The 117,039-nt window shown below is 34.3% G+C and overlaps 6 protein-coding genes across 11 annotated transcripts in view; 4 read left to right on the top strand and 2 right to left on the bottom strand.

Moving 5' to 3' along the window:
* Dip-B (Dipeptidase B) overlaps nucleotides 1-9,172 on the top strand; it is a 24,562-nt gene extending 15,390 nt beyond the window's left edge. For all 3 annotated transcript variants that reach the window (XM_088270233.1, XM_088270232.1, XM_088270234.1), the window contains 6 exons: nucleotides 179-375; nucleotides 2,260-2,438; nucleotides 4,089-4,271; nucleotides 6,893-7,014; nucleotides 8,026-8,197; nucleotides 8,864-9,172. In XM_088270233.1, the coding sequence (XP_088126359.1) occupies nucleotides 179-375; nucleotides 2,260-2,438; nucleotides 4,089-4,271; nucleotides 6,893-7,014; nucleotides 8,026-8,197; nucleotides 8,864-9,025 (1,015 nt within the window). In that variant the 3' untranslated portion in view covers nucleotides 9,026-9,172. The remainder of the gene's footprint in view (nucleotides 1-178; nucleotides 376-2,259; nucleotides 2,439-4,088; nucleotides 4,272-6,892; nucleotides 7,015-8,025; nucleotides 8,198-8,863) is intronic.
* A 9,009-nt stretch (nucleotides 9,173-18,181) lies between these two features.
* LOC148303296 (uncharacterized) lies at nucleotides 18,182-40,102 on the bottom strand. The gene is made up of 11 exons (XM_088270193.1): nucleotides 39,995-40,102; nucleotides 37,760-37,951; nucleotides 35,781-35,937; nucleotides 33,467-33,601; nucleotides 31,964-32,080; nucleotides 31,467-31,592; nucleotides 25,851-31,057; nucleotides 23,655-23,754; nucleotides 22,377-22,553; nucleotides 20,083-20,599; nucleotides 18,182-18,480 (listed from the first exon to the last, which is right to left on the bottom strand). Exons 2-11 carry the CDS (start codon nucleotides 37,934-37,936, stop codon nucleotides 18,441-18,443), a joined length of 6,753 nt encoding a protein of 2,250 aa, XP_088126319.1. The 5' UTR covers nucleotides 37,937-37,951; nucleotides 39,995-40,102; the 3' UTR covers nucleotides 18,182-18,440.
* A 1,654-nt stretch (nucleotides 40,103-41,756) lies between these two features.
* On the top strand, nucleotides 41,757-48,249 carry LOC148303295 (nucleoplasmin-like protein). 2 transcript variants are annotated; one of them, XM_088270182.1, is made up of 6 exons: nucleotides 41,757-41,857; nucleotides 44,654-44,793; nucleotides 46,948-47,073; nucleotides 47,486-47,605; nucleotides 47,961-48,008; nucleotides 48,097-48,249. In XM_088270182.1, the coding sequence occupies exons 1-6, from the start codon at nucleotides 41,836-41,838 to the stop codon at nucleotides 48,208-48,210; spliced, it is 570 nt and encodes a 189-aa protein (XP_088126308.1). In that variant the 5' UTR covers nucleotides 41,757-41,835; the 3' UTR covers nucleotides 48,211-48,249. The 2 variants fall into 2 exon arrangements, with proteins under 2 accessions (XP_088126308.1, XP_088126309.1); XM_088270183.1 differs by lacking the exon at nucleotides 47,961-48,008.
* A 3,725-nt stretch (nucleotides 48,250-51,974) lies between these two features.
* On the top strand, nucleotides 51,975-99,960 carry LOC148303294 (ileal sodium/bile acid cotransporter-like). Of its 3 annotated transcripts, none has more exons than XM_088270207.1 (9): nucleotides 51,975-52,221; nucleotides 86,241-86,554; nucleotides 87,744-87,880; nucleotides 90,177-90,296; nucleotides 92,046-92,220; nucleotides 94,829-95,091; nucleotides 95,791-95,977; nucleotides 96,623-96,698; nucleotides 97,982-99,960. In XM_088270207.1, exons 2-9 carry the CDS (start codon nucleotides 86,254-86,256, stop codon nucleotides 98,085-98,087), a joined length of 1,365 nt encoding a protein of 454 aa, XP_088126333.1. In that variant the 5' UTR covers nucleotides 51,975-52,221; nucleotides 86,241-86,253; the 3' UTR covers nucleotides 98,088-99,960. The 3 variants fall into 3 exon arrangements, with proteins under 3 accessions (XP_088126333.1, XP_088126334.1, XP_088126335.1); XM_088270208.1 differs by lacking the exon at nucleotides 51,975-52,221 and adding an exon at nucleotides 58,364-58,489; XM_088270209.1 differs by lacking the exon at nucleotides 51,975-52,221 and adding an exon at nucleotides 59,486-59,506 and having other exon boundaries at nucleotides 97,982-99,674.
* A 4,271-nt stretch (nucleotides 99,961-104,231) lies between these two features.
* Nucleotides 104,232-105,219, bottom strand: mRpS18C (mitochondrial ribosomal protein S18C). Its single transcript, XM_088270203.1, has 2 exons — nucleotides 105,049-105,219; nucleotides 104,232-104,952 (listed from the first exon to the last, which is right to left on the bottom strand). Exons 1-2 carry the CDS (start codon nucleotides 105,089-105,091, stop codon nucleotides 104,525-104,527), a joined length of 471 nt encoding a protein of 156 aa, XP_088126329.1. The 5' UTR covers nucleotides 105,092-105,219; the 3' UTR covers nucleotides 104,232-104,524.
* A 1,234-nt stretch (nucleotides 105,220-106,453) lies between these two features.
* Nucleotides 106,454-108,819, top strand: LOC148303292 (uncharacterized). Its single transcript, XM_088270210.1, has one exon. The coding sequence runs from the start codon at nucleotides 106,775-106,777 to the stop codon at nucleotides 108,071-108,073; it is 1,299 nt and encodes a 432-aa protein (XP_088126336.1). The 5' UTR covers nucleotides 106,454-106,774; the 3' UTR covers nucleotides 108,074-108,819.
* The last annotated feature ends 8,220 nt before the right edge of the window (nucleotides 108,820-117,039 follow it).

The raw sequence follows: 117,039 nt of genomic DNA, 5'->3' as shown, positions 1-117,039 counted from the left end.
GGTGCCTGAAGCGGAGGGCTGATCACCTTCCCTTCATGTGTTAACGATCAAGATAACTCTGCGTTTATATGATGCAGTGCCCTATGCACCATTGAGATGCGGATAAGGGTTTAAAAAAAAAAATACTTTGCAAAGGTTTAAACTGCCGATTAAATCGCAAATTGATCCCCTATTTTAGGATCGTAGCCCGTGATGTGGCCGGCGGTGATCCGGAGAGAATGTCTCCGCCCAATGTAGAGACATATCTCCGGGAAGCTTTCGCCGGAGATCCCCGGATCCAGTTGGAAGTCCAGCATGAGGTGGCCTTCCTGGAGAAGGAGTACCCACTCCTGGCCGCAGTCAACCGGGGCGCTCACCCTGTGGAAAGACATAGAGGTATTTCAAAAAATACATATGACACTTTTTTTAACCATTAGAGCAGTGTTCAGCAAACTTTTTCTGTTCAAGGTACACCTGCCAAATCAAGAAATTTTAGAGGTACCGTAAAACGGGGCTATTTGACCTTTGATGTGTTACTTGAGACCAGTACAAAAAAAAAAAAAATCTGTATTTGGTCTACATTAATGAACGTATTGTTTCGTTCATTGTTTCCCTGACAGGTGACACTTATTGTCACGATACTTCGATCGATACCACGATCTAAATATTTTTTTGTACTGGGCTCAAGTAACACATCAATGTTCAAGTAGTCCCGCTCTACGGTACACCAAAGAAATAAATAATGTTTATTTAATATTGATTGATGTAAGTGTTATCTTCACAAAACTAGACTTTTTTCCGCAAAACCAACTAATCACCAGTATGCCGCAGAACACACGCGGTGGAACACTGCGTTAGAGTATTGAATTATGTATTTTTCACATTTTATCACCCACATCCTTACTATCCTACCTGCAGACAAGCCTATAAAAGTAGAGGTTTTGCGGGTTATTTCTTTAAAAAAAATGTGCTGAGAATCGATATATCGACTCTGGTATACTTTGCCAAAAGCGCGGCCCATCGATATACATGTTCAATGATGATGTCAGTGTATTTTGGCAGTCTACCTAAGAGGTTGCGTCTCTGCAGCGCGTTTCCAAAGTTCCAATTGTCAATTACATTTACAAACAAATTTAACTATTTTTACTTAAAAATAGAAATATGTTTTCATATTATTTTTTGACATCTCATCAAAGATGAAGAAGAATATGGAAGTCTGGGCATTTACGGGGCTTACGACCGTCATAGGCTGGTTTAAGTGATCACTTTACACACGTGTAACATTCACCAATTCTACCCATTATTGACAACCACACTACTCAAATTCTTGGAAGTTCTATATATATTAATCAATTTAGAAACCTTGTTCATGAATCACTAGAACTTCACTAGAGACATCTATTGGTGAGATGTAAAGAAGCTTTTTACTAAGCAGAAACTCTTATATTAGTATGTGAGATCCGAATCCTGGATTATAATCACACACATGAGAAACGCCAGAAAATACCATTTTCATTTTTATTATTAAGCTTATAATTTGACCAGATAATTTATTTACAACATTTTGAGTGTTAACTATTTTTACTTAAAAATAGAAATATGTTTTTGTGTAAAAATCTATTGTTTTCACCCTTACAATGTCGGTTTCCTCCAATAGTGATGTTGAAAGCGATTGTCAAATATCGCACGAAAATGTTTATTTTACGCAAAGTAGTGATATTTACGATGACATTAGAATGTTTACCAATCGGAGGATAGTAAAAACTCCAAGGACGAGCCAATTTCACTTGTTGTGAATGAAGTTTTCTTTGTTGTTTTCAAATTACATTTATTATGTTTATTACAAAGTGTTGTTTTATTTGAGTAGTTTAAAATTTTCTCTGCCAATACGAGAAAGAAATACTAAAATCGGTCAATATTTGAAGAAAATACTGTTGATTTTGCACCCACCTAATAAAAAAGAACCTTTTTGCAAATAAAAGTCATCAGTAATTTTAGCATACATGTAAGAAAAAATCTCACTAAAATGGTTAATATTGCTAGATAACTGGCACAACAAAATTAAGAAAAATCACTCAAAATAGAATTAGCTGATATACATATCATTGTCTGACCAGCTGCAATTGTCATCTTGCTAGCTCATAACCAGTTCACAAATTTGGCTTTGCTGTTACGGACCTGATAGCATGGAATGCTCTTCCGCCAGTGAGCATTCTATAACATTCCAGGAAGGGCTTTTTTTCTCAGCAATTTAATTCTAATTGCACTGTTGATTCCCAGGTCGCGTGATCTTCATAACGTACACCCCGGAGGATGAGAAGCTCATCACGGACACAGTGGTGCTGGTCGGGAAGGGAGTGACCTACGACACGGGCGGTGTGGACGTTAAGTACGGGGGCAACATGGCCGGCATGTCCCGGGACAAGAGCGGGGCCGGAGCCGTGGTGGGCTTCATGAAGGTATACTTTATAATAATCCCATTCAAACAGCAGGTGGCGGTTGTAGGATTCTAGATGCCAAGTGAGTCCCTAAAGGCAAACTTACTAACCAAATAGCCAAATATGCACATTACAACAATTCAATGACCCTGGATAGACGCTCGACTGCGAAACTGGCGTTGCAGGTTCGATTCCCACCAATTGCAAAATGAATTCAAGACAGATTTATTTTTACTTGGCCTTGATGTTTGTGATGTATTTTTCACATTTACCTTCCCTATCCTTACTATCCTACCTACAGACAAGCATCTAAAATAGATGCTTTGCGGGTTATTCCTTTAAAAAAATAAAACTTTTCAAAATTTAAAAAAATTCTCGAAAGCCAAATCTGTTTGCAATTCTAGTGTACACCTTGTTTATAATTTTAGACCTTTACTGAATTACGGGTACACCCAATAAAACTTGATTTAACACATATCGCTCACTCCTTTCAACAACATTTATCAAAAAACCTTGATTTTTCCGGAGATCGTTTTTAAAGCTTAAAAATATAATACAATGTATTAAAAATAAATATCATGCCACTTATTAAACTTTTTAATGTGCAACAGATCTTTTTAGGTATAACCTGAATGCTTTTTCTCCATTATTAAATATTTAGTATATTTAAAAAATAATTAAACAATACCTTTTCTTCAAAATGCAATAACAAGACTTTCTGCCCTGTAGCGGGTAAATATTAAGTTTAAAATTTGTCGCTTTTGCTGGGATATAGTACATTTTCTGGGCATTCTGAAAATTGGCAATTTTTAATATATGACCTTGTTGAAAGGAGTGAGTGAAATAATAAGGATTTTATTTATTAAAAGTAAGGTATCCATAAGAACGCTACTTATTGTGAATAATATCCTTTGAAAGTTTGATCAAGTCAGGTTTGTATGTCGTTATTTTTAGCACATATCCAGGTTCTGATGGTTCAATTTACTTTGTTTTTTCCCGTTTCTTTTTAATTATTATTGTAACATAATTTTTGTAATATTACAACTAATTTTAAGATATAAATGAAATTTAATATTATGTATCGATGTAAAACTTACTAAAAAAAAATTTTAAATAATATGAATCGAAAAATTTTGCCCAACCCCGAAGACATCCCTAACATAACATACTGTCCAAAATGTATGTAATATTTTTATAAATTATGACCTCGAATCCTACGGATCTGGTTTTTCTCGCTAGAGTACCGAAAGTCTATATATCTGATTTTGATAACCAAACGGTTAAAAAATGTACTATTAGATTATTGGTATTCTGACTAAATACGCCACTGAAATCATAATTGTGCATTTTTGAAAACTGGATTGGATTTAGTGCTGTGAATGTAAGACAAATGAGTATTCTTATTCATTGTGATATATCCGAGTAATAACCTTAATTCCGATAGCATTATGAATATAATGGGATGGAAATATAAAATTACACTCCGTGTATTATTCCGAGCCACAAATCGAAAACGGAACCAAAATGTGTGATACAGATCCGACGGATCCGGTATTTCTCACCAGAGAATCTGATATATCGGCTTTCGGTAGCCAACATTAATCTACATACAATAGTTTTGTTTCATCCCCGTTACACTTAGCGTCATCAGACTTGTGTTCTGTCCGTCAGGCGTGCCAGATACTGCGCCCGCGGCACGTGAAGGCCGTGGCCGTGCTGGGCGTGGTGCGCAACTCCATCGGCGCGGACGCGTACGTGTCGGACGAGCTGGTCGTCGCCCGCAGCGGGGCGAGGGTGCGCGTGGGCAACACGGACGCCGAGGGCCGCATGGTCATGGCGGACCTCCTCTGTCTGGTACTGTCATCTCCGTCACATTTATTTATTTGTTATTATTTTTTTTATTTTTTATTTAATATAGTTACATTTTAAAGTACAACATAATACAATTTCTAAACATTTATACATATGGTCAACTTATAGTTTTAGATTCGCTGTGCCTCTCCAAAAACAGACTGATCTCTTTTTTATTGTAACTGCAGACAGTTGGTAAAATCCCATATTGAATTGTTGGGTAATATACCCAAAATAAAACAAGGTTTTGTTGGATTGAATTCTACATTTATTTATGTACATATCGCTCACTCCTTTCAAGAACGTCATAAATCAAAAATCGTCAATTTTCAGTTGTGCATGTTTTCGGAATGCCCAGAAAATGCACTTTATCCCAGCAAAAGTGGCATATTTTTATCTTAATATTTACCCGCTACAGGGCAGAAAGTGTTGTTTTTACATTTTGAAGAACATGTATTGTTTAATTTTTTTTAAAAATAAACTAAATATTTTTCAAGTGGAGAAAAAACCTTCAGGTTTTACCTAAAAAGATCTGTTGCACAGTAAAAATTTCAATAAGTGGCTTGATATTTGTTTTTAATAGATTGTATTATATTTTTAAACTTTAAAAACATTCTCCTGCAAAATCAAGTTTTTTGATTTATGACGTTCTTGAAAGGAGTGAGCGATATATGTTAATACGTGACGCGTTTCGTCTTCTTAGGACATTATCAAACACTCCATAAGATAATGTCCTAAGATATACATAAATAGATGTAGAATTCAATCCAATAAAAACCTTGTTTTATTTTGGATATATTACCCAACAAGACTGAGCTCTTGTGCTTGGAGAGGAACTTACACTCAAGGTTTAATGTTTTATATAATTAATGGTATAATAGTCTTTTTTAATATTTTTTTCAAGATTTATATGTAATGGGCATTAAATTTTTTTTCTTAATTTTTTTTATATCTTCTATTTTTTTAATTTCTTTAGGGGGTTAAATATTTATTCTCAAATTGAAGTCTTGTTGAAATTGTTAAGTATTACATTTTGGATTTGAAAAATCATTTGAGAATCTCGAAGATAAACTTTTTTTTAAATTCAAATATTTGTCACCCTTTAGTAATTGAAAAATTGTGTTTTTTTTTTAAATGGTTTCTATGTTTTTATTTAAACTTCATATACAGAAAAAAAATATTGTCATATATAGTCAGGTTTATTGCTTAAAGCTATATCTTTCAACCAACCAAAAACAGAATAGTGATATTGGTCAAAATGAAATGCTGCAAGCGTCATTGTAGAATTAAGTAAAAAAGCACCATTTCTGTTGCTACAACGCCTGAATGGCATCTTCTTCTTTCCATGTTTGCTCCCTAGGTGGAGCATATGACCAACACGAGACATCTCCAAGTCACTCTGTCACACGCCATCTCCTTGGCTTCCTCCCAGATCAGTCCGGCGTCTCAAAATTCCGCTGAGTATAGTCGGTGAATGGTCGTCAGCGGCCTTCCAGGGCTCCGAAATCTTCGGGGTTGGAGAAGAGACACGAGGAGTTAATGCTCTCAGGTGGCATTCTAAGGACATGTCAGGACTTCCAGTATGAGGGGCTGTTGAGTTCTTCTCCTCACATCGTCATTCCTGACCAAGTCATACCACTTTATACCCAGTATTCGCCTCAGGCACCTATTTTCAAAACTTGCTAGTTTCTTGCTTTGAGCTTTGGTGAGGTGCCACGACTCACACCCGTACAGCAACACTGTTAGGATGCAGGCGTTAAAGAGACGACACTTGATTTTTGTCGAGTAAAGCAGTGAGTCCCAGACATTGCGCATCTTATTGAATATGGCTCCTGCCATTCCGAGCCGCACGTTCAGTTCCTTCTGGACACTACCATCCTCCACCACGAGTGTTCCGAGGTGTCGAATGGCATCTACTGTAATATTTCTAAAAGTGTAATTATTTTTGCACCAAATGAGCGATATAACACGGGTCAGTTATAGCCGACTTCCACTGTATCTTTTTTTTTTTTCCTTGGGGGTCAAGGGATCTTGCATCCCTTATGTCACCGCGACCATGTCAGGTCTATTGTGACTTCCCTGTGTTTTACAGCTCACTGCCAAGACCTACATGAGTCATTGTAACTCACGACCTGTATTGGTGGTAGGAGCTTCACCTTCTCGGAGTCCAGTAGAGGTCCTCCAAGGATGTGACTTCGTTTGTGAGCGAGTGCGTCACAATTGTAAAGAATGTGGATTGGCGTTTTGCTATCCTCCATACAAAATCTGCATACTGGGGAGTCATGAAGTGAGATTTTTGTCATGTGTTTCCTCAGTCTGCATCCACTGTATCTTACACTGTAATGACTTATGTTTTAATAGATTTATATTATCCACTGACACTTCGTGATGGAATTGCATTTTTAATTTATTATTAGATTAAAACCAATATTTTTAGCTTTTCCACTTTTTTATTTGACCAGCGACCGGGTTTCGTCGTTACCGACATGTCGACATTACCAGTCTGATGATGTCGGTAACAACGAAACCCGGTCGCTGGTCAAATAAAAAAGTGGAAAAGCTAAAAATATTGGTTTTAATCTAATAATAAAAAAAAAGACTTATGTTTTCATTGCCATTTGTAGATGAAGGATCAAGCCAAGAAGGAAGTGAATCCTCACCTGTACACCGTTGCCACGCTCACCGGACATTCTCTGCGGGCCGTCGGCATCGGCTATGGCATTGTTATTGACAACTTCGTTGCCAAGTAATTAGATGTTTTACTTTTGTATTTTTTACAAAAATGTTAGTAATATTAGTATAAAACCACTCAATGAGATTTTTTGTCTACTGGTTTCGAGACATACCCGTCTCTTTGTCAGGACAATCACTACACCAGCAAACAATGTTACTTGTCACTACCATAGCACTATTCACACTTATAACTACAAATATAAAATGTTAATCACATGCGATTTTACAACATCTTGAGTGTGTCCAAATACTTGTTCACAAAATTTGGATTGTCTCCAATTACAGGAGTTATTTTCATATTATTTTTTGACATCTCATCCAAAGATGAAGAAGAATATGGAAGTCTGGGCATTTACGGGACTGACCGTCATAGAATTTGAGTAGTGTAGTTGTCAATAATGGGTAAAATTGGTGAATGTTACACGTGTGTAAAGTGATCACTTAAACCAGCCTATGACGGTTGTCAGCCCCATAAATGCCCAGACTTCCATATTCTTCTTCATCTCTGATGAGATGTCAAAAATAACATGCGATTTTGGTCGATTTGAGGACCAATATGCACCAGGTATTGCGGAACAATGTGCACTTAGGGCCGAGATCTGACATGCACGTTAGTGCTGATGGTTGAAATAATAAATTGAATTTATTATTTTACTTGCTTATTGTGTACTAGGTTCATAGATCAATTAGTGGATTTTGGTTTCTTCTAGCTAAAAAGATGTTTTATTTTAATCTGTGTTGTGAACAGAAGGGATAATCTAGTGTGGGGCAATCAGGAACTTCTCAGCATTTGCTTATTGCTGGGAGGAAACCACGTTGCACTCCTCAGAAGCCAGACCGTTCACTGTCGTCAACAGGCCTTAGACTAGAAGAGGGTTCGGCATTTTATGTCCTATCTTGGTTTATGGTACCAATATCCTTCACTATTTTTATCATGTATGATACCACCTCTCAAAAGAGATCCTTATAAACTGACACGGATTATGCCACTGATTTAGTATTTGTTGATTCTTGTCAATTCCAGGAAAGAAGATCACGCCAAGAGACTACAGAAGAGTGGCGACCGCATGGCGGACATGTTTGAGATCTCTACTCTGCGGCGGGACGACTTCGCTGCGCACCGCGGCACCTTCGAAGGGGACGACACTCTCCAGTCGGGCAACGGCTCTTCTACGGCTACGGACAGAGGCCATCAGGTACCCTCATTTTATTTATTAATTTTTAAATTTATTTTTTAGTTAGCTTACATTACATTTAAAACTATTTTTACACTTAATTTACATCATCTCATATTTACATCTTACAGTAAACAAAACATTTATTTTTCAATTCTTTCAGACTCTTTTCATTCTTCATACATTCAGGCATCTCATCATACATTTTCAAACCCTTATACATTATATAATTTTGCAACTCTGTTTTTTAATCAATTTTATCATATGTCCAGCCGTACGTTGGCAATACTGTATACATAAATGGATACATTGTCATATATTTATTGATTTGGCGTTTAATTTGTAGAAAACTAAAACACTGATTTCAGACTACTAAGTTGTATATTTTATTTTATTTTCAAACGTAAAAATTAAAATTCGTGACAATTGCTGTTAGGAAATGCCCTTACAAGGATTTTACTTTTTTTTAGAATACATATTGAAAAAAAATTGTATTCTAAAAATTAAAAAATTCAATTCTAATATATCTTTTTTACTGTGCGCAAAGATACGTATGGCTTCTCATGCAGCCGATTGCATACTGAATGATACTGATTATGAGTTATCCCTTAAACATTGTAAATTAGTAGACAAATACTCCCCCCATGTTTTATTAATTTTTTTATATATTTTATCTTTGTTGAACAGAAACCCGCCGGTTTCCTGATCATCGCTTCCGGTCTGGAGAATGAGGATGTGAAGTACTCCCACCTGGAAATAGCTCCGAGTGCCGGGATCGCTCCCGAGGAGCCCACTGGATCTCCCATGATGGCACTGGCACACTTCTACAATATCTGGAAGGACGCATAGCCAGACACCTTCTTCTCCGTATCCCCATCTTACCTTTAGGAATCACACTACACTCCTTCCCCAACTGGAATCGCGAACATCATCAATGTCAATAAGCCTTACACATTAAACGGGATACGCTTAAAAGTGTCTTTTACATACTGTTGGTATGAGAGCGGGAGACGCTTATAAGCGTTCTAATTGCTTACTTTTGGTTGAGCGCGAGACGCCGAAAAACATTGTATAAGATTGGAATTGGGTTTGCAGTTACTTGTGATTAGTATACGACCCTAATTAGTGTCGGGGTTAATAAAAAACCGCCCGACAACAATGTGTTAACGTAACATTAACTTTCTTAACTGTTTTATTGCTGAGATTTTTTCCTTTACATAAAATTGCTGAAATTTTTTTTGGAACTACGGTCTTTTTTATTGGGTGTGTATACAAAAGGTATTTTTTCCGAAATGTTGATTAATTTTAGTATTTTTTTCTGGTATTGGTGGAACATATCTAACTGTTCAAATAAAACAGCATTTTGTAATACATATATATATATATATATATATATATATATATATATATATATATATATATATATATATATATATATATATATATATATATATATATATATATATATATATATATATATATATATATATATATATATATATATATATATATATATTACAAAATGCTGTTTACTTTTCACTATCGATGCACATCCTCCATTGGCAACATTTAATTCTAATTTCATCATCACATTCACAACTTTCAATATAATAAACATCTCGCAATGACCATTGCTTTCAACATCATTATTATAACAATAGGTTTTCATGAAAAATTTACATATATTTTTCACAAAAAATTTGTTATAATTGTTTATTTGTGAATATCATTGACAAATTTGAACTTTAAAGACACACATGCTGCGATACAACCTCCCGCTTGGACCGAAAAAATATATTGCATCATTGTCAGTATATCGATAGGTCACTTTCGGCAAAATATACCAGTCAATATATCGATTCTTATTTTATTTATTATTTCGGCATTAACTTTGTTGTAAGACATGCTACAGTGATTAAAGAAAACACTTGTTTTTTACCACTTGAGTTTTATTATAGACTACATGTTTCAGAAGTTAAACTTCCATCATTCAGGTCTGTATAGTAACTAAAATATAAAATATAAAATTGTTCTATAAATAAGGAGAGGGGAAAGTAGTTGACTAACCCCTTCCCCTTACTTTCCCCTCTCCTTATTTATAGAACAATTTTATATTTTAGTTACTATACAGACCTGAATGAACTTCTGAAACATGTAGTCTATAATAAAACCCAAGTGGTAAAAAACAAGTGTTTTCTTAAATCATTATATCGATTCTTAGCACTGAAACGGTTAAACTGGCATTGCACTTGTTTTTAATGGTGCTATTCTTTTAATTTTTGGTAGAGGTATTTCTGATCTAGCTTTTCCAACACCCAGAGGGGCATTTTCTTTTAAAGAAATAAAAATTAAACAAGTTTAAATTGATGAGTCATAATTTTTACAATAAAAAAATGCTGTACTAAGTTGAATTTTTTGTTATTTTCATAAGCAATATCTACTTAATTTTTATTATTTTATTTTATGAGATAATTGTTATTTTCTTTAATTTTATTTGAAGATCGCTTATTTTTTGGTGATTTATACTTCTTTGTAAAAGATATCTTGTGATTTTTTTTATATACAATATATATTTAAGGTTTATACAGATTCGTAATTATATACTGGTATTTCTAAATGACTTTGTATTTATTTTGTAATTTTTTAGGCTGCATAATACTTTCAATATTAAATAATAATAAAATGTACAATCGATTCTAGACATATTTCCAAAGCGAGTTGACATGTTCAGTTAGGAAACTAATCATTAAAATACTACAAGCAATAATATTTAAAAATCGTTTTGATGCTGGAAAGCAGAAAGGGCACAAGTGTCATTTTTACAACTTGTGCAACTACAGAACAATCTGAGTTTTCATGTTTACCTTTTAGGCTTCCAGTGTGGATAATTGTACTTGAATTTTTTGCTATGTACTTTACTTTTGAATCATTTTGAAATAAGATTGAAAAAAAAACACTACATGGTTTAATTTTTCATAACCCACCTTGTTTATTACCGGGTTCGATTCCCAGGGGGGAACAGATAAATAAAAGTAATTATTTCACTCTAATATTTATTCAATATTACCCTGGACTGGAACCTGAAGCGGAGGGCTGATCACCTTTCCTTCATATGTTAATGATCAAGATAACACTGCGTTTATATGATCCATTGCCCTATGTACCATTGAGGTACGGATAAGGGTTTGAAGAATATACTATATCTTCTTCTAACCCATATCCGCACCCAATGGTGCATAGCGCACTGCATCATATTGACGTAGTGTTATCTTGATCGTTGCTTACATGAAGGCAAGGTGATCAATCCTGCGCTTCATTCTGTTATATTAAACAAATTAGAGTGTAAAATCACTAATATTTATTATCACCACCCCCCCCCTGGGAATCGAATCCGGGACTTCCAGCACGGTAGCTAAACACGCTAACCATTACACCACGGAGGTGAACACCCATATCCACCATTCCATATTCTCTTCATATAAAGATACTTCCAACATTTTGAGTGTCCAAATACTTGTTAACAAAATCTGGATTATCTCCAATTACAAGAGTTATTTTCATATTATTTTTGACATCTCATCAAAGATAAAGAATATGGAAGTCTGGGCATTTATGGGGCTGACGACCGTCATAGGCTGCTTTAAGTGATCACTTTAGACACGTGTAACATTCACCAATTCTACCCATTATTGACAACCACACTACTCAAATTCTTGGAAGTTCTATATATATGAACCAATTTAGAAACCTTGTTCTTGAATCACTAGAACTTCACTAGATTTCACTTCACTGGTTGTCAATAATGGGTAGAATTGATGAATGTTACACATGTGTAAAGTGATCACTTAAACCAGCCTATGACGGTCGTCAGCCCCGTAAATGCCCAGACTTCCATATTCTTCTTCATCTTTGATGAGATGTCAAAAATAATTTAAAGATACTTCATCTCTGTTATATACATACATATATTGATATATCGTCCTCTGTGGCTTTTTTTTTTAATTTATTGGCAAATCCTCTGTGGCTTAATCCAGTATTTGAGATGAATCAAATAAATAATGTAAGGGCTGTATTAGGAGGGAATGTGAAATGAAATGCATAATTATCCAGAAAAATACTTTATTTTAACACGCACAAACTTCTGAAAATACACGTGAGACAATCAATATCACCTAATTCACATTATACATACAATATGGAAATAAAATTTGAGCTAGTATTACACATTATTTCTTTATTAAAATATACGGGTTGCTTTATGACCATGGCAGTGCCTTGTAGAGAAAACACCTTCCGCAGATATGTGTGGATTTAATAAGGCACAAATCGAACATGTGTTACAATAATTATGATCTAAATTGAAATGTCAGATTTTAAAAGATGAAATTAAAACGATATTATGAATGAAAAATATAAGTCAGGTCATATAATATGTATTTTGGATACCAATTCATTTCGGACAGGTGTTTTTTGCGCCTGCGGACCGCTGGTGACGGGATTTGATAATTCGCTCACTCCTTCTTTCAAGAACGTCATAAATCAAAAAACGTCAATTTTCAATTGTGTTTTCAGAATGCCCCAAAAATGTACTATAGCCCAGCAAAAGTGGCATATTTTTAACTTAATATTTACCCGCTACAGAACAGAAAAACATTGTTATTGCATTTTGAAGAAAAGGTGTTGTTTAATTATTTTTTCAAATATACTAAATATTTTTCAAATGGATAAAAAACCTTCAGGTTTTACCTAAAAAGATCTGTTGCACAGTAAAAAGTTCAATAAGCGACTTGATATTTATTTTTAATACATTGTGTTATATTTTTACATTTTTAAGCTTTAAAAACGTTCTCCTGAAAAATCAAGTTTTTTGATTTATGACATTCTTGAAGGGAGTGAGCGAATTGTGTACATATAGTTAAGACTTTAACAAAGAGATTGGTACATAATATTCATTTAAAAACATTAAATAATTCCTTCTTTTCTGCCTTTGAAATGAGGCCGGCGCAGAAGGTATAAATACCCTTCTGTCCTTAAGCATCAATCGACCCAACGGGTAGAAACACCTTTCCCGTCCAAAGTGTGTTAAAAGCATTGTTAACTTTGTGGTATGGTAATATAACACTCTCCTTATCATTCATAGTTCACTTTGTGTAATACTACTTCATGACTACCAGCCCAAGTGGTATTACACAAAGTGAATGATGAATGATAAAGAGTGTTCTGGTCATATTACACTGATAATTTTTTTATTTATAGGTAAATTTGATCCAATCATTAAGGACCTGTCCGCAATACTGCAATACTGTAAGAGAGAAAAAATACTTTTTTCTCTCTTACAATATTGCATTTTCATTCATTTTCAAAATCAGTCATTTCAAATAGAACGATCTAACATTATGGACTTGTTATATACTATTTATTACTCCTTAAATATTTCTCTATACATAAACAGCAGTTACATTGTAAATATGTTTAAAAATAGTCACCTTAGGAAAGTACTTACTCTGTTTCAACATTTAAAGGCATTTGTGAAATTGGCTACTTTAAAAACGAAAAGAGAATAATCATTTGCTTTATAAATTATGAAATTTGAAAAATAAACCGGAGTTTGATAAAACTTGGTGTTTGAAAATGATGCGGAATGCATCGAAACACGTGTCACAGTAGATTTTAAGAAAAAGTGGTATTTACTAAGTAAAACATTAATTAAAAATGAATTAAAAACAAAGAAAACGGAAAGATTACTTTTGGGATTTTTAAGTATGAAAATATTTTTGATGATTTTTTTGTCGTTGCTAAATCAACATCTAATTCAAAAATATAATAAAATGGAATTAAATTATATTTTTAAAAATTGTAAAAATGTTTTGCTATAATTTCTTACAATTAATCCTTGAAAATAATTGAAGACAGTCTAAAAAATTATTCAAAATGATCAAAAGAATTATATAACAATGCAAAAGTTTTACTGAATTATACATGTATTTCTTCATTTTTCATGTTATTTTTTTGATGCAATGAGAAGTTTGCGCGTTGAATCGAGTCCGTAGAAAAAATTAAAAATAATTGTCAACAAAGTTTATTTCAACTTCCCCAACGTAAGGATTCCTTTACATCAAGCTATCAAAAATATGTGAGCAACCAGTCATCACTAAGAGATCACATTACAAATTGAAACAGTTATTGTAACTAAAATAAATTAAGAGGCACCATTATGACACCAAAGGTATTAGTTAACTATAAAGATATTAAAGATAATGAGCGTTACAAGTGGCTAAAGCATTATTAAAACCATATAAATAGTAATAATAAAGATATAGAAAGAAAAAAATGGATCCGTCATTTACTCGTACACAAAAAAGAAGAAAATCCTAACATATCGGCCATTGTAGAATGATAAGTGAGTGACTTAAAAACATTGTTTCTTCATTTTTAATTTAAAACATTTTTTGCGGGAAACACTGAAAAGCGTCTTTTACATACTTTTGGTACGAACGCGGAAGACGCTTATAAGCGTTCTATTCAATTATATCCAGAAATGTCAGTAGTATGAAGAAAAATCACGTTCAAGCCTAAAATAGTTGTGATGTCCAACAATTACTCCAGAGAAATTGATTTTTTTAATTGACATATGTTTTTTGGGAATCGCGATGTCACAAACTGTGCCAAACATATCTCTCACTCCTTTCAACAACGTCATATACCAAAAATCGTCAATTTTCAGTTGTGTGTGTTTTCCGAATGCCCAGAAAATGTACTATATCCCAGCAAAAGCGGCATATTTTTATCTTAATATTTACCCGCTACAGGGCAATGGCCGCCTCCGTAGTGTAATGGTCAGCACGCTCAGCTACCATTCTGGAGGTCCCGGGTTCGATTCCCAAGGGGGGTAAAATAAATATAAGTGATTTTTTCACTGTCATATTTATTCAATATTACCCTGGACTGGTACCTGAAGCGGAGGGCTGATCACCTTTCCTTCATGTGTAAACGATCAAGATAACACTGCGTTTATATGACGCAGTGCCCTATGCACCATTGGGGTGCGGAAAAGGGTTTTATTATTATTATTATTATTACAGGGCAGAAAGTGTTGTTTTTGCATTTTGAAGAAAAGGTATTGCTTAATTATTTTTTTAAATATTCTAAATATTTTTCAAATGGGTAAAAAACCTTCAGGTTTTACCTGAAAAGCTCCGTTTCACAGTAAAAAGTTCAAAAAGTGGCTCAATATTTATTTTCAATACATTTCATTATATTTTAAACTTTAAAAACGATCTCCTGAAAAAGCAAATTATTTAATATATGACGTTCTTGAAAGGAGTGAGCGGTATGCCAAATTAGCGGACATTGAGTTAATGAGATAATATTTAAAATGTGAATACTATAACTGGCACTTTAAGCGGTTTATATTATAAAAGTGAGACCAAATTGTCGCTTCATCCCTTTTGGCAAAGGAACGACATAAGACATGGAGAAATTTTACAAATTGACTCATTACATAAGTTAGTCACTTTTCACTCTAAAACAATGGTATTTTAAAAATGATCAAATCTGTTAACACACGAGTAAAAAAATTGGCACTTTTTAAAACAAGTTATATTAAATTTATGAAATTGAAATAACTATAAAGTTGTCAATCAAATACAAGATGAAAAGGCTTAAGAAAATGTTTCATACAAATCATCAAGAAGGAGAAAACAGTTACAAAAAGGAGGTCAGATATGTGTAACATGATATGTATCATATAAAAAGTGCAAAAAATATATATATTGTAGTAATATTCAATTTGGATATATTTTTTTATTGTCACGGTGAATTTCCTAAATAAATATAACATAAATAAAATACATTATATTCCTTAATTATTATTCTATCATTAATATTTGTACTTTAGTCTTGAAAGCGTGCTATTATTTTTTTAACGGCTGGTTTTTTCAAAGATATCCAAAAAATAGACATTATTTAAGTTAAGTAGACTAAATTTATTTTTTATATTATTTAAAAGGAAAAAACAAAGATCTTAGTATTTAAACATAGTCAGTATCAACTACTATAATTATTATTATTAATAATTAAACTAAAAACAATATTTAAAAATTATTTTTTAAAAAACACTACACACACACGTTATTCCAATAAATGAAATACTATAACTCTAAAAAAATATGAATTATAAATTTTTATATAATCTAAAGGTATTTCTTTCATAAATTCTTTACATTAATTTTATTTTTAAAAGCTATTAAGACAACCAAACTTGTGCGATCAATTGTATTTATTATGCATATTATTTTACATGCATTCAATGCGGAAAAAAAACATGATTTGAGACAACCTACATCGGAAGCTCCGAGAAAAGTTTTGAGCGACGAGACAAATACGTCATCGATGATAGAAACAAAAACTGTACAGGAGAATATCACAATCATATGTGGGCATTGGAAGCAAGCAAACTTAGAATTATCCCTTCAATTTTAGACGAGTATTGGCACCAAAAGTTAACAAAACATTTAAATTTTACTCGGTAAAAAATACTATTTCTTAAAATCTATTATGACACACATTTTAATGCATTCCCCATTATTTTCAAACACTGTACGGTGTTTGAAAATGATGCGGAATGCATCGAAACGCATGTCACAATGGATTTTAAGAAATAACGGTATTTATCGAGCAAAACTTAAATTAAAAATGGATAAATATTAATTACCACAAAGTGACTACGTAATTAATCGTTAAAAGTAGACATAATAAACTATATTCTAAAATTATAAGGAATAATTCAAATTTCGCACTTGATACCCTCATATTAATGCGTAAAAATGGTAAAACTGAAAAACAAATTAACTATATTTCTGTCAAAAGTAAAAATACCCGATTGTAGACTGTAAATATGAAATGTAAAGTGCTACACATACTGTAAATAAAAAATAGAAAACCTTTTGTGGCGGTGTAAGTGTCCCATTTTATAACATTGCAAGAAAATGAATAGACGGTTTTAAAAGGCGGTTTTAGATAAGGTACATGTAGGTTGGCAATGATATTTAGATTCCAATTCTATCGACTTTTTTCCATTGGTCCATTAGTTTCAACCATTTTTCCTAATTTCGCGTTTATGAATTTTATAGAATAAAATAATAACTAGGTAGTAAATAAATTATCATATCTAAACAAAAAACTGACAATCAAAGACATCAATCGGAATATTAACCTTTTAACCCCGTTAACTTTGTTCCTAAGAGACGCCCATGCGCGGCGGTATTTCGCCGTTTTTTAAACGATTACTTTTATCATGTATTTAGTTAAGAAACGGTTTATTTTCCTAAACAAAAACGTTCAATGGGATTCATTGTGCCTTTTTGGTACTCTATAATACACGTGTGTTACATTATTCTTGAAATATATCGTAATTTAAACAAATTAGATTGTAACATAAATAAATCAATGTGTGTCACTCTTACCCACTGGCGATGCGTAGCGTCGAGAGTGAGACAGATATAGGGCATGATTATGGCGCGGACTAATTACCGACCGCAAGAAAAATCAGGGATCTGTTCTTTTATTTATCCTTGTGATGTTACAAATTATTAGTCAGATATTTCAACAGATGTCGTAAGGCCAAGGATTGACGTATTATTTTATCCAAAGTTCCACACCATGAAAAAATCCCTCTAAGTTGAACTGAGGTTGGAAACTTGGAGCAATGTAAAAACACAAACGCTTATGTCAGCCGCGTATGGGGCATGTTTTGTTAAAACACATACGGTTATGCGAGCCGCGTGGATCCGGTTAGTAAATAAGATTTTCTCATTCATTATTTTCAATATTAAAGTCATCTTTTACTCGATGGATTGTCCCATACAAAAAATTATAAAACCTCGTATTTTACATAAGTTATATATATATATATATATAAATATATTGGTAAAGTTAAACTCGGTTATAAATACGCCCATTTGCAGTATAGGACATCGAAAGACAACTTAGAAAACTATTGAACACTTTTCTTAAGTTTTAAGATAGTTCTTCACACCATTCAATATTCACAGTCTAGAACAATATGAAGTTTTTTATAATTAAAAAAAAACTTAATACTAAGTACACAAGAGTTATAAGTAAGGTTACTTTAATCCCGGTTATATTAGGGGATATCTCGGTTGGAATCGGAGTCAGGAGTAACTAAACCTACCGTATATTGCATTTCACCAGCACAGTATGATCACTAAATGTATAGTTAATGGTTCTCAATTCTGAGGTCGGGTCATTTTCTCTGTCGCGTGGATCTCGTGACCTTTGGAGACCTGCAATGGAATAGCTCGGTTAGTGATCAATTTGATTTATTGACTAAAAGCGTAAATTACACCATTGCAAATTTCTACTCACAAGGGATGAAAAAGTGAATGCAGGGGATAGAATAAATGGTGCTTTGAACAGAGTGATTGCAAATAAAATTATGTCCATGGAAGCCAAGCTAGCGGTTCACAACGGCGTACTGGTACCGACACTAATGTATGGTAGCGAAACATGGAACTGGCAAAGGAAGGAAGGATGAAAGCAGAGTGAACGCTGTTAAAATGCGCTCCCTCAGACGAATGCGTGGAAAATCATTGTATGACAGAATTAAAAACAAAGATATAAAAAAGGAATGTAAGGTTGAACAAGGAATAATTGAAAAGATTAGGAAGAGTTCTTTACGGTGGTATGGACATGTGGAGCGAATGGATAATGAGAGAATGACTAAGAAAATATATGTGGCAAATGTAAGCGAGGAAACAGAACGAGGACAATTGAAAAAGACTTGGCACGATCAGATCAATCAGAACCTAAAATCTGGCAGTGTCAAAAGTGTGCGTAATTGGAGGGCATGTACGACTAGATGTATGGATGTGAAGGAGGCGAGGAGTGTATGTCAGGACAGAAGAGTGTGGCGTTCCATCCTTTCTGCCTACCCCCGCGGGGAAACGGCGTGATAGTAGTAGTACAAATTTCTACCCTATCTCAATTACATACAAATAAGTTAACTTTTTTCTAAATTGCTTAACACGGGCAGGAATCCAACTCCTCACCCAAGTATTCACCCTTCTTTCTGAACCTAATTCTAAAATTATGCTAATATTTCTAAAATTATAAAGCTAAAACGCATTTAAACTATGAAATTTATATATTGTTAGTATTGTTTGTAAATGAAAATAAGACTCGGCACTTGCAGAAACATCGTCTCACTGGATGACTGCCAAATAAATTTAAAAAATTGAAGAATTAAAAAAATTTAGTTTGTAAAATTAAGTATTAATTTTTTTTAGTCCTAAAGAGGAGAAGGTGGACATGGTTGGGACATGTCCTTAGAATGCCACCTGAGAGCATCAACCCCTCATTGTCTCTTCTTCCAACCCTGAGGATTCCGGCGCCCCGGAAGGCCGCTAATGACCATTCACCGACTATACTAAGCGGGACTTCGAGACGCCGGACTGACCTGGGAGGAAGCCAAGGAGATGGCGCGTGACAGAGTGACTTGGAGACGTCTCGTGTTGGCCGCATGCTCCGCCTAGGGAGCGAACATGGAAAGAAGAAGGACCTCACATACTGATAAAAGAGTTTCTGCTCAATAAAAAGCTTCTTTTCATCTCACTAATAGATGTCTCTAGTGAAGTTCTAGTGATTCAAGAACAATGTTTCAAAATTAATTCATATATATAGAACTTCCAAGAATTTGAGTAGTGCGGTTATCAATAATTGGTAGAATTGGTGAATGTTACACACGTGTGTAAAGTGATCACTTAAACCACCCTATGACGGTCGTCAGCCCCGTAAATGGCCAGACTTCCATATTCTTCTGCATCTTTGATGAGATGTCAAAAAATAATATGAAGAAGATTAAATTACCATAAACTGCGTATACTCACTTTGTAACTTCTGTTGGTTTTTTGGCGGCAGTCTTTTTTGCTTTTGTCGCAACTTTGGTAGATTTGTCAGATACTTTTGGCTTCGGTGAAGCCTTTGCCTTGGCCGCCTTGGATTTGGCCACAGCTTTGGACTTTGCCACCGGCTCGGGCTCGGCTTTTGCCTCAGCCTTGGGCTTAGCTGTTGCCTTGGGCTTGGCCGCAGCCTTGGGCTTGGCGGCTGCCTTGGGCTTGGCCGCTGCCTTGGGCTTGGCCGCTGCCTTGGGCTTGGCCGCTGCCTTGGACTTGGCCGCTGCCTTCGGCTTGGCCGCAGCTTTGGCCTTGGCTGCAGTCTCCGGTTTAGCTGCAGCTTTGGGCCTGGCCGCAGCCTTGGGCTTGGGCGCGGGAGACTCCTCTTTAGTGGCCGCCTTCCTGGTGGACGGCTTCTTGGGCTTCGGGGAAGCCTCCTTGACTGTAGCGGCCTGCCGTGTCTTTTTAACCTGGACGGGAGATATGTCCACGGCGGCGGCACGCTTCCTTCCTGTAACCACAAGAAAAATTATAGATTTAATACATGTTATAACTTGAAAATATAAAAAATTAAATTACAGAATTGTTATAAAAATATTAACACATTACTTTATTCATTCATTTTAACCAGTCCGGGAGTATGGACGTTAATGAACATCATTTTATTTATTGTTTCGGCATTAACTTTGTGGTAAGATAGATTTATATTATCCACTGACACTTCGTGATGGAATTGCATTTTTAATTTATTATTAGATTAAAACCAATATTTTTAGCTTTTCCACTTTTTTATTTGACCAGCGACCGGGTTTCGTCGTTACCGACATCATCAGACTGGTCTGATGATGTCGGTAACGACGAAACCCGGTCGCTGGTCAAATAAAAAAGTGGAAAAGCTAAAAATATTGGTTTTAATCTAATAATAAATTTGTGGTAAGACATGTTACAATGATTAAAGAAAAAACTTGTTTTTTACCACTTGAGTTTTATTATACACTACATGTTTCAGAAGTTAAACTTCCATCATTCAGGTCTGTATAATAACATTATACAGACCTGAATGATGGAAGTTTAACTTCTGAAACATGTAGTCTATAATAAAACTCAAGTGGTAAAAAACAAGTGTTTTCTTTAATCATTGTAAATGAACGTCAGTGCGAATTTTCCTTAAAGAAGTATGGACATTAATAAACGTCGAAGTCTGTCAGTATGATGTAACTTGTAGCAATGACATCTGTGGATATTTGTGTGTAATTTTGTCATGATTTTAAAATATTTCAAATCTTTAGGTGTTTTTTTAAAAATAATAATATTTTAACATAATTTATATCTTCATAATACATCGATTTCATGAAAAAACACTTTTTTCATGTAAAAAGAACCCACTCCCCAGAGAAAGTCGGACATCAATTTTTCTACTCCCGGAAAGGTTAATAAAATCATACCAATTATTGACTGTTGTTATCGCAAATTATAATGCATAAAACCATATGTTCAAACCTGCTAAGTAGCTTCATACTTTTTTTCATATATTTTAAAGGAATTTACCTTTAGAATGATTATTTATATTTTGTATATTAAAAGCATTGTTAACTTAGTGGTATGGTAATATATTTATTAAAGTTTTATATAAATAGCAGAGCATAACAATTTCACTTTAGTCTACATTTGACCTGATGATGGAATGATTACTCCGAAATGGTATTACACAAAGTGAACGATGGATGATAAGGTGAGTGTTAGAATAATTATTGCCTGAAATTGGTACCTTTCTTCATATAAAAGCATGTTATAACTGAATTACGGATATTGGTAAATTGAGGACAAGTAGTGTATTGCACATATCGCTCCTTTCAAGAACGTCATAAATCAAAAATCGACAATTTTCAGTTGTGCATGTTTTCGGAATGCCCAGAAAATGTACTATATCCCAGCAAAAGAGGCATATTTTTAAATTAATATTTACCCGCTACAGGGCAGAAAGTGTTATTTTTGCATTTTGAAGAAAAGGTATTTGTTTCATTATTTTTTTTTAATATAATAAATATTTTTCAAATGGAGAAAAAACCTTCAGGTTTTACCTGAAAAGATCTGTTCAAGTAAAATGTTCAATAAGTGGCTTGATATTTATTTTTAATACATTGTATGTATTATATTTTTAAACTTTAAAAACGTTCTCCTGAAAATTCAAGTTTTTTGATTTATGACGTTCTTGAAAGGAGTGAGCGATATGCAGATACTGAGAAACAGCATGTGTGTGTAAAGATGAAAATAGAATATATATTCACCCTTCATGACGGCTGGTTTCTCCACCGCTTCCTCGACCGCCTCTTGTTTTTCCTCCACCTTCTTTCCCTTCCCCCTCCCCTTGTTGGTGGCTCCCTTCTTGCCCTTAGTCTCAGCGGGAGTAGCCTTCTTCCCTTTGGGCTTGATGGCCACTTCCTCTACTTCAATCTCGGCCCCAACTATAAACAGATTAGTTATTATTTTACTTATTTTTTTTTTATTTCCCCTCCCGGTGATATGTATTTACTACAACTCGACTTTTCAAATGAGAATATCAATACAAAATATAATAGTATTCTTCCGGAATGTAATTACGTATTACACGAAAGTATTAAAATATAAAGTTATTCATTTGCAGCGACAGAAATGAATACATAATTTGTAAAAAAATCGGGAATAAAATCACCAATACACAAAAGTTTTTATGTATGCGCGCGCGTGTGGCGTGCTTTGTAAGTATACGCGCATGTCGTAACGTATGTGTTCACTTCGCCAGTATTGGACAGATTGTCTTACACGGCGGTCAAGTTGCTACACTAGCTATTGCGGCTACTTGCGGTGTATTTTTCATTATTAAATTTTGTTGATGTATCAAACAGTGTATCACATTTATATCACTGGTTTAAAAATATATTCGTTATAGATGACCGCGGGCCGCACGTAAAGGCGCCGCGGTCCGCATGCGGCGGGTTGGCCACCCATGGTCTACAATAATGAACGTACCGTGACAATAAGTGTCCCTGTCAGGGAAACAATGAATCATGTCCATACGTTCATTATTGTAGACCAAATACAGATCTAAATATTTTTTGTACTGGGTTCAAGTAACACATCAAAGTTCAAGTAGCCCCGTTCTACGTTATTGCATTCTTCTTGTACCATTTATTATAACCTAAAATAAAACTTATACCCACCCACGCACAGGCCATGCTTTTGAGGGATATTTTTTTGTATTAACACACTTAGGACAGGAAAGGTATTTCTACCCGTTCGATTGATTGATGGACGGGAAGGGTATTTTTACCTTCTGCGCCGTCCTCATTTTAAAGTCACAAAAGAAGGAATTATTTAATGTTTTCATATGAATATTATATACTAATTTATTTGTCAAGGTCTTGACCATATGTACACAACTATCAAATCCTGTCGCCAGCAGTCCGCAGGCATAAAAAAACACCCGTCCGAAATATGTTGATTTAACATTTTTGTACTTGTAATTATATGTATAGTGAAATGCAAAAAACTTGAAAAATAAAAAGAAATATTCTGGAATAATTTACCTGTAGCCTTCCCTTGTCGAGTGCTCCTGCTTTTGGCCACGGGTCTGTCATCCAGCCCCTTCACGTCAGCCGCAAAAGTCACTTTCTTCTTCAGGCTTTCCTGTCAACCGAAAAAACTCACATCAGCCGCTATCCCCCCACTCTCTCTTATCTCAGATAAAATGATTACGCATTGCCACAATTATTACAGATAAGGAATCAAAATTCCAGCAAATCCTTATCGAAACACGTGTGGCGGAATGGATATGTCTTATTGGTTGATGACTTGCAGAATGGGCGTGTAAGGAGCCGGTCAATGGAACATCTCTGCCCCCTGATATACCATATTTTACAAACAAGACGCACTTTATGTATTAAATGTTAAATCAAACACTGATTTTTAGAGTCTACTAAGTTGTATTTTATTTTATTTATTGTTTCGGCATTAACTTTGTGGCAAGACATGTTACAATGATTGAAGAAAACACTTAGTTTTTTACCACTTGAGTTTTATTATAGACTACATGTTTCAGAAGTTAAACTTCCATCATTCAGGTCTGTATAATAACTATTATAGTTATTATACAGACCTGAATGATGGAAGTTTAACTTCTGAAACATGTAGTCTATAATAAAACTCAAGTGGTAAAAAACAAAGTGTTTTCTTTAATCATTGTATTTTATTGTTAAAAAAACTTAAAAATTAATATTGTGACAATTGTTTTGCCTAGTTATCGCATTTTCAAACAAATGTTTGTGCATGTTAAACCTCGGCTCGTAACGCATGTCTGTGCTGAAACCTTTAGTGTATGTTGGTCTTCGGGTCGACCAAAAATTGCATGTGTTAAACAATTTGTGTAGTTTTAAGTGTGTTGTATGGTGGTGAAGGGTGGTATTGTTTGCATGCTGTGGTAGTGATTGTACTGACGAAGAGACGGGTACGTCTCGAAACCGGTAGACATAAAAATCTCTAGTGGTTATCCACAAATATTATTAACATTTTTGTAAAAAAATAAACAAGTAAAAATGACTGACCACAAAGTAAATGCTTTAAATATGAATAATATTGAGAATATAATAAAATACAAGTTAGTAGACTCAAAAAATCAGTGTTCGATTAAACAAGTAATACATAAATTAAAATGAAATTCTACAAATTAAACGCCAAATCAATAAATATAAGCTGCACTTTTAGCTTTAAAAAATTGCCTCTAATATTCAGGTTTTATACTAGAAATTAATATAAAAATGTCCCGTGTTTGATTTAAAATTCCTGCCAGTCTTAAAAATGGGCATATATTCCATACCGCAGGAAACCTATCTCTATCTGGCCACATTGACTTGATGGGAATCCCACAATAAAAGGTGTAGTCCACCACACAACACCACGCGTGCTTTTGTAGTACACGACAATTGTGTAATGGGATGTTTTCAGAGGCGAACACCGCCCTACTCCTAAGATTCTACAAAAGCCCTGTAATTCGTTTTTTAGCCTGGCTTTGCAAACTATTAATAAAAATGGTAAAAATTGTATGTGGCGTTTTACAGCCTGTAAGATATGGTAATGAAATCAGTAACACAATGAGTCAGCAGATTTAGAGATTGAATAATAAAAATTCTCTCAAAATAACTATAGAGTGCTGATTTCATTCGGAATTTTATTTTAACTATAGACACGTATAATTTGTATATTTCCCAGAATATTCTACAAGGCATATTCACACTCCACACAAATTTTGGATGGCTTTGGCAATCAACAAACTAAAAAAGTCAAAATTGTAAATAAATTCAAATTAGAGATACTGTAGATAATAATAAACAGGGGATATTGAGGCGGGTTCAACAAAGATCTATGACATTTTAAATAGAAATATTTTGAATGCGTAACTGTTACTTTTTCCGTTAACCAAATTGGGATGATATTCGTTACTTTTTTACGGTTTATATTTCTCTCCAGCTTAAGCTTTTGATGTCAAATATAAGCAATTCACAACCAGATTTGTGCATTGATTGCCGCGATTACTGTAAGTGATCGAATCCAAAAAACAAATTAAGTAACAACACCTTTCAAAGAAGTTGTTATTTTATTTAGTTTTTTAATTCAATACGACACTATTGTTTTCAACTGACAACGATTGAAGAATATCTAAAAATATAAAACAATGGTTGTCAACCTTGCGAGGAGTAGAACCTACCATAGCCTAAGGATAAACATACCTCAGCGTTTGCCTTTTTCGGCGACGGTTTATCTTCTGCGAAAAGTGCAACCTTCGCTTTTCTGCCTCTACCCTTCGGCTCGGAAACTTCTACAACGGCCTCGGTCTTCTTGGACCTAGTTTGCTTCGCAGACTTCTCGGGCGCCTGCGCATCGTCAGCCTTTACGGCAGAGTCCTTCTTCGCCGAGGATTCTTTTACGGGGCTAGCGACCGCCTTCGCGCCGCGTTTCGTCCCTCTGGCTTTAGTCTTGGTGGGCGGACTTTTGGGGGCTTTCTTCGGGCTTTTTACCGGCACCGACAAGATCGGGGATAACTGCTTAATGTTTATTTCGCTCACGTTCGCCGCGACCTTTCTGAGTTGCGCCGGCGTGGACTGACCCAATATCGACTCGTTATTCACGAACACTTTGGTATTCTGAATCGGCTTGTTGGTCAGCTGGACTTTGGAAACTTCGATGGAGTAATTGGTCTTGTCGATGGTCACTTGTCTCCGCGATCTCTCGGAATTTGTCGAGTTGTTTCCGTCCGTCAAGATTAAAGTGGACGCCTCGGCGAACTTTCGCTGGCTCTCGGTGGACTTTTCGGACAAGTTAGGCGTATTTTGTTTAGAGGATTTGGCAGCCGAGGAAGGCGATTTCGAGTAAGTCTTTACCGGCGACCTTCCCACTAATGAGTCGAATAAGTTTTCCGAGAAACTCTTGTTGGGCAATTTGGACGTTTTGAATAGGCTGGCGATGCCGCTGACGTCGGGCAGAGAGTTGCGATTCTTGGCTTTACCCGGAGTCTTGAGCAGCCTCTTGACTCCGTTGAAATCGGACAGATCGTTCTTAGGAGACTTGCGCGTTTTGGGAGTCGCTAACATTTTCTTAATACCGGCAACATCGGTGAGATCGTTTCTAGGCGATCTGGTGTTTCTCGGTGATTTCAGCAAGCGCTTCACCCCGGCGACATTGGTGAGGTCGTTCCTGGGAGATTTCGCCGGTTTAGGCGTAGCCAACAGCTTCTTGACTCCGGCGACGTTTGTCAGATCGTTTCTGGGAGACTTGGCCGCTCGGGGAGTTTTGAGCAAGCGCTTAACACCCGCAACGTTCGTAAGATCGTTCCTGGGAGACCTAGTATTTCTAGGAGACTTCAACAAGTGTTTCACCCCGGCGACATTAGTCAAATCATTCTCGGGAGATTTGACCGGTTTAGGGGTGGCCATCAGCTTCTTGACTCCCGCCACGCTGGTCAAGTCGTTTCTCGGGGACTTCTGCGCGACCGGGGAGTTCAGTAACCTTCTGATGCCGGCGACATTAGTCAGATCATTTTTGGGAGATTTGACGGCTCTGGGAGTTTTCAGCAGCCGCCGGACGCCGGCCACATTGGTCAGATCATTCTTGGGAGACTTGGCTTTCGAAATTGTTTTGCTCTTGGGTGAAATTTTGCGCGACGGTACTTTGTCGACAGAAACTCGAAGCAACTTCGGAGAGCCGGCGACGCCGACGCTGTTTCTAGAAGATTTTCTTCCCGAAACAGGACTCGCGACTTGTTCGAAATTCAAAGCCAAAGCCACGTTCGGAGTACCCCGAGTGCCCTTCTTAGGCGATTTACTGGAATTGAATTCGAAGGAAGCATCCTTCAACGCGACCGCGATGCTTTCGTCCTGAGCGTCGGCGAACGCTACGGCGGAATTGTACAATTTCAGACTCTGCGAGAGCTTTCTCTTGACGGGGCTCCTGAATAACTCCTTGGCAATATCGGGCGACTGAGCGAGGTGGTCGATCATGGCCTTCCTGGAAACGGATTTCTTCGCCGTGGAATGCTTCTCTTTCAGCATCTCCGGTTGCAGCTTTACGGTGCTCTTCGGGGTGATGACTATTTCGTTTTCGGGCTTAGGAGCGTTGACGTCTGTCATGTCGGAACTGTTAGATTCTCGGTCCGACGACTTGTTGAAGGATTTTTTACTTTTGGTCACCTTTAGACCTTTCAAATCAGATTTCCGGAGGGGTTTTTCGCTTCTGGCACCCAAGGACTTTCCGTTGGCTCTGGACGCTCCGGCGCGCTTGGCAGCGGGGGGACTGGCACTCTTGGCCAGTCGGTTGATCCTCCCGCGCGCCGAGGACTTTCTACTTTCCTTGGGCGTGGACGCCTCGATATCGAACAGAATGCTCAAATTCGGAGTCGTCACAATATTGGTATCGTCGGACAAGATAGAAGAATTGGGAGTTCTCGGCGTAATTTGTTTGGGCGAAACGATAGGAGAAATATTCCCCGGAGCTTGCGGACTGCCTTTGGCGGGCAAACTCTTCTTGGTGGATTTACCCGCACTTTTAATAGACGACTTCCTCTTCTGAATGGACGACTTTCTGCCGGATTTCCTCATGGAGGTGACATTTTTCAGGGCCTTTATAACAAAGGAGCCTCCCTTCTTTTTGGCCTTTAGCGGCGAGGGTGTCGACAGAGTCACGTCTTCGGAAGCTATGCCGCTCAAAGCGGAGATGTCGGTGAACTCGGCAGAAGAGTTTAGAGTGCTGTCGTTAAATGTGACGGATTTGTGACCTTTGTCGGTCGACTTGGAAAGTTTCCTGGACACGTAAGTCAAGAAGCTCGCCTCCGGAGAGAGATTGGGGTCTAGCGATTTTGACAGTCTGGAAGAAGATTTTTGGGGTGTCGCTTTGACAGGGGTCCCGCGGATGGGGGTGCTCATGGCTTGTCCGGGCGACAGCCTTACGGACTCCCTCTTGAGTGAGGACTTGAAGCCCGGGGTCCTCCGGCTCACGGGAGAGGGGCGCTTGGGAGTGAAGGTCGGTCTCCCTTTGAGCGGCAACGTCCTGTCAGCGGGTGTGACAAGAACAGGGCTAGCCCCGGTCACTAATATTCGGGGAGTGTTTCTCGAAGATCCCCTGGCACTGTTGTCCAAAGAGGCGATACCCGACACGTTAATAGCGGAGGAATTTTTTTTAGGTGTCGATTTTGACTGCGGAATGCTTCTCGGGGACACTTTCTTACTGCTTCCGGGTATAGCAACTTTCGCAGGAGAAATTTTCTTATTACTGTTAGGTGTTGTGACCTTCGCAGGAGAATTTTTGGGAGGGCTACTTTTCGGTGTATTTTGTTTCGGTAGTGAAAGAATTTTATTAGTTTTCGGTGTTGCGCCTTTGATGGGTGATCCCTTCTTATTACTTTTGGGTGTGGTACTTTTCGGCGGTGAAAACTTTCTCAAACCTTTGGGTGTCACTTTAAACGTGGGAACTTTATTGATACTTTTAGGAGTGATTGTCTTTACTGGTGAGGACTTTTTACCACTCTTAGGTGTGATTGTCTTTACTGGTGAGGACTTTTTACCAGTTCTAGGTGTGATTGTCTTTACTGGTGAGGGCTTTTTACCACTCTTAGGTGTGATTGTTTTTACTGAAAATGATTTTTTACTACTTTTTGGTGTAATTGTCTTTACAGGCGAAGATTTTTTACCACTTCTTGGTGTGATTATCTTCATTGGTGAGGATTTTTTACCACTTCTAGGTGTGATTGTCTTTACCGGTGAGGACTTTTGAACACTTTTAGGTGTGACTGTCTTTACTGGTGAGAACTTTTTACCACTCTTAGGTGTGAGTGTTTTTACTAGTAATGATTTTTTACTACTTTTTGGTGTGATTGTCTTTACTGGTGAGGATTTTTTACCACTTCTGGGTGTGATTGTCTTCACTGGTAATGATTTTTTTACACTTTTTGGTGTAATAGTCTTAACTGGTGAGGACTTTTTACCACTTCTAGGTGTGATTGTCTTTACTGGTGAGGACTTTATACCACTTTTAGGAGTGATTGTCTTAACTGGTAATGATTTTTTACCACTATTAGGTGTGGCAATTTTTACTGACAAAGAAGCCATTTCCATGCGTGTCAGCTGTATTTTGACTGGCGAGACCTGATGATTGGCTTTAGGAGTGGCCTTTAATGGCAAACTTTTCCTGATACCCGCCGGGGTAACTTTCAATGTCGGGCCTCTCCTACCGCTCTTGGGAGTCACTTTCGCTGGTGAAATTTTAGCATTACTCCCGGGTGACTGAGGAGCTTTTATCGGGGATATTCTTTCTTTTGCCGGAGTGTTGACATTTTTGACTGGCGAAGATTTCCTGGATGAAATTCTAGAAGTTTCCAAGGGAGATTTTAGAATACTTACTCTTGCCGGCAGCGAATTCGACGTGTTTTGAATGATAGGTTTGTGAGATGAAGCTGCCTTGGATGGTGATGAATGTTTCGGTGAATTCTTTAATAAATTATTAAGTTTGGGTGATTCCTCGACTTGAGCTGTTTTTTTAACCAACGCGGTCTTAGCTTTTTGTAATTTTGGTGTTTTCGAAGTAGACGCAGATCTCCCGAGGGACTTTCTGGATGCTTTAGGAGTCGCGAGTTTATTCTTCAAAGGTGACTTCTTCTTATAGAATGTCTTGGCACTTAGAGGCATCAGTTTCTTGGGGATCGGTTTAGAAACTGACGCTTTTTTCGGCGTAGCTCTTGTCACCGTTTTTTTAGCACTTTTAGCATTGTCGAGCACTTTGGGAGTCGGAACAACGTTTCTCTTGACCGACGAAGAGATTGGCAACTTTGAAGATTGGGGAGTTTTGGCCGGCGCGACTTTCTCAACGTCCAGCTTTCTCCTGGTACCCTTCTTGGCAGATCCTTCGACAGGCAACTTCTCTTCTATGATAGTTTTCTGAGCGGAAAACTTGATCCTCGGTGCGGGTTTAATGGTGCCGATTACTTTGTAAAGAGACGACGGGGTCTTTTTTACGGCTGAGGCACTGACAGGCGTAACCTTAGTAACGGAAGATCTTCCCAGAGACTTTCTCGTGACTGCCTTTGCAGCGGATGAGGCCTTCTTGACTCCTGACTTTGGAGAAGCCTTCACCGGCGTAACTTTATCGTCCTTAGCGACCTTGGCAACTCGTTGACTAGTTTTAGGCGCCGATTTGCTCACTTCCTTCGCGAGAATTGAAGAGTTCATTCCGGCGGACTTGGCCGACTTGATGATGGAGCGAGGGGATTTGACGGGGACCTCCTTGATCGGTGTCGACCTGATATGCATATCGCCGGTATACCGTTCTATAGAAACATTCGCGGCGACATTTGATTTCCTGGAAGGCGATCCTTTAGCCGATGGAGAATTTTTCTTCCCGAGTGGACTCTTCCCAGTCAGCAGCAACAAGGCCGCTTTTTTATATTTATCTGGAAAAAAACATTTAAATGTTAATTCTATGTTGTTCTATTGTTAACAACAAAGGATTTCTACTTGTTCGGTCAATTGATGCTTAAGGACGAGAAGGGTATGTTTACCTTCTGTGCCAGCCTCATTTCAAAGTCAGAAAGAAGGAAATATTTAATGTTTTTATATGAATATGGTTTGCTAAGGTCTTAACTCCAGTGGTCCGCAGGTGTAAAAAATACCTGTTCAAAATGTGTTAATAGCAGTTAGTCACAGTGGTTTTTACAAAATATAATTTTTTCTCTGTAAATGTGTCTGATTTCTTATTTATCAATTGTTTAATTATATATGATTTCCCTTATCGAATGGTATGAATGTAATAATTAATAAATACTTCGAATAAAAATTTTTTTTTTGAATCATTCAATTTACCTAGCACGACGGGCGTGTCCACTTTCTCGATATCGTTGATCTTTCTCCGCTTGTTGGTGATGGTGACCTTGAAGAGATCCGACTCCGGAGAGGCCACCATGCTGCTCCTCTTCACCTGTCTCCTCGCTGCAAAACAAAAGCGTAACTTTCTTCATTCAACAATGACAAAAAAAAAACCTAAGTCATTTTTCGCTCAGGAACTCCTACCATCCATCAAGCAGAGAAAGCTGATGTACTTGGGACACGTCATAAGAAATGAAAAATATCCTCTTCTCCACGTAATCATACAAGGAAAGATTGAGGGGCGAAGAACTCAAGGACGCCGAAGGACATCATGGCTGAAAAACCTACCACAATGGTTTGGCAGAACCACCAAATCTCTGTTCCGAGCTGCAGCATCCAAATTCAAGATAGCCATGATGATCGCCGATCTTCGTTACAAGTGGCACAGAAAGAAGTAGTCATTTTTTATGAAGCGCTAGTGACAGAGTTGTTACCTGATGTGGGGGTCCCGGAGGGTCTGCTCCGGGCTTGCGGCGTCTCCACAAACGCCTGCGAGGGCTCCCTTCTCTGAGGTTTAACCACGGCGACTTGACGGGTCTTCAGGGCAGAACCTAAAAAATTTACATCATTTCAGATATTGTGCCATTTTAGATATTATGTACGTCCGCCTCCGTAGTGTGATGGTCAGCGCGCTCGGCTACCGTTCCGGAGGTCCTGGGTTCGATTCAGTGCTCAGTCAGATATGATGCAGTGCCCTATGCACCATCGGGTGCGAATGAGGGTTTGAAGAAGGAGAATGTTAGATATTGTGCAAAATAATTAAAAACTGACTAACCATCACGCTGATTCGAGTAGGGATAGATAGAGAATAAAACGCAACACCACTGTCTTTGCCGTCATTCATGCATCTCTTCACCGCCATTTATTCCCACTCCTAATCTGATTTTTAGGTACCTGAAAAACTTGATCGCGCCAAGTTTTCCTCAGTTTTCTTCCGCTATTATTTCCTACATCACTACATTTGCCTCGTAAATTTGTTTGACTTTTCTTTTTCACTTATTCCTTCAACATGTCCGATCCATCACAACGCACTATCTTAATTTTCTCGATAATGCTTGGATTTTTTCCTTATATTACCACCACCAAACATCTATCATGTCATTTTGCCGCACAACCGTTCAAGAGATCGTATTTTGACTGCATTTGGTTTACTTTCACCCTTTTTTTTCAACTCCATGCTTCACTTCCATAAGTATGCTTTTCTTCCATAAATAAAATACAAAAATATACTAATGATAATGATTAACACATTGTTGGCGGGCGGTTTTTTCATCAACCAGGAACCCAATTAGTATACTAATTAGTCGTATACTAATCACACAAGTAACCGCAAACCCAACTCTGATCTGTACAATGTTTTTTGGCATCTCGCGCTCTACCAAAAGTAAGCAAATAGAACGCTTGCAAGCGTCTCCTGCTCTCTCTGGCGAGTGTTTTGGCCTAGTATTTTCACTCATGAATTACATGAAATTATAGTAACTTTGAACATAAAGAGTAAATCCACTCACAAGTAGGTATGGGCTATGAAGCTTTTGAGCGTTCCGCGTCCCGCAAACGTGTTGATAATAGGTCAATCCATTTTTAATTTAAGTTTTACTTAGTAAATACCGTAGAACGGGAACTTGGACTTTGATGTGTTACTTGAGCCCAGTATCTGTATTTGGTCTACAATAATGAATGTATCGACATGATTCATTGTTTCCCTGACAGGTGACACTTATTGTCACCATACTCCCATCGATACCACGATACTCAAGTAACACATCAAAGTTCAAGAAGCCCCGTTCTAAGGTACCACTATTTCTTCAAATCTACTGTGGCTAAGTAAAAGTTAAATTAAAAATGGATAGATTTTACCACAAAATGACAAATGAATCAATGGAATTAGTGAATCGATGGCGATGGAATAACGGGAAGCCGTGGTTAGGTGGGCATACCTAACAGGGTGTCCAAACTGTTTCTGTTCTGCAGGAGTTTCTTGATTTGGGGCTCCACCTTGCGGGCGACCTCGCTTTTCCTCCTGCCGATGCTCTTTCTGCCCTTCTTCACGAGGAATGAAGGTCTGGAATCTCCTGAAAGCGAAATGTTGAATGAGAATATACATATTTCATTTGTTGTTTCGGCATACACTTTGTGGTAAGACACGATGAAATTGTAAATAAAAACACTTGTTTTTTAACTGAATACAAATATGTACAGTAAAACCTCTATCTATCATTCCTCGAATAATCGTTTTCCCGGATGTGTCGTTTATTTCTTCTATCCCGCATCGATAGTTTCTCTATCACCATTTACCGCATTTATCGTTCGAATTAAGCTGCACATTTGATACATTTTGTCTGTTTTTTTACATTATTTCAAATTTTCTTACATTCAGCGGCAACGTTTGGGATAGAAACTATCGAAAGCTTGTGTAACCGATAGCAGGAGAGGTCGATATTGATGAAAAGGAGCCGCTGCCTGTACCTGCATTTCCAGAAGCGTGCACACTCTTTGAAAGAAAACTTTCTACAACGCAGATTCAAAAACCGATGCTGAAAAAAATACTATTTGCAAAGCCAAAAATATACTATTGACTTATGAAAATAAAACAGTTAATAAACAAAAGTATTTTTAAAAATTCTATTCAGGTTTGCATTTTTTTTTAAATAAATACATTTGCATCTGAAACATGTATTCTTCTCAGAATTTCAGCCTACGAATGGTTATGCAGATTGGGAGGACGGTATCTTTACTCGGTCGTATCTATTCGCGTATTGACCTCTTAATCCCGCATTCATTGTTTTCCCGCATTCATAGTTTATTTTAATAAGTCCCTTTAAAAACGATAGATGGAGGTTTCACTGTATATTTATATTCAGAGGGAAAACAGAACGAGGACGACCTAAAAAGACTTGGCACGATCAGATCAATCAGAACCTAAAATCTGGCGGTGTCAAAAGTCTGCGAAATCGGAGGGCATGTATGACTAGATGTATGGATGTGAAGGAGGCGAGGAGTGTATGTCAGGACAGAAGAGTGTGGCGTTCCATCCTTTTTGCCTACCCCTGCGGAGAAACGGCGTGATGGTAGTAGTAGTAGTATATTCAGGCCCAAAGATGGAAGCATCTGTAGCTTCCGAAACTAGTCGTTAAAATAAACTAACTCAAGTGGTAAAAAACGAGTGTTTTTATTTACAATTTCAGAATATGTATACGTAGACATCTAGTGGCATCTTCCTCAGGCGATAACCCTTGAACCTCCTTAGACATAAAAAGAGATTTGAAAAACCCCTAAAACAATGTTTCGCTCGATAACATGATAACCATTCAAGCAATTTGATTAACCTTTCCGGGAGTATGGATGTAAATGAACGTCGGTGCAAATTTTCCTCAAAGGAGTATCGACGTTAACGAAGTGGAAGTCTATCTGTCAGTTGGTATGATGTTATTTGTATAGGAATGACATCTGTGGGTATTTAAATTTGTCATAAAATAAAACCTAGAGATGGTGAGCTTTATTTTTTATTTAAATTATTTTCACATAATTTCTATCTTTATAATACAAAGATTTTATTTTTAAACAATACATATTTAACCGGATCCACGCGGCTCGCATAACTGTATGTGTTTTCACAAAACATTCCCTGTACGCGGCTGACATAACCGTTTGTGTTTTTACTTTGCTCCAAGTTTCGAACCTCAGTTCAACTTGGAGGGATTTTTTCATGGTGTGGATGTTTGGATAAAATAATACGTCAATCCTTGGCCTTATGACATCTGTTGAAATATCTGACTAATAATTTGTAACATCACAAGGATAAATAAAAGAACAGATCCCTGATTTTTCTTGCGGTCGGTAATTAGTTCGCGCCATAATCATACCCTATATCTGTCTCACTCTCGACGCTACGCATCGCCAGTGGGTAAGAGTGACACACGATGATTTATTTATGTTACGATCTTATTTGTTTATATTACGATATATTTCAAGAATAATGTGACACGAGTGTATTATAGAGTACCAAAAAAGCACAATGAATCCCATTGAACGTTTTTGTTTAAGAAAATAAATCGTTTCTTTACTAAATACATGATAAAAGTAATCATTTAAAAAACGGCGAAATACGCCGCGCACGGGCGTCTCTCAGGAACAAAGTGAACGCGGTTAAAAGGTTAATATGTTTAAATAAATAAAACATTTAAAAATACTTAGGCATTTTTTGTTTCAAGATATTCAAAATGTGTGATGGACAGCGTCCATGGTAGTTACCTTTGGAGTTGCGTTTGGCAGGAATCTGCGTGATGTAGTCCCAGCGAAAGTGGCCACTGCTGAAGGAGAGCATGTCTCCGTGAGCGAGGACCTTTGTCGACACGGGCTTGTCATTCACCAGCGTCGGAGCACTGTTCGATAGATTCTTTATCACAGCCTGCACAGAAAACGGAAGGTCATATTAGATAAACATAAAATTATTGACAAAATAGGGCTCGAGGTGACTCGAGTAGGTCCCTACCATCAACAGCAAACTCAGCAAGTTGCCAGCACTGACAAACTTGTCACGTTAGCCACCCTAACTAGCTGGCGAGAGAAAGTCCATACAAGACGCAGCCAACCACCAACTCATCCTTTTTCCCCATTGTCGCTAGCCAGGAAGCCATCAGCCAGCAGTCCAGACGGCAGCATTATTGTTAACTAGATTTAGTTATCTATATTCTTAATTAAATACTTTTTAAAAAATTATCGTCAAACTATTGTGAAACCAAATATGTACTAATAAACCGCATCCGTAATCGAATAAACAATAAATATGGGAGAACACTGGAATATATCGTTTTGAACATTTTTAATTTGTTGCCGACGCATGTTAAAGGTCAAAATAAAATATGGAGCAAAATAAAGGAATGGTAAATGATCAAGAGTTAATTTTATGAAAATTGTAAAATGTATATATTGTTAATTTTTCTCTTTTTTGTGTGTATATTAGGTTAAAATGGTTAAAAAGAATAAAAAATGTATTCAAAAAGAACTCCACCGACAAGACACACCCTTGTGGCTTGGTGGGTCTTTGGAAAAATATTTTTTTAAATATGTTTAAAATTGTGATTTAAATAAATGTAAACAATTTTAAAAAATTTAAAAAGGAGTATGGAGTGAAAAACCACAGTTCCTAAGGAAACTGCGGACTACGGTAAATAGTATCCGCATTGAACAAGGACAGTGCAACTTCCTGCTCCACAGAGGGGGGCTGACGCCATCTCCAGGATGCGACTGTGGGGCAGAGAACCAGACATAGTGGAGGAGTGCCCCACCAGAAGATCCCTCCTGGCCTTAGAGACCTTCACGAAGCTACGCCAGGGGCGGTCGGGTGGATGGAGAATCTGGAAGTGCGCCTGTAACGCGGCCCAACGCCCTAACTCTATACTTCCTGCCAAACACCATACGAAGAGTAAAGTAAGCACTGCCAAGTATTACCTACAGGCAAACCATCGTCAGGTTGGTCCTGTAAATAGGAATGTGAAACAATCTATACCCATGCTGTCTTAGGCAACTAAAATAATGAAAGCGGCTAAAATTAATAAATCTTAGTGATAGAAGGGTAATTACTGATTTGGTCCTGTTATATAAAATTCTCAACAATTTTTTGGACAGCCCTGATCTCCTAAATCAAATAAAGCTTAGCTTGCGTCGAAGAGGTACTAGGCAAAAATCTGTATTCGCAGTATTTGTACATAATGCAAACTATGCCATGTTCTCTCCGATTCCGCAGCTTCACATGTTAGCCAATGCTTTTGATAGTATAGATTTATTTAATATATTGTATTATATTTATTGAATACCTTGAAGTCTGTACTTTCTCAGCATTTCTTCTCTATGTTATAATGGATAAATTTAAACGTATTTCACTCTCTCTCGCTGCTCGCTGATAGTTTGTGAAAGAGACGTATATTTACCAGTGCTTACTATTTGTTATTTTATTATTATTTTATGTTTAAGACTTTTTGTTTCTCTATTAGTGTATTCATTAGTGTATATTCATATTAGATACTGTATATACGTATTATGTTATTAAAGGCTTTAGCCGTTCAATAAATAAATAAACTATCAGGAAAATACGGACCGATGCTCCGGATAATTTCAAGATTACACCTGTCATTAATTTGGCTTGGCTGCTAAGGACACGTACTTGTCGTTTCGGTACAGTAATCAAACGCACTAACCACTACACTGCGGAGTTAAGAGGGGATAGCGACCTGTGATTTGTCCACGGTGATGAGGCACTGCTTGTGGGCCAGTCCCTTGACGGGGATGAGGATGTCGCAGTCCTTGCCGCTGCCGATGTGTATGGAGCCCGCGTGCACGGGGTACGCGGAGCCCTCCCGCCCGTCGCGCTTGATCACCACTATCTGGCCACTGCCAGCCACCGCCATGTCGATCAGCGCTATCTGGACACGGGCAGAGACAAAGGCTATAGACAAAAATAGCGCCAACACAAAAATAATATACAGGTCAAATCTCTTTGTAGCAAATACCGAATTAACGAAATTTCCAGTATTACGAATCTGCAATTCGTCCCCGGAGAACTTCCATATAAAATGTACTGAACCAAAATTCCATGTAGCGAAGCCGTTTAAGAATAACAAACTTTTTTTTCAAAATTTTAAAATGATGTGATCCAATTCATTTTAAAACATCCAAAGTCCAAAAGAAAATTTACGATGTTTTTTATCAAAAATTAAAAACCTTTTTGAAATTGCTTTTTAATTCACTTTTCTTTCATTGCTAATAAATTTATTTTTTTTCCAATAAGTCTCACAGTTTGAATATCATAGTTACATTTCTGTTGTGTCCTGTAGTAGGTAGGTACCTATATTGTATTGATCACTGGCCGGAAGATCGGGTGTAGTGTAACAGTAATAACTAATTTTAATTTTCTAATAAGAGTGGGTATAATATAGCGATAAAATAAATTTTAAATGGGTCATATCCTATACATCCAGTGTAACGAATTTTCATTATGGCGAAATATTTTTTTGGTCCCGTGAAGTTCGTAATACGTATATATACAATATTTGCTTTATAATACAACTTTTTTCTTTTTCATCTTTTTGATTTTTTATTTGTTAAAAACAAATATTTTTAGTTTATATTAGCACATTTAATCTAATTTTATATGTGATATCTATTGTATTCTTGCCAGTACCGTTTTATTATAACCTGAAATAAAATGTATCCCCATATCTTTTTTTGTATTAATATTACATATTTTTTGTACTTATAATTATAATATATTGCGGAATGCAAAAGAAAATAAGACAAAAATAATTCAAATTAAATTTTAAAATCAAGCACTGATTTTTAGAGTCTACTAAATTGTATTTTATTAATACATTACTTTGAAAATGCCATAACAAAGTGAAGCAATTGTTACAAATTTTATTTTTGTGTTTTGAATAATAAAATACAATTTATTAGACTCTTGAAATTCAGTGTTTGATTTAAATAGTTAATATACAAATTAAAATGGAGTTCTACAAATTAAATGCCAAATCTGTAAATAAAATTATATATAAATCAATAATGGTGAGTTGAGATGGTTTGGACATGTGGAACGTATGAGTGAGGTAAGAACGGTAAAACAAATTTATGAGGCAAATGTAGTTGGAAATAGAAGCATAGGAAGACCGAGGAAAACTCGGCATAATCAGGTATGTCAAATACTTGAAAGTGGCCGGGTCAGGAGTCGAAATAATCGACGGGTATGTATGAGGAGATACATGAATGTGGAAGAGGCGAAGAATGTTTGCAAAGACAGGGTGGTATGGCGTTCTATTATCTGCCTACCCCAGCGCGTGATGGTTAGTGAGTTAGTTTACACTGATATGGCTTTATATCTATACATTTTTAATTCAAAAAAATACGTTTAGTTATTTACTACAATACGTTAGCGTCGGTTTTATGCATTGTAAAACGTCGTGAATGCAACTAAAAGTTTTTTCATACATTTTAGGGTTATGCGCGGTACAAGCGTTCGAACTCCCAAATCTAACAGACAAACAACGTAAAAATTGAATAATTCAGGATTCCTTACTTACAGTGTAATTAAAAACAAATGCACAACGAGATTAGCATTTGTTTATGTTTTGATAAAATTAACCGCCGATTTTAGTAGACGTCAAAACAATGGAACGAAAAATGCAGTTACCGAAAAAGCACTAAAATATAAAGAAAATATAAATACGACACCACCAAATCACTAGTATATTACTCTGATTTTAATTCACATCGATGAAAAAAAACAGATCCTCAAAAAAACATAAAATTCAATGTTGACGTATCATTACGAAACAAATCATAACTTATTGCAACTAAAGAAAAAAACAAAAAACTAGAGCACCACGTTGAGTCAATTTCACTATAAATATTCCAATCAGTTGAGCTACTGTACCGAAAATTATAAAAACTAATAAAAATGCATAAATACTCACTGATCGTTCAGTATTATTAAAACTTATTTCAGAGAGAAAATAAAGCCACGGCAAAAGATTCAAATTAAAAATGGCGACGCGTAACCAAAACGGTTGAAAGGCGCGTTCGTTTTCAGTGGTACCAACATAAAGGGTAAAAAATGTAAATGTAATCAGTACCTACCTACCCATTCATAAAGTACTTAGGTAGGTACCATAATTAATTATTTCTCCTTGTTTCCATGTTCATTCTTTAGGCGAAGCATTTGGACATTACAATTCATCCCCTAGCCAACCTATCTCGTGTAATGTCCTTGATCTCTAGACCAGTAAATCATCCTAATGTTCCGCTGAGTAGAGACAGTAAATTGTCGTCATCGATCTTTCAAAGATTAGATTTACTTTAAAGTGGCATTGTCACAACGTGTCCTAGTTATGTCCACCTTTTCTGTTTTAGGACTTCAGCTATAAGGGGTTGCTGTGTTATTTTCTTCTTGTTTTCGTTCTTGACAAAGTCATTCTATCATAAAACCAATATTTGCATCAGATACCTATTTTAAAAACTAATCGATTATTTTTTCTAAGAAGTGGTAAGGTACCACTCGAAGAATATTATTGTTAGTATGCAGGTGATAATCAGGTGAAAAAAATATAAAGACATCGTTGGCTTGATCCTTAGAGTATCTTTTTGGATTTACATTCTAGTCAAAACAAAAACATAAAAATTTATCCATGAAGAGGAATTAATCGATTCTAAACATAAACATTCTTGTGTTCCACATATATTTTTATACGCATACAATTCAGTTTATTTTTTAAATCTACCAATTTCGTTTGATGGTTAGATTATAATGTTTTTACTGATTTTTTGTTGCAAAGTAAGCCTGTAGTTGGACAACCGACAATATGTCGCTTTCTTGTGGAGGGTAATTGTTTTGATTTCCTGTTTTCCAAATAAAATAAGGGAATAATTAAGATTAAATATAGTGTTTGATTTAAATTTATGTATATTCATTCTAAGCCACCCTACTCATTGCCTGATTTATTAGTTCTTGAATTCACTTTTATAATGCAAACTCTCTGTATCCACATCTCGACATGGCGCATGCAGCTAGCTTTTAAGCAATGTATCATGACAATGTAACATTTGTTTAACCAAGAATCCAGAATCAGTAAAAATGCCTATGTTTTAAAGTGGAGACTGACTGGAGCATTTCGTCGTAACATAACGTCGTAACATTGCTCGCGCATCAGCGAGCATCCGAAGCTATGGATGGAGCGCTCGGCTCGCTGTATTGACTGCCTGAATGCTAGCATCGTAACATGTTACGTTACGACGAAATGCTCCGGTCAGTCTTTACCCTTATGATTCGGCATACCATCTACTAACTTTTTTTTATGACTTTCTGTCTGACTTTCCTATCAATAAAATAGTTTGTGTTAACAAACAACTTTAGAAAAATAACATTTATATTTTTTTAATCGTGTAAGTACGAATTCACGTAAGTTGAAATCACGTAAGTAAAAGACTTACTGTACTTGAATTTGGAACTGCGTAAATAATACTGGATTGTAATGATGCTGCTGCAGTATTATCATCGTCATAAATTGTCGTAAATTATTTCATTTTATGTATTTCTTTATGTATTTAAAAATATTTATTCATACTTGCTTAGTTTGTTATAGATGCTTCAAAGTTATTAGGTGGGTAAATACTTTCACCCCCGACTTGAAAACACCTTAAATTATATTTAACATGAATAATTTATGAGGGCAACACCGCCTTCAGTGATTCTCCAATTTCTTTTGCCGGCGTTCGTTGCTGAAGTCTCGGTAAATCCAGTAATAGTCAAAGAATCATCATGGCAGATGAATATTTTTACGGTGAGTCTTTCTCGACATTAATATATCTGTAACTTAAAAAACGTATTTTCACAATATCGCCCATACTTTTTGAGATTTTCACTGTTTTCCTTGGGCGTCTCCTGTAACCGGCAAACTCGCCATTTTTGTAATGGCTTGGGTTCTTTTGCAAGTAAATTGAAAGTGTCGTGTGAAATACATAACGCGAGTTTATTTCGTCCAATGATACCACGTAGTTTATTTTACGTCCATTTGTTGAGGCGTTTAGCGTTGCCTTATTGAATTACGACTCTAAAAACCCCGCCATTTTTCAATCTCTCGTTTTTTGAGATTTCGCATGTTTGCGATGATTTCAACGGTTTTGAAAGTCGGTTTTGTGAATTCGAGGGCCGCAAACGATAATTTAATTAGATAATTCAGAGTTTTACGCAAATATAATAGTCTGGGTAAATTGCCAATACGAGCATGTGGCGCGTTATTTTGAATTGTGTGGACGTCAATTATTCTGTCTGCGCAGTATTGCTTCAAACATGTCTCTTTACCCAACAGTTCTTTGTTTTACTTCGTAATCTGCATAGCGGTTTACGTATTTTTATAAGACAAAAATCTTTCTGTTTACTTATTAATTAATTAAGTAATTACCACGCGCTTGTTTTATGACATTTTCTGACATCATTGCTATAAAACTACAAGTCAAAAATGACAAATCAACTCGACATTAAAGCTGTAGGGTAAAATCAATAAAATTGTTTTCCTTTTTCAATTTTATGCCTCATACTCATACTCTTTTATTTTTGTCTTGTGTGTAATGAGTTCAACATTAGTCTTAATATCCATTTTCAACCATTCTGCCTTTTAAAAATAAATATATGATAATTAACCAAACTTTTTAAAATAACATGTGCTTTCAAATGTTTTTTTTGTTTACATTGTCAACGTTTGATATTGCAGTCTAGCTACTATTTTCATTGCTACCCTTGTTCTAAATGAAGCCTCCTTTACATAAGTTATTCTTCTATTTTAAACAGTGTTAAGTTATCAGTGTGAATTAATTGCCGATGAATATAGTTTTCCTTCAAATAAACCAAACATATCAGGTGTGTCCATTCTTTAAGCCTAATATAAAAATAAGGTATTCAATTACCTATGATAAGTTTTGTTTTGTTTTGTCCGCCTCCGTAGTGTAATGGTCAGCATGGTCGCCTACCGTTCTGGAGGTCCCGGGTTCGATTCCCAGGGGGGTTTAATAAATATAAGTGATTTTTTCACTCTAATATTTATTCAATATTACACTGGACTGGTACCTGAATTGGAGGGCTGATCACCTTTCCTTCATGTGTAATCGATCGAGATAATACTGCGTTTATATGAAGCAGTGCCCTGTGCACCATTGGGGTGCGGTAAGGGATTTATTATTATTATGATAAGTTAGATGCTTAAAATTACTTGATTGAATCAATTGTAATTTAAAAAAAAAAAAATGTATTATTTTGACGGGAGTCAACATGGATTTCCACAAAGAGGATTTGTTTTTTTAAATTAGGTATTTATTTATATATTTTTTGTTAACACAAGTTATTGTTTTATTTTTTATATTACGTGTATATAGGTCAGGTTAGGAGTCGAAATAATCGGCAGGTATGTATGAAATGATGTATGAACGTGAAAGAGGCGAAGAATGTGTGCAAAGACCAAAGTGAAGTGAAGAATGTGGGGTTCTATTCTCTCTGTCTACCCTTGCGGCGATGCGGCGTGATGGGTAGTTATTTACGTGTATTTATTTATTATTATTGTTGCTTCTGTGGTTAGCGTGTTTAGCTACCATGCTGGAGGTCCTGGGTTCGATTTCTAGGGGAGGGGGGGGTGAAAATAAATTTAGTGAATTTACACTCTAATATTGATTTAATATTACCGTGGACTAGTCCCTGAAGCGCGGGAGTGATCGCCTTGCCTTTATGTAAGTAGCGATCAAGATAAACACTGCTTTTATATGATGCAGTGCCCTATGCACCATTGGGTGCAGATACGGGTTAGAAAAAGTATCTATTTATTATGATACACTTGGATGGCTTGACTTTGGGCAATGTTCTTCAGTTCTTTGTACACGTTGCGCGTGGCAATGAGGATAGCTTGGAATGACTGTTTCTGGAGGGGAAGAGAAGGAGAGGAAGATCCCCACATGATGGACCGATCAAGTTAAGACAGCTGCAGGCACCTCGGTGGTCTGGGGCGCTGCAGCGCAGTCAAGGGATAACTGGGGAAGAGGTATTGCTTCCACAAGGGTCACAACCCTCAGAAAAAAACCCTTGTCGAAGCAATGCCTCTTCAAAAATGACTAAGATAGAGAAGATAAATAGCTTCCGGTATGTTGAACAATATCATTGGATATTGATAATTCCATGTGTTTTCCGAAGCGGGATTCTTCTACACCTTTAGCAATAGGGCTGTCCAAACTCAAAACAAAATAAGGGTCATATTTTTGTAGTAGGTTTTTTTTTCACCTTTTTGGACTAAGTAGATTCTACTTAGTCCAAAAATGCAATAAGAACGTACTACAAAAAAATGTCCCTTACTGTGTTTTAAATTTAGACAGCCGAATAGTTCTTGCATATTTTAGATTTTTGTATGTATTTAATGTTTACGCTTTAAATTTTTTAGTTTGTAATGTATAAGTTAATTGAAAATAAATAAATAGTAATTAAAAAAACAATTTATGATGTAAACAAAAAATATCAGATAGGCATCCAGATTGGCAGAGACATATTGTAAGTTGTGGTGGTTATGATGAAGTTATAACGAGGATTTTTCCGATTGCAGGAGTGACCCTGACGGAAGCCAACAAGACTGAGACGTGGGACCCGGAGATCAAGACGGAGGAGTACCCTCGCACCAACAAGCTGGTCATCCGGCAGGCACTCCTGGGCCAGGATGCCGGGGCGGAGTTCAACGTCGTGCAGGTATATAATATTCCCATACAATCGTCTTATGATGATGATGATTTTTGTCAATTTTGACATAGGCTAGTACGGCAGGACTTCTATTATTCGAACGTCAAATTTTTACCCTCTGTTCGGACTAGTGGAGTGTTCGGATTACAGTACAGAGAATCTGTAGGGTATATCGTGGGTGGTACTGGCAAATAACGTTTATTCGAAAATATGCAATTTTGACTTAGTGATACATATTACGTTTAAAGTTTTCAATATTCTTTAAACTGGCAAAATACATTAAGTAGTTTAAAATGTCATATATATGTGGGTCTTAAAAGTAAATTCAACTTTCAAGATTAATAGCGGGTATTTTATTTAGGCTAAAAGTTTTAAATAACAATGATAATTCAAACAGTGATTTTAAAGTTAACGTTTTTTACACAATACTGATTAAATAAAAGAAATTGTGAAATTTTAAATGTGTTTATTCAACTTTTTTAAAGAAATCAAATATTTTAGTTGGTTGAGATTTATTTAATGACAAGTAAAAAGCTCTGTCTCGCAATTTACGAAAAAGCATCTCTCTGGCACAAAAATATTTACTCGGTCAGCCCATTCTAGGCGTGTATTTAAGTCAGACACCGCACTTGAATGGGGAAATGCTTGCTTCTGCTTCAGCTTGAAACATTTCTTCACTTTCGCCGTCACATTCTTGGTTCTTGCATTATTTTTACATCGTCATTTCCGCTTTTAAGAAGCGCGAGAGGGATGAGTGGGTGCTCGGATTACAGAGGTGTTCAGATTAGAGGGGATTCAGATTATAGAGGTCCTGCTGTAATTTGATTAGTATTGAGACATACGAGAATATGTGCTTGGGGTTGCTATGTTTGTTCTCAAATGAAAATGCTCTAGGGTTTTACAATAAAAACAATAAATTGATTCAAAGGAAATATTATAAAGAGATACAAAGCTGTGAGTAGCCCGTCTTTCACATTATGCGAATAGGACTAATTTAAACATATGAAAGTTGTTGAAGAATTTGATTTTTGTTTGTATTTGTGAGCAGAAACTAGCTTTATCACAGAAATTGTTACTCGACCCAGAATTAAGCGGGCTGGGCACTTGGCTTACCTTATTCAAATCAATGGTTCTCGCACTTTTTCGGTCTAGCGCCCTTATTCATCATTGCTTTTTTTTAAATATGCAATTTTTTAAAATATATTTAATAATGCTGCTAGAGGAATGTCCCTCACAAATTTATGATTGCCCTATTTTCCGTTTCCTCCCCAGTACCCCTGTTTTATTCCCAAGAATCTAGCAACCTATCAAACCCCTTTTAGAGTTCGCTAAATCCATAAACAAAACTCTTGCAAAAAATAAATTCAATGAAATTATTGCTATTAATGCGAATGTCATTCCTGTTTCTCGTTACTTTAGGGTAGTGTTAGCAAAACTAACAAAATTACCTTAGAACAGAAATTCCTTAAAACAGGATAAAAATATGGAGTGAAGCAATCTAAAATGAGCACGATAAAGCAAAATGATTAATAATAAAAAAAACATATGTAAAAAGAACTTCACCGATAAGACACAAGGTGCAAAAAGAAATAATAATAAAAAACTTGTCAATTATGTTTATGAATTTTTAAATGACTGTATTTATATGTATTATGTACATATATTGCAACCATGAGCTTCAACATTTGTTTGCGATTTCTTTCTCATTATTTCTATTTCCATATACGCACATTCTATCAGTGTATCGGTACATCTAAAGGTGGGGACTGACCTCCACATTTCGTCGTAACGTAACATTCGCGGCGAGCATCTGACTTCGGATGGAGCACTCGGCTCGCAGTACTGACTATACGAATGCTCGCATCGTAACGTGTTACGTTACGACTAAATGACTCCGGTCAGTCCCCACCTTATGTCTAGTCTAGAAGCAGTTACATTTTCTAGAGGTAAAATTAGACGCAGCAGTTCTATTGCTCACGCAACGTTCAGTATGATGATACCCCATCTACCAATCTGTCGGGATTGGAGCACAGACCGTCCTGGTCTCCCTGCTCCGCGTGAACCTCCTGAGGCATTTGTCTGACTGAGTTGCCAAACTCTGCTGTGTGTGTGTGTGTGTGCGTGTTGCCCCGCCTCCCGGACTCACCCGCCGGTGTGTTGCAGGTGGAGACCATGTCCATGCGGGACACGGTAAAGATCCCGGTGGCGGTGCTCAAGGCCGGCGAGAACAGACAAGTGAGACTAGACCTGGAATTCCCCGATGCGCCCGTCACCTTCTCACTCATTCAGGTATGTTTGCGTAATGTGCCGATGATAAATGTATGTGTGTCAGGTTGTGGTCCTGTGGTTACTCTTGAATCAAGAGTTCAAACTCACTAATACAATTTGATAATTATTTTTAATATTGAGCCGCTTGGGCTCACATAAATAGTACGAAATTGAAGTATTTTTCCTGGGATCTGATCGGAGAATAAGCAAAATGATATCTTTGTCATACATGAATTAATATTAAAAAGAGATTTCTACCCTGAAATAGTAAAAAAAAACTTTATATTTGATACAATGAAAATATTATAAATAAAATAAAATCCAAGATCCATTTGTGCTTCTCTCTACCTGCAAACTGGTGGTGAATTGATAATGCATGTCTATTATTGCTACGGAGCTAACCTGTCTAAACTTAATGTAAAAATATTTCCAGGGCAATGGACCGGTACATTTGATTGGCCAACACCTCCTGGGAGCCCTCGTAGAAGAATTTGAAGATATGGACGACATGGAGGAAGAGATGATGGACGAAGAGGAGGGAGATGAACCTCACGTAAGTCTGAGCACTCGACACTCGCGCACATAACTCGATATACCACCTAGATGTAGATTTTGTAATGCATACATGATACTCGGAGGAGAGCTGATAGTTTACCAGGCGTAAATATCCGCTCTTCCTCGTAACATAGACTAGTCGGTTTGTCTAAATTCCCCCGTATTCCAGTCAGGGTGATGACACCTATACTACTTAGTGTTGAGCTAGGCTCGGTGGCCGTTCTGGCCCGCCAGCCTACCGAGATAACCTCGAGGCATTTGTCTGACTGACTGAATACCGCTCCGTTTGGCACCGAAACCGATTAGCTCTGAGCGGAGAGTTTGACGCGCGCTAAGCTTGGTGAAATTTGCAGGTTGATGCAAAAAAGGGGAAGACCGCGGACAAACGCAAGAAAAACGAGGTATTGCCGAGAGTTTGCGTAGGTCGAGAGGTGTGCATGTATGGGGGCGGGTAGTGGTGGGCGGTAGTAACGGGAACTCTGCTTGCAGGATGACGAAGACGAGGACGAGGACGGGCCCAAGAACAAGAAGTCGAAGCTGTCGCACAACGCCAACGCCAAGGGCAAGGCCCCCGCGCCCAAGAAGAACAACACCAAGAAGTGAACCCCCTCCGCCGACATCTCACCGACCTTCGGGTCGCATTACTTTAAGCTTTACGCGGTTTTACTGTCGGACCCGGAGACGCGAGGCGCGACAACTAGTGTATTATTTTGTGCGAGCGAATGGTGACCGGTTGAACAGTGAGAGAGCTATTTAAATCTAGGTGTGTAATGTAAGTAAGATAAGTGTGTCGTTTCCCGATTCCCGCGGCCGCTCCGTACAGCACGGGACGGTGCGGCGCGCGCCACTTCATCAACTCATCCTCTTACTGTGTTAGTGATATATTATTTTTGTAATATCCGACACCGCGGGTCCGATCCGGTGTTGCAACACTCCTTCATTATGTCTCATTCATTCCTGATCGTATTTGGAGAGATCGCTGATGTTTCCTTTCTAGGTTTATTTATAGGTTTTGATTGTGATTTTATTTGTTTTCCTTTTACTTGGAACAAACTACTTAATTATGAACCTTCTGACTGTAGATGGGAACTTCTAGTGGATCCACTATGTTTGTTTTGTACATAATAACATAAGATAACAGTAACAATAAACAATCTTTTCTAAAAAATTTACTCTTTTTATTCATTTCAAACTTTTATAGACTAAGAAATTAGTTATTTTGTAGCAACCAATGTTTAGAAGGATAAAAGTAAGCAGTTTTTGTAATAAGCCAAGTAAGCAATTGAATAATGTAAGGTGAATAAATTATATTTAATGTATGGAAAGAAATTATGTAAAAATACTTGCCATAAAAAGTGCTTGTTATCAAATAATAATAATAAACTATGCATCAAATTATGTAGTCACTTCAGGGGATATGCATAAATTATATTTATGTTAGTTTTAAAATGATGTTTTATTTACAGAGGAAACTGCTGATGTATTAATTAAATGAGCAAGCAAAAAATATACATGCAATTCTGAGAAAAATTACCGGCTTTTAAAGGAATGTTACATTTTAATATGGTAAATGACAGTTAAATCGGGAAGCTCTGCTCAATTTCAGACCAAGAATCTATTTTTGTTGGTGCCATTGTTCCCAGAAACTTTGTAAATTAACTCACGAGTAGGTATAGGCTATGAAACTTAAAAATGTTGAAGCCTGAGTAGGATCGTGATAAGCGGTGTTGCATAAGCCATAGCTAGATTTCAGAGTCACTTGGACGTTAGGTAATTTAAAAAAAAAACATCGGCTGAGTCTAGGGCGGAGTAGAGCCTCCATATTACATATTGCACTTTCTTCTCGGTCTTCTTGGGCTGAAGTATGGCCAAGATGTTTGGCAGGAGGTCTCCCCGAGTGATGGTCACGCCGGAGAGCAGCTTGTTCAGGTCTCATCATTACAAATGGTCAACTGCAGATGGCAGGGGGTGATCATGGTCTTGTTGTCTCTGGTAGTGTTGCCAGGCATATCCAACAGCGGCGGATACACGGGCACATTATTTGGGTACTTGATGAATAACAGCTTTCCCAGTTTCTGTCTTTTTTTTGCTTTGCAAGTGGGTGGGAAGCTCTCAATGTATCCTATCCTCAGTGTAAAATAATTTATTTTCTTGTGAATTATCATTATGCCACTCCCCATGAGATTAAAAAGCGTTACCCAATGACTTGAGTAGAAATCTGGAGAACCTATTATTCCTCCACTCTCTGCGTGGTTTCCTTCCTTCAATTTTTTATTTATTTTAAAACATATTACATACATAAGTCATACGCAGTAAAACCTCTATCAATTGTTCCTCGAATAATCGTTTTCCCGGATGTGTCATTTATTTCTTCTACCCTGAATTCATTTCATACAAAAATTTATGTCATTAATCGTTTCTATCCACCATTTTATGGTGTTTCAATTACACTGCATATTTGATATATTTTGTCTGTTTTTTATTACATTCTCAATTTGGTTAAAATCGACGACAATATTTCAAAGTGTTGGATACAGACCATTGAAGCTTGTGTGACCCAAGGTTGACGGATACAGCAGAAGAGGTCAATATTGGTGAAAAGGAGCCGCTGCCTGTGCCTTCATTTTCAGAAATATGCACTCTTGGAAATACTACGCACTTTCAATAACTGATGCCGAAAAAAATGTTATTTGCAAAGGCAAAAAGGTAGAAAAAATAAGGAAGTTACAAAAAAAATTAAAAATTTAACAAAACTTATGCATCGCAAAATATAAAACAATAAACAGGCATATCGTAGTCGTACAGGAGAAAGTGACCAACTAACAAAACGTAAAATGTTCAGAAGGGCCATTCAAGTCACTTTTGCTTGGCAAAGAAAATAAACATCAATGCAGTCAGTCATTTTTAACAAGTCAATATATTACTTTTAAGTTTAAAATACTTTGGGATTTATTTCAGGGCAACTTTAAGCTAGTATGATATCAAATAGTCAATGATCACGTTTTTGTAAAACAACGCACTTAGTAACTTTCTCCTGTGTGACTACGATATATTAAAAAAAATATAAGGCAAGAAGGATGTTCAAAGAAACAAATGAGAAAATATAACTGAGAATTCAAATGAGAAAATACCATATAACAAATGAGAAACATTGGTTTTCATTATAAGTGTAAAAAATTGGTATGAACTTTTCTTTCAATTCCTGGCCAACTTTACAAGAAAATGTGTTTCTCTCTGAAAATGTAAAAGATATCTAATGCCTATACTAAAAATGTGAAAATCAAGTGCGTGAAAAACAAAAGAGTTGCTTTTTTCGGCGTTCGTTTGTCAAAAATCAGACCTAAAAAACATTATTTAAAATTCAGCCATGTGTTAATTTCTTAAAATTATTGTATTAAATTCTAAAGGTGTATTATAAAACTAAAATACGGAATAACCCACAATGAAGCTGGTATTTTAAAGAAAATCAACTAACATAACATGAATACTAATTGAAAAAGAAAAGCGGAAATAGTACAACCGGATATTAATCGAAACCGGAACAGTCTTGAAGGGTCAAAATGAAGATAATTCATAATATGTTGTCATCATAAAAAAATGTCATAGACAATAAAAACGCACACCAAAAACAATTTCCAAGTTAAATAATGTCAGCGAGAAAAAAAATATTTTTCATACCTAAAAATATTACGTAAGTACCACACACATCATTGTACATATTTTCAAACAAAAATTTGTTTGTTTTTTTTTTTTTTTAAAGGCTATAACCATCACCTCGCAGGTTTCGCAAAGAAATTGACAAACTACTCCACATAACTGCACATCAATTATTCTATCGACTTCTAATGATTAAATGTAGGTATATAATTATGACAATTAAAATTACCATGTGAATTTGTTTCACTATTCGTTAATTATTCGATGTATTAAAAAAAATACAAAGTGCTTGTATTATGGACCGATCCCAAGCTACTGCGTCATTTTAATAAACATCTATTTTGTTTTAAGCTTCACTCCAAAGGATTTTCACAAAAAAAATATTAAGCAAAGTGTCTTTTGATATAAGTAAAATGTTCAATGGTTAGTTAATTGTAAAAATCTCTACACCCTGATGGAAATGATTTACCGTTACATTGATACATTCTATAATTATTGTTAATTTTCTGTTTTGAATGGAGTAATTAACAATTTTTCGGATTTTTAGCTTTCAATATGCATTTTTGTGTAAGCACATACAATAAAAAAAAAACCTTTCAGACCTGGCTAGACACTCCGGAAAGGTGAAAAACCAATAAATGATAAGAAAAAGAAAGACACACTTTCCTTACCATACATTATTTTTTATTATGTAAACACTGCTCGCATGTGACATTGAATGCAGTTTTGTGTTTTTGACAGGTGGTTTCTCACGTAGTCAAAAATATTCTCTTTCACACTTACATAATTAGTGCACAGTGAAATTCCTTAAAGTTATCAATGAAAATATATTTATTAACTTCAGTGATAACTTAAAATAACCACCGGTTACCTGATAAAGACATTTTTTTCGTTAATATTTGTCTTCGCTTATCGTTCTGCGAATTAGAAAGTTGCTTGGCGAAGGACGTCTTGTTTGTAAGTGTTATTAATATATTATTATTTTTAACCGACAAGTTATTAAAAAATATATAAATATTTATAAATCAACATTGCCGTTGACAAAATATGAATTGTATTAAATAATTATTCGATTTTAAGTACACTATTCTTGCGCCATAATATTATGAATTTCAAATATTTTTTTCCTCAATGTGTACGGAACAAATGATCGTTGCGCTAAATTAATTCAATACATTTATTTTTTTAAATTCTTTATTTGATTTTGAATAAAGATTTTTTACCCAGATAGCATTTGACTATTTCAACATTTAATATTATGGATTTTGACCTAAATTAACTTTAAACGTGAATATTTTTATCTCACTCTTACCTTTATCTGCATCCAATGATGCATAGGAAACTGCATCATATTGACGCAGTGTTATCTCGATCGTTACTTATATGAGGCAAGGTGATCACTCCTGCGTTTCAGGGACCAGTCCAGGGTAATGTTAAATATATATTAGAGTGTAAAATCACCTTCGTAAAAACGTTGTTTTCGTAGGTTAGTAACGAATGACGTCCACACTACTACTATTACAGATCTATAAAGCAGAGACATTTTGGGTTACGTTGCGTAACTCACCCGATGACATAAAATTTGATGACATATCGCTCACTCCTTTCAACAACGTCATAATATGTCAAAATACTTAATAAAATGAATTAAAAATAAATATCGAGCCACTTATTTAACTTTTTCTGTGCAACAGATCTTTTAAGGTAAAACCTGAAGGTTTTTTCTCCATTTGAAAAATATTTAGTATATTTAAAAAAATAATTAAACAATACCTTTTCTTCAAAATGCAAAAACAACACTTTCTGCCCTGTAGCGGGTAAATATTATTTTTAAAATATGCCGCTTTTGCTGGGATATAGTACATTTTCTGGGCATGCAGACACGCACAACTGACAAATTTACGATTTTTGATACATGACGTTGTTGAAAGGAGTGAGCGATATAGCGCAGTGTTATCTGGATCGTTACTTATATGAGCCAAGGTGATCACTCCTGCGCTTCAGGGACCAGTCCAGCGTAATGTTAAATATATATTAGAGTGTAAAATCCCCTGTATTTATTTCACCCCCCCCCCCCGCTAGGAATCGGACCCGGGACCTCCAGCATGGTAGCTAAACACGCTAACTATTACAGCCCCTTGGGTCGATTGATGCTTAACGGCGGGAAAAGTATTTTTACCTTCTACGCCGGCCTCATTTCAAAGTCATAAAAGAAGGAATTACACATTTAATGTTTTTATATGAACATTATGTGCCAATTTCCTTGTTGAGGTTTAAACTATATGTATATAATTTTCATATCCCGTTGCCAGCGCCCTACAGGCGTAAATAACACCCGTCCTAAATGAGTTAACAGCAGTTAGTCACAGTGGTTTAAAGATAATATTGTTTTTTTCTTTCTATAAATATAGCTGATATCTTGTTTATTTATTATTTTAATATACATGATATCCCTTTTGGAATGGTATGAATGTAATAATCAATAAATGCTTCTTATGAATAAAAAACAATATTTTTTCCAGTTCCTTTCTATGATTCCGGCATGGCAGTATTCATTTTCTGTGTCCATAAATGAATATATCTCAAAACATTGATTACGTTGAAGTTTTTTAAAGAAATGTAATTTAACATTTGCGATATTAGATCACATTGAAAGAACGATGACATAAAAGAACTTTTTGAAAAAAAGAAAAAGAAATTTTTGTATTAAAGTGATATCTGTCCGCCACACAGCATTGCAAACATGACAAGAAATTAGATGTTTGAGACGTGTTTTTTGTATACGAAGTTGAAGTTAACCGAAATGCATAAAAATGTGCAAACCGCCGCAACATAATATTCCTGAAATGCACAAATATGTGCAGACCACTGCAACATAATATTCCCGATATGCACAAATATGTGCACACCACTGCAACATAATATTCCCGAAACGCACAAATATGTGCACACCACCGCAATATAGGGTTTCTGAAATGCACAAATATGAGCACACAACGGCAATAAAAGGTTCCTGAAATTCACAAATATGTACACACCATCACAAAATAAAAGGTTTTTGAAACGCACAAATGTGTGCACACCAAAAACAATTTCTTCTTCCTTTTTCTTCTTCTGCTTGATGTGGCCTTGTGGCCTGTTTTTAAGAGGGATTAGCCTCCTGCGATGTCGATTCCCAGCTGTCAATCCATCTCTTTGGTGGTCTGCCCGGGAGTATTGCTTTGGAGTAGGCCATACAGCGCAATGTGGAGGAGTCTGGATGGTTCCATTCTCCTCACATACCATTGTCTCCTTCGTTGCCTTCCCTAGCTAACAACATCTTCGATCTCGCAAATTTCCCTTATCCCGTTGTTCTTATTCTGTCTTGTAGACTCTTGCCAGATATGCTTCTTAGAGTCTTCATTTCTGACACTCTTTGTGCGTTTTTTGTGACTACGGTGTCCGCTCTGCTTTCGATCCCATATGTCATGATGGGTCACACACAAGTTTTGCATATTTTGAAAAACAATGTGTTAAGTAAATTTCATTTGCTAGTATATATTATTTATAGTATTTTTCGCTTTATGGTTCTTATCTTTATTAATCAACACTGTTTGCATTGACTTGTTTATTTGAATCAAGTGTTCTTACTCTGTATGTCCTCGAGCTGATAATTCAGTAAAAAGAAGTCGAATCCCTTTAACTATATAGTGTAGATAACATCAACTTCTCTTTACACAGTGTTGGCGGGAAATTTTTAATTCTTTTTCGACATCTAAACAATGATGCAGAACAATGTGGAAGTCTGGGCATTTACGGGGCTTACGACCGTCATAGGCTAGTTTAAGTGATCACTTAACACAAGTGTAACATTCACCAATTCTACCCATGATTGACAACCACACTACTCAAATTCTTTGAACTTTTGTATATATGGTTCAATTTCGAAACATAATGCAAGAATCACTAGAATTTCACTAGAGACATCTATTGATGAGATGAAGTTTTTTTTTACTGAGCAGAAACTTTATCAGAAAATTTGTATGTGAGGTCCGAATCATGGATTATAATCACATACATTCATGAGAAACGCTAGAAAATATTATTTTCATATTATTATTTTAGCTTACAATTTGACCAGTTAATTTATTTACAACATTTTGCGTGTGTCCAAACACTTGTTCACAAATCTGGATTATCTCCAGATTTGGAGTTATTTTTAGGAGCTATTTAGGAGTTATATTTTATTTATTTTTTTTAAATGTGCATGTGATGTAACAAATTGTATATAAGTATACTGATAACAAAAATGTATATTCCGCAAAAAAATATTTTAAGTAGCAACTAGTTGGAATATTTAATTTTTAATCTGTCATATCTCGCTCATTTATTTTTAAACATATGTAAATTATGGTCTAATATTATTTTTGCTAATTAAAAAGATACGATAATACCAGATTTGTGATTTTCATAACCTTGCCCCATGACCTCATGAATTATTAACGTAATCAAATGGAAAGATTTTATTAAATTTGAATTAAAACGTATTTTTTTAATAAAAAAAATTTTTTCATTAAAAATATTAAATGTATTTTTGAAATAAAATGTTAGTAAAGTTGGTATATAATCACTCACCGAGATTTAAGTCTACCGGTTTCGAGACGCACCCGTCTCTTCGTCAGGACAATTACTACACCAGCATGCAAATAATAATACCCGTCACACTACCATAGTACTATTCAAACATTTACAACTACATAAAATGTAGTTTTTTTTCAAATATATTTTGTTTATGTAGTTGTAAGTTTGTGAATAGTGCTATAATAGTGACGTGTAGTATTGTTTGCAGGCTGTTGTAGTAATTGTCCCGACGAAGAGACGGCTACATCTCGAAACCAGTAGACAAAAATCTTGGTGAGAGGTTAAAACTGACTAACCACAGAGTAAATGCTATAGATATCAATATTATTTAATCTTTCGTATTGAAGAAAAAAATAAGTATTTTTAGTGACAGCAACTATCAAAAAGCATGCTGTCCGCCATAGCATTGTTAAGTTATGCGTATGTTGTCGTAACATTCAAAAGATGGCGTTGCCATTGTGATATTTTTTGTTTGTTTAAATAAATATGTTTGCATTGGGGAAAAAAACACCTGTGAAGGTGTCGTTTGTCGTTGGTGTATTGCGATGAGAATATGGAAGTGTGGGTAGGTATTTACAGGGCTTACGACCTGCCATAGGCTGGTGCTTACGACCTGTGCTAAGATATCAATTAAATCTAGATAACAATAAAAAAATTCTAAGTAGAGTATGTCCCAGAATTTGTGAACAAAGATTTGGACACATTCAAAATATTTTTAACAACTAAATCTTGTGTTGTGACGGTGAAAAATGAAATTGCCACTATAGGGTACATATTATCACTCAGAAGGATTATCTAATTTAACATACTCAACCTATAAAGGTTTGTGTAAGACTCGTTTTGTGTTTATAACAGCCGATATAATCAATATTTTCATTCATCATTTTCTTTTGCAAAATTCGCATTCGTAAAAACGTTGTTTTCGTAGGTTGGTAACGAATGACGTCCACACTACTACTATTACAGATCTATAAAGCAGAGACACTTTGGGATACGTTGCGTAACACACCCGATGACGTAAAATTTGATGACATATCGCTCACTCCTTTCAACAACGTCATATATCAAAATACTTGATTTTTCAGGAGATCGTTTTTAAAGTTTAAGAATATAATAAAATGTATTAAAAATAAATATCAAGCCACTTATTGAACTTTTTACTGTGCAACAGATCTTTTAAGGTAAAACCTGAAGGTTTTTTCTCCATTTGAAAAATATTTAGTATATTTAAAAAAATAATTAAACAATACCTTTTCTTCAAAATGCAAAAATAACACTTTCTGCCTTGTAGCGGGTAAATATTAAGTTAAAAATATGCCGCTTTTGCTGGGATATAGTACATTTTCTGGGCATGCAGAAAACACGCACAACTGAAAATTTACGATTTTTGATACATGACGTTGTTGAAAGGAGCGAGCGATATAGCGGTGTTCGTTTTTCGTTTTATTAAAATATCTAAAGTTTACACCTTCATATCTCCCTTTCTTCTCTACAGATTTTAATGAGAATCGTACCGATAGTCTTGTGAATTTTCAATTTATCAGCTAATAAATAATAACGCATCATGAAATTGGTCCATTGGTCCCGCCAGCAGAGCCATTACGCTCGTTAGTTTCAGGAACGGGAAGTGATTCTGCCCATTTCCTAGCCAACATTCAACAATAAAACAGTTCACAACACTTTGAGTGTGTCCAAATACTTGTTCACAAATCCGGGTTTCTCCGCTTAGGGGGCATACAACATTTTTTTTTAAATATCGACATAAATGAAGAAGAATATGCTTATTGTTTGTAACTGCAGACAGTTTGAGTGTTTGATAATGTCCTAAGAAGACGAATTGCGTCACGTATTGACATATACATAAATAAATGTAGAATTCAATCCAAAAAACCTTGTTTTATTTTGGATATATTACCCAACAAGTATATGCTGTAAGTCTGGGCATTTACATGGCTTACGGCGGGTAACTTTTACATCGCTAAATGTTCCAAAAACAATTAGTAGTGTGGTTGTCAATCATGGGTAGAATCAATTAATGTTACACGCGTGTAAAGTGATCACTTAGCCCAGCCTATGACGGTCGTAAGCTTCGTAAACGCCCAGACTTCCATATTCTTCTTTATCTATGTTGAGATGTCAAATAAATAATATGAAAAATAACTCCTATAATTGGAGAAAATCCAGATTTGTGAACAAGTATTTGGACACACTCAAAAGTTTTTTTACAGTTAAATTAAACATATATTTCGGCAATTGTTTGCGTGATTTTTTTATCAATTTTATTTTCTCAGTCAAGAGATTAGCGCGCGTAGGTACCGCTTTATGCATCTTTGAGTATCTCTGGGTGTACGCGTACCTCTAATTGGGAAGCACTGGTAATGATAATAATAATGGACAATGTATCCATTTATGTATATAATATCGCATGGCCAAGTATCGGACCTGAGACGCGCTTGCCTCCTTCATTTTAAATTCAAATCTAACTTCAGTCACATCGCGGCATCGACCGTCGGCGGTCGTGTGTTTAATTTCCATAAATTTAAAACTAGCAGTCATTTCGTTTTGAATATTATTTCTGAAGACCTTTTTACGGCGGTGTTTTTGGGTATGTTGAATCGATCCTATGTATTATTACTGATCAATTATAATTTAAACACAAATATAACAATATATTTTTAGGCCATTTTGAAGACAATATCCACTTTCATTTTAAATAAGTTTTGATTAAAAAAAGGTTATATTAATACACGAATTCTTGAATTTTAGTCTCTTTTCATACATTTACTCAAACTTCCAGTAATTTCATTTTGAATAATATTTCGGAAATCTTTTTTACGGCTGTGTTTTTCGGTATGTTGAATAAATCTATTTCCTATGTATAATTATTGATTAATTGAAATATAAACATACTCGTACAATTATTTCATTACATTTTAGGCGATTTCCACGACAATATCCACTTTATTTTTATTTATTTTTTATTGTTTTTTTTTTTACAAAATACATATTTAAATCATACATAATAGTTGGTAAATATACAAAACATTTAAATTATAACGTTTCTACCTCTCTAATAAAGCAGATTCTTGTGTTTTTACTTGTATTTTTTTTTTTGTAAAAACGAAGTAAATTAAAACAAAATAAATTTAAAAAATAATATTCCTCGGTTAAAGAAAACACTTCGTTTTTTACCACTTGAGTTTTATTATAGACTACATGTTTCAGAAGTTAAACTTCCATCATTCAGGTCTGTATAATAACATTATACAGACCTGAATGATGGAAGTTTAACTTCTGAAACATGTAGTCTATAATAAAACTCAAGTGGTAAAAAAACGAAGTGTTTTCTTTAATCATTGTAACATGTCTTACCACAAAGTTAATGCCGAAACAATAAATAAAATATTCCTTGGTATGGAGTCTAGGTAGGGGTGAGTCTTATATGTTTTTTAAATGTAGTTTTAAAGGTTTGATAATTTTTTAAAATATGTTTTGATTAAAAAAGGTTATTTAAATACACGAGTTCTTTCAATTATATTTTCATTTTTATACATTTACTCATACTTACAGTCATTTTGTTTGAATAATATTTCCAAAAATTTTTTTACGGCGGTGTTTTTGGGTAAATTGAATATTTCCTGTGTATTATTACGGAGCTTACGACCGTCATAGGGTGGTTTAGGTAATCACTTTACACACGTGTAACATTCACCAATTCTACCCATGATTGACAACCACGCTACCCAAATTCTTGGAACTTCTATATATATTGTTCGATATGAATTTACTAGAATTTCACTAGAGATCTATGGTTCTTTATCTATTCATTTTTTTATTGATTTGGCGTTTAATTTGTAGAACTCCATTTTAATTTATGTATTAATTTTAAATCAAACACAGATGTTTTGAGTGTACTATAATAAGTTGTATTTTATTAACAAAAACACATAAAAAATAATATAGTGACAATTGTTTCGCCTTGTTAGGGCATTATCAAACAATTTTTTAATTGTGTTTTTATTAATAAAATACAACTTAGTAGACTTATAGTAAAATTAATACCTAAAATATGCATTTTTATTGATCTCTCAAAATAACTACTGCTTTTCGTAATATCATTAGGTTGATCGAAAAATCAAACTATAAAAAAGGGTTTAAATTTTCTTTCTTCTGTGGTCATTAGTCTGTATACTTACTATATTTTGACGTCTCAACAAAGATGAAGAAGAATATAGAATCTCGGTATTTAAATTTTGTCGCATTATCAAAAATTCATTTGATAATGCGACATTCGTTTGATAATGCCCTAACAAGGCGAAACAATTGTCACAATATTAATTTTTTATGTGTTTTTGTCAACAAAATGCAACTTTTTAATAGATTTATATTATGCACTGACACTTCGTGATGGAATTGCATTTTTAATAATGCCCTAACAAGGCGAAACAATTGTCACAATATTAATTTTTTATGTGTTTTTGTCAACAAAATGCAACTTTTTAATAGATTTATATTATCCACTGACACTTCGTGATGGAATTGCATTTTTAATATATTATTAGATTAAAACCAATATTTTTAGCTTTTCCACTTTATTTTTATTTGACCAGCGACCGGGTTTCGTCGTTACCGACATTACCGACCAGTCTGATGATGGCGGTAACGACGACCCGGTCGCTGGTCAAATAAAAATAAAGTGGAAAAGCTAAAAATATTGGTTTTAATCCAATAATATATTAAAAATGCAACTTAGTAGACTCAAAAAATCTGTGTTTGATTAAAAATTAATACATAAATTCTTCATCTATGTTGAGATATCAAAAAATAATTGGAAATAATCCATATTTAACAAGTATTTGGACACACTCAAAATGTTGGAGTATGCGTTACGTTTGGAATTTCCCTTATTAGCTGATTATAAGCTGGATTTTCCTTAATAGCGAATTTACTTGGAAATATGTTCATTACGCAACATCGCGAATCAACACGACCAAACTGTATCGCAAATCAAAAACCCAATAATGAAATATCCCCACTTGGACATCTCAAGAAAGACGATGAAGAATATAAAAATTCGGGTATTTAAATTTTGCCTGCCTCCGTAGTGTAATGGTCAGCACGCTCGCCTACCGTTCCGGAGGTCCCGGGTTCGATTCCCAGGGGGGTCAAATAAATACAAGTGATTTTTTCACTGTAATATTTATTCAATATTACCTTTCCTTCATGTATAAACGATCAAGATAACACTGCGTTTATATGAAGCAGTGCCCTATGCACCATTGGGGTGCGGATAAGGGTTTTATTATTATTATTTAAATTATCTTTTTTTTATTCTTTATTAAATTATAATGTTTTAATTTTTTATTTTTCATGATGTTTTTAATGCAAATTTTGTATTCTTGTATTTCTTTTGAGAATTTTGTATTCTTATATTTTTATTCCTGTCCGCCTCCGTAGTGTAATGGTCAGCACCCTCGGCTACCTAATGTAAGTGATTTTTTCACTCTAATATTTATTCAATATTACCCTGGACCGGTACCTGAAGCGGAGGGCTGATCACCTTTCCTTCATGTATAAACGATCAAGATAACACTGCGTTTATATGAAGCAGTGCCCTATGCACCATTGAGGTGCAGATAAGGGTTTGAAAAGTTGAATCTTTTGAGATGTTCTCTCTCTCGTATTCTTTATTTTTAAGAAGTTTCACTTCTATCACGAGTACGGTGCTGCATGTGCTTTTTTTTTTTCAATTTTGTACAATGACTTTTGGTTTCATGGATAGTTATAATCATCGGGCCTGTTTCCTTAAAGTAGTCACTCGGGCAGATATCCTGCGGTATCGTATGTCATTGAGAATTCTGCCGAGTCCGTATATTTATGTATATTTGATTACTTGACATTATTTAAACCAGGGGTGGCCAAAGCGTCGACCGCGGTCCTGCGGTCGACCCCTTATTACGCATTTCTAGCACGCCTGTCTGATAAGTGCAATATGAAAAAAATATCCGAGAATATCCAATGAATGTCTCCGACGCTTCCCCTAATACGACATAAAAATGTTGATAATCAACTAGTCCATTTATAAGCATCTAAAATATATATTTTTAATTTAAGGGTCTCTCCTAAAAAAATGGAGAAAGCCATAAACCTCACAAATTCTAAACTGATAGCGCTTTTATCAGCCATAATTCCAAATCTATGGTTAGGTTAGATATATATATTTATATATATATATATATATATATATATATATATATATATATATATATATATATATATATATATATATATATATATATATATATATATATATATATATATATATATATATATATATATATATATATATATATATATATATATATATATATATATATATATATATATATATATATATATATATATATATATATATATATATATATATATATATATATATATATATATATATATATATATATATATCGTAGTCGTACAGGAGAAAGTGGCCAACTAACAAAACGTAAAATGTTCAGGAGGGCCAATTAAGTCACTTTTGCTTGGCAAGAAAATAAACATCAATGCAGTAAGTCATTTTTAATAAGTCAATATATTATACTTCCAATTTTAAAATCCTTTGGGATTGTTTTCAGGGCAATATTAAGCTAGTTAGATATCAAATAGTCAATGATCACGTTTTTGTAAAAATGCACTTGGTCACTTTCTCCTGTATGACTACGATATATATATGCATATATATATATATATATATATATATATATATATATATATATATATATATATATATATATATATATATATATATATATATATATATATATATATATATATATACACCCCTGGACAAAAAAATTTACGAGTCCTCAAAAAAACTAAAATTGACACATAATGAATTATTCTTGATATTTAATTAGTTTTTTTTGTATTGTTTAACATATGTGATGACTACTCGTTACTTCAAGGTTAAAATGAAAGATCTTACTCATGAATTGTACTTAGAAATTGCCATTATATACCAGGTATCAGATTATCCGAACCTTAGAGCCCCTTAACGGTTCATTTATGGTCGAGTGTTTGTGATGGAGTAATAAAAGACATGTAATTTTTTTATTCATATTTAAGAAGAAGGTTCTAATCGCTTTATTTTAAATTAAGGTATTTTACATTTAAACATATTTATAACATTTAAAAATATTTAATACTTAGTGAATTCACCTTTATTTTTTATAACATGTAAAATTCTATTATTTAACGAAGCGTAAAGCGAATCTTAAATTTCTGATGTTATTTCTTCTTCCTAAACTTGAATCAAGTTTTTTTTAATTCCTCAATGTTTTTTTATTTTTTTTTCCCAACTTTTTTTTTCATAATCGCCCATAAATTTTCTATCGGGTTCAAATCAGGACTATTCCCGGGCCACGTCAACGATTTTAAGCCAATTTTATCCTTGTATTTAATGATCTGTAAGAAAAACAATAAATTATTTATCAAGTGGTCTACAAAGTGCATTAAAAAATAAATATTTGTACTCACAGTGCGGGCTCTATGGCACGGCGCCAAATCGTCCTGAAAAATCGGGTCCGCGGTATACTGCGTAATGTCCTCGATTGTTGGAATAAGATGGTTTTTCAGCACTTTTTTGTACTGGATGGCATTCATCGTACCCTGTATAAAATTTAGAGGTCCCAAACCGTACGCTGTCATGCACCCCCAAATCATGACGTAGGGTGAATGTTTAACGGTTCGAGGGACGCACGACGGATGGTATTTTTCCCCAAGTTTTCGTCGAACTATCTTTATGCCGTCTGGACCAAAAAGGTTGAATTTTAATTCATCGGAGAAAATAACATTTTGCCAATCCTCCAAGGTCCGATTCTGGTGCTCCTTCGCCCAATCCAGTCTAGCCTTCTGCATTTTGTTCGTCAGTAATGGTTTCTTTGCGGGACTTCGTGCTTGGAAACCATGCTCCAACTGCCGCCTGAACACTGTTTTTACTGAAAATGTTGATTAGCTAGTAGACTGCACCTCTGCGTGTATTTTAAGTGCCGTTAAAAATCGATCGCGCATAACAATTTTTTTTTATTAAGCGATCATCTCGGGCAGATGTCGCGCGCCCCCATCCGCTTCCTTTTTTCCGTTCTATGGATTCAGCTTGTTGGAATTTTTTAAATAAAAACCTCACTGCACCTTCTGAATACCCAACTCGACGAGATATTTTACAATTACATATGTTTTGTTGCGACAGTGTGATTATTTTGGATTTTATCGCTATCGACATTTGCTTTGCACTTTCCATGATTGTTGTGTTATGTTCCCTCAAACGCGGGTAAAACAAAATTGTTGAGACATTTTAAAATGTAAATATTGTAGAAAGGTGACACAAAGTGTCTTTAATTTATTGAACAAAAGAAAGAGGTATCGATAAAGGATTTCTTAGAAAAAGAGTTCAGTAAAGTCAAGGCGTGCGGTAGCAAGTAAACTCGTAATTTTTTTTGTCCTGCGGTGTATATATATATATATATATATATATATATATATATATATATATATATATATATATATATATATATATATATATATAATAAAAATAGATCGTCCCGCACTTTGAAAAGTTTGGCTACTCCTGATTTAGACGATCAATATAATAAAGTATCGCGTTACAGTGTTATTGCATTGTATCTCTGTAGCTTCTAACCTCTTTGTCAGTTGAATGCAGTAATATCCTGTTTTTTATCGATTTGGCATTAACTTTGTGCAAAAATAGATTATGATTTATATAAAAAATAAAACACCAAATATCACTTTTTGATTTTACTAATGTAAACACGACTAGTTTCGAGAACTACAGATTTTCTCATCAACAGTTTGTATTTTCAACATCAGTTTGTATTTTCACCATCAGTTTGTATTTTCACCTGTTATGAGAATATCCCCAGTTCTCGATACTAGTCGTGTTTACATGAATGAGCTCAAAAAGTGGCATTAAACATGTGTTCTATTTTTATATTGAAACCAACATATTATGCCAAATACAGAACCACTCTCTAGTATACTTCGCACCAAGGAGTTATAAAAAGTTCTCAGCACTCGGGTTTTTTCGAAAACCCTGGCTGTACGCAGAAATCCTAATATTTTCAATGCATTTCCACTGACCGCCTCTATGTGATCGTGAATAGGGTATCATCATTCGGGAGGAATATCTAATTTAACACACTCAACCTATAAAGGATTGTGTAAGACTCGTTTTGTGTTTACAACAGCCGATATAATCAACATTTTCATTCATCATTTTCTTTTGGAAAATTCGCATTCGTAAAAACGTTGTTTTCGTAAGTTGGTAATAAATGACGTCACATAAACGAATCCACACTACTACTATTTCAGCTCTATAAAGCAGGTACATAAAGGGATACGCCCCATAACGCACCCTATGACGTAAATTTGATCATTTTATTTATTGTTTCGGCATTAACTTTGTGGTAAGTCATGTTGCAATGATTAAAGAAAACACTTCGTTTTTTACCACTTGAGTTTTATTATAGACTACATGTTTCAGAAGTTAAATTTCCATCATTCAGGTCTGTATAATAACTAAAATATAAAATATTTATAGAACAATTTTATATTTTATATTTTAGTTATTATACAGACCTGAATGATGGAAGTTTAACTTCTGAAACATGTAGTCTATAATAAAACTCAAGTGGTAAAAAACGAAGTGTTTTCTTTAATCATTGTAAATTTGATCACGTATGGCGGTGTCCGTTTTTCGTTTTATTAAAACATCTAAAGTAATACTAACCTTCATATCTCCCTTACTTCTCTACAGATTTCAATAAAAATATTACCGATAGTCTTGTGATTTTTCATATTAATTTATTAGCCAATAATAAGTGTCGGGTTGTGGTCCCGTGGCTAGTATCGCGGACTCTAAACTCAGAGTTTCTCGGTTCGAACCAAAATTTGATGCCTATTTATAATAATGAGCCGCTTAGGCTCACAGAAATAGTATGAAATTGAAATATTTGTGCAAATAATAAAAACACAAATATTTATATTTTTTTAAATAAAATAACATGAGAATAATCCATTGAAGATGTGGGTCTATTTTATCAAAAAGTTTGTTAATATTACCGGAATCCGATCAGTTACCCCCTCCGCGCTTAGTGCGGCAGTGAAGTTTGTTAGTACTCGCTTCTTGACCCGGTTTATCGACTCTTGTTTTTTTACAGAAGAGAAAGTCTTCGGCGAAAAGTGTACGTAATCTCTAAATGCCTTACCGGCAGTGGACACTTTCAACGATATCTTTATTCATTTTAAATCGAGAGTTAATTTTGGCATAGCAACATACTACTTGCCCAATTAAAAATGGTATCTAATTTGCGAATAAACCATATCATATTTTCTACTAATTTTTATTTGTAAATGACCGTTTTTTTTCTGATTTGAATGTAGAGATATGCGGAATAAATTTAATATAATTGATTTTATATTGAAATTAATACGCATAAATTGTATTTTTGTTAATTTCATTTTTGAATCGGCAGTCACTTTGTGGTAAAATCTATCCATTTTTAATTAAAGTCTTACTTATGTTTTGAATATTGAAAGCATTAACTTTGTGGATCATATTGATAGTTTATTTCGAGAAATAAAAATACTTTGTGTTCTGATCCACTCAAATTTTTATTGACCAACTAGTTTCGGCAACAACCTGTTGCCCTCTTCAGGGTTACATTTATTACTTTATTAGTAATAAATGTAACCCTGAAGAGGGCAACAGGTTGTTGCCGAAACTAGTTGGTAAATAAAAATGTGAGTGGATCAGAACACAAAGCATTTTTATTTCTCGAAATAAAAAAGTTTTACTTATTTCTTAAAATCTATTGTGACACGTGTTTCGATGCATTCCGCATCATTTTCAAACACCGTATTATCTCGTAGACTCTTGCCAGATATTTATTTTATTTATTTTTATTTATTTAATATAGTTCCATATTTTTATACAATTCAATACAATTTCTATACATTTCTGCTTAATACAATCTTATAAGTTTAGTTGCGCTGAGCCTCTCCAGAAAAGAGACAGCTCTTGTGCTTTGAAAGGAATTTTTTGTTGTTGTTGATAGTGACATGTATTCATTAAAAAATATATATATTACTGGGGAACATATCGCTCACTCGTTTCAACAACGTCATAAATAAAAAAACTTATTTTTCAGGAGATCGTTTTTAAAGTTTAAAAATATGATAAAATGTATTAAAAATAAATATCTAGCCACTTATTGAACTTTTTACTGTGCAACAGATCTTTTTAGGTGAAACCTGAATGTTTTTTCTCCATTTGAAAAATATTTAGTACCTATATTTTAAAAAATAATTAACCATACCTTTTCTTCAAAATGCAAAAACAGCACTTTCTGCCCTGTGGCGGGTGAATATTAAGTTAAAAATATGCCGCTTTTGCTGGGATATAGTACATTTTCTGGGCATTCCGAAAATATGAACAGCTGAAAATTGACGATTTTTGATATATGACGCTGTTCAAAGGAGTGAGTGATATATTTTTATGCGGTGCGAGGAAGTTATCTTGTTTAGTTTTTTATTGTATAGTCTGTATATGTTTATAATGTTCGTTATGTTTCTTTTTTAGTGTTTATGTCTTTAATATTTAATTTTGTTTTATTCCTGAGTAAGTAAGTATATGAATTTTTTTAAAAACTCTTTTGCTCTGAAGAGTCTTCTTTTCTGACACTCTTAGCCTGAAACTTATGTGGGGTATCGTCCTTTTCTGTTATTTCGTACTCTAAAGTTGCATCATCTATGTGCTCTTTCGAAGGATTAATTGGGAGTCGTGAAGTGTGGCACGTACGCTGACTGATCAATGTAGTGCGTCCATGGTTCGACATTCTTAAAATGTACGATACAATTCCCATTGCGGATAGGCTTTTTCTTAAATATTTATTAGTTGCATTAATTTATTCGGCAGTCACTTTGTGGTTAAATCTATCCATTTTTAATTAATGTTTTACTTAGTAAATATATTATATAAAACCAGCATTTTACACAAAAAATGAACTAACTAAAAATTTTAAAACACAGTAATCCTGGAAATATATTAGACAATTGCAAATATAAATTGAGCTGCGACTGTGGAAGTTCGTATATTGGTATGACTTCCAGAAAATTCAAAACAAGAATCAGGGAACATGAATTATGTTTGAGAAATAATAGTTTTACGGAATTCGCTAACCATTTAATAGATAATGATCATAAATTTAACCACAATAACGTAGAAATCCTAAAAATAATTCATACGAAAAGTCATAAACTGCAACAGTAAGAAACAATAGAAATTCATGCAAATATAAATAACAATAAACCCATAATTAATGACTAAAGCCTCCCCCCTTTTGTATATGTTCCCACTAATAAGAAATAAAAATGAAAAATAAAATAAATAAATAAAAATAAGAAACGGCTACTACCCCCTCTTCAACCTTCAACATCCCAAGGACCCAACTCTAAAATTTAGAATCAGCTTCACAAACGGTGTTTGAAAATGATGCGGAATGCATCGAAACACGTGTCACAGTAGATTTTAAGAAATAGTGGTATTTACTCCAGAACGGTAGCCGAGCGTGCTGACCATTACACTACGGAGGCGGACTCTCTCATATTCGTATAATATTCTATAAAACAAAAAAATATCCAATATACATTAAAAAAAAATAGCGTGAGCACACGATTAGCCCTGAGCGTGGCTGAACGTATTCTGATTTAAACGCTTGAGACAAACTTGAGATCTCAGTCTTAACACCTATAATGTTGATCTACATATTTATCATCCGTAGGGTGAACAACCCAGTATCTTTTAGAAAAAAAAACAATAGTACTCATGCATTTATGTTGATTCATTCGTTGAATCTTGATGTCGAGAAAATTTATTCCCGATGTGTCCTCGTCTTTATATATATATTGTTATTTTGTTCTACCGCCTGTGCCTGCTAAATATTCAATCATTTCTGCATCCCGAACATAAATATCCTAAGATTAGCATGTCCCGAGTGACAGCTTACATCCAAGTCGTACATGATCATGGCTGCCAGACAATACAGTAACAAAATAATCTTGTTTAGGCATGTACGGGGTATATCCAGGGTCGCCAGGTCTTTTCCAAATAAATACCGAACAGTGAGCAAAAAAAGTTTTAATCGTTTTTTTTATATTGCTAACTTAAATTACAAAGTACAATTTCACAACTAGGTAACCTAACTTATATTTTGTCTCACTAATGCACGCTTGCAGCAATGTCTTATTTGCTTTATCTGCCCCATGCATTTCACAACATCTTTCTTCTTCTTCTTTACGAGCCCTCTGACCTGCACTGCTGGATATAGGCCTCTTCCCCTTCTTTCCATTTCCTCTGGTTAGTTGCTGCTAGCAGCCAGTTTAACACCCCACGGCGACAATATCGTCAGACCATCTCTTTTGGGGTCTTCCAACACCTCTTACTCTCCCAAGGTCTTCATCGTAGAATTCTGGGGATCCATCTTGTGGGGTCCTGGTATTTGAGGTTTGCCACGTGATCCATGATGTCCTCTACTTTGTTTTTTTTTCCTAGTATATTCATTTGTTTTTCATAAAAAAAAATCGCGACATGTTAGACTGAAATTACATAGTATACATAATTCAGCCTTCAACAAATCCACTCTTAATTTTTTACGGCTGTCCGTCCACAAATGGTTCATATGGATTAATACTCTTTCCACATAAGCATTAGTACTATATTATTTATTGATTCGGCATTAACTTTGTGGAATGACATGATTATTTTATTAAAAATTAAACATTTATTTATTGTTTCGGCATTAACTTTGTGGTAAGACATGTTACAATGATTAAAGAAAACACTTCGTTTTTTACTACTTGAGTTTTATTATAGACTACATGTTTCAGAAGTTAAACTTCCATCATTCAGGTCTGTATAATAACAGACAACAGTCTATACAGACCTGAATGATGGAAGTTTAACTTCTGAAACATGTAGTCTATAATAAAACTCAAGTGGTAAAAAACGAAGTGTTTTCTTTAATCATTGTAAAAATTAAACACTTGAATAATCCACTTAATTGAGTTTTATTTTTATTTACGACTAGTTTCGAAAACGAAAATTGTTTTCATCTTCTGGTACAAATTAAAACATAACATTTTAATAAAATAATCATGTCATTCCACAAAGTTGATGCCGAATCAATAAATAATATGATTATTAAGTGTATAATTTTTAATAAAATACATTAGTACTACATGGTACTGATATTATCGTTTTAATTATCTTTTTCAAGTTAGGGCTTATTTATGCTATTATTTATTTACTTTTCAAAACAATTATTGTCTTTGTAGACTGCTATGGTCAGCTCTCCTCGTCCTCAGGTTGTAGGTGCTTCTGTCCTAGATAACGTCACCTAGGCTATGCCTTCGAATCATGTTATCTTTCTGCAGCATCCATGAATTCCTTGGTCTTCTTCCAGATAACTTTCGAGGAAGATCCATTTCTATTGCCTGGTTACATAGTACTTTGTTTTGAATATTGAAAGCATTAACTTTGTGGATCATATTGATATATTATTTTGAGAAATAAAAAGACTTTGTTTTTTGATCCACTCACATTTTTATTAATAAATTATACCCTGAAGAGGGCAACAGGTTGTTGCCGAAACTAGTTGGTTAATAAAAATGTGAGGGGATAAAAAAACAAAGTCTTAATATTTCTCAAAATAATACATAAGTAGTACTTTATTTTATTTTATTTTTATTTGTCAAGTCTTATTTTTATATACAAACAAAATAAAAATCAAAAATAATAACAATTGAAAAATTATTTCATGGTTTAAATACGTTTAAATTTATGATTATCATATTTTAGAAATTTACACTACATTAATTACGTTGTACGCGCCTTTTACATTTCAATCGATAAACTTTTTTTATGTAATTAATTAATAATCATAGCTATAGTGAGAATAACGTCCGCCATTCTCACTATATCCATTGTTGCCAGGTTGCAATTTTGAAAGTACTAGTCAGCCATATGAAGATTGTTATCAAAGATATATATTTTATGCTGTAGTTTATATTCGGATAGAACAGTGGCGTGCACAGAGTTATTAATCAGAATCGGCAGTAGGAAAAACAGCGTTTTATTATTTTTGTAGTTATCTGTCATAAATCTAATAATGCGTATTTTGTCGCGGAGAAATAACTGAGAAAACGTGTAGTTTAAAAATATATATTATAGTCAAACGCACTATTTTTTTCAGTGTCACTGTTTTCCATATTTTTTTTCCATTAAACTGGGGGAGGCACTGCTTGTGTGCCTATATGAAATGCACGCCACTGAGACGGGAACCATACTCGTATATTTATAATTGGGTAATATTATAATGTTTGAATGGTTTCGTGTCAGCTTTTTATTACTATTGACAAAGTAAAAGAAAATTGAATGATGGTGTCCTAATTTATGGTATTTATTATTTTATCCTCGATTTTTGAAATTAACGATACATCGCGTGCTTGTATCAAGTTATATAAAATGAAAATATAGGACATACATACTTGAAAACATAGCTATTATCTGACCCTTCGTGTAGTTTCTTTGTATGTCTTACAAATGTGTTGTCTGCCGGTAGGATAGTAAGGATTGTGAAGGAAAATGTGAAAAATACATCACAAACACCCAGAGCAATTTAAAACAAATCTCTCTTGAATTTATTTTCCACTTGGCGGGAATCGAACCCGCGACGTCAGTTTTGTAGTCGAGCGTCTACCCAACTACGCCACGGCGCCTGTATTTTTATTGTTCTTACGTTTTCAATTGAGCGGGAGTTTAACGCCATACTCGCAATAACAGATGTCATTTAGCATTCGGCAACGCTTAAAGCCGCACGTCATTGCTTGCCCGATTTTTTTAAGAATATATTTTGGATTTTTGTTTGTTTTTTTTAGATATATAATATATATTTCTTCTTCTTCTTCTTCTAACCTCTATCCGCACCCCAATGGTGCATAGGGCACTGCATCGTATAGGAGCAGTGTTATCTTGATCGTTAAATACATGAAGGAAAGGTGATCAGCCTTTCGCTTAATGATCAGCCTTTCGCTTAAGGTACCAGTCCAGGATCATATTAAATAAATATTAGACTGAAAAATCACTAATATTTATTTTGACCCTCTTGGGAATCGAACCCGGGACCTCCAGCATGGTAGCCTAGCGCCCTAACCACTACACTATGGAGGCGGACCACATATATTTAGGTATATAGTATACATTGAAATAATATTATTATACGGAGGCGGACCATATATCGCTCACTCCTTTCAAGAACGTCATAAATCAAAAATCGCCAATTTTCAGTTGTGCATGTTTTCGGAATGGCCAGAAAATGTACTATATCCCAGCAAAAGTGGCATATTTTTAACTTAATATTTACCCGCTACAGAGCAGAAAGTGTTGTTTTTGCATTTTGAAGAAAAGGTATTGTTTAATTATTATTTTTAAATATACTAAATATTTTTCAAATGGACAAAAAACCTTCAGGCTTTACCTAAAAAGATCTGTTGCACAGTAAAAAGTTCAGTAAGTTGCTTGATATTTATTTTTAATACATTGTGTTATATTTTTAAACTTTAAAAATGCTCTCCTGAAAAATCAAGTTTTTTGATTTATGACATTCTTGAAAGGAGTGAGCGATTTATTTAGCTACATAATATACATTGAAATAATATTATTATACATTATTAAATCTCCTTTCCTTTCAATGACTCTTTTCTTTTGAAAACCATATATTTATTTTTAAAAAAAACTTTTTTTTTCAATGTGAAAATGGTGCTTTAAGAATAAAATCCATTTGGTAAAATGTTACCTAAATTTAAAGAAAATTATGTTGCGATTTAACGAATACTGGGGCTTAAAAATAATACTAGCAAGTAAAATGTAGTAAAGTTGTAACACCCGGGCTTCTGGGATCAATTTGTTCCTTATTTTTTTGCTAATGAAAACAGTAAGTAAAAAAAAACTAATTGACAACTAATCGATTTTAAACGAAAAGCAATTATGTTTTAAAAGGTGGATTTTATTATAGCTTTTTTCAGACACGTTCTCTTTTTCTAGACCTTTTTTCTGTCATTAAAATAAAGGTCAAATTCTTGATTAGAAAATAGTATCTAATAAAACCCTTTTGTGTTTGCAAAACAAATTTGTTTTTCCATTTTTATTATGACAAATTGAGAACCAAGAATGAACTAGCGTGTTTCAAAGTCCCATAGTAAATAATTTCATTTTATTATTTAATTACATTAGTTAGAAGTGTGATCGATTTGAATGTCTGTTGGCTTTTGTATGCTGACGATGCTGTGCTTCTTGCCGATATTCGCTGGTGTAAAATGTGTGTGTTAAAAAACAGGGATGTGTAATGTCACTGCGGCTGTTTAATCTATGCATGGATAACTGCATGATAGGTTTAAATATTGGAGTTAAAATTATCGATTTGAATGTCTGTTGCCTTTTGTATGCTGACGATGCCGTGCTTCTTGACGATATTAGCTGGTGTAAAATGTGTGTGTTAAACAGGGATGTGTAATGTCACTGCGGCTGTTTAATCTATACAAGGATAACTGCATGATAGGTTTAAATATCGGAGTTAAAATGATCGATTTGACTGTCTGTTGCCTTTTGTATGCTGACGATGCTGTGATTCTTCCCGATAGCAGAGAAGACCTGCAGGAGCTGGTGACAAGGGTGTATAATGTGTGCAAGGAAAGCGATTAGCTGATAAATGTGCAGCAAATCCAAAGGCATGGTTTTTGAAATAAATTAATGTAGATCTGGGTGTAAAATAGTTGTGAATGGGGAAATTTTGGAACAGGTAGACGATTTCGTAAATTTTGAAAGTATGTTTTCTAGCGATGGGTAGATTAATAAAAGATTTACGTGGTTTTTTTCCCCAGCAATGAGCAAATGCTGAGAAGTTACTGATTGGCCCACACTAGATTATCGCTCCTGTTCCCAACACAGATTTTTTTTTAAGTTAGAAGAAACAAATATCCACTTAACGATCTATAAACCTTGTACATGATAAGCAAGGTAAATAATAAATACCATTCTCACCCAAAACATTAATATATTATTAAAAGTAAAGAGTTCATGGTAGAAAAATAAGAAAATACATACAGCATTTTGAGTGTGTCCAAATACTTGTGAACAAGTATTTGGACACACTCGAAATGTTGTAAATAAATTATCTGGTCAAATTATAAGCTTAAATAATAAAAATGAAAATCATATTTTCTGGCGTTTCTCTTGTGTGTGATTGTAATCCAGGATTCGGACCTCACATACAAATAAAAGAGTTTCTGCTCAATAAAAAGCTTCTTTACATCTCACCAATAGATGTCTCTAGTCAAGTTCTAGTGATTCAAGAACAATGTTTAAAAATTGGTTCATGTATATAGAACTTCCAAGAATTTGAGTAATGTGGTTGTCAATAATGGGTAGAATTGGTGAATGTTACACGTGTGCAAAGTGATCACCCAGCATATGACGGTCGTCAGCCCCGTTAATATCCAGACTTCCATATTCTTCTTCATCTTTGATGAGATGTCAAAAAATAATAAGAAAACACATAGTTTCGATGCCTCTTCAAGTGTTAGATTGACGTCACAATGTTTATAGTACATTGGTAACCTTGCGTGCCATAGAATTAATTCAATTATGCGTTGTTAAATTACTGTTTGCTTAGAATAGGTTTGTACAATAATAATTGACCGTACGTGCTGAGTCCGATACCTTCACACATTGTTCTTTGAACGGGGTTCAATTCCGTTCTACAAATCGACAATCGATCGGAAGGTATTAAAATTTCACGTCGGCTTGTACGAGCAACTACCGCATTTTACAGACTATAAGACATTTTTTCAAATAGTCGATTCATTCACTTGAGAGTAATTATCCTTGTCTTGGGCAGCTCTAAGCAGCATCTCGACGGTCCTGATCCCCGTCCAATCTAGTATATTCCGGAGCCAGGAGATCTGTCTTCTGATCTGGTTCGATTCCCAGGTGGGGTCAAATAAATATAAGTGTTTTTTTCTTAATTAGCTGTATCTTATATTTATTCAATATTACCCTGGACTGGTAACCTGAAGCGGAGGGCTGATCACCATTCCTTCATGGGTTAATTAATGATCAAGATTACACTTTGTTTGTATGATGCAGTGCCCTATGCACCATTGGGTGCGGGTAAGGGGTAGAAGAAGAAGAAGTTTTCATTCGCTTTTAGATTCAGCTAATTCGATATCATGATGAGGGACGTATTTACGTTTGATACCATGTCGCTCACTCCTTTCAAGAACGTCATAAATCAAAATATTTGATTTTGCCGAAAAACGTTTTTAAAGTTTAAAATAATAATACAATGTATTGAAAATAAATATCGAGCCACTTACTGAACTTTTTACTGTGCAACACATCTTTTTAGGTAAAACCTGAAGGTTTTTTCTCCATTTGAAAAATATTAAGTATAGTTAAAAAAATAATTAAACAATACCTTTTTTTCAAAATGCAAAAACAACACTTTCTGCCCTGTAGCGGGTAAATATTAAGTTAAAAATATGCCTTTTTTGCTGGGATATAGTACATTTTCCGAGCATTCCGAAAACATGCACAACTGAAAATTGACGAATTTTGATTTATGACGTTCTTGAAAGGAGTGAGCGATGTAAGGTTTATTATACTTCTTACTGTAATTCAACACCTGAATGTACAAAGAAGCCTTTCGAAACTTGATATGTGCTATGAAATGACACCCTCTTTATCCCTAGTTCAAACATTTCCCCCCAGGTGTGTCTTCGTTTTTGTTCAAACTATATACAGTGGAACCTCCCATAACGAGTAATTCACATAACTAACAAAAAAAAATTATGTGAAAAATTGCTCTTTTAACGAGCGACAAAGTCCCCTTTTCAGGACATTCACTTCACTTTTTTCCGAGACCAGTCAAAACATGGTTAAAATTTGAGGAAAAAATATAAATGTCCGTCGATTAGGTAAATGGTGCATTTTTAACCTTTGATTAGCGTGAGGTCAAATCACTTTTAAAATATAGACCATCGACCCATTGACTGTCGGCATGATTACCTAATGATGACACCGGTACCCTACACAGAAGTCATATTTGATTTTTCAGGAGATCGTTTTTAAAGTTCAAAAATATAATCAAATGTATTAAAAATAAATATCAAGCCACTTATTGAACTTTTCACTGTGCAACAGATCTTTTTAGGTAAAACCTGAAGGTTTTTTCTCCATTTGAAAAATGTTTAGTGTATTTAAAAAAATAATCAAACTATACCTTTTCTTCAAAATGCAAAAACAACACTTTCTGCCCTGTAGCGGGTAAATATTAAGTTAAAAATATTCCGCTTTTGCTGGGATATAGTACATTTTATGGGCATTCTGAAAACATGCTCAACTGAAAATTGTCGATTTTTGATATATTACGTACTCTATAAGGAGTGAGCGATATGTATTAATATGTATGTTTATGTAATAGTTAACAAATAAGTGTTTTTTAAAAAAAGTTCCAAAAATGTTAATAGTGTGGTTGTCATTCATCATTTTGTCTCAAAATGGAGTTGGCAAAAGAAGGATACAAGTAGACCAAATGCAGTCGAAATGCGATCTCTCAGATGAAAGGAATAAGCACACTGTTGGTTTTCCCAGTTGAAAGATATCGAAGAGTTGACCTTAGCTTATTTTCATTGCTGCGACCCTTGCAAGGCTGAGAGTGTTGTAGGGTCACCGTGTCGTGTGTTATCTCGCTTCCTGCTTACATTCGTGACGTCATATGGCACTGGCGATTATCCGGGATGATGTGAAGAACAGTACAATTGAAGACGCTGGAGATAGTATAATTTTCCCCTCAATTCATTCCATCGTCTGAGAGTCGAACCATCCTAACTGCATTTATTTATTTATTTAATTTATTTATTTCAAAACATATTACATACATACATATGTCATATATACATATCGCGCACTCCTTTCAAGAACGTCATAAATAAAAAATCGACAATTTTAAGTTGTGCATGTTTTCGGAATGCCCAGAAAATGTACTATATCCCAGCAAAAGCGGCATATTTTTAACTTAATATTTACCCGCTACAGGGCAAAAAGTGTTGTTTTTGCATTTTGAAGAAAAGGTATTGTTTAATTATTTTTTAAAAATATACTTAACAATTCTCAAATGGCGAAAAAACCTTCAGGTTTTACCTAAAAAGATCTGTGGTACATTAAAAAGTTCAATAAGTGGCTTGATATTTATTTTTAATCCATTTTATTATATTTTTAAACTTTAAAAACGTTCTCCTGAAAAATAAAGGTTTTTGATATATGACGTTGTTTAAAGGAGTGAGCGATGTTACCTTTTTCGGCGGTTGACCGGCGAATGCGTTCTGTCTTTGCGAATATCCCCTTAATGATAAAGATCGTGCATGTGTTTTGATTCGGTTAACCGCATATGAATAAGTAAAATCAATAATCAAGTGGTTGAATATTGTCTCCTTATCAAATCACTGACGGGAGTCACGCAGAGATAAGGCCATTTAAAATTAAATCTAATAATCCGTTAACAGTGATAAAATCGTCACATGAGAGCAGAACTATCCCAAGTCCCATACGATACAATTTGGTTTTTTATTATAGGTGTCTCAAATTGAGATGAAACATCTATTTACAACATTTTGAGTGGGTCCAAATACTTGTTCACAAATCTGGATTATGTAAATAATATAAGAGTTTCTGCTTAATAAAAAGCTTTTCTTCATCTCACCAATAGATGTCTCTAGTTAAGTTCTAGTGATTCAAGAACAATGTTTCTAAATTGGTTCATTGGTGCATATGGTATGCAAATATAATCCAGGATTCGGACCTCACATCTAAACGAAAGAGTCTCCGCTTTCCTCTTCCCACCATAGATGTCTCTAGTGACTCTCGCACACTGTGTTTCGAGTTTAATCAATGTATCTAGAAGTGTCAAGAATTTCAGTTACAAGGCTTACGACGGGTTACATTTACAGGGCTAGAAGTTCCAAAAAAATAGTAGCGCGGTTTTCAATCGTGGGTAGAATTGGTGAATGTTACACGTGTGTTAAGTGATCACTTAAACCAGCATTAGTCGGTCGTAAACCCTGTAAATGCCCAGACTTTTATATTCTTATTCATCCATGTTGAGATATCAAAAATAATGAAAGGTGATTGTCTTTTCTGATGTATGCTGTATATGTCGCTCACTCCTTTCAAGAACGTCATAAATCAAAAATCGTCAATTTTCAGTTTTCGGAATGCCCAGAAAATGTACTATATCCAAGCAAAAGAGGCATATTTTTAACTTAAGATTTACCCGCTACATGGCAGAAAGTGTTGTTTTTGCATTTTGAAGAAAAGGTATTGTTTAATTATTTTTTTGAATATGCTAAATGTTTTTCAAATGGAGAAAAAACCTTCAGGTTTTACCTAAAAAGATCTGTTGCGTAGGAAAAAGTTCAATAAGTGGCTAGATATTTATTTTTAAAACATTGTATTATATTTGTAAACTTTAAAAACGTTCTACTGAAAAATCAAGTTTTTTTTATTATACTATTAGATTAAAACCAATATTTTTAGCTTTTCCACTTTTTTTATTTGACCAGCGACCGGGTTTCGTCGTTACCGACATCATCAGACTGGTGGGAGGCTATACAAATTGTTATGTTATATATAAAACAAGGCAGGAGTTGATAACCTAAGTAGGAGTTGATAAGTTTTTTTTTTATATTTATGACGTTCTTGAAAGGAGTTAGCGATGTATGTATTTACGTGTAGGTATATCGCTCACTCCTTTCAAGAACGTCATAAATAAAAAAAAATGATTTTTCAGGAAAACGTTTTTAAATTTTAAAAATATAATACAATGTATTAAAAATAAATATCAAGCCACTTATTGAACTTTTCACCGTGCAGCAGATCTTTTTAGGTAAAACCTGAAGGTTTTTTTCTACATTTGAAAAATATTTAGTATCTTTAAAAAAATAATTAAACAATACCTTTTCTTCAAAATGCAAAAAGAACACTTTCTGCCCTGTAGCGGGTAAATATTAAATTAAAAATATTCCGCTTTTGCTGGGATACAGTACATTTTATGGGCATTCCGAAAACATGCACAACTGAAAATTGACGATTTTTGATATATGACGTTCTTGAAAGGAGTGAGCGATATGTCACATTTCCTCCAATACTTTGTTGCATTGAAATATCTTGATGTTGTTATCTGTCACGTGCGATATTGTTCTTTTGTCATAGATTAGTATATATCTCGTAACTTAATTCAGAAGTCACTATGACTAATCGATTACGTTCATTTACATGCGATTACACTATTACGAGATATAGATCGATCACGATTAAAGATGATTCCCCAAAACACTTGACCTTTAAACTTTTCAGGATTTAAGGTATTCAGGTTTTTCATTTCAAATTGGACGTTTTACAAAACAAATTAGACGCAGTACAAATTTAATGGGATCAAAATGGACGCCTCACAAATTTAATTGAATCAAATTGGACGTCAAACAAATCAGATTTGCCGTTTTGCAAAACAAATTGGACGCCTTATAAATTTAATTTGATCAAATTGGACGTTTAACAAATCAGATTTGACGTTTTGCAAAACAAATTGGACGCCTTACAAATTTTAATCGGATCAAATTGGACTCCTTAAAAATTTAATTGGATCAAATTGAACGTTCAACAAATCAGATTGGACGTTTTGCAAAACAAATTGGACGACTTACAAATTAATTGGATCAAATTGGACGTTAAAATACAGATTTGACGTTTTGCAAAACAAATTGAACGCCTTACAAATTTAATTGGATCAAATTGGACGTTTATCAAATCAGATTGGACGTTTTGGAAAACAAATTGGGCGCTTTACAAATTTAATTTGATTAAATTAGACGTTTAACAATTCACATTGGACGTTTTACAAAACAAATTGGACGTTTTATTGTATTTTATAAAAAAATTATAATTTAAAAAATATATATTCAAAGTAGTACTCCACAAGGCCTACACCAAGCAGAAGAAGAAGAAGAAGAAGAGTACTCATGATTCAAAGTATGTAGTATTGAAAATCTTGTCTGAAAACTTGAGTAGGTACGCATCGCAGACTATGACAGCGCGCCGCGTAGGCTTGCCAACTTGACGACTAACGCACCTGCTAGTCTTAAGAGTAAAATATGTGAACAGGTATTCACATTGACGGTATATGTGGTACTAATATGAATATATTATTTTTAAATTATTTTTTTTATATAAAATAATTATAACGTCCAATTTGTTTCGTTAAACGCTCAATTTGAATTTTTAAACGTCTATTTGACTTGCTTGGCGTCCGATTTGGTTTATAAAACGTCCTAAATACCCAGACTTCCATATTCTCTGTAGTTAGTTTTTCAGTATTTTTATATTAATCGAACCCGGGACCTCCAACACGGTAGCCAAACACACTGACCACTACACCATGGATACTTAAAAATCAACACGAAGTTGAAAAATCTATTATACCCATGTTGACTACTCTGAAAATCGAACCTGGGATATCCAGAAAATTAGTCAAACGCACTGACCGCTGAAAAATGGAGGCGAATAACATAGCACTCATGGAGGTGATGAGAATTTTTGAATGTGCGCTTTTTTTTATCTCAAAATTTACATACGCACGTGATATTTTCTCTTACGATACCATGGGACATTCTTCCATGTGCGAAATTTCCAAGTAATAAATTTTCGTGAAGGCATGTATGCTATTCTTGTCTTTGTTTCATTGCTTGTCTTTTTACTCTTCTTATTTTTTCTTATATGTTAATAATATACACGTACATACATACATAAATACTTTGTGTTGTTAATGCTTACAGTGTCACTTCTACTAAATAACTTAAGGTTTACAGGGAATCCTTTTGTTATTTTTGCTGGTGATATCACTAATGGCACATGTCGCTCACTCCTTTCAAGAACGTCATAAATCAAAAATCGACAATTTTCAGTTGTGAATGTTTTCCGAATGCCCAGAAAATGTACTATATCCCAGCAAAGGCGGCATATTTTTAACTAAATATTTACCCGCTACAGGGCAGAAAGTGTTGTTTTTTCATTTTGAAGAAAACGTATTGTTTAATTATTTTTTTAAATAAATTATATATTTTTCAAATGGAGAAAAAACCTTCATGTTTAACCTAAAAAGATCTGTTGCACAGTAAAAAGTTCAATAAGTGGCTTGATATTTATTTTTAATACATTGTTTTATTTTTTTAAACTTTAAATACGTTCTCCTGAAAAATGAAGTTTTTTGATTTATGACGTTCTTGAAAGGATTGAGCGATGTATGGAGTAGCAATAGAAGTTAAGTGTCACATTTGTTAAAAAATTGAGAATATTTCCATGTGGCCATCATTTTATGTAAACCCCGCGATCGCGGGTCTTTAAAAAAAATTATGAGCTTTTTTAACAAGTAAGCTACACCAAAACATAAGTAATTATTAATTATCTATAAATTTATTATATTTTTTCTCAAATAATAGTTTTTTTTAAACTTATATTTAAATTTATCAATTCCTTTCAAGTCTTTCTCGAAACTGATATAACGTCGCCATCTTGGTTTTTCTCTGTCGCGCTCTGTTTTATCGACGGAACACTTTTTGAATTCAAAAATTGAAGGAATACGTTTTTTTACACAGGCAATAATTATTGTGGATACGCGAATTTGTGATATTGTATTTTCAACGATTGAGTTATTGAATATATGCACTTTGAAATGGAGTATTTCTCTTTTAATCTGTGTCACCAGCTTTGAAATTGAAATTGCTAATAAGTTCGTTACGCAATTCGCCGGTTAAATTCTGCTAATGATCTCTTAGGTATCGGCTACGAATGATCTACTTTTACTTGGCGGAATACTTGCGCAATAGTGTACTAAGAGATATTATATCTCACGGCCATTAGAGGTGGGCAAGATCCGGTCACTCGAAAGATCCGCATTAATGATCTGTTCACCAAAACCGGATCGATCGATGGATCTTTCGTCGAAAGAGCGGGAGCGTCACCGAAGCGAGTATTTTTGTCTAGAATTTTTTTATTTTATTAAATTCCTCGAATATTCACAGAATATATGTAGACTGGCGGGTTTATTGCTAAGAAGTGATATTTTCCAGCCAATAAAAAAAGAGTGATATATCAAAGTTTGAACTATAAATAGCCGTTTGGAATTAAAGACTTGTATATTAAATACTCAACTCAACCGTAGATGGTGCCGAGAACTCACATGTAAAAGAACTTGTCAATTAAAGGATTATAACTTCCGAAATTTGAGTTGTGTGGTGGAATGGTGAATGTTACACGTGGATAAAGTTAAACAGCCTATGACAGGTTGTAAGCCCTGTAAATACCCAGACCTCCATATTCTCTTCGCAATACACCAATAACAACAACATCAACACTCACACATCACACTTACAGTTATTTTTTCCCTATGCAGACATAAATATGATTATTTAAACACATGTTTTTTTTGCGTTAATGGCAGCGCCATCTTTTGAACGTAACGACAATATACGCATTACTAAACATTGCTTATGGCGGACAGCGTGCTTTTGATGGCTGTTGTCACTTAGCATCTTTATTTGTCTCCTTCTTTATCTATGTTGAGATTTAAAAAAAAATAAAGTCAATTAATGTAGTAAAAAAAATCAATATAAGGCGGGCAACATTGTAGACCCCCGACTACAGAAAACAAAAAGATGTCAAGTGGTCTACGCGGCGAAAAAGTTTGAGAAACTGTTATCTAAACAAATGATCGGGTCTTTAAGATCCGGTCGTTCGCGAACGACTAACTCTATTGGCCGTGCGTTACATCACGTATTTCAAATGTTTTTAAAGCAAATTAAAATGTACGCCACGCAGCCTACATAATTGTAGTATGTTTATGGCCAATAAATCAATCTGGAATTTCAATTGATAATTAAATCACCATGAAAAAAACGCCATTAAGAGTTTATTTTTCATTTTGAAATCCGTGTTCTCTTAACACGTGTTTAACCCTCTAGCTGCTAGTGTGAATTCACAAGTATCCATATAAATAAAAAGTTTAATTTTAGTTTGTACAAAATCTCAAATTTCCGATTTTAGTTAGTTATTCACCGATTGCTTTGGAATTTTGACACAGCATTGCAAAAAAAAAACGTAACGGCAATGTCATCTGTTGAACGTAGAAGCAACATACCCAATACTAAACATTGCTTATGGCGGACATCGTACTTCTTGACATATGCTATCACTTTGAAAACATGATTTTTCAATTATTATTAATCTTACGGTAGGGACTGACCGGAGCATTTCGTCGTAACATTGCTCCCAGCGAGCATCCGAAACTATGGATGGGGCGCTCGGCTCGCTGTACTGACTATACGAATGCTCGCATCGTATCGTGTTACGTTACGACCTAATGTGAATATCAGTTATTTTTTATTATAATTTTAATCACCTACTTTCAGGCATAAAGGCGCTATTTTTTAGTATGTAAAATATTGTCACAGGCGCAAAATGAATTCAAGAAAGATTTATTTATTCTAGGTATTTGTGATGTATTTTTTACATTTACCTTCCCTATCCTTAGTGGCGTTGTGCACTACCCGGAATTTACTGTCCGGCAGTCCGGTTTTGAAAAATGAAAACGACTACTATAGTTTAGCGTGATCGAATTTACACGCAACGTTTTCACGCACCGATCAAGAGCACCGATCCGAAGAAAGATGGACAAAACCACAAGCCAATCCAAGCCAATCATCGTTTTAAAACGCTTACTAACGTGCCGGACGGTAAAATTCCGTGTAGTGTACAAACGGCCTTACTATCCCTCCAGACAAGTCTCTAAATAGATGGTTTGCGGGTTATTCCTTTAGAAAAGAAAAGGTCAATCAAAAATCAAGTGGAAAGTCTATTTTATTTATTAAATTGATATTATGTATCGTAATGTGTTTTTATTTTAATTAATTTATTACATAAATCAATTAAAAATATAATTATGTAAACGTATATATTATTATCAAGTTCAGCTGATTTACGACAATTATAATATTTTTATAAAAAAGAGATACATTGATTGTATAAGACACTTGTCTAATTGAGAATTTTAATACATTACATAATTCGTCAAATTTGTTTGAAAATTATTTTGTATTATTTGAGAATAATTTTATATTAGCATAGAGATGGTTGGGTGGGTATATGCCTGACTATAAAACTGGCTTTGCTAGTTCGATTTCTGCTAATTGTAAAGAAAAGGTTGTTTTTCAAGGGGCCTACAAAAATGGCACTAAATTGAAATATTTGTGTATATAAAAAGAATGCAAATTTATCTCTTCTAAAAAATAAGTCTAATTTTAATGTATTGTTTGTGGAAAATGCTTAAAAGCGTTATTTACATACTGTTGGTAGAGAGCGGAAGACGCTTATATATGTAAGTGTTCTATTTGCTTTCTTTTGGTAGAGCGTGAGAGACCTCAAAAACACTGTACAGATAGGAATTTGGATTATGGTTTCTCATGATTAGTATATGACCCTTATTAGTCCATTATTGTTTTCTATTTTCATTAATAATATTAAGAATGTAATTTTAAACTCACGGTTTTTGTTATTTGCGGATGACCTAAAGCTTTTCTTAAAGGTGACAACTTTTGACGATTTTCGTCTTCTCCAAGCAGATATATCAAATATATGTGAATGGGGAAGACGAAACAAACTAATGTTTAATGTTTCTAAGTGTTCGATCACGTCTTTCACTAGGGCCCAAAAAACATTATTTTATCGCTACAAAATGAACGACCAATATCTGATGCGAGCATCGAATGTTAGGGATCTGGGCGTTAGATTTGTGAGCACCCTGACATTTCACGATCATATAGAGGCAGTCAGTGGTAATGCATTGAAAATGATTTGTTCTGCGTACTGCCAGGGTTTTCGAAAATACCCGCGTGCTGAGAACTCTTTATAACTCCTTGGTGCGAAGTAGACTCGAGAGTGGCTCGATGATTTGGGGGCCACACGAGCTTAAGTACTCTCTTATGGTAGAGAAAGTCCAAAAGAAGTTTTTGAGGTATCTCTACATGAGAGAGTACGGCTATTATCCTTGGCTCTACCCGACCCAGTTTCTCCAGGGTATGCTTGGCTACAATAGTTTAGAGACTAGAAGGAATGTGTATTTGATTACGCATTTTTATCGATTGTTGCGCGGTATGATCGATAATCCTGAAATTATCCAGAGCATTGGTCTGTATGTTCCCGATAGTTACCTAAGACAGCGTCGGCATAGATTGTTTCATATTCCTATACATAGGACCAACCTGCCGATGGTTATGCCTGTAGGAAGAGCTACTGCTATGTTGAACAATATCACATTGGATATTGATCTGTTCCATGTGTCCGAAGGAGTTTTCCGAAGCGAGATTCTTCTACACATTTAACAAGAGTCTTCTTGCGTAATTTTTAATTTGTTTTTTTAATGTATACGCCTTAAATGTTTGTTTGTAATGTATATATTAATTATTGAATAAATTGAATTGAATTGAAATTGAATTGAATTGAAAATTAACCACCCTACCTTCGGGTTATTTTCAGGCATATTTTTTATAAACAAGCAAAAAATCACAACGTTTGTTGTCACAAAATACTGTCAAACCTGACAACAATTTGTCAGTGTATCCGGTACGCATTAAATATTTTTGGAACAGATATCTTTTCTCGTGCGCGTAGGTCATGCGGGTTAGCGCAGAATGGTGAAGAAAAACCGCGCGTATCACGTACGTTCGTATGTGTAGGGCAATTAATCAGGGTCGAGGTTGATGAAAAAACCGTACAACAACAATGTGTTGATATTTTAATACATTACTGAAATTCACTGAATTTAAATTCATTATTGAATTACTGAATTTATATTCTTCTTCATCTTTGATGAGATGTCAAAAAATAATATGACACTGTTAAATTTGTGGTATGGTAATATATTTATTAAAGTTTTATATAAATAGTAGACCGTGACAATTTCACTTCAGTCTACATTTGACCTCTTGATGGAATGATTATTCCGAATTTGATATTCACAATTAAGTGTTTTTTAAAGTGGTATTACACAAAGTGAAAAATTACATAGTTGTTATTTTATTCTACTTAGCGAGTTAGTAATAATTTTGTTATTTTTTGTCTGCAGTTGCTAGTTCACGATGTGCCCGATATGGCCGCTGCACATAGTGCTATTCTACCTGCTGACGCTAGTGCCCGTATGGGTGATATGCCAGCAGGCACCTAAGCTGCTGGCCGACTTTGACCCCCCGGCCTTGCGCCTGCACATGGAGGCCGGCGGCTCCGTGAACCTGACGCTGCAAGGCGTGGGGCCCGGGGACCTCGTCCAGCTGTACAGCGAGGAGACACACATAGCCGACACGGATCACAAGACCATAGAACTCGCCGACGTAGATGACAGAGGATGGAACGGGCTGATAAACGTCACGGGAAAGTTTTTAGGTAACTTTAAGCTTTTTTTTCCATTTATTTTAACCTTTTCCACTCTGACCATTTTTTCTCATAACTGATCAGCTTCTCTGATCAAAACATGGGACGTTTTTTCTACCATTAAAATAAATATTTTTGTTCTCTAATTTTGGGACACTCTGTCTGGCAATTTGTATGACCATGTTAATTAAGATCAACTGTATTTATTTGAAATATTTTTTGGTAGAATATACTAAGAAAATATAGAGAAATCAGTGATTAAAGTTATACCTGCGCCGGGCCAGACATTGTGGCCCACGGAGCTGCCTACTAGAATCATACGGGCCAGAATGTCTGGCCTACAGAGTAGTAAGAGTTAAATTTTTTTGCATTTCACAATATATTATAATATTTTATTTATTAATTCGGCATTTACTTTGTGGTAAGACATGATGAAATTGTAAAAGAAAAACACTTGTATTTTTACCACTAAAATATAAAATTTTGTTTTAGTCACTATAAATATTTTATTATAACTTTAATTATAATGTCTAGCAGTTTTGAAGCTAACTGGTTATATTTTAATACTGATTAATACTACTATTAATCAGTCTTGAAAATGAAGCTGTTAGCTTCGAAACCGGTAGATATTATAATTAAGTTATTTTATAATAAAATATTTATAGTATTAAGTTATTTTTTTAACTATAAAATGGAAAATCACAAAGTTATTGCTTCAAAGTACTCATACAGGAGAAAGTGACCAAGTGCATTTTTTACAAAAACGTGATCATTGACTAATTGATATCTTACTAGCTTAATATTGCCCTAAAAAAAATCCCAAATAGATTTTAAACTTGGAAGTATAATATATTGACTCGTTGAAAATGACTAACTGCATTGATGTTTATTTTCTTGCCGAGCAAAAGTGACTTAAATTGCCCTCCTGAACATTTTACATTTTGTTAGTTGGTCACTTTCTCCTGTACGACTATGATATGTATATATATTATTTAATTGAACAGAGAAATATTTAAGTTTTTGTTATTTACAAAAACACTTCAATTCCACACTTTTTTTTGTGAGCCTAAGCCGCTCATTATTAGAAATAGGTATCAAATTGTGATAGAGTGCGTTCGAACCGAGAAACTCTGACTCGAGAGTCCACGACACTAACCACGGGACCGCAAACCAACACAATTATAGTAATTTTTTGGTACAGGTAAAACAACTATACGAGTCAAAGTGAACAGAAGCGGCACTCAAAACCAGGAGACTGCGGAGAAGGGTTTGGATGTCACCGTCATCAGGAAGGAGAGGGTCATCGATACCGTCTTCACGGCCAGCGTCGCCACATTGGTGAGTGGAATTCCCGCACTGTTGTCACCCAAGATTATTCAAACAATAAGCGAGATTACAAATATTAAAATATAAGATTATATAAATGAACATTATCTTAATTTGTTCCATCTCTTTGTTTCCTTATTTTTACAGAGAATCAGATATTTAGCAAACGGCCTTTTCTCGTTTTATTATCAGTCGTCAATCAAAATTTTTACTGTGTCACCTCAATTATTTAGAAATACCCATTTTTTTCTATGATTTCAGTTTGATACCTTAACCTTTAGACGCTCATGCACCGCGTGCAATAAGGGTAGCGCCCTGTCTGAACTTTTTTTCGAAATATTCGCGCAACTTGCTACCGTAGCTGTTATAAAACTAATTATATCTCTAAAATTAGTCATCATATTTAGGTAAAATACAAAGGATTATTAAGAAATTACTTGTTTTTACACCACTTAAGTTTATTTTTGAAGCTAAGCTTCCATCTTCAGGTCTAAATGTAAATCTAAGGTCTAGATGGAAGCTCGGCTGTCCAAACTCAAAAAACAGTAAGGGACATTTTTTTTGTAGTATGTTTTTTATGCATTTTTGGAATAAGTAGATTCTACTCAGTCCAAAAATGCAAAAAAAAAACGTACTACAAAAAAAATGTCCCTTACTGTGTTTTAAGTTTGGACAGCCGAGCTTAGCTTCCGAAACTAGTTGTCATTCATAAATATACTCAAGTGGTTTAAAAACAAGTGTTTTCTTTAATAATTTTAACTTGTCTTATCACAAAGTAAATGCCGAAACAATAAATAAAATAAAAGAAAATTGTCTACCTCCGTAGTGTAATGGTCAGCACGCTCGGCTACCGTTCTGGAGGTCCCGGGTTCGATTCCCAAGGGGGGTAAAATAAATATAAGTGATTTTCTCACTGTAATATTTATTCAATATTACCCTGGACTGGTACCTGAAGCGGAGGGCTGATCACCTTTCCTTCATGTGTAAACGATCAAGATAACACTGCGTTTATATGACGCAGTGCCCTATGCACCATTGGGGTGCGCATAAGGGTTTTATTATTATTATAATTTAATAATAATAATAATAACCATATCCGCTCCCTAGGTGGAGCATATGGAGTCCACAAACTGTCTCCAGGCTTTTCTGTCGGCTGCCAGCTCCCTTGCATCCTCCCAAGTCAGATCCGCGTCGCGAAGTTCTGACGAGAACTGCCGACGAATTATTATAATTTACAAAGCTTTATTCGTAATTTTTCAGATTTTATAAAATTACACATTGAAGTTAAAGAATAAAAACGTAGAAAATAAAAATGCTCAATGTAAACCAATTACTAAAGCGATTACAACCGTCTAGTTCGGAAGATGATGAAATGTGTTTGTGAAAAGCAATAGACAGCCAATGTGCTAATGTTGAATGGATACTTTTTTTTATTTTTTTTTTTTCATTTAACATATTTACATTTTTATTTATAACATAATACATTTGAATTATTTATACATATGGAGAACTTTTATATTTCGATTCGCTGTGCCTCTCCATAAAAGAGTCTGTGCTCTTGTGCTTGGAAAGGGACTTACACTCGTGGTTTAATGTTATATAATAAAAGATATAATAGTTTTTTTTTATATATTTTTTAAAGATTTAAATGTATAGAGCTTTATTTTTTTTCTTAAGGATTTTTATATCATCTATTTTTTTTATTTCTTTAGGGAGTTTATTGAAATGTTTGATTGCCGAATATTTGAAGTTTTGCTGAAATTGCTTGGTGTTGCATTTTCGAATAGAAAAATCGTTTGAGAATCTCGATGATAAATTCTTTGTTAAATTTAAATAGTTGTCACCCTTTAGTATTTAAAAAACTGCGTTTTTTTTATAAATGGATTCTATATTTGGGACTTGAAATTTTTTAAATAATAATTTTGTTGGAAATATGTTTTTTTTTTCAAGATGACTTTAATTATGGTTTTCTGTACTATTTTCACTGAGTTCAGTATGTTGTTGTATGAGCCTCCCCATGCAATAATGCCATACTGTAGTAGTGAGTGAACGATAGCATAGTAAACTCTTTTTAGGTTGTCGATGGTTAGTATGATTCGGATTCTAATGAATATATATATATGCATTTTCTTATTCGTTTCACTAGTTCATTAATGTGACTATGGTATTTCAAATGTTGGTCTATTATTACACCTAGATATTTTATTTCTTTTTTTGGACATAAAACAGAACATAAGTTTTTGCAATTTGAATCCCTGCAGTCACCATTGTGAATTGTAATTTTTATAAATAAATTTTGTTTTTCTAGGTATCGCTAATCTACATAAACTTTGGTTGCGCTCTAGATTGGCCTACAGTAAAGGCTACAGTCAAGAGACCCATAGGCCCAGTGATTGGTTTCTTCGGCCAATTCCTTTTCATGCCATTGGTAAGTTTTTAAATCTAAACTCGCGTTTCTTTCAGTTACATATTTTACTAAATATAATGCGTGTTAGGACTAATGGTACTGGAACACTTATGATGAGGAAAACAGAAACGCGCAAATGAAGACAATTATTTATTTATCGAAAATTACAAAAATTATAAGGGCGAGAAGAACAAAGGAACGCCAATAGACAAAGAACGAGGGCGACGTATATATGTTTGAATTTTAATCTTATCTGAGCACACGAAAATTTGTCCTCCACCCTTTATAAACGATTTTAAAGGAGTTACAGGTAGTGGGGACAATATTATAAACAAATAAAGATTTTTTTTTTATTTATTTGTATACATTTATCTAAATCACAATTTATACATATTTAAAACTTTTTTTTTTGCAGAGTTCCACCAAGCCACCTTGCGTGTCTTGTCGGTGGAGTACTTTTTTAATATTTTTTTTTTGTTTTTAACGATTTTAACCTAATATAGACACAAAAAAGAGAAAAAAATTAAGAATATAAACATTTTACAATTTTCATAAAATTAACTCTTGATCATTTACCCATTCCTTTATTTTGCCTTCGTTCCACATTTTATTTTGACCTCTAACATCCGTCGGCAACAAATTAAAAATGTTCGGAACGATATATTGCAGTGTTCGACTCCCATATTTATTGTTAATTCTTGGGACTATCAAACCTTCGTTGTGTGTAAATCGTGTATCATGGTTGTGTACTAAACAACTGCGTCTCTTTGTTCTTCTCGCATACATTTATGAATACAATTTTAATACACAAATTCTTATAAAAAATACACAAAATTGGAAGGAACAATGCGTAAGAATATTTTAATTAACCATTTTAGTTTTGAGATATTTTCTTACAAATCTTCTTCTTCCTGGCTCCATCCCAACTTATCATCTTTATAGTATGTTGGGGTCAGCTCTCCTCATCCTCAGGTTGTAGGTCCTTCCTCTTAACTTTTCGGAACCTCTTGTTGGACGAATTTGTTTCCTCTGCTTCACTTTGCTTGCCCTTGCAATCCCGCAAGCTGGCCCCGACACATTGCCAATCTCTGGATCACCGAGAGAAGAATCACTCTCGCTGACAGACAGGGTAGTGCATTAAGATGCACTACCCTGTCACTAACGCTAAGGCGTTTGTTTTTTTTTGTGAAGCTTTGGTTTATTTAACAATAGAGTTTCTATCCACTGACGGTCGTCAGACGTATAGACTTAAGAACAGGAAGGGTATTTTTACTTTCTGTACCGGTCTCCTTCAAAGGCAGAAAATAAGGAATTATTCAATTTTTTTTTTATGAATAAATACGAATTTCTTTGTTCAGGTCTTTACTATATAATTCTAATGTAACTTTGTTTTAAAATCACTATAAATATTTTATTATAACTTAATTATAATGTCTACTGGTTTCGAAGCTAACCGCTTCATTATCAGGACTGATTAATACTATTATATTACTTTACTATTATGTTTATAGTATTAATCAGTCTTGATAAAGAAGCGGTTAGCTTCAAAACCGGTAGACATTATATTAAATCACAAAGTTAGTGCTTCAAATATAAATTATATTCTTTACTATATGTACACAATTATCAAATACTGTCTCCAGCGATCCACAGGCGTAAAAAATGCCTGTCTGAAATGTGTTAAGCTGTTGTTAGTTCCACTATGAAATTTCAGAGAAAGTAAGAGCAAAATGTTTCCGCCGTTCAAGTATGGATTTGTGTATGTTTCAGTTGTCGTTTGGTCTGGGCCAAGCCCTGTTCCCTGACGACGAGTCCATGCAGCTGGGCATGTTCTTCACGGGAGTCTCCCCGGGGGGCGGCGCCTCCAACATCTGGACCTACGTGCTCGGGGGCAACCTGAACCTCTCCATCACCATGACCACCATCAGCACGCTCGCTGCCTTTGGTGAGATTTTACCATTTGTCACTCTCACACCCAACCTGCACACATCTCACTCAAAAACAGTAATTAACACATTGTTATCAGGGAGTTTTTTCATCGACACGATCCTAATTATACAGACAGTCTGCCGCCCGACCCTCAGTATAATAATAAATAAATAAACCCGTATCCGCACCCAATGGTGCATAGGGCACTGCGTCATATAAACGCAGTGTTATCTTGATCGTTTACACATGAAGGAAAGGTGATCAGCCCTCCGCTTCAGGTACCAGTCCAGGGTAATATTGAATAAATATTACAGTGAAAAAATCACTCATATTTATTTTACCCCCCCAGGGAATCGAACCCGGGACCTCCAGAACGGTAGCCGAGCGTGCTGACCATTACACTACGGAGGCGGACGAAAAGACCCTCAGTATACTGATCACAAATAATCGCAAACTTAATTCTGACCTGTACAATGTTTTTTGGCATCTCTCGCGCTCTACCAAAAGTAAACAAATATAACGCTTATAAGTGTCTCCCGCTCTCTACCAACGCTTGTAATGTAAAAGATGTAAAAGATGCTTTTAAGGGTTTCCCATAAACCATGTTTTAATATCTCAACGTTATATGATGAAGAATATAAAAGTCTGGGTATTTACAGGACTTCCGACTTGTCATAAGCTAGTTTAAGTAATGATTTTCTACATGTGTAATATTCACCAAGAATTATTTATATTGATATCTCAACATAGATGTCTACGGTTGAGTTTAGTATTTTTTGAATTACCTAACGTCCAAGTGTCTCTGAAATCTAGCTAAGGCTTATGTAACACTGCTTGAAACGCATTAGTTTTTGTATATGGTATTGCGATAATTGAACATTACATACAAATATGGCAGACATTTGTGCAAGGAAGTGTGTCAAAGGAGTAATTTATAAATGTGGTTAATAGACCCCACTTAGTGCGGATTTGTATAGCGCGCCATGTGGTGCCACAGATTATCTGCGCTAAACGGGGTATTACTGTACTTATAGTAGTTTTAGAACGATAAGATGAAAACCCAGTCAATTCCATTCTTTACCTTTTTAACCACTCAACAGTTGAATTTTGTCGAGAAAATTCGTCGCTTCAGGAAATTCTAAGGAAAGGGTGCAGGAAATTCCAAAGGAAAAAAAGGACTGTCTGAACACAGCTCGGGTTATTCAATAAAAACAAGTAGGTCAATATTTGATCATATTCGGGCAAAGCAGAACTGACGAGTTGGAATACAATTTACCCGAACAGTCCTCAGGCTAATCAAATGCAATATAACACTTTCCTTATCATTCATCGTTCACTTTGTGTAATACAACTTTAATAACCACTATTTCGTGACTGCCGGTTTCGGAGTAATCATTCCATTATCAGGTCAAATGTAGGTTAAAATGAAATTGTTACATTTATTATTTGACACCTCATCAAAGATGAAGAAGAATATGGAAGTCTGGGCATTTACGGGGCTGACGACCGTCATAGGCTGGTTTAAGTGATCACTTACACACATGTAACATTCACCAATTCTACCCATTATTGACAACCACACTACTCAAATTCTTGGAAGTTCTATATATATATGAACCAATTTAGAAACCTTGTTCTTGAATCACTAGAACTTCACTAGAGACATCTATTGGTGAGATGTAAAGAGCCTTTTTACTAAGCAGAAACTCTTATTAGTATGTGTGTCTGTAGAAATTGTTACTGTCTAACATTTATATAAAAAAATTTAAAAAATAAAGAGAGAAAGTCGACAGTGGGCTTGTAGTAGTCTAGTGTACCAATTCAATTAGTTATTATGGCTAAGTCTTCATTAATTGCTTATTTACATAAACAATAGCAATGCTTTAAATATACATTAAAAGCTGTCCCATTCCCAGATCTGATACAGAAGCATCTAGGTTTCCTGACATACCTTCTCTTGCAAAGCAATTTAATAAAAATAAACTGTGAAATTTATTGAAAATGAAAATGTGACCAAAATTGTATCCCGATTTTACTGTGAATTTACATTTAAAAGATAAATGTACAAAAATACAAAAAAATAAAAAATGCAATATTTATACTATTTCGAGAAATAAAAATACTTTGTGTTCTGATCCACTCACATTTTTATTAACCAACTAGTTTCGGCAACAACCTGTTGCCCTCTTTAAGGTTACATTTATTACTATTAGTAATAATAAAATACTATTAATAAAAATGTGAGTGGATCAGAATATAAAGTATTTTTATTTCTCGAAATAATATATCAATATGATCCACAAAGTTAATGCTTTCAATATTCAAAACAATGCAATATTTGCCCGAGTCACGCTCGGGCTAGTCAGAGAACTGGTTAATAATTTCATTTATTGATTCGGCAGTCACTTTGTGGTAAAATCTATCCATTTTTAATTAATGTTTTACTCAGTAAATATTCCGCATCATCATATGCATTCTGCATCATTTACAAACATCGTGTGTTTGAAAATGATGCGGAATGCATTGAAACACGTGTCACAGTTGATATTAAGAAATAGTGGTATTTACTAAGTAAAACATTAATTAAAAACTGGTATATAAGCGGAATGTTCTGTTTGTCGCAGCCATGATGCCCCTGTGGCTGTTCACCCTGGGCCGGGTGATCTTCACGAACGCCAACATGGTAGTGCCGTACCGCAACATCGCCACCTTCGCCGTGGGGCTGGTCATCCCGCTCGGCCTGGGGCTGCTGGCGCAGAAGAAGCTGCCGCGCTTCGCCGCGCTCATGGTGCGCATCCTCAAGGGCTTCTCCTCGCTGCTGCTGCTCTTCATCATCGTGTTTGCCATCGTCACCAACCTGTACCTGTTTGAGCTCTTCTCCTGGCAGGTGAGGCTCTTCACTCTCCGCTGCAGGCATTTTTAATATATCGCTCACTCCTTTCAAGAACGTCATAAATCAAAAAACTCGATTTTTCAGGAGAACGTTTTTAAAGTTTAAAAATATAATACAATATATTACAAATAAATATCAAGCCACTTACTGAACTTTTTACTGCACAACAGATCTTTTTGAGTAAAACCTGAAGGTTTTTTCTCCATTTAAAAAATATTTAGTTTATTTAAAAAAATAAATAAACAATACCTTTTCTTCAAAATGCAAATACAACACTTTCTGCCCTGTGGCGGGTAAATACTACGTTAAAAATATGCCGCTTCTGCTGGGATATTGTAAATTTTCTGGGCATTCCGAAAACATGCCCAACTGAAAATTGACGAATTTTGATTTATGACGTTCTTGAAAGGAGTGAGCGATATATGTAATTAGAAATGTTGCATGAATTAATCGGTGAATATAAAAAGAACATATCGCTCACTCCTTTCAAGAACGTCACAAATAAAAAATCGTCCATTTTCAGTTGTGCATGTTTTTGGATTGTCCAGAAAATGTACTATATATTTGCTACTATCGTAAACAGAGATGCAGTTTTCTAAAGGGGGGGCGATGAAAAATATAGACATTGGAAAATTGGCATCGAGTCAAAAAAGTTTGAGAATCTATGGTCTAATCTGTTTGTTTCTCTTTCAGATTGTGGTGGCAGGCATGTGCGTGCCGTGGATCGGATACGTGGCCGGGTGGCTGGCGGCGAAGGTGTTCAGACAGCCGCCCGAAGACTGTCTAGCCATCGCGCTGGAGACGGGCATCCAGAACACGGGCATCTCCATCTTCCTGCTCCGCTTCTCCCTCGCCCAGCCGATGGCCGATCTCACCACGGGTAAGGATGGATACACACTTCAAACTATCCAATTTCGCGTGCTATGAAATCTGTGACTTTATTATATGTGTGGTCACAGTAATGTGTTTTCATAAAATTTTTAGTTACAAGAAATCTGATTATACTCGCTCGAGATTACACTTACACAAACTAGCAGGAGTGTCCGCCTCCGTGGTGTAATGGTTAGTGTGATTAGCTACCGTGCTGGAGGTCTCGGGTCCCGGGTTCGATTTCCAAGGGGGGGGTGAAAACAAATATTAGTGATTTTATTTATTTAATATTACCCTGGACTGGTCCCTGAAGCGCAGGAGTGATCACCTTGCCTTCATGTAAGTAATGATCAAGATAACACTGCGTTTATACGATGCAGTGCCCTATGCACCATTGGCTGCGGATAAGGGTTAGAAGAAGATGTGTGAGGAGATGAATGAAGGAGGCGAAGATTGTTTGCAAAGACAGATCGATGTGGTGTTCTATTCCTTCTGTCTACCTCTGCTGAAAGCGAAATCGGGTGAAATAAGTTATATTTATAAAAAAAAAAATATATATATATATATATATATATATATATATATATATATATATATATATATATATATATATATATATATATATATATATATGAACATTTTTTTTTTTTTCTAGTTGTGCCAGTTGCTGTGGCCATAATGACACCTATACCGATGGTACTAATCTGGTTATACCAGATAATCACAACTCGGTAAGTACCTACTTTACCTTCAAACCTGTAAAAAAAAATAGCTAACCTTTTGTTTTTTGTAATGTGGCAACATAGCCTAAAAATCAGAACCTCAAACACGCAAATTTTCCTTATGGCAATTTTTTTAAACCTAATAAATTTATAAGCAATTTCAGATACTCAAACGAACTGGTTGCCATTTGAAAAACACTGCCAAAACAAACTGAAAATTTTATCAAATTAAGAAATGCAGGGATATTTTAACTCATCTACAAAATTGACAAAAATATAAATGAATAACTATTTAAAATGATTATTATTAATTGATTATTTGGGGAGTTCACTTTTTAATTAAGCAACGGGCGCCAACTCTTTCACTAGAACGTGTTAGTACATCACGCCCAGAGGATATTTCATATATTTTATTTATGCTTAAAATAAATGAAAGGACTACGAAATATGTATTTTTTCGTTTATTTATATGTAAATCACAAAGGAAAATACTAAATTACAAACAAATAGAAAGGAATCCATGCCGAAACATGTATGGATGACTAATTACCTTTGTTGTTGGAAAATATAGGTCCCGCCCATTCTAGGGCGCCACATATATTTACAGGACATATCGCTCACTCCTTTCAAGAACGTCATAAATCAAAGAACTTGATATTTCAGGAGAACGTTTTTAAAGTTTAAAAATATACTACAATGTATCAAAAATAAATATCAAGCCACTTATTGAACTTCTTTCTGTGCAACAGATCTTTTTAAGTAAAACCTGAAGGTTTTTTCTCCATTTGAAAAATATTTAGTTTATTTAAAAAAATAGTTAAACAATGCCTTTTCTTCAAAATGCAAAAACAACGTTTTCTGCCCTGTAGCAGGTAAATATTAAGTTAAAAATATGCCGCGTTTGCCGGGATATAGTACATTTTCCGGGCATTCTGAAAACAGGCACAACTGAAAATTGACGATTTTTGATTTATGACGTTCTTGAAAGGAGTGAGCGATATGTATTCATATATCCTACCCGTACCCGAGTATCGGATTGTGGACCCGTGGTTAGTGTCGTGGACTCTTGAGTCAGAGTTTCTCGGTTTGAACCCACTCTACCACAATTTGATACCTATTTCTAATAATGAGCCGCTTAGGCTCACAGAAATAGTATGAAATTGAAGTATGTTTGTAAATAATAAAAACACAAATACTTGTTTTATTTAGATATTGTTTACGTTTGACGTATTTATACGTCCCACCCAGTTAACGGGTTAAAGCTAATTTTTATTTCATATGTTTTTTTACAGTTTGGCAGCAAGAAAGCAGAATAAGAAGAGGTACGATGCAGAGAATGACGCTATACCGTATTCTTCCACCAACGAGAATATCATCTGTGCCGATGAAAAATACTAACTCATTACTTTATAAAAAACCCACCCAAATACTTATAGGTGGAAAATGATTTTAGTTTTACTTCTATGTATATTTTATCTATGGAAGACTTAAGACATAAACAATTTAGGGGGCCATAAACAATTTTACTCACACAAACATCAAGTGTTACATTGCACAGAATTTACAAATACACCAATAATTATTATATTTTTTTACATTTTACAGTCACAATAGTATTTTTTTTAATTGATAATTTTTTTTTACAATGTTAAAAGAATTTTATAAACATATTAAAGGATCGATTTATATTTCGAAGTATCTAATTTTACGTGCTGCGAAATACGTGACTTGGCAGTCGTTGTGTTTTTATTAAATGTGTAGTCACAGTCTGTTTTTATAAAAAAATTAAGTATCTGTTTTTAGATTTTACTTCTTTCTCGGTATTTGAGGATTCGTTTTTGGCCGAGTGAATACCAGGTTATTGATGTCGTAAAATTGTGAAGTTTACCAGGGTATATTTATGTTTTGCTTATTAAATATTTTAATGAAGGACCATTGAACAAGTCACCCCGGGGTACTCTAAAAATAATATGTTTTTAAATTTACACTTTACTTTGTCGATTTTCACTACGTATTCATAATTTTTTACTTATTGTTTTTTTTTTGTACGACCTAACCTAACCTCATCAAAAGAATTTAATTGTAATATAACATTTTTTTCACTTGTCCTCTCATATTATTTCATTTCTCTTTTTATTGTATGTTCAATTATCTCACCATATGACCAAATTAATAGAAATATTTGTAAATGTTTATATTCATAAATATGTATTCCAAAAAGGATTAACATAAGACCTGGATTTTCCTTATGGCCATTTTTTTAATGTAATGAATTTATAAGCAATTTAAGATATTTAAATGAACTGTATGCCATTTGAAAAACACTGCCAAATGAAACTGAAAAATGTATTAAATTAAGAAATGTTGGGATATTTTAACTCATTTACAAACTTTACATAAATATAAATAAAAAACTACTCAAAATGAATTAATATTAAATATTTATTGTGATGTTTTTAGAAATATTTACTTACGCCATTAAATTCTCTGGTCAACAGTAAAAGTCTTAACTTGAAAAAAGTCCATTTCTATTAATTTTCACAGGGAATAAGCAAATAAGGCGTCATTATAGTTGGTAGGCATAGAAAGCATCATTGTTATTATTGGAATATTATTACGCTACTTTGAAAGGGTTCTATCTTATAAATGATTCCTATAAAGATAGAAACATTTCAAAGTAATGTGATTTGTAAAAAAATACAATTAAAAGCAGAAACATTGTAAGGTAGGAAGTGAATATTTTAACCTGTCTGGGAGTATGACAGTACATATACGGCCATACCAAATTTTCCTCGAAGGAGTATGGGCGTACATGTACGGCCGGGCTTTTAATTAAAGCACGGTTAAATTTATATCTAAAATGGCACTTGTACTGCCATCTGTGGTTGTATTTAAACAATATAATCACAAATCAAATCATGTTTACTCATGTAAATTTTTTTTTTATTCAAGAAAATATGCTGCTAGAAAAAAAATAGCAAAAAACTCACTCCCTAGATACAGTTTTGTCCGCAGAAACTCACTCCCAGACAGGTTAAAGTGTATGTTAAGGAGGTGGAAAATTCCATACTAACATGTAATTATGTATAAAGGTACTTCATTCTGTTTTTGCACAATGCATATATTCCAGAGAAGAGCGTGCCAAAAGAATACTTGTAAAAAAATCTCAATTGAAAATATATGGGAATATTCAAGGGAGAACTATTGTATATGGTATTTTGTATATAATATGTGACATACAGATATTTTGACAGATAATAAAAAAGAAAAACATTCTCAATCATCTCAAAACAATATTAAATTATTATGAAGTACTGTATCAAAACAGAATTACGTGTATTTTACATATCGCTCACTCCTTTCAAGAACGTCATAAATCAAAAATCGTCAATTTTAAGTTATGCATGTTTTCAGAATGCCTAGAAAATGTACTATACCCCAGAAAAAGAATAATATTTTAACTTAATATTTACCCGCTACAGGGCAGAAAATGTTGTTTTTTTCATTTTGAAGAAAAGGTATTGTTTAATTATTTTTTTAAATAAACTAACTATTTTTCAAATGGAGAAAAAACCTTCAGGTTTTACCTAAAAATATCTGTTGCTCAGAAAAAAGTTCAATAAGTGGCTTGATATTTATTTTTAATACACTGTGTTATATTTTTAAACTTTAAAAACGTTCTCCTGAAAAATCAAGTTTTTTGATTTATGACGTTCTTGAAAGGAGTGAGCAATATATGTATACCCTAAAAACAAGTGCTTATTAAAGGGCCTGTTATTTTGTTTTAGTCATCATTGACTACATTCTAGACATGAGCTTTTTGTTGACCAGTTTTTTTGGTGATCAAAAAAGAAAAACTCAGTCTTTGAGTTCTTTGAAACATTCTTTAAAACAGTATTATATTTGTTTAGGAATAAAATATGTTAAAAAATATTCCAAAAGCGATCGGTTGTTAAAATTGTTAATTTTTGTAAAAGTAAATATTCTATTAGGTGAAAATTACAAAAATCATTCTGTAAAATGTTTGTTGTTGAAGTTTTATTATATTTGATTTAAATGTGTTATAATGTTGTTCATGGAAATTTAAAACAATAAAGGACAAAGTATAAATAATGTATAAGAAAATAACAAAAGGGAATTAATTTTGGCAAATAAAAAAAATGCATCTATTGTATCAAAAGACAGTATATTTAGCAAATGTGAATGGGAGAATAAAACGAGATGGCTAAAAAAGACTTGGTACCAACAGTTTTATCAGAAATAAAAATCGGAAGGGCATATATTACCAGATGTATGGATGTAGAGGAATTTAGGAGTGTATGTCAGAGCAGATGATTGAGGTGCTCCGTTTGCTCTAGCTATCCCTGTAGAGAAACTGCGTGACAGTAGTAGTTCTAATTCCATAACGTAAAAATAAAGTTGAAAAAATAATTATTAACACATTGTAGTCGGGCGCTTCGAACAATAGACTCTAGCCTATAGCGGACGTTTTTCGCGATTAACGCAAAAATATATCGCTTTTTTCAAATTGACACAATTTCTAAACCAAATAATATTTTCGATTGAAATTTTCAAAGAAATCATATATGACATTTGATCATCAAAAATAAATTATAGTCATAATTTTTAATTAAGTATTCCGTATTTCACAATTTTAGAAGCATTGTAAACTGTAAAAAATAGTCTTCCCCTCCGAGGTATCATTCCCTATACAATGCTAATACATTCAAATAATAAAATACCTAACAGTAAACAAAACAGTGCGAGTCCAATACGTGAAATGACTCAAACTGAACTGGAGTTTGAGATCGCATAAAAACTCTAGATTTCTGGCGATGCCTTTACAAGCGACACACTAGCCAATCCGGACAAGGCATCTCAAATAACGTCAACAGACTGTCGCCTAGCACCCAGGTAGCAGATTACCCTTCAACGCGTTTTATTTCACGCTGATAACAAACCCGTATATTGCCGTTTCCCGCCGCTAACCGACAGTCGACAAAAACGGCATTTACCGTGTCCCGCAGTTGACCGACAGTCCGCGAAAAACGGCAAATGCCGTGTCCCGACGACAATGTGTTAATTTCCATTGACAATTGTATTCAAAATTAAATTTTATCTTTGTGATCATAAATATTTACTGTCTTTGGTGGAGGCCAGGGGTAAGCAGATAGTAGTATACATTGTCTGTTAATACTTAATTCCCCTCACTAGAGTCTGGTGACCCCTGGTACAGGCAGTTTGCAAAATTGGATAGATATGACACTAAAAGGAGTTATTTATTACAAGTATCCAATATTTCTAAATTCATGGAATGGGACACCAAGCGATTGACTTCAGTCAGTTTCCACTCAAAAATATTATGAAATTAGATGTTAAGAACTTATTTCACTATAGCTGTGTGTAACACACGTTAGTGTATGTTTATTTTACGTAAATGGTTAAACATATAATATTTATATGTAACTTTGTATGTCAGTGAATGTAACTGTTATGTATAACATAGTAGTATTTTTTTTTATTGATGGAAATAAACTTATCTAAAAAAAATGTGTTTTATTAATATTTTTTTGTTGTTGATAATTTCCTTAAAGATGAAATAAGGCAGAAAACATTGCCTCAACCTAATTAATTGTTGCTAGTGCTGAACAATTTAATCAAACAAAATCACTCAAATAAATGAAGGTTTAAAAAAAAAAGTTTATTTTTTTAAAAACCTTTTTTTTATTATTTTTTGACATCTCATCAAAGATGAAGAAGAATATGGAAGTCATGGGCATTTACGGGGCTTACGACCGTCATAGGCTGGTTTAAGTGATCACTTTACACACGTGTAACATTCACCAATTCTACCCATTATTGACAACCACACTACTCAAATTCTTGGAAGTTCTATATATATGAACCAATTTAGAAACCTTGTTCATGAATCACTAGAACTTCACTAGAGACATCTATTGGTGAGATGTAAAGAAGCTTTTTATTAAGCAGAAACTCTTATATTAGTATGTGAGATCCGAATCCTGGATTATAATCACACACATGAGAAACGCCAGAAAATACCATTTTCATTTTTATTATTAAGCTTATAATTTGACCAGATAATTTATTTACAACATTTTGAGTGTGTCCAAATACTTGTTCACAAAATCTGGATTATCTCCAATTACAGGAGTTATTTTCATATTATTTTGTGTGTGATTATAATCCAGGATTCGGATCTCACATACTAATATAAGAGTTTCTGCCTTATAAAAAGCTTCTTTACATCTCACCAATAGATGTCTCTAGTGAAGTTCTAGTGATTCATGAACAAGGTTTCTAAATTGGTTCATATATATAGAACTTCCAAGAATTTGAGTAGTGTGGTTGTCAATAATGGGTAGAATTGGTGAATGTTGCACGTGTGTAAAGTGATCACTTAAACCAGCCTATGACGGTCGTAAGCCCCGTAAATGCCCAGACTTCCACATTCTTCTTCATCTTTGATGAGATGTCAAAAAATAATATGAAAATAACTCCTGTAATTGGAGATAATCCAGATTTTGTGAACAAGTATTTGGACACACTCAAAATGTTGTAAAAACCTTTTTATTTGTCAATAAAGTGGAACCTCTCATAATGAGATAAATTTGTTCCAGAATCTTACTCATTAAGCGAAGCATTTTTTTTTAAAGGTGCGGAAGTCCTGGCTCACAAGTGAAAGTCGTCAAAAAGGGAATTGCCTTTTCTCTCTAAAACGTTATGCAAAATGTAGCTCGTAAAGGGAGTAACTTTTTCACATTTTTTTCTCGTTATGCGAATTACTTGTTATGAGAGGTTCCACTGTACAATTAATGAAATAGATCGCAACAATCACGTATGCTACAGCCAAATTTTCAAAGTCAACTGGTAAAAACACTCACACCGTCAAAATTCTGACAACAAAAACTCAGTAACAACCAGTGGCGTGCCTAGGGTTTACCAGTAAGGCAAACCCATTATTTTTCACATTCGTGAATACATGATGTACCTACAATTTCTTCACCTCATATCATTCCCAGTATAGTAAGCACCCAGAAAGTATTATAAATATAAACAATGTATTGTAGTCATTGTAAAAATATGCATACATGTAACTTTTGTAAGGTATAGCCATCACCTTTAAACAAAGAAAATGTTCACCATAATAAAATATCTTCCTCAGATATCAACCTTTACCAATAAGTAGCATCACCATATAATGGTATGCATAGTGTTTAATAATCATATAAGCGCACGATAATTTAAAAACAGTCACACATTAATTATGTATTTTTAATCATTTGGTCTAGATTTAGTCATTTTTATTTGGAATTTTTAGGCAGGCCGGGCTTTTGGGCTTCTAGGGAAGTACCGCCACTGGTAACAACATAACCCAGGTTTTGTTGTTACTGAGTTTTTGTTGTTGCCAAAGTTTAGTTGTGTTGTTTTTGTTGTCAACCCATTGGTCAAATAAAATAAATGCTTGTTATTGTATTTTTACATGAAATGCAATTCCAACAAAAAATGGTAGTAAAAAACTTAAATTCGATAAACAAATTTATTTTTAATAACTTATAACTACCTAAAAAAAAAAAGATACATAAAAAAAAGCTATCATTGTTATTATTTTTGAAAAGAGAAATATTTGCGTTTTTATTATTTGTAAATAATTTGTGTACAAATATTTCAATTTCATACTATTTCGTGAGCCTTAGCGGCTCATTATTAGAAATAGGTATCAACTTGTGGTAGAGTGGATTCGAACCGAGAAACTCTGACTGAAGAGTCCGTGACACTAACCACGGGACCACAACCCGACACATACCGGATTTTCAATAAGGATGCGGCCTTAGTGGTCGTTCAGGATCAAATATTCTGGGATCTTCTAAAAACGTCCTCTCTTTAGTGTAATACCCCATTAGTCCTGCTCCTTGCGCTTTTAGTATTTCCTGCTCAACGAGTTTCTGCTTTGCTTTGCACAATCCGGTTACATTTCTGGGATAAACTCTGCCAGTGTACGAACTTTGGAACTGAGACAAAAGCCTGACATTCTTGTAATTCGGTGTGATGTCATATTTGCACAAAATACATTGCTCTTTCTCTCTCTCGAAAGGATTCTCCGCAAGTTCTATCGGCATATCTTCGCCAGAAGTGTTTGTTATTTCTATAGACACATTTTTAATTACGTCTTGCGGGATATTGTGTTCAAACCTCGCGGTTTTGTATAATACCGATGATACGCAGGGGTTACGGAGGTGTCCTTAAATAAACAAATACGAATATCATTCATATAGTAATAATAGTTAATATAAAGTATCGATGAAATGTTTGCGGAAATTTATTTGATTCTACGTACCTCTGATGGCCATAAGGCAAGTCTTTCCCAAAGTTATGGCCATTATGGTTTTTGGTATATTTCACAGACTAACTAATTTATTTATATATTTATTCGTGGAAATATGTATAGAACACCTATTTACGCGATTTTCCAAAATAGAGGTTAGGATCTAAATATCTACTAAGAAAATTTGACAGTTAAAATTTGGAAAAACTAGATACCCCTTTATTTTTCTTTGTCTATGGTGTTTTGTTCTAAATGTGTAGGTACCTGTCTCAAAATTAAATTATAATGTGGTGCTGATAATTTGGATGTAGCAAATATTGTCGTCAAGAAAAAGCGATTCAGTTGGCTAGGCTATGTACTTCGCATGCCTCCCGAGAGCCGCCATCAAGCTTGCCCTCCCTTCCCGCTGTTGTATACCTTGTACACATTGCTACTAATAACCATCAATATCTCCATAAATATAATAAATTCAAGGCCAAGATTTAATATATTCCTCCATAATATATTTACTCATTGATTTAAAAAAAAACAATGTAAATAATGATCACAATTTATCGGGTACATCGGAGGTATTTTGTGAATATCGGAAACAAATTCACGCATAAACAGCGCGTGAAGAGTGTGCGAAAACCGCAACGGTATATTCGCATCTCACTCTTGCATCCTTGCACTGTGCAAGCGTAAGGAGCTCAAAGCTTAATGTTCTCTGGCTAGCTAGCGGGTAAGCGGCAGTAGTTTTTGAGATTTTGATAAGCTTTTGAGTGGAACAATGCTTATTCCGTGAGCGTTGCCAGATGGTTTAATGTTTTCAGCAAATAAATCTAAATTATTATAATTTTCGACTTCATTTATAATTAATTAAGAGAATTAGCTATTAAGGTTTGTATTTTTCCGATTTCAAATTGCTATTTTTTTTCGTGAAATGACTAGCTAACACCAGGACGCGCGTTTTATTTTAGCAAGGAAGGGAAAGCTTAACAAGCCATTAAGTTTGCGCCCCCAAGACGACCACTGCTAAAAATTCGACGGCAGCTTTGATCTGAACTTCAGGACGTGGAGCTGGCAGCCAATAATAAACAATTCAGTTTCAACTCTCGGCTGTTTCAAGTTCTTGACATATTTCGACTGAAGAGGCGATGATAACGTAAAAGAATATTGCATTAGAATTTGCGTTATGTTTCTATGTTTACACTGTCTACTTTTTATTTACAACAAATAACAAGCATCCATCTGGTAAAAAGGCAGGAAAATCTCCATTGTTCTTATTTTGACTTTTGAAAATAAAAGATTTTATTTTCCTCCAAAATATTAAACCTTTAGTACGTACTTACGATCACGAAAATATTGTCTATGCCAAATAGTTTTTATTTTTACCCGGGAAAGTGCTAACTGTCAAATAAGTCTTGTGCACACACTCTTTTCCTCAAGTTCACAAAACCTTTATAAAAATAAAAATAAAACTACATGTTTATTGAAAAAGTTTGTTTGATTTTGAAAAAAAATTGTTTTTTGTTGATTTGGGATGGAGTTTTGTTAACAAAATTGTGAAAGCTATTTTTTTCTTTTTTTTGGAACCGAGAATTCCGAATTCGGAAACTGACGTCTGCGACGAGCGTAAGGCTGTTGTTTTCTGTTTTGGTTCTTGCCGGATGCGAACTGTGAAATTTTAGTTTTAACTGAATAAATCACGTAATTATTTAATATTATGCGCGAAGTTAATAAAAGAACCTAAAATAAAATGAAAAGATCTTCAAGGTCTTCCCAATCTCCCAAACCAAGCAGTGTCAAGAAACAAAAAGATGATTTCTCTCTTCGAACTGCTGTATTGACACCGGAAAATCGAGATAAAAGTAATGAAAACTCAACAAGAACTAGTGGAGGGATCAGCAAATGTCTATTGACGCCCTGTAGGAGAATGGGATTAACCAGAAACCGCATTAAACCTGTTAATTCACCTTTGCAAGAAAATAAATCTCCCTGTATTGATGGAGTCACAGTTTTAAAACCAGCAAATGAGTCTCCAATATCCTCAAAAATATGTGATACAGTTAAATCACCGGTTAGTAAGACTTCTAATGCAATATTAAACGAATGTCAATCACCTCTAACAACAAAATTGAGTAAAGTGGATAAAGTTAAATCACCAATCAATAATGTCGATACATTAAAAGAATCTCAATTGCCGCCAATAACAAAATCATCAAAGGCCAATAAAGTTAAATCGCCAGTTAATATTCCTAATGTAATAATAAAAGAATCACCTTCAGCGGTGAAATTATCAGATAAAAGTACAGTCGCCCCGACTAGACTAGAAAAAAAGTTAGAAATAGAGTCTTCCGAAAAAACTGCATTTGAAAAACTTGTGACGAAATGCAACGAAGAACCATTAAATCTTTTACAAAGTTGCGTCGTTTTAGTAAATAAAAAAGTTATGCCTAAGAAGCGGAAAAATAAATCCCCAGCAAAGCTTGTTGAAAAATCACCTAAAATAGCGGAATTAAAAACCAAGTCCATTTCAAATTCTTCAGACAGCGATGGTTCTCAATCGAAGAAAAAAGATAGGGTGAAACTCAAGATTGTAAAGAAAAATGATAAAATTGAAGTTATCGATATTAGCAGTCCGGTTTCATCTCAAAATTCTACGCCGTGCCTCAGCGACGATGACGATTTTGAAGATAAAACTATTGTTGAGAGAAAAGCGTATAAAAAAGCAAAACTTCAATCGCAGAAGCCATCTAAAGAAGAAGACAATTTGAAAAAAGATATCGAGGACATTAAAATTAGAATCGAAGAAAAACAAATGCAGTTAGATAGAATGAATAGTAATTCTGTTAGGAAGTCGCATGGTATGGAAGAATTACAGGATCTTATTAAAGGCTGGAGAGATGGTTGTCAAAGAGCCTTAGAAGAGTTGTTATCGATATCGAAAGAGAGGGGTCATATGAAAAGTAACATGGGAATGGAAGATCTATTAAAAATGCTTCATATACCGCATGAGCTAGTCAAATACAATCTGGAACAATCCGGATTTGAATAAACTACATGTGATTATCTGTTGCTACCTTACTCCACAAGACAGACTCCGTGCAAAATGATACCAGTGTTATGAAAACTTTATGTAGCCCAAGAATTGATACTGAAACCTATTTCATTTCCAGTGAATGTTACACATAATCAGGGCTTTTTTTTTTCATGTAATGCGGTGGAATGGCGTTTCGGAACCTTTTTTCACGGATAAATTTAATTTTTATTAAATTTTCACAATCAATTAGACGAAACAATGTTTGCGCCTACATAATTATAATCTATATTTATGTAATTCATCAAAATGATAAAATATGGTATTGTAATGAATATTTAAATGATATTTCAATACATTTTTTTAAAAAAAAGCTTGACATGAAGTGAGTTCCGGGACCTTTTTTGTTTAAAAAAAGCCCTGCATATAATATTTTCATTACCATAAAAGTACCTAATTATTTTAGTTTGTTTTGAGATAGAAAAACAAGATAAATAGTTTCCCATAGGGATGATAATTTAAGTATTTGTTATACATATGATAAAATGTTTATGTATTATTTATTAACTTGTTAATTTATTCAATTAAAAGTCACTGTTTTTTTCGTTGTTTTGTTTTATTTTATAATTTATGTCAAAAATATATAAATAATTAAATTTTGTATATAAATACATAACTTTTTTTTTGTTGAAATGCTCATATGAAATATGGTAAGTAGAATATGGAAGTCTGGGCATTTACAGGGCTTACGACCGTCATAGGCTTGGTTAAGTAATCACTTTACACACATCGCTCACTCCTTTCAACAACGTCATATGTCAAAAATTGTCAATTTTCAGTTGTGCACGTTTTCTGAATGCCCATAAAATGTACTATATCCCCGCAAAAGCGGCATATTTTTAACTTAATATTTACCCGCTACAGGGCAGAAAATTTAGTTTTTACATTTTGAAGAAAATGTATTGTTTAATTTTTTTTTTTAATATCCTAAATATTTTTCAAATGGAGAAAAAACCTTAAGGTTTTACCTAAAAAGATCTGTTGCACAGTAAAAAGTTCAATAAGTGGCTTGATATTTATTTTTAAAACGTGTTATATTTTCAAAATTTAAAAACGTTCTCTTGAGAAATCAAGTTTTTTAATTTATGACATTCTTGAAAGGAGTGAGCGACATGTAACATTCACCAATTCTGCCCATGATTGACAACCACGCTACTCAATTTTTTGAAACTTCTAGATATATTGATCAAACTCGTAACCCAGTATGTGCGAGTTCACAACCGCCTTCTATGTTGAGATGAGGAAAGCTATAATAATGAAAAACAATAATTTTCTGGCTGTCTATTAAACATTTTATCGCAAAATAAATGTATATTTTTTACTTATTTTTTGTTAATAAGGAACAAATATATACATATGTATGAAAAATCTAAACTGCCAATCTATGGGTTATGATAGTATTCGGCTGTCCAAACTTAAAACACAGTAAGGGACATTTTAAGAAAAAAAAGTTTTTTTGCATTTTTGGACTTAGTAGAATGTACTTAGTCCAAAAATGCAAAAAAAATGTCTTTAAAAAAAATGTCCCTTGCTTTTTTTGAGTTTGGACAGCCGTATTGATCTGGGGGTATGCCATTAAAAAAAAAGTTTTATTATGTTGGTTTTGTATCCATTGACAGTTGTATCAATATTATCAAATAAGTAGTTCCAGATCCAATCATCTGAAATAAATAAATATAAAAAATTATAATTTACTTGATGTTGAATATCCAAAAACTTTTTATACAAAAGAAATAGTATATTTTCATGTGATTTATTTGTTTATTTAACTCACCGAAAATATAACAGTATTATCGATGGTAAATACACCATTTGCTGTGAATTTCGGAGTCCTCAAAAGAGTGTAGGATAAAATTTGGTGAAGCTAAAAGACCAAAAATCTATTTATATTATCCTTTTCATCAGATAATTAGTTAGGTAAGCACACATTTTAATAAAAAAATACCTTTCTCGAGATTTCTTCATCTGTTTCTTGAATCAGTATTTTACCTATGAGTCTTTTTATATTGTTTGCCTGAAATCAATATATAATTTTAGGAATCAATTTTACAATTAAGTGGTAACAAAATATCAGTATATATATTTTTTTATTTCACCTCACAGTCACATTTGTAGCATCCGTATATCGCCATTAGAATAATAGCTATATTAAATATGCACTGTTGAGTTGCATAACATAGTATTCCTATTTGTTTTTCTATAGCACCTCCATACCAAAGGAAAATTATAGAGTTCAGCAAATAGAATATATTGTAAATCAATGATATGTACGATAAGCCAATGATGAAGAGCAGATTCCAGTTAAAACATTCATTGATAATCCCGCAGCTATGACATATTTTATCGTAAATTTGAAAAATCATTTGCAATTTTTCTAGAAATCCCTTTTTTCTCAGTTCTTGGCCCGAATGCATAATGACGGAATTTTTATGTAAATGGTCCAATAGGGACAAAAATGGCTCGTCGCTTTTGAATGTTATCGGTTTTTCAAATAAAACCTGCAGTTCCGTGTGCAAACTCTGTAGACTTACAAAAAGAATGTTCGCAAAAGAGTAGAACATAATGAGGGTTCCGGCTAAAGCGAAACTGGGAAACTGAAAAACAGTCAATATGGGCAACGAAAGTGTCTCGGGCCACATGGTGGAAATTCCCAACGAAATCATCCAAAATAGAAAGTTGCATATTTCTACTTCAACGCATAACATTATATGAAAGAATCGCAGTTTGGTGTAATTCTTTTTAAAGCCGTAAAGGTTTCCAAGGGTAAATATTTCTTCAACGGACGTAAGAATTTTCTCATATTTTTCTCTATTTAATAAATTATTTCCCATTAGTAGAATTATGGAAATGAAAAAGTACAAAATCCTCAGTTGGTTGCTGACTTTAAGAAACTGCGACGTAAAGAACATTCCACTGACCATATCTTCCGCAAACACAGTAACGTAAACAACGGAGGCGGCATAACTGACGAATAACATTATCGAAAAAATAATAAACGGAACACTGATTTTTAATTCTATTTTCTTATTATTTTTATTTAAATTAAACGGTGCCATCATTGTTATTTTTCCTATGAAAAATAGTGGCGTAAAGGCATCTATAAATTCACTGCCGTATAAAAATTTCTTAACCCGTTCCATGTTGAGCTAATGCCACATGTATTAACCAAAAGAAAAGACAAGCAAACAACAACTTAAATTGGTGATGAAATTCATATACTAATACATAAATTGTGGAAGTGCTGTTATTTTTTAATCAAATAACTTAGGTACCGTAGAACGGGGCTACTTGAACTTTGATGTGTTACTTGAGCCCAGTACAAAAAAGATATTTAAATCTGTATTTGGTCTACAATAATGAATGTATCGTGACATTAAGTGTCACCTGTCAGGGAAACAATGAATCATGTCGATACATTCATTATTGTAGACCAAATACAGTTCTAAATATTTTTTTTGTACTGGGTCCAAGTAACACGTCAAAGTTCAAGTAGCCCCGTTCTACAGTACTAAATTACTTAAACCATTCAATTATTCATGAAAGCTGAAATGCCTTTTAAATAGCGTATCATTTACTGATCAATTTGTAATAATTATCTTCATTTTGATAGTATCACTTTATAGTATATTTATAATAACTTCGAAGTGCTTTTTATTACTTTTATTTATTTAATTATCTATATTGATTTTATTTATGACCTTTAAAGAAACATTACTGTATATTTATACATCTTAAAAAAGGTATAGTGATCTATGTTGTAATTTGAACCTAGTAAAATAAACTATGAATGCGGGATTAAGAGGTCAATACGCAAATAGATACGACCGAGTAAAGATACCGTCCTCCCAATCTGCATAACCATTTGTGGGCTAAAATTCTAAGAAGAATACATATTTCAGATGCAAATGTATTTATTTAAAAAAAAATACAAGCCTGAATAGAATTTAAAAAAATACTTTTGTTTTTTAACTGTTTTATTTTCGTAAGTCAATAGTATATTTTTGGCTTTGCAAATTGTATTTTTTCAGCATCGGTTATTGAATGTGTGATGTAGAAAGTTTTCTTTCAAAGAGTGTGCACGCTTCTGGAAATGCAGGTACAGGCAGCGGCTCCTTTTCATCAATATCGACCTCTCCTGCTGTCGATTACACAAGCTTTCGATAGTTAGAAAATTGAAAAGAATGTAAAAAAACAGAAAAATGTATCAAGTATGCAGCTTAATTAGAACGATAATTGCGGTAAATGGTGATACAGAAACGATCAATGCGGTTTAGTTTAGTATGAAATTAATTCGAGATAGAAGAAATAAACGGCACATCCGGGAAAACGATTATTCGAGGAACGATAGATAGAGGTTTCACTGTATTTCTTTAACACAATTCATGTTTTGAATTTTTCAAAGTCATATCAATGTATGAACTTCCACAGTGAGCTTTTTCATTTATGTTTTGAATATATAGAAATAAATACATGTACCATGAAATATCTTCTTCTTCTGCTTGGTGTAGGGCTTGTGGCCTGTTTTTAAGACGGGTTAGCCTACTGCGATGTCAATTCCCAGCTGTCAATATATCTCTTTAGTGGTCTGCCTGAGAGCCCTCTACCTTGGGGTTGGCCGTGCAGTGCAATGTGGGAGAGTCTGGATGGATTTAACTTAATATTTACCCGCTGCAGGGCAGAAAGTGTTGTTTTTGCATTTTGAAGAAAAGGTATTATTTAATAATTTTTTTAAATATAATAAATATTTTTCAAATGGAGAAAAAACCTTCAGGTTTTACCTAAAAAGATCTGTTGCACAGTATAAAGTTCAATAAGTGGCTTGATATTTATTTTTAATACATTGTATCATATTTTTTAAACTTTAAAAACATTCTCCTGCAAAATCAAGTTGTTTGATTTATGACGTTCTTGAAAGGAGTGAGCGATATGTCATGATGGGTTCGCACATATGTTTTACAAGTTTTTTATACCATGAAATATGTGAACAAAAATACATAAATTTTATGAAATATGGTTAAGGTATGAAATAAAACCAGTTTTTAACCAATTAATTTTATTACAGATAAACAAACGGATGAAGTATTTTCAAGAAACTCTTTGTACAATTGTTAGTCGTTGAACAAAAACAATACAAAATGAATGAAAACTTAATTACTTTATTTGAAGCTTCACCCTTACAAGTCTATAATAACATTATCTATTCGAAGTGAAGGAAGTCTAATGCTGTAAAATTGAATATCTCTTCAGAACGTAGGCTGTGTGATGTGTATGTAGTATTATCAGTTCAAAATATTTGATATGTTTATAAATAGTTTCAAGAATTGTGATATAGGTGTGTTTATGTACTTGTATATTGTAAGATGCACATTTGATACAGAATTTTCAGTCATGATTATTTTTAATACATAATGCGATTCTGCGGTAGGCGCTCAAATATTATATGGGAAAAAAACACTCTTAGACCTTCATGACCATTCAGATACTGAGAGTGTTTAACTGGGTTGTTATGTCGTATGATCACTTGCACTATTCATCATTTGGGCTCTTGTATTTAATCAAATACTTTAACATATTAATATGCGAAACACTGCAAAAATATCCAGGACAACTTTGTAAATACCATTGTCTGACATCTATGGGTAGAGGGACTTACTATTCGATGCAATAAGTATATCGCTGATAATTTTTTAAAAACAAAACATAATTTTTTTAGTTAACTTTCTTTTTCTGGTCCTTACTTGTGCCCGATGGTGTGTAGGGCACTGTATCAGTTTGATGCAATGTTAACATGTTACAATGTTAACCAGACCAGGGTAATTAAACAAATAATAAAGTTAAAAATATTTTATTTTTATTTTGGCCTCCCTGAGAATCGATCTAGGAACTTCAGCATGTTAGCCAAATGGGCTGACTACAAGCTTTATAGCTGGGCCGAATTATTCATCCAAACCCTTATTCGCACCCCAATGGTGCATAGGGCACTGCATCATATAAACGCAGTGTTATCTTGATCGTTAACATATGAAGGAAAGGTGATCAGCCCTCCACTTCCGGTACCAGTCCAAGGTAATATTGAATAAACATATGAGTGAAAAATCATTTATATTTATTTGACCCCCCCTGGGAATCAAACCCGGGACCTCCGGTACGGTAGCCGAGCGTGCTGACCACTGCACTACGGAGGCTGATACTGATACTAGCAGTGTTAAAATAAATATAAGACTTCAATAACCTAGGTGTGTAAAAGTCTAACTAAGTCTAAAATGACATAAGTATCAAATTTTGTGTATTAGAAAATACCTATGGGAGTTGACAGTTAATATGTACCCTCACCCATAGATGCCAGTCTACTGCTGTAGCAATGTACTTTCATACAAAACCGGAGAAGTTTAGCGTGTGAATATGTTACGTATTTGATTCAACATAAGCATGTGTGAACGAAACGTGACATGAACAAGTAAAAACAATTTCAGCACTCTCTTTTCTGGCGTTAAAATGCTACAAATTTAAAGTAATATTATTGTCCTTTCGGTTTAACATGATTATCCTCTTTGCATCACAGCAAATAAGCTAAAAATGTCAGCAGTTTTAGAATTTTCATGTCTGTTTAAAGAATTACAATTCTCAGATGTATTTTTTTTTAATTAGACATAAAAACAGTTTTTTTATTAGAATTCTAAGAAAATTGAAGTATCAAGTAGACCAGGAACCAAATCATGATTTTGTAGTGTCTCATTTTTTTTGCCAAAATCACAAAATATAATTGCCATCATTATTGATAATCTCTTTCGATCTATTTTGTAAATTTTCTATACCCCTTTTATAAACATCTGATGGTTTTGAATTAAAATATTGGATGAATAATATTACAATAATTTAATTTTGTCACAAGTTGTGCTAAAAAATGTGGGTTCTTTGTCGTTATAATAAAGAACTGCATATGTTCACACTCGCTTCTTTGTATTAAAGGGGACAGCTTATGCAGTATTTAAATATCCATCTTATGCACTTTCCCAATCTAGTGAAAATAAAACCGCACTGTAGGCCAGAAAGATTTGGACCTTCCTAGTTTACACTGCAGAAGAATCAAGCCATAACTTGGGTTTATTACTTGATTCTTTAATGGTTTGAAGTAGCTCTACCGTATACGGAAGCAAACTGGTTCAAACTTGACCATTTAAAAATAATGGCGTAATTCCTGGTTTACAATGGCTTTGAGTACATTTGTCCGCCTCCGTATACTAAAGTAGGGTTAGCGCACTTTGTTACTGTGCTAGAGGCGGACTGTAATCATAGTTGATAATGGAAATTAATGGTTTTATGAATGAGTATTGTTTTAGCTTTGTCTTATAAAACCGTGTATTGCCATTAGTATACTTTATAAATCCATTAAACAAACAAAGTGATTTATCATCAAAAAGGTTTACCTATAACAAAACTGATTATTCATACTCGTGATTATTTTTTAAACAACAGATCAAATAATTTTGATAAATCATTATTGTCATTATTTTTGTTTATTATCATATTCTTAGGTGAATAAACTTACATTTAAATTGTGCATGTACTGTGATGTACTTTAATTAGTCCAGTGCGTACTATTATACCACCTTAACAATATGTTACCCTATATCTTAAAAGTATTTAATTTATTATTTGTGTTAAGAAGGAGAGTAAAAAAGCAAGCCTTAGACTGAATATTCCATATTGAGATGAGATGGTTTAACAGGAAATGTGTAAGACATTAGGAAATAATAATAAAAAACATGCAAAGTAGGAGTTGGTTGCGAACCAAGCTTTAATCGAAAATAATGGACAAAACTGACAAAATTCAGTTCTTATAAGGCCCAAAAAACCTTGAAAAAAAAAACCTTGAAAAACTTTTCCATAAATAATATTAGAAAAATAATGAAAAAAATGCATATAAACTCTAAATTTAACATAATTAACAAATGCATGTCTTAAACTGGAGTAACAGAAATTTTTTCGCAACAAAAAATTTAATTTATATGAAAAAGCCATAAAAATTATCAATGTATTATTTTATTAAAATAGAAAATAGATTATTAACTCATTATTTTTGTGCATTTCTTTGATTATTTATGCTGGCACTGTAATTTCAAAATGTTACATAATTATTACTGTTATAAAGAATTACTTATTTAAAAATGTTTTTCACGATTCTAGGGTGATTTTGGGACTTGAAAAATATCATTTTAGATGGATTTGGAATGAAACACCCTCGTTAACATTCGGCTGACTGACTGGAGAAACTTAAATTATTAAAAATTGACAGACGTAACCTTTCGCAATTTGACTGCTGAAATATTGAGCTGCAAATAAAATCTCAAAATAAAATTGTATTGATTAAATACAACAGTTTTTCTTTTGAAATTATTCAGAGAGGATTCAAAATCCATACTGTATGGTGGGGACTGACCGAAGTCAACGTGACACGTTACAATGCTAGCATTCGTATAGTCAGTACAGCAAGCTGAACTCCTTCCGAGTACTCTATCCAATGTTCGGATGGTCGCCGCTAATGTAATGTTACAACGAAATGCTCCGGTCAGTCCCCACCTTTAGGGCGATTGTCCACTACGCGGAATTTGACCGTCTAGCAGTCGGGTTTTGAAAAATGAAAGCGACTACAACAGTTTAGCGTGATCGAATTTACGAGCAACGTGTTCACGCACGGATCAAGAGCACCGATCCGAAAAAAGATGGAAAAAAGCACATGCCAATCCAAGCCAATTGTCGTTTTAAAACCCTAACTGACGTGCCGGACGGTAACATTCCGTGTAATTCCGTGTAGTGGACAAACGTCCTTAGAGACTTCCATCTTGTTGCACTAGCCACCATCTTGATTTTACTCAACCATATATTTTTAACTCAAATCCTGTGTTGGACCATAGCAGTGTGAC

Source organism: Brachycentrus maculatus, unplaced genomic scaffold (genome assembly GCF_059751285.1).
Source record: "Brachycentrus maculatus isolate JH-2025_06_01 unplaced genomic scaffold, ASM5975128v1 h1tg000374l, whole genome shotgun sequence".
NCBI classification, from domain to species: Eukaryota; Metazoa; Arthropoda; class Insecta; order Trichoptera; family Brachycentridae; genus Brachycentrus; species Brachycentrus maculatus.
This window is presented reverse-complemented; position numbering and strand designations above follow the sequence as displayed.

What these genes read in the sequence shown, in the direction of transcription:
- LOC148303294 (XM_088270207.1), top strand. Translation starts at nt 86,254, where the DNA reads ATGTGCCCGATATGGCCGCTGCACATAGTGCTATTCTACCTGCTGACG. An exon ending in AATTCCTTTTCATGCCATTG is followed by an intron (nt 90,297 to 92,045) that starts GTAAGTTTTTAA and finishes TGTATGTTTCAG; the next exon opens with TTGTCGTTTGGTCTGGGCCA. An exon ending in TTGAGCTCTTCTCCTGGCAG is followed by an intron (nt 95,092 to 95,790) that starts GTGAGGCTCTTC and finishes TTTCTCTTTCAG; the next exon opens with ATTGTGGTGGCAGGCATGTG.
- LOC148303295 (XM_088270182.1), top strand. Translation starts at nt 41,836, where the DNA reads ATGGCAGATGAATATTTTTACG. An exon ending in GGCAGATGAATATTTTTACG is followed by an intron (nt 41,858 to 44,653) that starts GTGAGTCTTTCT and finishes TTCCGATTGCAG; the next exon opens with GAGTGACCCTGACGGAAGCC. An exon ending in ACAAACGCAAGAAAAACGAG is followed by an intron (nt 48,009 to 48,096) that starts GTATTGCCGAGA and finishes CTCTGCTTGCAG; the next exon opens with GATGACGAAGACGAGGACGA.
- mRpS18C (XM_088270203.1), bottom strand. Translation starts at nt 105,091, where the DNA reads ATGGCCATAACTTTGGGAAAGACTTGCCTTATGGCCATCAGAG. An exon ending in TTGCCTTATGGCCATCAGAG is followed by an intron (nt 104,953 to 105,048) that starts GTACGTAGAATC and finishes TGTTTATTTAAG; the next exon opens with GACACCTCCGTAACCCCTGC.
- LOC148303296 (XM_088270193.1), bottom strand. Translation starts at nt 37,936, where the DNA reads ATGGCGGTGGCTGGCAGTGGCCAGATAGTGGTGATCAAGCGCGACGGG. An exon ending in CTCCGGGACCCCCACATCAG is followed by an intron (nt 31,593 to 31,963) that starts GTAACAACTCTG and finishes TTTGTTTTGCAG; the next exon opens with CGAGGAGACAGGTGAAGAGG. An exon ending in GGACACGCCCGTCGTGCTAG is followed by an intron (nt 31,058 to 31,466) that starts GTAAATTGAATG and finishes GTTTTTTTCCAG; the next exon opens with ATAAATATAAAAAAGCGGCC.
- LOC148303292 (XM_088270210.1), top strand. Translation starts at nt 106,775, where the DNA reads ATGAAAAGATCTTCAAGGTCTTCCCAATCTCCCAAACCAAGCAGTGTC.